The 134,754-nt window shown below is 57.2% G+C and overlaps 6 protein-coding genes and 2 long non-coding RNA genes across 41 annotated transcripts in view; 4 read left to right on the top strand and 4 right to left on the bottom strand.

Moving 5' to 3' along the window:
• CHRNA4 (cholinergic receptor nicotinic alpha 4 subunit) overlaps positions 1-2,325 on the top strand; it is a 15,185-nt gene extending 12,860 nt beyond the window's left edge. For both annotated transcript variants that reach the window (XM_035302896.3, XM_035302894.3), the window contains one exon: positions 1-2,325. This exon is cut by the window's left edge and continues 351 nt beyond it. The gene's annotated coding sequence lies outside the window, so the exon portion shown is untranslated.
• Positions 2,326-13,372: 11,047 nt separating this feature from the next.
• On the bottom strand, positions 13,373-47,951 carry COL20A1 (collagen type XX alpha 1 chain). 14 transcript variants are annotated; one of them, XM_035302882.3, is made up of 37 exons: positions 47,891-47,951; positions 46,102-46,193; positions 43,828-43,938; positions 37,901-38,044; positions 37,431-37,589; positions 35,972-36,130; positions 35,628-35,747; positions 34,932-35,096; positions 34,122-34,286; positions 33,725-33,882; positions 33,128-33,257; positions 32,095-32,240; positions 31,881-32,004; positions 31,573-31,712; positions 31,159-31,288; positions 30,782-30,924; positions 30,489-30,621; positions 29,753-29,901; positions 29,445-29,574; positions 28,680-28,718; positions 27,229-27,367; positions 25,847-25,989; positions 25,494-25,603; positions 24,916-25,074; positions 24,753-24,830; positions 23,894-23,980; positions 23,050-23,103; positions 19,512-19,607; positions 19,375-19,428; positions 19,142-19,195; positions 18,781-18,834; positions 17,823-17,894; positions 16,315-16,350; positions 16,158-16,224; positions 15,802-15,972; positions 14,723-14,800; positions 13,373-13,580 (listed from the first exon to the last, which is right to left on the bottom strand). In XM_035302882.3, exons 2-36 carry the CDS (start codon positions 46,181-46,183, stop codon positions 14,748-14,750), a joined length of 3,954 nt encoding a protein of 1,317 aa, XP_035158773.3. In that variant the 5' UTR covers positions 46,184-46,193; positions 47,891-47,951; the 3' UTR covers positions 13,373-13,580; positions 14,723-14,747. The 14 variants fall into 14 exon arrangements, with proteins under 14 accessions (XP_035158773.3, XP_078228232.1, XP_078228231.1 ...); XM_078372106.1 differs by having other exon boundaries at positions 23,894-23,977; XM_078372105.1 differs by having other exon boundaries at positions 27,166-27,367; positions 31,881-31,998.
• LOC118153988 (uncharacterized) lies at positions 35,257-36,555 on the top strand. Its single transcript, XR_004743873.3, has 3 exons — positions 35,257-35,395; positions 36,004-36,089; positions 36,440-36,555. It is a non-coding gene; the product is annotated as an uncharacterized LOC118153988 (long non-coding RNA).
• Positions 47,952-51,611: 3,660 nt separating the features above from the next.
• Positions 51,612-68,425, bottom strand: ARFGAP1 (ARF GTPase activating protein 1). 15 transcript variants are annotated; one of them, XM_035302891.3, is made up of 15 exons: positions 68,321-68,425; positions 65,074-65,137; positions 64,502-64,611; positions 64,053-64,224; positions 63,390-63,490; positions 62,483-62,569; positions 61,769-61,865; positions 59,657-59,713; positions 58,225-58,257; positions 57,225-57,254; positions 56,193-56,249; positions 55,470-55,529; positions 55,124-55,206; positions 54,769-54,845; positions 51,612-53,764 (listed from the first exon to the last, which is right to left on the bottom strand). In XM_035302891.3, exons 2-15 carry the CDS (start codon positions 65,131-65,133, stop codon positions 53,703-53,705), a joined length of 1,086 nt encoding a protein of 361 aa, XP_035158782.1. In that variant the 5' UTR covers positions 65,134-65,137; positions 68,321-68,425; the 3' UTR covers positions 51,612-53,702. The 15 variants fall into 15 exon arrangements, with proteins under 15 accessions (XP_035158782.1, XP_054112880.1, XP_017827654.2 ...); XM_054256905.2 differs by lacking the exon at positions 57,225-57,254; XM_017972165.4 differs by lacking the exon at positions 55,124-55,206 and having other exon boundaries at positions 68,321-68,418.
• Positions 68,426-71,178: 2,753 nt separating this feature from the next.
• Positions 71,179-73,302, bottom strand: LOC118153985 (uncharacterized). The gene is made up of 2 exons (XR_004743871.3): positions 73,111-73,302; positions 71,179-71,322 (listed from the first exon to the last, which is right to left on the bottom strand). It is a non-coding gene; the product is annotated as an uncharacterized LOC118153985 (long non-coding RNA).
• A 5,906-nt stretch (positions 73,303-79,208) lies between these two features.
• On the top strand, positions 79,209-83,945 carry NKAIN4 (sodium/potassium transporting ATPase interacting 4). Its single transcript, XM_035297906.3, is given in 7 exon segments — positions 79,209-79,487; positions 80,269-80,282; positions 80,474-80,563; positions 80,565-80,613; positions 80,616-80,677; positions 82,444-82,498; positions 83,757-83,945. Coding segments are annotated over 7 exon segments (528 nt in total). The 5' UTR covers positions 79,209-79,318; the 3' UTR covers positions 83,846-83,945.
• A 1,685-nt stretch (positions 83,946-85,630) lies between these two features.
• BIRC7 (baculoviral IAP repeat containing 7) lies at positions 85,631-91,397 on the bottom strand. Of its 5 annotated transcripts, none has more exons than XR_013535276.1 (7): positions 91,064-91,397; positions 89,547-89,646; positions 89,081-89,162; positions 88,943-88,988; positions 88,329-88,719; positions 86,039-88,188; positions 85,631-85,842 (listed from the first exon to the last, which is right to left on the bottom strand). XR_013535276.1 is itself a non-coding variant. In XM_017972164.4 (7 exons), exons 1-6 carry the CDS (start codon positions 91,386-91,388, stop codon positions 87,941-87,943), a joined length of 873 nt encoding a protein of 290 aa, XP_017827653.4. In that variant the 5' UTR covers positions 91,389-91,397; the 3' UTR covers positions 85,631-87,247; positions 87,936-87,940. The 5 variants fall into 5 exon arrangements, 2 of the variants coding, with proteins under 2 accessions (XP_017827653.4, XP_078228221.1); XR_013535277.1 differs by having other exon boundaries at positions 88,329-88,400; XR_013535278.1 differs by lacking the exon at positions 91,064-91,397 and adding an exon at positions 90,170-90,714.
• A 13,439-nt stretch (positions 91,398-104,836) lies between these two features.
• YTHDF1 (YTH N6-methyladenosine RNA binding protein F1) lies at positions 104,837-122,392 on the top strand. Of its 2 annotated transcripts, XM_002747750.6 has the most exons (5): positions 104,837-105,128; positions 105,321-105,345; positions 106,859-106,938; positions 115,122-116,642; positions 121,110-122,392. In XM_002747750.6, exons 1-5 carry the CDS (start codon positions 105,102-105,104, stop codon positions 121,134-121,136), a joined length of 1,680 nt encoding a protein of 559 aa, XP_002747796.1. In that variant the 5' UTR covers positions 104,837-105,101; the 3' UTR covers positions 121,137-122,392. The 2 variants fall into 2 exon arrangements, with proteins under 2 accessions (XP_002747796.1, XP_078228220.1); XM_078372094.1 differs by lacking the exons at positions 104,837-105,128; positions 105,321-105,345 and adding an exon at positions 105,439-105,921.
• Positions 122,393-134,754: the final 12,362 nt, after the last annotated feature.

Raw genomic sequence — 134,754 nt, 5'->3', positions numbered from 1 at the left:
TGAAGTGGTGGCGGGGTCAGCACCTTCTCCCTGCAGGACTCGGGCCAAGTCCAGTTTAAGAGTCTCCTGAGTTCCCCTGCAGATGGAACTCACTACCCCGGTGTCTCAGCAGACCCAGCGATGGTCCTGACTGCCCCAAGGGACCCTCTTCAGCCCCGTCTTCTGGAGGCCTGGCCGCATCTCCTGCCCACCATGTCCTGCGCCTGTGTGGCCTCAGCCTCTCCCCCAGGGCCCTTGGGCCTCTCTGGTCCCATGAGGGTGAGCCAGCGGTGCTCCAGTCTCCTTTGCTAGGAGTGGGTCCAGGCAGGGATTGTGTTCTGTTGTGTTTTGGGTAAGTTAGTGAGAACCCAAGTCCTGTGCCCGAGGAGCCTTGGAGAACAGAGTTTTGTGGAGCTGGTCCCACTGAGGGGAGGAATTGGGTGGCAGGACTCTGAGGAGACAGGAACGCCCAACCCCAGAGTGTCCTGAGACCTGGGCTCTGCCTTCCAGCGTGGGGCCAGGCTCGGTGGCAGGTGTCCTGGGCTCCACAGGGACCTCATGGCTACCAGCCCTGTGGGAACTTGTGTGCTCTGATTTCCCTGGGCTGAAAGTGTCCCAGTGGAGTCCAGACCTGGGCTCTGGTTCCCTGGGGACCCCGAGGGTTTCCGCCTGGGTTCACAGTCTGGGAGATCAGCCCTGGGCTGATTCAGAACCTCCAGGTTCGGGAAGGACTCCCTGTCACAGTAGCTATGGGGAGCTGGTGGGGGCATCCCTGAGGACTTCCACCCGGGCGGTGCCAGGACCTGTGGATCAGGAAGGTCCTGAGAAACCTTGTGGGGCTTCCAGACAGGCCTGTGCCCTCTGTCCTGGCAGGGCAGGCAGAGCTAAGGCCATGCCCAGAGGTGGAGGAGGCCTGAGATGCTTCCGGCCATGACCCTGGAGCCTAGCAGTGCACCCCCTAAGGATGGCACACCGGCAGCCCCGTGTCCCCAGGTGCCCTGGGAAAATGCACTTCCCCTGAGGGTGGGCACAGGGTGCCCCACCCCACCGTGATCCCAAGGACCCAGAGGGGTGGGGCCAGGACAGCATGTCCCCTGCCCCAGAGTGGCATTGGTTCTGGAGGAGGGCAGTTGAAGGAAGCCTCCTGCTGAGTGGTCCACATTCGACCGCCCCAGACCCCATCCAGCCCTGGGTGGGGCTGCAGTCGGGGCCTGTGTCCTGCTGCGTCTTCTCCCTCTGTCCCCGAGCCAAGCTCTCCTGGGGCAGGGCCTTGTCAGGAGGTACCTAAGAACAGAATAATCAGTGAGGCTTGGAGCTTGACATGCCGAGTGCCCAGGAAGTGCCGCCCCGTCCCTGAGGGCAGTGACATGAATGGGGAGGAGACTGGGGCCCATACTGCCCACATCTGCTTCTGCACTGTAGCTGGTCACCCCCACCCCTGGGCGCCTGTGACTGGGCTTCTGAGCCTGGGGCTCTTGTGCCAGGAGTGGGACGCGGAGATTCTCATGCTGAGTCCTAGGCATCCCCAGCCCCCCCGGCCCCTCCCGGGTCCCCCATGCATTCAGGGCCCCCATCTGCCGAGCTCTAACTTGCCCCCACTCCACCATCAGAGCCTGCTGCCCCTTGGCCAGAGCTCCCAGGGTGCAGGGAGACCCCAGGAGAGGAAGGCCATCCAGGGGCCTTGGAAGCTGGCAGGAGACACAGGTCTCCGAGGAGGGAGGAGGACAGAGATTCAGATGTAAGAAGCCCAATCAGCATTGCATAAGCAGATCCAGCTGCCAGATGTGAGGGCAGCTGTAGGGAGCGGCCCTGGGGTGCTGGGCCCAGCTGGGGATGTTCTTTTCTGGCTCAGGGTGACTTCAGAGTGGCTGTGACTCTCCTGCCGTAGACCCTCCTGCAGGGGGCGGCACTTGCCTGGGGGAAGACCCCTTTCCCTTTATTCTTTTTATCTGAGGCTCAAAAAAAGAGAGAGAAAAGAAATCCAAATAAAGCACCATGTTCCCACCACGGCAAATCAACCTCGACAATGATGCTGTATTTGCTTCCGGTGATGTTTTTTAAAATTAAGGTAAAATTTACGTATGGCGAGATGCATGCTCTTCCGAGGAGACTCCAGCCCTTCCTGTCGGCGTCCCCTCCCCATCTGTGGCTCTGACTTAAGCACGGCAGATGAGCCTCTCTGGCTCCTGACCTTCAAGGAGACGGAACCCTGCTTCCGAGCGTTTGACGTCCAACTTCTTCGTCATATGACTTGGAGCTCCATCCGTGGTGTCGTGTGTGTTGTAGCTCATTGTTCTTTGTTCCTTTGTTCTTCTGTCTGAATAAACTGAGGCACTGTGTCCACCACCTGTTAGTGGACTCTGTTCCCAGCTGTCGGATTAGGAGTGGAGGTGCCTTCGTGTTCCCAGGTGCAGATCTGTGTGGGCAGATGGTCTCTCACTCTGTCTGTTATGTGTGTGTGTTTATTTTCTGCATATGTTAATGTTTTGACATCTTTCAGACCCAAGACTGCTCCTCCTAGGGCCAGTGAGCTCCCAGCAGTGGAAAGCTTGCCCGGAGCCCACCTTTGCCAGGGCTGTGTCCCCCAGCCCCCCATCAAAGTCTCCCACTGAGCCATCATCTCCCCGCCCTATGCAAGCCAGGACCAGGCAGTGGAGAGTAGTGCTACAGCTCAAAACCTTGGGGCTCTTCACGCCGCCTGCCCTGTCTGTCCCAGGGGAAGCCCCAACAAAGGCCCCAGGCCACGGCTCCCCAGCCCCTCCTGCGTCCTGACCTGCCTGGTGCTTTCTGGGTGGGCCTGCCTGGCATGTCCTTGCCCCTCCTCTTGGGAGGTGTGATAATCTCTCAGCAGCATCGGCCTTAAGTTGTCACTGCATCTCCCGTGTAAGTCAGGGCTGGGCCCAGGACACTCAAGGGCATGCGGCTGCTGCAGGGCTGCTGGGTTAGCAGGTACCTCTGGGGCAGAGGCGGTTCCAGGCTTCTAACATGAGTGTGCCCTTTCACCTTTGCCCCAGAAATGCTGGGTCAGGCAGCACACTCAGCACCTGGGGACACCAGCCCCACCGGCCCTGCCGCCCACCGCGTGGCCACAGAGCCCAGACGCTGGTCCCGGGCATTGGCAGGAAGTGCCTGGAAGATGGTCATGGTGCGTGCACAGACCCTGATGGATAAAGCGCCGCTTCGAATGTGTGCTGTGCTCTGCATTCGTATTCAGTCTCTTCCACTTGATCTGTAGGGAGTGCTGGGTGCAGACGACACACCTGACAGTGGGCTTGAGGCGATAATGCCAACACTTTCCACGTGACTGTGCCGTTTACACGCCCACCGTCTGCAGACTGGCACTCCTGCCGCGCTAATCCTGGCTGACATTTCCCGGCATTTGCCTGCCTCTCAGGGTAATGTATACAGCGTGTGTATGAATCCTCCGAGGCATGATAAGGCATTTTCTTTCACAGACGGAATATGTGTATACAACCAGCACCAGGAATCCCTGCCCAGCCCGCCAGCCACAACCCACCCAGGTCACCCACCACCTTTGCCCTGCGTTCTGTGTGTGGTGTACTCGTCCGTTGGCTCCGGAGCCTGGGTTGTCGCTTGCTGTGTGAACGCTGCACTGCGGGCTCCCCAGCCTGGTTTACCTGTGGCCAGCTCAAGGCAGCTGTGAACAGACTTCGGTGTGCATCTGTGCGTTTCCCCAGGAGGCGGACCCGGGAGGCTCTGCTCAGCCGTGGGAAGGAAGGGCACGAGATCAGCTCAGTGAGCTGCTGGTAAAGGCTTTGCCAATGTGGCTGCATGGACCTTACCTCCGCTCAGGTTTCCAGTTCTCCCACCGTGCCAGGGGCTCTTAATTTTTTCCAGTCTGCTGGGAACACAGTTCTCTCTCACTGCATTTTAAATTGCATTTCTCTAACTACCAGGTACAGTTGGGGCGTCGAATCGGGAGTTTATTGGTCGTTCAAGTTTCTTCTGTGGAGTGTCTGTGTCTTCTGTCAGGGGTTTGAATCTCTATTTTTTATTTCTGACGTAATTCTGCTGTAGTCGGGAAGTTTTCCACTGAATTTCAGTGCTTGCAAATCTGTCATGCTTGTTACCGAGTCTGGCTTATGGTCCATCCTCATCAGTGCTCCACGTGGCCTTGAGAAGATGCATCTTCTGCTCAGTTTCAGGGAATGTTCTAGAAATGCCAGCCAGGTCCTGCTGAGGGTGTCCTTCAGGCCTTCTACACCCGGGCCAGCGTTCTGTCCACATGGTGTAGGAGGCTTGAGAGGGAAGCTGAGGTCGCCAAGGAGCATCGCAGCCTTGCCCTCCTTGCAGGCCTGCTGGCATTTGCTTTGCATATTTGGAAGCTCTGTTATGCGGCGTTCAGGGCTGCTGTGTTCTCACGGTGGGTGCCCCTTACTATGTAAGGGCCCCTCTATCCCTGGCGGTGTTCCTTCCACGCTCTCAAGTCGACTTTTCTCAAGATAACGTAGATGCTCCAGCTGTCTTTTGAGAGACGTTCAGAGGACGTTTTCTAGTCTCTCCTTTTGACGTTACTGCACCATTTCTTTTCTTGCAGACGACACGTAACCACCATCCTTGTCACCCAGAAAGCTCCTATGTCCCTGTGTAGCCAAGACCCTCTGCGCTCCAGGAAGCCGCTGGCGTAATTCCAAGCACTGTCCATCATTTCCATTATGTTCTAGAACTTCATGAAGGTGGAACACACGCCTTTGTGGATGGCCTCTGTCACAAAGCCTCAGGGTGGCGTTTGGGGTTGTTGACAAGAGTCAAACTCTGTAAAATATTTTTAGAGATTTATTCTGAGCCAAATATGAATGGCCATGACCCGTGACGCAGGCTCGGGAGGTCCCAAGAGCAGGTGCCCGAGGTGGTCAGAGCGAGGCTCGGTTTTATTTATTTTAGGGAGGCACGAGACATCGATCAAACACATTTAAGAAATACAGCGGTTTGGTTCAGAGGTGGGACAACTCAGAATGGGGCTTCCAGGTTACAGGTGACTTTGGACATTTTCTGGTGGACAGACCTAAATGACAATGGTTGACTTTATCTGGAGACCTGGGTTCAACAGAAGGGAATGTTCAGGTTAAGGTAAAGGATTGTGGAGACCAAGTTTCAGTGTGCAGAGGAAGCTCTCAGATAGCAGGCTTCAGGGAGAGCAGCTTGTAAGATATTTTTTATTGCATGTAAAAGGGTGCCTGGCTCTTACCTGCTTATCTCCTGGATCTGGGAAAGAAGGAAACGGGGAAGGGGAGTCACTGTAGACTGTGGATTCTTCCCACGAGACTATGTGGGCAATTTTGAGGCATGTCAGGGAAATATATTTTGGAGTAAAACATTTTGATTTTTTTCCTTGTCTTATAATGTTATGCCAGAGTCAGGCTGGAAAGTCAGTCATGTTATGCAGGGTCAAGTGAAACCCAGCTGGTGAGAGTTGATGGTTTGTGGGGCATGGCTCCCTACACTCCTTAGGTAGGAATTTGAGCAAGATCAGAAGCATTAGAGCTTGGTTGTCAGGGCATTTGTCCATGCTGCTGAATGTATGTAATCCTCTCAACTTTATGGATAAGCCGCTGAGTGCTGAGTAATCAATGGACACACGGGTTGCTTCCCATTTGGACCTGCTCTGAGTCAGTGGTCATGCACAGGCTTCCTGCGGACACCCGTTTTCATTTCTTTGGGGCAAATACCTAGTAGAATTGCCGGGGCATAGGAGAGTTGTACTTTTCTTTTTCCTGTTTTTGAGACAGAGTCTTGCTCTGTTGCTCAGGTTGGAGTGCAATGGCACGATCTCGGCTCACTGCAATCTCTGCCTCCTAGGTTCAAGGGATTCTTCTGCCTCAGGCTTGAGAGTAGCTGGGATTACAGGTGTGCCACCAGTCCCGGCTAATTTTTGTATTTTTAGTAGAGACAGAGTTTCACCATGTTGGCCAGGATGGGCTCGATCTCTTGACCTCAGGTGATCCACCTGCCTCAGCCTCCCACAGTGCTGGGATGACAGGTGTGAGCCACCGTGCCCGGCCTGTACTCTTCTTTTTGTAAGGAGCCACCATGTTGTTTTCCAGGGTGGCTGCACCATCCACATGCCCCGACATCCTCACTGACACCCAATGTCTCCACAGTTGCAGGGAGTGTGATTTTCCTCGGTGCTTGCCTGATGGCTGTGATGTTCATACCATGTTAGGTGCTTACCAGCCACTCATATATCTTGTTTTTGTGAAGCATCTATTGATGTATTTTGCCCATTGTTGTATCAGAGTGTATGCTTTTGGTGAGTTGTAGTTTTGTGTACATTTTGGATGTTGGACCCCGTTCAAGGACTTGTAGTCAGAGTATGTCCTCTCTCTGCCTCTGACGTCCTCATTTTCTTAATGGTGTCTTTTGAAGAAAAGCTTTTTGACAGTGACATTCCTTTTTTTTTTTTTGAGACAGAGTCTTGCTCTGTTGCCCAGGCTGGAGTGCACTGGTGCCATCTGGCTCACTGCAACCTCCGCCTCCCATTCAAGTGATTCTCTAGCCACCTGAGTAGCTGGGATTACAGGTGCACGCCACCACGCCCAGGTAATTTTTTGTATTTTTAGTAGAGATGGGGTTTCTCCATGTTGGCCAGGCTGGGCTCAAACTCCTGACCTCAGGGGATCCACTAGCCTTGGCCTCCCAAAGTGCTGGGATGACAGACCTGAGCCTCCAGGCCCAGCCTCTTCTGTTTTTTAGTGATTGTGCTGTTGAAGAAGCTTTTGCCTACTCTGGGGCTGCAAATGTGATCTTCCATTTTTTGCCTTTTGGAAAGTGTAATTCTGGCTTTGGTGTTTAGGTGGATTCTTTGAATGAACGGCTGTGTTTGGCGTGAGATGAGGGTGCAGGCTCACTATTTCTGCGCCGTTCCTGTGGAGGTGCCCGGAGACAGTGTCTTGAGCATGCTGCCCGGCTCTGTGGCTGTCACTGGCCCAGGATTGTCGCATCACAACTGGAAGTGGAAAGCTGCATGTCATCTTTAGATGCCACTTGGAGGATTCATCCTCCATTGGTGAAAGGTGCTGCAGTCTCTGCTACAGCGGGATGTGTCTAGGCCATCTCTGTTGCTTTTTGTTGTCTTTTGAAGAAAAGCTTTTTATTTTGACAGTGTCACTTTTTCCTTTTTTTCTGAGACAGAGTCTCTCTCTGTTGCCTGGGCTGGAGTGCACCTGCAGCCCTAATCTTTTCCTCAACATGGTGAAAATATGTTCCATCCCTTCTGTGGGAGAAAACTGGTATAGTCAGCTGCTCTGGAAGCTCCATGTTCCCCGGTGACTGCTCCTAACTCAAAACAAGCATTTATGTTTTCCAAGAGCGTAGTATATTGATCTGAAAAATGCCTCCCACCTCCAAAGAAGAAAAGTGTCCCAGCTTGCCTTCAGGAATTCTGGCCTCCCACGCGCCAGCCATGCTGGAATGATCTAGAATTTCAGCTCTAGATTGCCACAGACATGACTTGTCTGGGGTGAAGGGCTTGATTATTTGGTCCATGGTAAACTTTGCCAAATTTTACACGTATGGTGGGATTTTCCCAGGTACTGGTACAATTTCTGATGATTTCCTCTTTTTTGCAGAATAGTTCCTCCAGCGTATTTTCAGAGAAGATCTTGTGTATTGCTCCTTCTGACACTGTCTGGGATTCAGAATGTGCCTTTGCCTTATTCCTTTAAGCGATGAGTGTCCTAGATGTGAGACGTGAGCATGTTCCTCTCAACACCGTGAGGTCATCGTCCCAGCCTCTCCTGTACTGGCCCCTGGTTCTTCTGTTTGGACTGCAGGTTTGCCCCAGAAAGATTTCTATTATTTCCCTGCATGTCATCCTTGCACAGGGCCGTGCTGTCTCCTCTATGTCTGTTTTAGTATATGAAGATTTTTTTAATGGTTTTTTTCCACCATCATTATTACATATTGCATTGAGGAACCTCAGGTGTGTGAAGAAATTTATTCCATTTGAGGTTCTGGACCCTTTTAATGTGAGATCTTAAATCTTTCTCGAATGCACAGATCTTCAGAAAGCCAGATACCTCAACCTTTCCCCTCCTCTGACTGTTTCTTTCCCGGAAGCGCCCATCGTGTGGGTGCTAACACTTAGAGTTTCTGTTCCTTTCATCTTTCCCTGCAGCCTCCCTGGAGATGTTCCAAACCTGATATTACAGCTCTGCTTTTTAGATTTCTCTTTTTATGTTCTATACACACACATTCCAGTTGGTTTTCCTTTAAATCTGCAAATCTGGTTTTATGTTACTGATATCCCTCCTTGCTGCTTTAAAGAGATTAAGATTTTAAAAAGGCCAGGCACAGTGGCTCATGCCTGTAATCCCAGCACTTTGGGAGGCCGAGGCGGGTGGATCACGAGGTTAAGAGATCAAGACCATCCTGGTCAACAAGGTGAAACCCCGTCTCTACTAAAAATACAAAAATTAGCTGGGCATGGTGGCGCGCGCCTGTAGTCCCAGCTACTCAGGAGGCTGAGGCAGGAGAATTGCCTGAACCCAGGAGGCGGAGGTTGTGGTGAGCCGAGATCCCGCCATTGCACTCCAGCCTGGGTAACAAGAGCAAAACTCCGTCTCAAAAAAACAAAAAAAGAGATTTTTAAAGATTAATAGACCGAAATAAATAAACATGAATTCTTCTCTGCCTGCTGCGGATTCCCCGGTTCGTCTCTCCCAATGCTTTCGATCTCAGATACCTCACTTTCCCCTGTGAACACCTCCCCTCAACATGGATGACAGCACCGTGCATGTGTGAATGTGTGAGTACATGTGTGTACAGGTGTGTCTTCAGATGCATGCCTCGTGTGTGTGTGTACATGGATCTGGGGAGGAGATAGTCTCCTGTTTCCTGTGGGCTACCATCACACATGCGTGCATCCAGACACGCACACACGTGCACACACAGTGGCGTGTCATTCCCAGGCTTCCACAGTTTCTGCGTTCAGATCCTGGCATCTCGCCAGGCAGGAGCCGGTTAGTGGCCATCTCGTTTTCAGGAGTCTTTATGGAGACTCTTCTGGAAATGCAGATGTTTGAACACCCATTTCACCTGGGCCTGAAGCTCTGTTGGCATAAAATGGGTCACAGGCCTCTGGTTTTCAGCTTTTTCTTCGTCTGTGGTTTTGTCCTCTCTGCCCAGGGTTGTGGTGCCCTTGGTTCCCTTGCCAGGCGCTGGGGATTTTCTGACCTTCACTGTGCCCTGGCAGGTGTGGTGGCCACCTCTTTCCCTGTGTCTGGCCCATCACTGGCCCCACCCTCCCTTTCCCCTTCTGCCTCAGGGAGGAGCCAGAAAAGGCTCTACTCTTGCAGCTCCGCTTGGCCGTGGGACCAACGTCTGGCCACGGGGATGCAGCTGACCGTGGCAAGGACACTTCTGGGACATGCCTTTCCAGATTCGAGCCAGCCCTTCTCCCTCCTCTTCTTCCTGTGATTGGAACGTGACGTGACAGTGGAAAACCAGGGTAGTGTCCTGTATGGAGGACGCAGAGCCATGGAGGGAAAGAGGCCTCCCCGTGGCTCTGAGAGGGTCACTTCCACACCGCATGCGCCCATGACATCTTACCCTGTTGTTGCTGTAACTCGAAGCCACACCAAGCCCTACACAATCAATACATTTAATCAATTTATGGGAGGTGGCAACATTTTCAGCTTACATGTCTGCTTCCCGGACAAGGAGAGTTGGTCTTTGTCACCAGGAACAAGCAGATGTCTCCAAGTGGGACCCCTGTTAACATGTTGCAGCATGACCCCTGCCCCTTCCCTGCAGGGAGGTATGACTCTTGGAGCAGCAGCAACCACCTTGTGAAGAAGGGCTGGGATCCGCCATCTTATGACCAACGACACCTACATTCCAAGGACGGCCACAGAGCCTGTGATTCCCCCGTGTCCTTTCCTGCCCACAGGACTTTACATGTGATGGCAAAACCTGATGTAGGGAAGCCGATGACAATGCAGCTAAACACGGTACTAATGAGCACATGCTGCTGCAGGGTTCCCTTTTCTATTTAAAATTCTTTGAGTTGGAATCTTTCTTAAAACCTGTGCTTAAGGTGGGTATGGTGGCTCACACCTGTAATCCCAGCACTTTGGGAGTCCAAGGAGGGCGGATTGCTTGAGCTCAGGAGTTCAAGACCAGCCTGGGCAATGTGGCAAAACCCTGTCTCTATTTTTTAAAATATAAAAACTTAGCTGGGCTTGGCGGCATGCACCTGTGGTTCCAACTACTCAGCAAGCTGAGGTGGGAGGATCACTTGAGCCCTGTGGCGCAGAGGTGGCATTATTTAGCTTGCTATTGTTGGTTGTTTTTCTAACTTCATCATAGTTGGTGAGTGAGTTCTGAACAGCATGATCCTTTGGAGTGTGAGGTTTCTTTTTGGCCGAGTTCAGGGTTAGTGTATGGATATTCCATACGTGCGAGGAGAATTTTTCTCCATTGGGCGTGGAGTTCCGTACTTACCATCAGATTGCGATGATGGGCTGTATTATGAAATCACTTCTGTGCTCTGGCTCGAGTTCAAATGCTCCATGCCCTTCCCCAAGAAATGTACTGAATCTGCAGGACACTGGCTTCCCCCTCCACCTGCCCTGGTGTGTGCGCACGTATGGGTCCACGTGTCCCAGCTCTGCCATCCCCACTGCCCTGGTCCTTGGTAGATGAAGGGACTGGCAGCCATCCATCACCCCCAGGTGCAGATGGCAACCGGGCAGGCTCTTCTACAGTTGGGGTTGGGTTTCCTCCGCTCCCGTTTCTGACACTGGCTGGCCACAGCCATCCTCTGAAGGTGGACACGCCTCACCTGGTGTCCCCTGCCCCTGCTGTGCATTCCCCCAGGCCTGCACGCACCTGCCTTCCTGGGGGCTGTGCCCACCCCTCCCTCTGAGTTTATCACTGAGCCATTCTTCCCAGCTCCCCACCTTGTAGGAGGCTCTCAGGGTGGCTGTGAAGGGCTGGAGCTTCCAGGATTGCTCTTGGGGACTCAGGCAGAACCACTTGGCATTGCTTGCAGACCTAGGAAGTGCAAGTTGGATGTGCACGGCTGCACAGCCCCTTAGAGTCCAATCACCCAAACCACCATGACTCCAGCACGAGCCTGGTGACTCCATGACCTCCTCACAACCCCCATGACCCCAGTGGTCTGGGCCTGGCATCAGATCAGCCTTGCTTCACACCACCTTCGTGGCTGGCCCCCACTGAGCATCCTGGGTGGCATGGGCATGGGGGTGACCTGGGGGCGGCACCTAAGACCATGAGCTCTGGGCCAAACCAAGCACCCCCGATTTCCTCCTGGAGCCCCCACATGTGTAGGGCTGAAACTGGGCTGCCTCTGGAGGGGAGAGCTTTGCTGTGAAGGGAGCGGGGAGCACTCTCCAGGAGCATGAGTCTCAGCTCAGTTCCTAGGGCTCCTAAAAAGCCCAGAGTGATGTGGAGGTCGGGCTGTTGGGAGATGCGCAGGTCGGCTGGGCCTCAGGGCGGCTGCCTTCCTGTAAACAGGAGCCAGGCCGGTGCACTGCCCTTGCCCGTCCTCACCTTTGATTTGTACTCAGCTCTGCTGCACAGGCTGGGGTGGGTGTGGCTTCAGGAACCAGTCCTCAAGCTGCCTGGGCACCAGCTGGCCCTGCCTTTACTGTGCTGTTTTAATTAGCCTCTAGCATAAAGTCAGTTTCCTGAAGATGCCCAGAGTCCCCTTTTGAGGCTGAGCATTGTCTTCGGCATCAGCAGTGTGGTGGGGTTTGGGCAGCTGAGGGGCTGGTGGGGATTAGAGCAGCCCTGGTCCCGCTCACCAGGCTGCCTCCTCCCGGCTGCCAGCATGGTCTCCATGAGCCACCCAGTCCCTTCATCAAATTGGAGAGCCCCAAGAGAGGGGGTCCTCTGGAAGGTTCTGGATGTCCTGTGGGCTCTGGGCTTGATTCCAGCCCACTCCCGCCTCATCACAAAGGCTGCTGACTCCACTGCTCAAAGAGCATTCTCAGCTAAGCAGGGGACATTTAATTCCCAGCCCTGGAGAAACCAAGTGAGCCCAACCAAGCTGTGTCACTGGTCACACAACTGAAGCCAACTTAGCTCCTGGACAGACACCAAGTGACCTAGGTGTCCTCCCTGCAGGACACAGGGGCTGGCTTAGGCTGTTGCTCTCAACAACTGTGTCTGATACCTGCAGTGAAGGCTAGAACTCAGCTCCAGAGGCTGCTTTACCTGCACCTACTTTGGCCAAACGCTCTCCTTGTCCCTCAGGGCAAAGTCTGTCTTGATAACCCCTGACTTCTTTGACCTCTGACTTGTCCACAAATCTTGGGAATTTCTAGTGGTCTGTTTGTAGTCTCATGCTGCACTGGGGGCTGACATTTGGGGCTGCTTCCTGGCCTCAGTCAGGGTTGTAGCTCCCGTGGCTGCAGGCACTCTCTCCCATCCTGCCGACCCTGCCTATCACTCTCTATTCGGTCTCCAGGTCTGGTCAGGTCCTGGAACAGGCGCGTCGTGGATGAAGTGTTTGCTCTGAAGCTGTTCCGCGCTCACCTCTTTGGGGTACACCTTTGGCTGTTCCTTCTGTCACTATCAAGGGCCTCTCTTTTTTCCTTTTTGTTACCTTTCATTCTATCCTCAATGATATGCGTTCCCTCTTCATTTCTGGCACCTTTCTTGCTTAGCTGCCTAGGTGGGAAGTGGACTAGGCCCTGGATATTTGTTTGGAAAGGAAGGAGAAGTTCCTATATCACCTCCATGGGCTACAAGGCCCAGGAGCCCACGTGTGTGCTCTGAGTTTGCCCCCATGCTGTTTGGGACACAGTGGGGATGAGGCAGGAAGTCCAGGCTCACAGAGAGCCTGTGATGTTTGGGGGAGACCTGGGCAGAGGTGCCGAGGAGCACGCAGGTCAGAAGCCTGCTGAGGGATGACCTTGCCCTGAGACCCTAAGGACCAGGGGCTGATGGTGCCAAGTCTCACAGTAATGTCCCTGCACAAGGAACTCCGCACAGGGCTGGGCAGGTGAGGGATGGCCACTCACACACAGAATCTAAACTCCTTCTTGGGCGGGGGACAGAGGGGATGATGAGGCAGACAGATGCAAAGGCATTGGGACTGGGAGGGGTGCTGCTCTGAGGGAGGAGCCAGCATGCAGGTGACCGGAGGGCCAGCAGTTGAGCTGCTGTCTGCATGAGGTGCAGAGTGAGGAGGCCCAGCAGGGCCTGGCCGAGCATTGATGAGGCCCAGGGGCGGAGCATGCGGTGGGCCTGTGTGAGAGCCGCACTGCTGCCCTCCTGACCTCGATTCGTCTTCAGCCTGGCCCCTCCCCTCCCCCACTGGGCTGGGGCTACAGGGCCTCAAGGTGGGGTGCACAGAGCCAAGGTGGGGGACACCCTCCAGGAAATGACTCCTGCCCCACGTGGATGGGCGAGCACTCGGTGGTTTATCTGCACTTGGAAATGCTACAAAGCCAAGGGTGTGGGGTGGGCTGAGGCCGCTCCTTCCCCCTCCTTCCACCTGCAGGCTCTCCCTGAGTTTTTGTCCTGGCTTCTCCAGGATGTGGTTGCTCTTGGTGTCCAGACAAACCCAGAGAGGAAGACGCAGGGTTCCGCGGGGCAGTGCAGAAAATGTCCTGGCAGGAGAGAAGGGCGGACAGATCTGAGAGGCTGAGGACAGCTGGGCACCAGCTCAGGGCCAGCGTTGGCACTGTGGCCACCCCGAGAGCCCACATCCTGGGTTTCCACACACCGTGTCCAGCAGGGCCAGGGGTGGCGGGATTGTGGGCAGAGTGGTGGGCAGGCAGAGCCATGGGCAGGGCCCTGGGCGGGCAGGACTGTGGGCAGGACTGTGGGTGGGCCGTTCTCTGATGGGTCGCTGGAGGAGAAGCAAGGCTGCTTGTCCCTAGCCCTGGAGTCTGACCTGACTCTCAGGCAGTTGCCCTCCTGCCCCATCCTGACCAGGAGCCCCTGGGTCTTCTGCCTGTGTTCCTGGGCCCTCCTAGCCCCGGCAGTCACCTGGCTCAAAGGCACTGGCCCTGTCACCGGCTCCAGGTCTCACACCCAGCACCACGCTCTGGCTCCTAAAGCTATTTGAGGCTGCAGCTGTGCTGCACCCACCTGCTCCCTGTCCCCACGCCTGCTCCCTGTCCCCACACCTGCTCCCTGTCCCCACGCCTGCCTCCTATCCCCACGCCTGCCTCCTATCCCCACGCCTGCTCCCTGTCCCCACACCTGCTGCCTGTCCCCACGCCTGCTCCCTGTTCCCACACCTGCTCAGACCAGCCCTCAGCTAAGTTTGGACACAGGGACCACCTTCCCAGGGCTTCCTGAGGAAGGCAGAGGTTACCTGGTGCTACCATCTCCCCCACCCTGCCTCTCTCATCGACACACCTGGGGCCACGCAGGCCCCTCCTGGGACTCCTGTGAGCCCTCCCACAGCTTGCCCAAGTGTCCACTGTGCAAACACCTGAGCTCCACCCTCCCTGCTGCACTAACCCTGGTCAGGGCCTCCTCCACCCCGGCCTGCAACTCGGCAGCCCACGAGATCACGCAGGGTCCTGGCATGCCAGTCCATCTCCAGGATCCCCCGTTCCTGTTGCCCCCACGGGGTCCGCAGTTGACCCTGCTTTTCCCAGGGCCACCCGCCTGCCTGTGCTGGGCCCCGTGCTCCTAGCACTCCACTCTGGACAGCATGAGGCTCCACGCATCGGCCCTTCAGGAGCTCCTCCTTCCCAAATGCCCTCAGCCCTGGTAGGCACAGGTAGCAGAGGCTCACCTGCGGCTCCCAGAGGCCCTGGGTCCTAGCCCCTCTGCCGCCCAGGGCTGCCCGTCTGATCAACAGCTCTAGGTTCCACTGCAAGGAAAAGGAAGCATATGAAGACAGAGAAATACAGAGGCTTGGGCCCTGTCCTGATGGGGGCAGAGGGGTTCAGGGTCCTCCCTGGGCACAGGCAGCAGGTGCAGTCCTCAGATGGAGGCTGAGAGCTGTGGGTGGGGGCAGCAGCATGCCGGGTCCCTGTGCCCCATACAGGTGCCTGTCACCCTTGTCTACACAGGTAGGTACAGAAGGGGCCGTTTATTCTGAGCAGTGATGCGCCCTGCATCTGCCAGGCCGTAACCAGGCCACCGTGGGCAGCTCCCAAGGCCGGGGCAGGGGCCCCCACAACCCATGGGGCTCCCTCCAGGTTGCCCCCAGTTTCCTGAGATGTCTGTGGGGTAAGGGGTGGGATTCAGCTGATGCCCGAGCAGAGCAGACATGCCCCCGCTGCTGCCCCGGCCAGTGCAGAACTGTTCTTGTCCAGCTGGGTCATCCCCTGGTCCGTCCTCCCCACGGACGCCCCTCTCTGGCCCCAACTCCCCGAATCAGCCTCTCCTCCATCTCAGTGTCCAGGCCATGACCTGCCACTGCCGCCTCAGAGGAGGAGGACTGCCAACCAGGTCACGGGAGCCTGCGGCTCTGTACTGAGTGGGGAGAGGCGGGGGAAGCAGCAGCCAGGAGGACGAGAGGGTGGGAGGATGGGAGGACAGGAGAGGGAGGGAGGAGGATGGGAGGGAGGCTGGGCACTCATGGGTGGCCCTAAGCGGGCAGCTCATGTTTCCTGGAGACTGGGAAAGGGTCACCTTGAGGTTCCTGGGAGGCCAGGCCGAGGCCAACCTCTGTGCCATGACTGGCTTTGTGTGGGCTCAGGAAAGCCCCGTGTCCTTATCCTAGCACCCCAGAGGCTGGACAGTGGCGTCTCCAGGAGTGGCTGCTGTGGTGACACAGAGTGAGACCCCAGCCCCAGGACCAAGGGACAGCCGGGCCCCACCCCCCCACACTCCCTCCCTGTACTGGGGAGGCCAGGAGCCCAGTACCTCTGCCCTCAAGATGGCCGCCACCATGCCCCCTTCTTCCAGGAAGCAGGGCCTCGATGTGGGTGCCAGGGGACCCCAGGGGCTCAGCACCTGGCTCCAGCTTCTGCTCCAAGATGGGCATGGGGGGCCTGGTGTTCTCGTGGAAGAAGGAGTCGAACTTTGACACGTGTGCTGTGGGGAGGAGGGGTAACAGCAGGATGCAGTGGGGGCCAAGAGGTGCGAGACCTGTGCAGGCCACGCCAGGACACCTGGCCCAGGCATGCTAATGGTGGGGGAAGGTGGCCTCCCCCGGTCTGGCCAGTGTGAGGACAGACGGGTGTACTGGGCACAGGTGCAGGGCTGCTGGCCTCACTCACCCTGGATGGCGGACTCACAGGCCTGGCTCACGAGCTGGTAGAGGGTAGCGAGGGACTGGGGCTCACCCTACAAGGGAAGACAGAGCAGCTTTGGGACCCGTGTGGCCAGTGCCTTCCCAGGAGGACCCACGCTGAGCCAAAAGACAGCTTCACTCACCTTCTCACCTCGTTCCCCTTTGGGCCCTGGCAGTCCCTGATGAGGAGGGAAGAGAAAAGAAGTCAGCAGAGATGGCCTGAGACCACAGGTGAGAAGTGAGATGGCCCTGGGGTGGATCCTGGCTGGGCAGCCCGACAGCCACAGAAGTGCCCTGTGACCTCACAGGGCAAGTGGAGCCAAAACCCCATCCCAGATTCCCAGCTCCTAGGAGCCTGTGGTCCTCCCCTGCACCCCAGAGCAGACACGGGAGAGGTTCTGCCTCGGAGTCCCAAGTGGGGCTGGAACTTGTACCACAAAGGATTGGCCTCTGGCTGTATATTTTGTCCTAGGGGAGATGGCGGCTGTGGGGTCCTCAGAGCTGGGACACTGCGGAGAACAGACCCTCCCTGGGCCCAGGCCAGGCCTGTGCCGGGCACTTCCCTGGCATCTTCTGTGTTCCTCCACCTCCCCAGCTCCTCTGGGAACCTGGAGCCCCCCTAAGCAGGGGCCATGGAGCTGCTGCTTAGCGGGGCTGCAGGCAAGGCATCCCCCAGGGGATACTACAGCTGCCTCTCCCACATCTGTCCCCCACCCCCATGGAACCTGCAGCCCTACTACCTCCCCTCCACCAGGTCTGTCCTGGGTGGGGCTGGAGGAGGTACAGAACCAGCCCCCAGCTCCACTCTGCACCAGCACCAAGCTTCCAACTCAGAACAGGCCTCCATCAACAAATGGGAAGTCCCTGAGCGGTTGACAGGAAGTCCCTGACCAGTCAACAGGAAGTGTCCTGGGGTGGTCAACAGGAAGTCCCTGAGTGGTCAACAGGAAGTGTCCTGGTGTGGTCAACAGGAAGTCCCTGAGCAGTCAACAGGAAGTCCCTGGGCGGTCAACAGGAAGTTCCTGAGTGGTCAACAGGAAGTTCCTGGGCAGTCAACCGGAAGTGTCCCTGGGCGGTCAACAGAAATCTTGGGTGGTCAACAGGAAGTGTCCCTGGGCGGTCAACAGGAAGTCCTGGGTGGTCAACAGGGACCAGGAAGTTCCTGGTCAGTCAACAGGAAGTGTCCCCGGGCAGTCAACAGAAATCTTGGGTGGTCAACAGGAAGTCCCTGGCTGGTCAACAGGAAGTGTCCCTGGGAGGTCAACAGGAAGTCCTGGGTGGTCAACAGGAAGTCTCTGGGTGGTCAACAGGAAGTTCCTGGTCAGTCAACAGGAAGTGTCCCTGGGTGGTCAACAGGAATTGTCCCTGGGCAGTCAACAGAAATCTTGGGTGGTCAACAAGAAGTCCCTGAGTGATCAACAGAAAGTCCCTGAGTGGTAAACAGGAAGTCCTGGGTGGTAAACAGAAAGTCCCTGAGTGGTAAACAGGAGGTCCCAGGCAGGCAACAGGAAGTCCTGGGTGGTCAATAGGAAGTTCCTGGTCAGTCAACAGAAAGTATCCCTGGGTGGTCAGCAGGAAGCGTTGAATGTGGGGCTTGTACCCTTCACTCTCCCACCTTTGGCTGGCTGGTGGGTGTTGGAAGTGGACTTACTGTGGGTCCCACAGCCCCTGGGGGTCCTCGGTCTCCAGTAGCGCCCCTGGCTCCTGCCATGCCCTGGAAGCCCTACAGAGACACAGAAGTCAGGGTTTGGCTTAGGTCCCAGCAAATCTGCTCTCACTTTAGCCCTGGTTCCCAGACATCCCAGGCTCCCCCTAACCTGACAAGGGCAAACCCCCGGCTGGCCCCAGCCTCCCTCAGGCCATTCCTCTGACAGGCTGTGCCTCCCCTGTCTCTAGGCCCTGCCTCCCCTGCCCTGCAGCTCTCCTCCAGTGCTGTCAACACCCACGCCGCTCTAAATGTCCCCAGCTGTGCCAGCTGCCTCAGCGTGACTGCAAGGTGGGCTTCCCCTGAGAGAGGTGCTTGCAGGCAGGCAACTTGGCCTGCCCAGCACCCAGCCCGAGGCTGATGCCGGGAGACCCCCTCCAAGGTCTCCCAGGAACTGAGTTCACAGCACAGAGCACTGGGAAGCTTGTCCCCTGCCTTCCAGCAGAGATCCCAGCCCCAGGACCAGGGTACACAGAGCGAGGCCTCAGCTCTGTGGAGGGCTGGGGCTGCTGAGCTCTGACACCCTCTCCAGAGACTAGGAGGAAAAAGCAAGTCCCACAGGAGAGGTCAGCAGGGACTGGGGCCATGTCCCCACAGCCAGCCTGGCCCACCTGCCTGCCCCAGGACACCCAGGAGCCCTGGCCCTCCTGGCACCGTGGAGCCTCATGTGCCTGCAGATCTGCCCCATGGGTGCCAGATAAACCCTCGCTTGGGGGCAAAGTGCTCCTGGGCAGATACCCATCCAACCACAAGGCTCTGCAGCAAGTTCCAACAGAACTGAGTCCCTCCCTGGCCACTTCCTGGGGTGAGGTGGGTGGCAGCGGGTGTTCAGACTGGCCTCTGTCTGGCCCCTGGAACCTAGGAGCCCTGGGTGGGGGTGGGCTCATGGGAGGTCAGTGCTTACCCTGGGGCCAGGGGGTCCGGGCAGACCAGCAGTTCCCTCCAGGCCCCTCATTCCCTGATGGCAAAGGAAGGGGTGAGCTGAGTGGGCTTTGTGTTTGCACCCACCCATCCCATGGTGACAGCCCGCAGCAGCACCCAACATGCCCGATGACCCCCACCACGGTGATGGCTCCTGCCTGGGGTGGGCTGGAGCCCCCCTGCCTTCTGGCCATGCCATGCCACAGGCTGAAGGGGGTGAGCACGGGGGGAGGCAGGCACCCCGGAGGAAGCACTTCCCCCTCCCCCCTGTAGCCCCCATCTCCGAGACCCACCAAGCCAGGCTCTTCCACCCTGACAAGGCCCTCCAAGCCCACAGCCAGCACCTTTGGTCCCTGGAGGCCAACTCTTCCGGGGACGCCTTGGTGGCCGGGGTGGCCCTGGAGAGAACAGAAGGGCCAGCCAGGCAGGGCCAAGGTCACATCCAGAAGAGATGGCCCTTCCTGTGAGCCTCACCCCGACACCTGTGCCCCCCTGCACAGAGGCCCCTCGGTTCTCTTCCCCACCTCCATCCCTGTCCTTCCCCCCACCCATGGCCCCCTGGTCCCAGCCATGCTACCTGTAAGCCTGGGAGCCCGTGGTCCCCCTTCTCTCCTTTGACCCCTGGTGGACCCTGGAGGGGAAGATAGGCTGGGCAGCAAAGCGGAGGTGGCACAGGGCAGGAGGGTGGGGGAGGGGGAGGAGGGTGACACCTACCACAGGCCCCTGGACTGCACGGCCCTGGGTCCCTGGTGACCCCTGCTGGCCTCCAGGGCCTTCTGGTCCCATCTGTCCGGGTGGCCCCGGCTCTCCCTGGAGACACAGGCAATGGGAGAGCCTGAGAAGGGCATGCTGGCCGCCCTTCCTGTGGCCCCTCCTGTGGTGCCTCTGTGGCCCCTCTGTGGCTCCTCCTGTGGCCCCTCTGGGTCACAGGCAGCCCTCCTGGCCCTCTGGACATTCAGACCCAGGCCCGTGGAGACGGCTCCATTAAAGGAGCAGGGGAAGCCCCAGCACCCTCACTGCCCACCCTAGGAGGGTCCAAGAGAAGCTGGTGTCACAGTAGGCGTCTGCAGAGCTGGAGAACTGCAGAGCTGAGCCTGTGAAGCAGATCCACCCAGCCCAAACTGTCCTCCCCTGCCCAACTCTGGGTTCCAATGCAGGTCCAGGGGGCAGAAATAATTGAGGAAAAGCCAGAGACCCCCCACAGGCCAACTGTATGGAGGAGACAGAAGACTTTCTTAAGCCCTGGACCCCAAAACACTAGACTGAGGCTTTATGGGAAATCCAGCCCTGTGGGGCAGAGGGCGCTGCTGCTATTTAAACTCAAATATCTTTTTTTTTTTTTTTTTTTTGTGACGGAGTTTCACTCTTGTTACCCAGGCTGGAGTACAATGGCGCGATCTCGGCTCACCGCAACCTCCGCCTCCTGGGTTCAGGCAATTCTCCTGCCTCAGCCTCCTGAGTAGCTGGGATTACAGGCACGCGCCACCATGCCCAGCTAATTTTTTGTATTTTTAGTAGAGATGGGGTTTCACCATGTTGACCAGGATGGTCTCGATCTGCTGACCTCGTGATCCACCCACCTCGGCCTCCCAAAGTGCTGGGATTACAGGCTTGAGCCACCGCGCCCAGCCTCAAATATCTTTTAAACAAAGCAAATCGAGGTTCCAAACACTGTAAAGAAAACTGCCACCGTCTTATTTATAAGCATCAGTGAAAAATCCAAAATAAAATGTCAGCAAGCTGAATTCTGTCACACGTTATGTGGATAACGAGAATTCAGCGACCACGTCAGATTTTCGGCAGCTGCAAGAATCACCCAGTATTTAGGGATATACCACAATCAACCGCTGATAGCTACATGAGGCACAGTTACTTCCCCATATCCACAACGGCACTAGAGCTTATTTAATGTCCATTCTTGAAGTTTTAAATCTAATACGCTTTAAATCTAATAAGTTTTAAATCTAATCTTGAGGTTTTAAATCTTCGCTACCACATGATGAAATACATCTGCCTCTGCTACCAGGACAACTCTGAAGCATCCGGTGCTAGAGGTGCTTCCGTGAAGCCAAGAAGAAAATGAGAGTATCCACTGTCGCCAGTGCTCTGACACAGTTCAGGAGTGTTCGCCAGCACCAGCAGACAAGAAAAGGAAATCACAGTAACCGAGACCGGAAAGCCGACGGTGAAGTGTGCAGGGGATGCCACTGTCAACCGGGAGAAAGAGAGCTGGGTGCAGAAAACAACACAGAGAGGCCGCAGCCTGTGTGAAAAGGACGAGGCTGGAGCTGGAACGAGAGAAAAGATGTCACTCACAATAGCAACAACAAAGTGGAACTGCCTATGGATGAAGGAGAATAAAGTGGGCCTGGCGGAGAGACCGTCCTCACGCTGTCCTGAGGGCCACAAAAGGCCTGGGAACAAATGGGAAGGTGGCCGTGTTTTTGGATGAGAAGATTCAATGCCATAGAAACACCTAAGTGTATCTATGAAGTACACGTCATTCCAATAAAAACACCAACTGAATTGTTTAGGTTAAACGGATAAGTTGATTCTACAGTTTACTGAACAATGAAATAAGCAAAGAGCCAGGAAAATTCCAGGGAAGAATACAAAAGAGGACCAGCCCCCCCGTATCAAAATTTCAAATAAATCAGTAATAATTTAAAGAAGCATGACCCTTGCACATGAACAACAGACAAATCAACGGGACAGACTGAAGCATCTGAAAAACCCCCAAGTACACAGGGGCCTTGGGATATCACCACGGCTACGGTGCTGAACTGCGAGAGGCTGGCCGTGTCATGAAAGGCTCGGGTGACCAGAATGGGCTATGAAGAGGTAAGCTGGAGTCCTCCCGTCCTCCCCAGCGTGGTCACAAACGCGGAGTGTCGGAAAGGGCCTGGAGGTACCAGGAGAAACCGGGAGCAAGTGCACTTTCTACTCTCAGAGGCTCAGGAAGACCTTTGAGAACCGGACACCCAGTTGGGAAGCCACAGAAGAGAGCAGTAGCATTGACTGCTGACATTATTTTAAAATCTGTATGGAAATGCAGATGGCAAACAAGGTCAAAAGACAGGAACACAGCAAATGCAGTCAAAACTCACATCACAGACACAGGGCTGGTTCCATCAAGTGAACGGTGAGCCGACAAATTAATAAGAGAAAATAACAGTGGAGAAGAAGTCAGAGGACGTCTCCAGCAAGAAAATACTGGCAACGTTCAAAGGGTGTTTGAGGTGCTTGGGAGAGAAATGCATTTCCATCTCTCGAACGGCTCCCAAAGCAGCCAGTTACGCAGGGTGGGGGTGGGAAGCCACCGCTGGCTCCCACCTGGGAGCACCCTACACGGCTCTGCAGAGGCATTTTGGGGCGTCCACCCCACAGCACAGGGGCATGTGCCCTCCCACCCACACTCTCCTGGGGAATCTGAGCCTGAGATGCACCCTCAGTCTTCAGCACAACTGCTCAGACAGAGGGAGCACGGCAGCCCAGGCGCAACGGGGCGCGTGTCTGTGCTCACGGGGATGTGGCACTGTCTGGAAGGATGCTGGGGAGAGGCGGGTGTCAGGGTCGGGAGGAGGGTGGCCTCACCGCAGGTCAGCCACACCTCCGGCATCCTGTGCCATGCTTGTGCGGTATCTGGGTTAGGAAATGATTAGAACTGAACCTGGAGGGCAGCCCTCCCACGCCTGGGGTGGGTGCTGCTGTCATCACTGGGTGCACTGTCTTCAAAATCCCTCTCTGCAGAACTAGAACCCACCCCCGAAACCCCTCCCTGCATGCTGCGCATGTGCTGAGCCTAGACACATTGAAAAATACTCCGTAGACGTAAGTTCCTGGGTCCAGCCCAGCACACAGAAGGCTCCTAGCTCTCGCCTGCCCAGCGGAAATCATGGGCGGCCTTGAGGGCCAGCCAGGCTGCCAACTGGACAGGTGGCCTCACCTCCCTAAGCCTCAGTTTCCCCACCTGGGCCATGGAGTTCATCCTCCCTATCTGGGTGAAAAGGGCACTTCCACCATACCTAGGCCCAGGGCCAGGCACCCAGCAGGCATGTGGGGAAGGCCAGTCCAGACCCCTGGGCCCCTGGTGCGCTGGGGTTCCTGCCTGTCTATAGCCTGGGGAGACCCCACCCTGCCTACGGAGGCTCTATGCTGCTCCCCACATTCTCAGGAATGCACTGGGAGGGGCGTCCTCTTCTGGCAGCTAGGACCCAGGCCCCCCCACCTCCCAGGACTCCCCAAAACTTACCCTGGGCCCTGGGAAGCCCTGCTCTCCTGGGGTGCCATTCCTCCCTGGGAGGCCCTGCAGAGGCACAAGGAGGGCTAAGCCCCCAGAACCACCCCATGCTGGGCCCACCCTGGGCCCCTAGCCCCACCCAGCTGGACTGTCCACTACTGTCCTGGGGAAGGAAGCAGCTTCCAGGGCAAGGGCACACTAGCCCGTCCACCATTCTCACAGGCAGGCAGGTCTGAGTTCAAACCCCGGCCCCCTGAGTGGCCAGGCCTGTGGACACTGAGCTCCAGTGAGTGTGCCTGACTGGTCCCGTGCAGCCAGCTCTGGAAGCCCCAGCCATCACCTGTGGGGTCCTGGAAACTTGGGGTGAGCAGGTCCTAGGACCTCTCAGGACCCACCCCATGGTTGGGTACCTGGCCTGGAGGGCCGCCTCCCCAAGGCCTGAGCAGAAGCCCCTGTGGCTCCTGCTGAGTAAGCTGGGCTGCCAGTACCCAGGACAGTGGCCGTCCAAGTGGCTGTGACCCACGGCAGCCCACGTCGCACCCTGGGCCACAGCACAGTCCTGGATCCCCGCTGCACCTGGGCCCCCTTCCTAACCCTGACACTGGAAAACACTGGATTCCATGCCAGAGGAGGGCTCAGGAGGGGGAGGCCCAGCGGCGGGAGGAAGGGGCTGGTCTAGGCCTCTGCCTCATGGCCCAGGGCAGGTGCAGCAGGAAGGCTCACGAAGTACATCGCAACTCTGCATCAGGACCGGGGTATGGACTGGGACGGGAGGGTCTGGGTTCCACATCCACCAGTGGCAGCACTACGTCAGCCAGGGGTCCCCGGTCACCCAGGGAGACACTGCTGGACTCACTGGGGGTCCTTGGGGCCCTGGGGGTCCAGGGGTCTCTGAGGAACAGGTACAGGCAGACACAAAGGCGGGGCAGGTCTCTCCATCCTTCTGGAAGAAGAGAGACTGCTCATTAGAGAGACCCTGGCTCTTGCCTGACGGTACAGCTGAGCTTAGCCAAGGACACCTGGGCCCCAGGGAAACTTCCAGACCTGCATCTGGAGGTGGGGGGAGGGTCGGGGGCACAAGCGCACGGGGCGGAGTAAGGTCTGGGCACAAGCACATGGGGAGAAGGCCTGGGCACAAGCGCATGGGGTGAAGGTCTGGGCACAAGCGCAGGGGCGAAGGTCTGGGCACAAGTGCACAGTGGGCACGTCCCTGGCTCAGGCCACAAGCCCCTGTATGTGCAGCCAGCCCTGGACCACCCTGCCAGGCTGTCCGCATGAGCCCCAGGATGGAAGGGCACCTTCTCCCTCCTTCGTTCCCCTGTCTGGGCCCCCAGTATGGCCAAGGCAAGCACCGGGTACACGGAGGGGTCACCAAGGACCTGGTGGCGCTGGGAGGGGCTCTGTGGCCTGGCCGTGGGCCCCCTCCTGACTCATCTGCACCTGGCTGGGCCCACAGAGGTGAACTTCCCAGCCTGCCCAGAGCCTCCAGTACTCTTCACCCAGCACGCCCCCTCAGGCTCACCCTCTGGCCCTGAGGCCACCTCCTCTGAAAGCCTTCCTTGATTTCTCCCAGCACAGTGAAAATCTGGACAGGCCAATGCACCCCCAGGCACTGTGATCTCAGTGGGCACTTGCCCTTTCTTCCTGGAACAGGGGCAAGGGATGGGCACACCGAGGCAGGGAGCTCACAGCACTGGGGAGAGGGACGGGCCTACCGAGGCTGGGAGCTCACAGCAGCGGTCCTCATCGGCCCAGGTGTCACTGCACACGATCTGCAGCCTCTGAAGCTGAAACTGCAGTGCAGGGGAGCTCAGTCCTGGAGCTCAGAGAGGCCGCTAGCCCCGTCAGCCAGGCCCAGCAGGGTGAGACCCCACTCACCGCGGCGGAGCTGCTCCGGGGGCCCCTGGCCTTGGCCAGCCTCCCCAGTGTGATGAAGCCGGCAGCAGGAGGGCTGCCCACCTCCCCGAGGGGCCGCTCAGCCACCTTCCGGCAGTCCACGTACAGCCTGACCTTGGAGCGGCCCACAGCCACATGCACCTGAAAGACAGCATGGGGGGTTCCCCACAGTCCAGGCAGGGCCAGCACCCACCTGGGCCCTCCAGCTAGGCCAGAGACGGGGAGCAAAGCCCATCACTAGGGCCTGGGGTCAGGGCTGATGTCACCTCAGGTTTGGGGGGACCCTGGGAGAACCCTCCTTGCTGGGCCTCGGCTTCCCCTCTGTAAAATGGACTGAACAGCGCCGGCTGCAGCAGCCTCCCCAGGGTCTGCAGGACCCAAAGACAGACTGGGCGGCTCTTCCACTCAGGTTAAGACGGAAGAGCCGAAGTAGGCACCGAGCCCCGGGCCAGTGTCACCCCGAGGAAAGTCCTTTCTAGAGAGAGGCATCGGCATCCGCAGGGCCCTGTGGGGGGCTGGGCTGACCCAGAGGTGGGGGAACGGGGGTAGCTTTCCAGGACCTTGTGGAAGCTCCCAAAGAAAATCTTCCTCACTTCCTGTGGGTCGAAGGTGGCCTCCTGCAAGGCAGCCCTGGGGTCTCGGTGGAAGTAGGTCAGGGACTTCCTCCCGGCTGCCGGGGAGGGGGCGGAGCAGGTGAGATGGGGCAGCGGCCAGCTGGGCCTAGACCTTGAGCAGGGCAGCCCCCATGACAGGTGCAGAGCAGCCCGAGGGTGTGAAGCTGGAGGTGACCCTCCGGGGGGCCCAAGGGCCTGGCCTGGAGGCTGGACTTCCTCCGAAGGCCTCCCAGGGTCTGGGGCCTCCCTGCCCCCACTCCTCCTGACTGCGGGGGATGGTGACTCAGGGCCCACATCACCGTCCAGGAGAACCCCGAGAACAGGCTGGAAGTCCTCGGCCGTCATCTGCCACAGTGCAAAGGCCTCACGGGGCGTTTCGGGAAGCAGGCGCACGAGGAAGACGATGGTGTGCTCTGGTGGGAGCGGGGCTGGGTGGATGTCACTGTGGGAGGTTGGCGGGGGAGACACATGAGCAGACCCCAGGGCGGCTAAGCCTGGCAGGACGAGCCGCTCACCCAGTCCCAGCTCCAGTCCCTCTGAGGGTCATGGTGGACCCCTGCACCTTCCCAGCTGCAGACTGAGCATGGAGGCCGTTGGCTCCCTGAGAGCCTGGACTGGTGGGACTACAGAGCTGAGAATCTATGAGGCCACCCTGGGGGTTCCCTGCCTCGGCTTCCCCATGAGTAACATGGGGTACAAGAAGGATAGAATCCCCTCCCACTGAATGCGGAGGGTTCAACAGAAGTGCTTGGAGGTGCCAGGGGCATCCACACAGCCCAGGGTCATCCCAGGTCACGTCCTAGATGACCCTAGCAAGGGCTCACCAAGACCAGTGCTCCCGGAGGTCCCTGTGAGAGTGAGGGTGTGCCGGCCCAGGACACCCCACAGGAGGGTCCCGGGGTCACAGAAAGGCAGCTCTGCTTCTGGGAGCAGCTCCCGAGACTCACACTCATTGGCACTACCCAGTGGGTCCTCACCAGTGCCCAGGTACCTGCCCCTGTGCAGGTACCTAAGTTTGTTTGTTTATTTGCTTGCTTGTTTGTAGAGATGGGGGTCTTGTTACATTGCCCAGGCAAGTTCCAACCTCCTGGACTGAAGCGATTCTCCTGACACAACCTCCCGAGTAGCTGGGACCACAGATGTGTCCCACCACACCCGGCTTTCACCTTTATCATCTAAAACATTTTAACTTAAAACATCACGCAGCGTATGTCCCAGTTCAGGGTCAGGATTGACAACCTCCCTGTAGATAAGGCAGGGTGGACATGAGTCAGGAATCATCTCACATCTCATGCAGAGCTGTTTGAAAGCCACGGCTTCCCATAAATCCAGCTACTGGCAGCTCCATCTCATCGCTGCAGGTGGGAGAAAGGGCTGCTCACAGAGAACAGCCTGGGGCTCTGGCATGTTGGATGAGTCCTCGGCCCATGCAGGAAAGCCATCCATACTTGGCTGAAAAGTATGCCAAGGGCTGGCCTCACTCCGCCTGAGGAGATTTTACTAATTTTAAAACGTGAGTTTCTGAAGTGCGAGTTATGGGATGAGTCTGCTGGTCGCTGATGTAGCTTTCAAAGGCCGGGGGCACTGTCCTGTCCCACAGCCTCCAGGGGTCTCTTACCCACATACACCGAAGGCCCTGGCATATGAGGTTCCAGCTCCAAGCCAACCCTGGCCCTCGAACCTGACCCGTCTTGTCAGCTGGGCGTCCTTGAAGAGCGTGAAGGTCGGGGCCTCACCAAAGGCAGAGGGCTCCATGGCCACGCCTCGGATGGAAGCATAAGCCTTCTCCACCAGACCGAAGGTCACCATCAGGTCAAACCCTGGGGGACACGGTGGGGGAGAGGGCACTGAGGGACCATCAGAGACGGCAGGGGAGGGAGGGAGAGGCAGGAATGGGGGTTCAAGAGGGACCCAGGGGCTGCAGCGTGGTGGGAGGGAGGGCTGACGGAGCGGGATGAGTGGGTGGAAGTCAGCACAGGGGCTGGGGTGGGCAGGGGTCTGCTTCAGGCCCTGGGCTGGGCACCGCCCCCCACCCCCTCCTCAAGGGAATCCAACACCCTGAGAGGGCCTCCCCCAGGCTGCCTTGGGAAATCACTGGGCCAAATGCCCAGCTTTGGAGACACAGAGATGGACAGGATGGAAGCCCAGCCCCCAACCAGGAGCCCCACCTCCCACCTCCACCTCCGCTCCCCAACAAGCACAGTGCTTGGTGTCCCCAGCCCTCCCAGGGTCACTCTTCCCTCCAAGAAAGACTCTGCCCATGAGTTCCCCTCTGCTGGCACACAGAGTGCCCGGCTCGCTCCATCCACACTGCCTGGGGGCCCGTGATGGCCCCATTCCCTGGCAAGCACCACCACGCAGAGCTGCAGGTGCCAACCACCAGCTGCAAAGCCCCCGCTCCATATCAGGCGCTAACTGGTACAAAGCGAAGGGTGAAATCCCATTCACACAGCTGCTTATCAGCACTGCCAGCAGGCCCGGGCAGGAGTCGGCAGGCTGCAGCCCCTTCCAAGGCCTGTTTCAAGTTAGCAGCCGCTGTCCCTACCATCCCCATCATCCCCACTGGCCCTGCCATCCCCACCATCCCACCATCCCACTGTCCCCACGGTCCCCACTGTCCCCACAGTCCCCACTGTCCCCACCGGCCCCGCAGTCTTGGCTTGTCTCCGCTGCAGGCTCACAGCACTCAGCACCTGCAGCGCCCCCACCCTCTGCACTGTCCCCTGCCTCGAGCCATCCACCTCTCTGGGGAGAGCCTCACTCTCAGCCCCTCTCTGGGGAGAGCCTCACTCTCAGGCAACTCAGATGAGGACCTGGGCTTGGCACCTCAACCCCTGGCTCAAGTCAACAGAGACCCTGGAATGGGGTCAGAAATGATCCAGGGCCCCCAGCATTGCCTTGGCTCTGCTGGGTCCTGGCCGTGACCGTGGATAAGCTTCAGTTCCCTCAGTGAGAAGCAGGAATAACCATCGCCCAACAAGCCATAGGGACATCCGTGGAGGCGCAAACCTGCCCAGATGTCCTGCAACCCTACCACTGTGAGGCCCCAGGTCACGACACCCTTGGCCCCCATGCCCAGGAAGAGCCCGAGAGACCAAGGGGGGCAGGTGGGGGAGGGAGCACAGGACCCACCTGGGAGGGAGCCGTCCGGGCGGAGGGCCGGGCAGGTTGCTGAGAGGAGATGGGGTTGGTGTGAGGGGGCAGCCTGGCCACCATGCCTGACTGACTGCTGGGGAGGGGCTGCTTCTTAGACGATGCCCCGGCCTGTGGTCCTCAGGTGGCACTGTGCTATGTCCCATCAGTCACCTATGCCCTGGCCTCAGGCCTGTGGTCCCAACACCTCCCAGATGAGGAAGGAAACAGGGATGGTCTTATCATCTCTGGGATCTCACTGTGTGAGCAGCTGCCCCACTGTGTCCAAGAAGACAGCCTGGTGGGGCCTGGGGCCGTACCAGGTGTCTCACGGGGTGTGTCACCCTTTGAGGGTACTGGTCACCCAGGGGTGCCCTGTACTGGCAGGGCCAGGGAGATGGGGCATGTGTGTCCTGGGGGCAGGGAGAGGCCTGGTGTGTGGGCATGCGTGGGGGCAAATGTGTCCTGGGGGTAGGGAGATAAGGGTGGGCATGCACATGTGTCCTGGGGGCAGGGAGATGCCTGGTGTGAGGGCGGGCCTGGGGGCACCTGTGTCCTGGGGGCAGGGAGATGCCTGGTGTGAGGGCGGGCCTGGGGGCACCTGTGTCCTGGGGGCAGGGACATGAGCTTGTTCCATGGCAGGTGCTCGGAAGACTTCACAGGCAGAGAAGACAGGAAGGAGCGCCCCTGACAGGAGAAGCCCCTCTGCCCTGACTGGGGCTGGAGCTGGGGCTACCTGGGTCTAGGGTCTTGGTGACCACTCACCCGTCTGGCCCGTGGCAGAGACAGCCTCACTCTTGCCTGCTGTGTAGACAGCTGACACGAGGACCCTGTACTTGGTGGCTGCCTGCAGGTCAGGGAGTGTCACGTGGTTCCTGGGTCCTGGCACGGAGACCTAGGGGAAGGAGGGTGCCTGGTCCCTGCCTCCTGGGCAACTCTGCTAGTCCATGAGGCTCCGCTGCCTCCCTCGGGTCCCACCATGGCAGAGCTGCCGCACTTTGCAGATGGCACAACCATGCCCCTTCTAGGAGGCCCCATGAGGGGTGGCAGCTTCAGGCTCTACCAACACTCACTGATTTCTCAGGTCCTGAGCCAGTGGCGGGCGCATAGGTGAGCTGGTATCGGAGCACGGGGCCATGAGGGGGTGTCCAGCTGACCTGCAGGCTGTCGGGGGTCTCTGAGGCCAGGGCCAGGTTGGAGGGGGGGCTCCTGCTCACCGTGGCTAATGGAGAGCATGGGCTGTGTGGGGCTCAGACCCATCCAGAAAGGACGTGCCGGCGGCCAGAGGACCAGCCACCCAGCCCCTATCCTGCTGTGTGCCCTGTCCCCACCACGCCAAGCCCCACCCCCACCCCTGCCACACCCCACCCACTCCCCACCCCACCCACTCCCCATCCCACCATGCCACACCCACACCACACCCACACACCACGCCCACTCCCCACCCCACCCCACCATGCCACACCCACACCACACCACACCCACGCCACACCACACCCAGACCACACTCCTGCCACACCATGCCCCTGCCAGGGCCTCCACCACACCCCCAACCAGGGCTGCTGCTTGGGCTGCCCTTCGAGACACTACATGGTTTGTACACTCAGCCACTGGGGAACACCTGTCCCCATGTGGACTCAAGGAAGCCCTTTGGACTCCAGTGACCAGGCCCAGTGGTCAGGGGCTCCGGGAGCCTGCCTGCCAGCAGTTCTGGGAGTCCTGGACCTGTGGAGCGGGTGAGTCAGGGTCCCCCTGGGCCATCTCTGCCCCACCCCACACCCAGCAGAGGGGAAGCGGAGGGGCACCTACAGGGGGCATAGTGGAGGGACACAGGGTCGCTGCGGGCCCCATCCCTGTAGTAGGCCAGGATGGTGACATTGTACTCCACGTGCCTCCCCAGGCCAGGCAGGACAGCTGAGCCAAGGTTCCCTGGGACAGAGATCTAGGGAGAGAAGAGCCCAGGGTCACGGGGTGCAGTGGGGTCCTCAGGCTGGGGGAGCCGGCGAACAGGCAGGTGCATAGACAGGCGGGCACACACAAGGCTCTGAGCCCCAGACGTGGGCCATGGGAGAGCCTCCGAGGGAGAAGCCCACGCCACCCACCTCGTGAGCCTTGCCCTCTCCCAGAGGCGTCCACTTGATCTGGTACACGAGCACGCCAGATGGAGCTGCAGCCACCCATGACAGCCGTACCTCGTCCCCTGGCAGCTCCGTCATGGACAGCTGGCTGGGGCTGGGTGCTTTCTCTGAAGGAAGTGGAGACAGAGGCTGGGGTCAGCCCCTGAGCCTGGGCGCCTCAGAGGAGGGGCAGCCACAACCAGGAAAACCCATCACACCCATCACACCTGTCCAGGTGCCCGTCCCCACCTGGCTCAGCCCTGGCCCAGAGCAGGCACCCAAAACACTTGATGCGAACTATCCAGCGGGGCAGAAGGACGCATGATCCCCACTGGACCCCAGCCCGACCTCGCCCCACTCACTGGTGGTGACCTGGCTGGTCAGCGTGGAGGAGCCACCCCTGGGGTAGAGGCAGGTGACGCGGACGGTGTAGGTGGTGGAGGAAGAGAGGGGCCCCAATGTGGCTGAGGTGGTGTTCCCAGGAGCCTCTGTCTGTAGTAATTAGGCGGGAGGCAGGTGCAGCAGGTGCCTGGAGCCCTTGCTGGGTAGAGACCCAGGCCCGGCACAGAACTGCAGGACGGCCTGCTGATTGGGGCCTCCCCCGCCTGGCCCCCCACGGCCCCCAGACCTGTATCTGCCTACAGCAGGTGCCTGTGGTGTGCCTCGTGGCGGCTGTGGTTTTAAGCGTGTTATTTGATGGCTGGCTCCACCCCATGCCTGCCAGACACGGCCCTGTGGTTCCGAGGCACTTGGGCCCCAGCGAGCTCTGCTCTCACCTGTCCCGAGTGTCCGCCCTCGCTGGAGACATAGGTGACCCTGATCAGGCGCACAGGCCTGGGGGTGCGCTCCCAGAACACTCGCACCGAGTCATGGCTCACATCCGAAAAGCCCAGGTGTCTCGGGGGGGCCAGGGTGGCTGCAGAGCACAGCAGAGCCTCAAGGCCAGCACACGGCCTCTGAGGACAGGACAGGGGTGGGCAGTGGCTGGGACTGAGGGGGCCTGAGGACCCCCATGCCATGGAAGGCTGAGGAACCTGATGAGGCATCTGCCCTGTGGGTAGGCAGCCGGGGTCGGGGCACTCACGAGTCCTGACATGGATGCCCCGGGCCTCACTGGCCTCCAGGCCCCACAGGCTCTGCACCAAGACCTCATAGTCCCTGCCTGGCTCCAGGCCGTCCAGCAGCACCTCAGGCCGCCCCACCTGCACCTGCAGAGGCATGACTGCAGACTCCCATCCAGGCCGGCCCCCACCCCCTCTGCCCCACTCCCCTGCCTCCCCACCCCCGGCCCAACTCACCTCTCTCTCCTCCTCCTCCCTCTTCGAGGAGGCAGGCAACAATTGTACCAGGTAGTGGGTGGCCCCCGCCGAGGGCTGCCAGGTGAGGCGGATGGTTCTGGGTGTCAGTGTGGCCAGGGTCAGTGCCCGGGGTGGAGGCAGAGGTGCTGGGGGCCGTGAGGGGCACTTTAGGAAGGGAGCCCACAAGGAGATCACACCACTCACAGGAGACCCTCACACCAGAGTGGTGGGGGCGTCCACCACGCAGTAGATATGTGGGATTCGAAGTAGCGCCTCTCAGGCCCCATCCTGGGCTGAGTTTGTGGCTCAAGCCCTGGGGATACAAGGCCACCTCGAAGGTTTGTATAAGGCCATCTGCCTTGAAGCCATGGCAGGAACGTGGCCTCCGGGGGTAAGAAGGGCCTCTGGAAACAGCCAGATACCAAAGGCCGCCCAGTTTGACTTCACCTGCATGAAATGTCTGGGACAGGCACATGCAGATACAGAAGCCGGGTCTGAGGTTGTAAGAGCTGGGCGGGGGCAGAGGGGAAGGAGCTTAGGGGTGCAGGGGTTACTCTGGTGGGTGAAAATGATCTCAGATGAGCTGTGGCTGTGGGCAACAGCTCTGAATATACCAAAGCCACTGGAACTGTGTACTTGAAATGGGTAGACAGTGGGATGTGTAAATTACATCTCAACAATGCTATTGCAGCAGAGCTCCTGGCAGTCCCGGGGGTCCAAGAACCCAGAGAGCTAAGCCACATGCTGGGGGCCAAGCAGCGGGGAACTCCATAAACAATGTGGACAGGAAGCAGACTGGGCTGTGGTTATGGTTGAGGTGTGACACAAATGGTCTAGCTGGTGTTCAGAAGAAAACCCTGAGGGTCAGAGGGGTCCAGTGACAGCCGTGGTCACACAGCAAGCTGGGGATGGTGCCAAGTGTGGGTAGTTAAGACCCAGGGCTGCTGGCTACGCTGCCCTGGGTGCCAGGCTCCAAGGGGCGGCTGAGAGCGGGGCCTCCCACCCAGAACCTGGACCCCCGGCTCCCACCTACCTGTGGTCGCCAAGCTCTGCAGGCCCTCGCCGACCCCGCCCTCGTAGACAGGGAGCACGGAGACCAGGTACTCTGTGTGTGAGGTCAGGTTGTGCAGCTCCACGGAGGTGGCCGGCCCTTCCACCACCACCTGAAACAGAGTGGGCAAGGACGGAGGCAGGAAGGGGGCACACCGGGGACAGGGGCAGGGCGGGAACTCTGAGCTGGGTGTGGGTGCGGCCAGGGCCCGCAGGGTGGGCTCTTCCCGAAGTCTGCTCTCCCGGTACCTACGAAAGTGGGGCCAGGCATGGCGTGGGCAACCCACTACAATCGATCAATCAATCGATCAATCAAAGGGAGAAGCTGCTCTGAGTCTGACCCTATCTCCTGTGCCCTGGAACATCCTCTGCTCACTCTCCTTAGCCTCCAGAGCGCACTCACCCCCAGGCTGCCTCCAGACGCAGCTCTGTCGTGAGTCCCTCAGCTGCCAGCCTCTCACCATCCCCTTATCGCCTGAACCCAGTCATTTGTGGGCCTTTATTCCTGGCCTCCCCTCAGCTCATCAGACCTCGCCACATGGAGGACCCGCTTGGGGAGCCCGCAGACTGGCCGTCTCACCTCTCTGGGGGTGCCACCTCTGGAGGCCTGCCACATGATCAGATACTTGAGGGGCAGCTGCGGGGCCGGAGTCCAGGACAGGCGGATGCTGGAGGAGGTCACCTGGGTCAGGACCAGGCTGGTAGGGGCAGGGAGGGTGTCCAGGGCCGGAGCCGCTGCTGGGGTGGTGGGGTGGGGGTGGGTGGTCAGCGCTGCGGGTGGCTGCATCCATGCTCCCACTGGTGGCCACTCATAGGAGGGACAGGATAGCTGTTCCCAGCCCCTCCGAAGGCAGATGTAAGGGGGCACTGTAGAACCCTCAGAGCCACAAGAACCAGACTCAAGTACCACACGGGAACCACAGCACCCCCTACCACCCAAGCGGCCAGGTGGGGCTGGCGGGGACCCCGCCTCTTACCTGGACCCCACCACAGGCCCCCACGCTGGAGCCTCTGGCAGATGAGGCGGCTGAGCAGGCCGGCCAGCGCGCCAAGCTGCGGGAAGCCCAGCACATTGTGGACAGTGATGTCCTGTGGCGGGGACGCCAGGAGCCTCAGTTCAGCCTCATCCGCGTTCTTCACACCTGCTCGTGAGGAAGGAGGCAAGTCGGCCTGCGCTGGGGTCACCCAACGGGGCCACCACAGTGGGGGCTGGGTCTCCATGGAGACTGGGCCAGAGGAGAAGAGGCCCACGGGCTACACTCCTCAGCCCACCGCCACGCGAGTGCTGGGCCAGGTGCTCCTGAGGGGTTGGGGACATCAAGGAAGGGTCTCTGCCCCCAGGACTCCTGCCTCAACATCTGCAGTTTCCTCCCCACAGGACGGAGTTGATTCTCCCATGAGTCCCAGGCCCTGGAGGGTGCCAGGAAGCTCCTCACCAGGGGACAGCAGGCGGGAGTTGCCAGGCACAGGGACAGTGACCAGCAGGGACAGCCCCGGCTCCTCAGTGAATGTCACACCAGGGAGGTTCAGGCCATGAGGGCTGGGGCGGGGGGTTCTACAGAAGGCAGCAAACAGCAGGAGATGGAAAAGGAGCAGCCAAGCTAACGCTGCCCACCTGCACCATTGCCGCTGAGTGCCCGGCAGTGCCCGGCTCTGCGTGCAGCCTGTGCCGTGGACGCAGAAGCTGAGCTCAGGACCAGGAGTCTAATGCCAGCTCCCAGCTGCCACCCTGAGCCCAATCTGGCTGTGAGAGTCCAGCCCAGGGCCAGGGGCCGCACGGTGCTCACCCACAGCGAAGACGATCACACCCAGGTCCTTGAGGATGCAGGCAGCGGTATGCACGTCATCCTGCGACTTGCCGTCCGTCACCAGAATCACCACCTTGGCCGCCTCTGGACGCACACCAGCTGCCGGCTGCAGGTTCTGTCCCAGCACGTGGGTCAGGGCAAGGCCTTGGGAGCAGTGGGAATAAAGTGACAGGTGGCTGCCAGTGTCCCCTCCAGGTGCTTGGCTGGCAGCAACCACACAGCAGAGACACTCCTCTCCTTCCTTGCAGGCTGCCAGGAGGCTGGGCGGTAGCTCGAGGGGGCAGGGAGAGCCTGCCTGTGGAGAGGCCCCCAGAGGAGCCCCAATCCCCTAGTCAGGCCCTATCTGCAGGTGAGCAGCCAGACGGGGCTGGTGTGGACCCAGCCGGAGTGTCAGTGGAACAGAGGAGCCGTGTGCTGCATATGGGCCCTTGCTTCCATTGAAGGTAAACAAGGGGGTAACCATGCCTGTTACATAGGTGCGGATGGGGCTGGATTTATACACAAGCTTTTGGGGTCTGGGGGGCTGCAGAAGGAGGTCTGCCCTCAGGATGGGGTGGGCGGCAGGCCTGGCCATACCTGTTCCCCTCTCAGGACTGGGGGCTGGGAACCTGTTCCCCCTTCAGGACTAGGGGCTGTAAACCTGTTCCCCCCTCAGGACTGGGGGCTGGGCCGTACCTGTGAATGTGTTCCCGCCCTTGTAGCGGAGGTGGCGCACGGCTGCCAGCACCTGCTCCTTGGTCCCAAGGGAGTTCAGGTCCCACTCGGTCTGGGCGTCCCCGCTGTACTGTGTCAGGCCTGGGGGCAGGGGTGTGACTCATCTCCCCAGGGAGACGCTGCTACAGAGCCAGGGCCTCCACATGGAGCGGCCCCCAAACACCTCACATGCAGCAGGCACCCTGCCCACCAAGGTGGGAGCCCTGGCTGCTGTGGGGACCCCCACAGGTCACAGCCCACCCCGGGCAGTCAGAGTTGTGGGGACCACACCAGGGAGGGGTAGGAGGTGGGCATCCAGAACCCACCTACTTGGACCTTATCTGGCCCGATTTCAAAGGGCGTGATGACACTGGCCAGGAAGTCCTTGACCTGCTGGAAGTGACTGTGGCCGATGCTCCAGGACCCGTCCACCAGGAAGACCATGTCAGCAGGCATGGGGGGCAGGCAGCGAAACTGGGGGGCAGCTGGGATGGCAGGGAGTGGGCAAGGTGCTGGGTGAGGCCCATCACTGGTCCGAGACCCCCAAACTGCTCCAGGCCTGGTCCCAACCCCCAGATCACCTTCCCTGGGGCTCCAGCCACAGGAGTGAGTCGGGCTGGGCCAGGTGTTGGGGAAAAGGACCACGAGATCCTTGGGCCCCAGCGGACTAGACAGCGCTGCACAGACCCCACTGCGAGGTCCGCCATGGCTAACGTGAGGCCACCAGACTAGACAGCCCCGCATGGACCCACTGTGAGGTCCGCCACGGCTAACGTGAGGCCCCTGGTGCTCAGGTGCCTCCATCCTCCACGACCCCGGTGGCCGCTGCACACAGCTGTCTGCACAGGAGCTACACACACAGACACCAAGCCAGATTGCCACTGGGTGCAAACCGGGCACAGAGGAGAAGGTGGGCACTGCAGATAGCCCCAGCAGAGCCACCGTGAGCACTGCCCTGGCGGTGCTGTGCAGACAAAGCCCTCACCACTGGTCTGGTGCTCCCCAGAGTTTTGCACAGACAGTGCCTGGTAGGGTGTGTCCCAGAGCCAGGGCCAGACCCCTGGGGGATGGCTGAACAAGGCCAGCAGCCATCAGGGTGGGACCCCCCCGCTGGGCCGACAGAAGAGGCTCGGCTGGTCTGAGGCCTCACGGGTGGGGACATTTCCCTGGGGGAGCCCAAGTCCAGTGGAGACAGCAGGGCCCAGCACCCTGGGGGGAGGACAGCCCCAGACCAAAGGACCCTTCTAGAGGGGACGTGCCCAAGACTAAAGAGGGGGACACTTCCTTCAGTTCCAAGCCTGACAGGGGAGGCAGAATCCTGCCTCTGAGGACCCTAATCTGATGGAGGAGACAAAGTCAGGCCCTTCCAGCTCTGTGGGGAAGCGCAGCTCTGCCTGCAGGGGCCTCGTGGGTAGACACAGTGCACTGCCCCCATCTGTGCCCACCCCTTACTCGGCTTCTCTTCTGTCCTGGTGTGGTTCTGCCTCTCCCTCCAGGGCCCCCAGACCAGCTCTGCTCCTCCTGATCCCATTCCTGGGGGAGCATGACCCACTCCTTTCACCCCCCCCAGACCCAGGCTGGAGGTTCCCAGAGGGGCCAGAGGTCGTGGGACCGCCTGCTCCCAGTGGTCTGGCTTGAGTGAATCCAGGAGCGTGGCAGCCTTAGGTTAAAGCTGGAGAGTGTGTGGTCAGGCGCGAGGAAGAACTTCCTGGCCTCACGGTGAGAAACAGAGAAACCAAAGGTCACTCCTTCCTGGAGACTTACTCTCCCCCGACCCCAACCCACCAGGAGTGGGCAGATCCCGGCTTGGCTCGAAGGCAACTCGGGGCTCTGACGCCTGCTCAGGGCCTGGGCTCCCCACGAGGGAGGGGGTAGGCTCCGGGGTTCCAGAGCTGAGGCTCCTCCGGCTGCTCCTGTCCAGGGAGCTACTCTTCAGTTCCTCAACTGCAGGGAGAAGCAAGGGGCGGTCAGTGTGGGAGTGGAGGGTGTGCCGGGTAGCTGCAGACACACCCTATCAAGGGTGCATTTGTGGGTGCTGAGGGCCCAGACCCTGGGAGGCACAAAAAGGTGTCAGGGGCAAGGCAGCCTTGCTGGTGAGTCAGCCCAGAGCACTTCACACACACCCACCCCTGGGGCTGGAATGCAGCCTGGAGGAGGGTGGGACACTGGCCTGGTAGACAGTGGGACCCAGCCTGGAGGAGGGTGGGAGCTGGCCCGGAGGAGGGGGGTACCCAGCTGGCGGATGGCAGACTTACTCACAAACTCCCTCCGAGCCAGCAGGACGTGCCCGGAGCCAGTGAGCTCGAAGATCTGCAAGGTGTAACCCTTGGAGGGGCTCAGGCCCCCCACCGTGGCCTTGGGGGTCTTGGTGGTCAGTATCACCTCCTGTTCTGAGTCGCCTGGGTGGGGGTGGGGACAGCTTTAGAGGCCAAGGTGGGCACACATGTGTGTGTCTGTCATGCGGGGAGTGAAATTCTCGTGGCTCCTCCTCACCCTAGCTCCTCCTCTTGAGGCCAGAGAGAGAAACAGGGAGGGTCTGATGGAAGGGACGCAGGCTCCTGGTAATAAAGTGAGAGGGAATGGGTCTTGGTGGCAGTGAGAAGATGCACTTACTAAACCTGCCTAGAGGAATCTGTCACGTGGTGAGGTGAGAACCCATAAACCCTCAGAGACTGTCCAGGTATGAAGACGGGGCTGGCCAGGGAGGGGATGGTGACCCCAGGGGCCAGGACCAAGAAGGATGAGTCTGGGGCCAGGGCCCTGCCCCCTCCCACAGGCCCCACCCTATGCGTTGCACAGACCCACCAGCTGGTGTGACTCCATGATTCTAAAGTTTGGGCTGGATTTTCAAGTGTGAAAGCAAACAAATGATTTTAAAGGGGCTACTGTCATATTCTCAGAGGAAAGAACAAGAAGAAATGGCCCAAAGCAGAGCTCAGGAGGTGGGAGTTGAGCACTGGGTGATTCTCTGGATCTCAAATGCCAGGATGAACCAACTAAATATTCAATGATGGTCCTGAAACATTTTAAATTTGGGAGCTGCTCATGGCATTGGGTTACCTTTGAGCCTTTTCTTTAGAAAAACATACTGAAATATTTACGGACAGTGTCGTATCATGTCTGGGATTTGTTTTAAGATAATACAGAATGTAGAGGCGTCAGGGAGAGGGACGGAAAACAAGACTGGCCACACGCTGACAGCCACTGAAAGCTACGTTATGAAAACATGAGGCTTCATTACACAATGCTCTTTTCTTTTGCATGTGTTTAAATTTTTGCATTAAAAAATCAGCTCCAACAAAGACAAGAAAGCAAATAATAAAAATGTATAACAAGTATAACAAAAAGGAAGATTATACATATAAACCAAATATATCATTAATTTCATTAAATATAAATGGAAAAAATCTTTTAATAAAAAGACCGTCACACTGGACAAAAACAATACCAGTTATACCCAGCTTAGAGAACACATCTGAAGTGAAAGGTGAAAGGTTAGCAGTAAAAGAAGGAAAAAGATTCAACGCAAACACTACCTGGTGAAGCAACAGCAGCTCAGATGCAAGAAACAGGGATAGTGAAGAGCATTTCAGCAGGAAAAAGGTCCGCCCACCGGGAAGGCACAGTCACTCTACATGGGCACGCACCAACGACAGAGCCTCAACGCATAAAGCAGAGAGTGGTGGGCAGCCACAGGAAAGGCAGGTCTGCGAGCACAGGGAGATTTAAAATACTTTTGTCAGTAAGGGATAGGATGAGCAGACCCAAAACACACCAACTATGTAAAGTTCTGAACGATAAGGTAAAAAACTTAATTAGAAAGCTATCCCCCACAACGGCAAATTGTGTATATTTTCTTTTTTCTTTTTTTTTGAGATGGAGTTTCACTCTTGTTACCCAGGCTGGAGTGCAATGGTGCGATCTCGGCTCACCGAAACCTCTGCCTCGGGGGTTCAGGCAATTCTCCTGCCTCAGCCTCCTGAGTAGCTGGGACTACAGGCATGCACCACCATGCCCAGCTAATTTTTTGTCTTTTTAGTAGAGACGGGGTTGCACCATGTTGACCAGGATGGTCTCAATCTCTTGACCTTGTGATCCACCCGCCTCGGCCTCCCAAAGTGCTGGGATTACAGGCTTGAGCCACTGCGCCTGGCAAATTGTGTATATTTTCAAAGTCACATGGAACACTGACAAAAATTGATCACATGCCGGACCATAAAACGAGGTATGTTTTTATTTTTTCTTTGAGATAAAGTCTCACTCTGTCACCCAGGCTGGAGTTCAGTGGCAGGATGTCAGCTCAATGCAACCTCCACCCCCCAGGTTCAAGTGATTGTCCTGCCTCAGTCTCCCAAGTAGCTGGGATTACAGGCGCGCGCGCACCACCATGCCCGGCTAATTTTTGTATGTTTAGTAGAGATGGGTTTCACCATGTTGGTCAGGCTGGTTTCAAACTCCCAGCCTCAAGTGATCCGCCCACCTTGGCCTCCCAAATTGCTGGGATTACAGGTGTCAGCCACTGCACCCATGCTGGCTAATTTTTGTAGAGGTTTCTCCATGTTGCCCAGGCTGGTCTGGAACTCCTGGGCTCAAGAGATCCTCCTTCCTTGGACTCCCAAAGTGCTGGAATTACAGGCACGAGCCACCGCACCCAGCCAGCAAGGAATTTTCCAAAGGACTGGAAGCATATTGTACATTTCTGGTCATGATGCAATTAAGGAAGACATCCAAAACGAAAAGTAGGTAGAAAATCCCCCATGTTTCAAAACTAAGAAATCTACTTCTAAGTAGCTTATGGGTCAAATAAAAATGTCATGATAAAAATCAGTGGATATTTTTAACTGAATGATAATGAAAACTCTGCTTACAGGAAAATTTAATAGTTAACTTCAGATCTTATAAATGCAGGGCAGAAAATCAATGAACTTAAGCATCCATCTTAAGGAGTTAGAGCAGAAAGTTAAACACAAAGAGAGCAGAAAGAAATAGAAACAAGAAATTAATGCAATAAAAAACACATGTAAAATCAAGAACAGACCAACCAAGCCCAAATGTGTTTTATCAAAAGTCTAACAAGATAGATAAACTTCCCGACTGCCCGTTGAAAGCAGAGAGAAGATTCGGTCAATAACGGGAATGAAAAGGGCTGTAACTGGAGAGTCTATGGGATAATATGAACCACCCATTACACCAACTCATCAGGACATTTACAGAAAATGCAAATTCCTATTCAAAAACTAACTTACCAAAACTGACACAAAAAAAACTAAAAATCTGAGTAGTCCTATTTCTGTTAAGGAAATTGAATCTATTATTTCAAGTGTTCACATGCGTGTGCGTGTGCATGTGTGCACGCACACACACACACACACCCCGAAAGCCCAGAAGTCAGAGCCAGTGAATTCCAGCAAACATTTAAGGAAAAAAATACCACCAGCATTACACAAACTCTCCCAGAAAATGGAGTAAGAAGAATCCTTCCCCAACTCATCTTAGGAGGTTTAAAACTGATACCAAACTTAAAAAGGAGTTTATAGGAAAGAGTAGTTATTAGCTAATATTCCTTCATGAATAAAAATCTTAGACAAAATACTTGCAAATCAATTTAATAATATATAAAAGGGGATAGGCCAGGTACAGTGGCTTACCCCAGAAATCCCAGCGCTTTGGGAGGCCAAGCTGGGGAAATTGTTTGAGGCCCGGAGACTGAGGCTGCAGTGAGCTATGACTATGCCACTGCACTTCGAAGTCCATCCTGGATGACAAAGGGAGACCCTGTCTCTTAAACATATGTATATAGCCAGGTGCAGTGGCACACACCTGTAATCCCAGCATTTTGGGAGGCTGAGGCGGGTAGATCATGAGGTCAGGAGTTCAAGACCAGTCTAACCAACATGTTGAAACACTGTCTCTACTAAAAATACAAGAATTAGCCAGGTGCAGTGGCGCGAGCCTGTAGTCCCAGCTACTCGGGAGGCTGAGGCAGCAGAATTGTTTGAACCCAGGAGGCAGAGTAGCAGTGAGCCAAGATCACGCCACCACACTCTAGCCCAGGTGACAGAGCAATACTCTGTCTCAAAATAAATAAATAAATGTACTTATTTATTTAATATATTAATAATATAAACATATAAAATATATTTAATATGTAAATGTTTAATATTGAATAAATCACTGTAATTTACTACATGTAAATTACATTAACCATATAAAGGAGAAAATAATTTCTCCTTTAAAGAAATAATTTGGAACAGATAATCCGCTCTCTCGATAAAAACTCAGCCTACATCGAACTGAACAGGATCTAGTGTGATCAGGCACATCTATCTGGAAAAGGCAAAACAGAAAACCCTTCCAGGGTTTTGGGGGACGGGGCTCAGGGCTGACCTTGGAGTCACAGAACTGTTCTGTGCTAGTGGTTACAGGACTGGATTCACTTGATAAAACTCACAGACCTATTCCCAAAAGCATGAATGTCTCTGCATGTAAATGACAGCCCAATAAAAACAAGGGACGCCACTGAGCACCCTCCAGAGTAGCTCAGGTCACGCTGCAGGCATTGGGTGCCAAGAGTGTCATGTGTCGGAGGCCGTCACACGCTGTTGGCGGGAGGACACGCTGGTAACAGCCACTGAGTCCACTGCGTCCATGTTTTCCGCTAGCGTTGAAAATGCGTAATGCTTTGACGCTCCCACTCCTGGGTTAACACCCAAGAGAACAGCATCCACATGGACACCAGAAACACAGCGAACCTGGACACGAGCCAGACGCCCATCGACAGCAGAACAAACCACACAACGGAATACTATACAGCAAAGAAAACGGACCGCAGAGACAGCACAGCGAACCTCACAAATGCGCACCAAAAAAACAGACACCGAGGAATGGCCACGTGTGATTCCACTCAGAGGAGGCTCCGAAACTGGCAGGCTAGTCCACACTGCCAGAAGTCACACAGGGGCCGTCCCGGAGCAGGACAGGGTGGATGCTGAGCAGGGCACTGGGGGCACCGGTATGGCCTGTTTCTACCCCTGGAGGCGTCTGTGATGGCCGTCACACTGTGCTGATTCACACAGTTGAGCATTTACCCCTGTGGCTCTTCCATCTGGGCTCTGAGAAGCTTTAAAATTAGCACCATTTTCAGGTTAGGGCCATTCCATGCTCTGGGAACCAGGTTACCTCAGCATCCTCAAGGCCCTGCTCCTGTAAACAAGGATTAGTGCATGGGGGGGAAGGGCAAGCACTTCTGGGGTTCGCTGTGTAGAGTCCAGGCTGTTCCAAATGCCCCTGAGGCACTGAGACTCGTTCTGAGGAGGGAGTCTTTCTTTAAAGAATATGGGCCGGTATGGCAATTCACACCTATAATCCCAGCCTGTGGGAGGCCAGGAGTGTGGATCATCTGAGACCAATTCAAGACCAGTCTGGGCAACGTGGTGAAACCCCTTCGCTACAAAAAAATACAGAAATTAGCCAGGAGTGGTGGCTCACACCTGTAGTCCCAGCTACTCGGGAGGCTGAGGTGGGAGGATCTCCTGAGCTCAGGAGATTGAGGCGGCAGTGAGCTGTGATCGCACCACGGCCCTCCAGCCTGGGCAACAGACTGAGACCCTGTCTTAAAAAAACAAAAAATTGACCAGGCACAGTGGCTCATACCTGTAATCCCAGGCTGAGACAGGCAGATCACAAGTTCAGGAGTTTGAGACCAGCCTAACCAACATAGTGAAACTCTGTCTCTACTAAAAATACAAAAAAAAAAAAAAAAAAAAAAATTAGCCAGGCTACGTGGCGGACACCTGTAATCCTAGCTACTTGGGAGGCTGAGGCAGGAGAATTGCTTGAACCCAGGAGCTGGAAGTTGCAGTGAGCCGAGATTGTGCCACTGCACTCCAGCCTGGGCAACAATGTGAGACTCCATCTCAAAAAAAGAAAAATTAAAAGTGTGTCCTGAATGCCTTCTGCAGGGGCTGCATGCCAGGGACATATGGGCCCGTTCCCTGTTCCATGTCCTACGTGATGGGGGAAGGAATTTGGGGACAGCAGAGACCGAGGCCAGAGAGTTGCTGACACATGGGCTGGAGTGGGGACGCCATGGGCCTGAGCAGGCTTGGTGGCCACAGCCGCCACACCAATCGTCCTTAGCACGTCGTGGGGGAAGGGGGCCTGGGAGGGCACAGGTCCTCACCTGCCATGGGCTTCACTTGCACCAGGTAGCCAAGGCCGCTCCCCTCTGACTCTCTCCACTTCATCTGCAGCTGGTCCTCGGGAAGCACAGCCAGCCTCAGGCGGCCACTTGCTACAGAAACAGGATAGGGTGGTCAGGACCTCCCCTCCACCTAACCAATCATGGGGGTTCAGACGTCCTGCCCTCAGCACTTGGGAGGGATAGAGTCTTATCCCGGAGGATCCTGAAGGGACACAACCCACCCTGGGTGTCTGAGGGTCTCAGCCCCATGTGGGGAGACGAGACCTCTGCTGGGGGTGAGAAGAACCGGCCCTCCCAGGGGTCTGCAGTGACAGGGCCACCCTGATAACTTCAGTCACAGGGAGTCCAGTCCCACCCAGGGATGCCCCACCCTGGCTCTCCAGGGGTTCTCCCCACCAGGAGGAGGCTCAGGCTCACGTGTGGAGAGCAGCACCTGCCCCACTGGTGACCGGAGACCCTGAGCCAATGCAGGAGCTGCCAACCTGCCCGTGGCCTGAGCTGGGTCCCTGGGAGAAGGGGCCGTGTAGACACAGACCCCTCAGCTGCCAAGACCACTGCCAGGTGCACAGACCCCTCGGTGGGGAGTGTGGGTGCAGGACCCCACGCTGGAAGTATGTGTATCTCGGCACATGTGTGCATCCGTGTCTCCATGACAGGGCTGCCTCCTGTGGTGGGGGAAGGGGGTCCAGGCCATCTGAGAGGAGGAGGTGGTGGCAGGGGCCTGGCCAGCCTCCCAGGGCTCTGGAGAGGGTAGGTGCCCCCTGAAAGCTTCCGGGAGCTCAGTAGTAGGGACAGCTATTTTTGGAAACTGGGGACAGAGATGGGCTTCTTTGGGCTGCCCTCCAGAGAGCTGGGGCTCAGGGGGAAGGGCAGGGGCTGGGGGGCACCGGGGCAGACACAATGACCCATTGAGAGCGGACAACAGCTGGGCCGGGTCTCCGGATGGGGGCTTGCAAGTCAGGAATGCGTGGGGGATGAGGAGTGGCTCTGAAGGCCAGCTGTGAGCAGGCCCCTCCCGCCGCCGACCCTGCTTGTGAACAGCCTTCTGTTCCTCCACTCTGCCTGCCAATGTTGGGGAGCCCTTCCCCAGCTCCCTGCAGGGTGACAGCGGCTGGCGGGAAGGGCCTCAGCCAGAACCACGCTCCCCTCCTTGGATGGTGGCCACGCCTGGCCCGGGCCATCCTGGGAAGGGCTGCCCCATGTGTGGGCTCCCACCCTTCCTGGGCCAGACTCAGTGCCGCAGCCCACCTGGCTGTCTTCAGGCTCAATGGCCTGAAAGGCCCTTGTGAAGGTCGCCCCGTTGTCTGAATCCTGAACTGGACAGGGCAGCATATTCACCTTTGCCTGACCCAGGTTGTTTCTGTACAATCAGTTACTGATTTGGCTCAATTGACAGCAGAAGCTTCTTTCAAACTGTCCCGGGCTCTACACTAGACCTGGGCTCCTGGTCCCACCCGCCCCTCTGCAACGGCAGCGGCTGGCAGAGGCTCCTAGCCCTCCTGTCAGGCCCTGGTGGTCATCCCTTAAATGCACATTACTAGGAGTAGCTGCTACCTCCTGCCTCTCACCCCCGAGGAATAACCATCACTCAGTGGGAGCCCGAAACTTCCCAGGAGCTCGCGCGTTGGCCCAGCTGGGAACAAATTTCCAGTGTGGCCGAGGCCCTGGCGCCTACTCCACAGACACAGACGTCTGCCTTCCTAGAATCCCTTTAACCCACGTTTCTCATGGGAGGAACAGCTGCTCAGACACGTCGTCTTGCAAATCTTCTGCCACTTCCCTTTGCTGCCATGGGCGGCACCCCACACTCCCCAAAAACCCCAACCAGGAGCGGCCAGCCTGGTGTGGCCCTCTGCGGATGGGCTGTGCCGGCCCAGGAGTGCACACAGAGGAAGGGGTGCCGTGTGGAAACGCGGGCGCCACAGGCGGAGAAGCCAGAGGCGGGCTACCTGGATGCACGGGGGGAAGAGGTAGGCTGGACGGTGGCCCCGTCTTTGTGCTAGCTTCCCAGAGACTGCTCAGAAAAGGTGTTTGCAAAATGGCTCTCAGCCGAGCGGTAACATATCGGAGGACTGAAGCCTTCCCGATGCAAGGCTGAGAGTCCGTCCCGACCCCTTGCCTTTGCTGTAGGAGCTGCTCTGAGTTTAGCACATATTCAACTTAGGAGGCTGGCCAGGCGGAGTGTCCTTTGTGGGCACTGGTGGGGCAGGCAGGGCCTGGGGGCAAGCAGAGGCCTGCTGCCAGCGTCCTTACCGTGTCCTTGCTCTCGTCCGAGGATGGCACCCAGCCACAGCCAGAGGCAGAGGCCGAGGCATGTGGGGGCTCGGGAGCGCATGGTGCTTGGCCTGCAAAGGGGAAGAGGTCATGCCCTTCAGCTTTCCCTGTCTGTCCCCTCCCTGACCGCAAAGCCAGAGCTTCTCCATGTCCTCAAGAGCCAGGCAGGTGGTCCCCTCACTGAGCTCTGCCCCTCACATGTGGAGGGACTAGAGGCCTCCAGCCTGTTGTCTTGGGGACACCCCCAGCTGCCCAAAATTCAAGGACCCAAGGCTGAGCTGGGTGCTGCTGCCTCCCGATCCCGCCACCCTCATTTGCATCCACACTGGAAGTACACAGCTGGGGCTACTCTGAGTTGTCAGCAGGATCTCCAGCCCCAGCTGTCCCCATGCCCAGTGCAGGGGGTGGCTGGGACGGGCGCGTGGCCAGTCTCCTGCTCGTGGGGCTCCTTGGGGCTGTGGAGGGCTGAGGCCAACGTGTGAACTTTCCAGGCACTGTCTGATCGCTGAACACATATGGTGTCCCTGTGGGCCCAGCCTCATCCTCGAGGAAGAAGGGGCATCAGAGAGCTGTGGAGAGTGAGAGCTGCCCGGGAGGGGTGGGAGCAGGTGGGCCTGTGGGATGCCAGCCCGGGTGCAATGTGCGGATGCCATGCGCACGTGGCTCTGAGGTCGAGACAGGGAGGTGGCCAGGGCCACTGAGGGCCGTGTGGGCCACAAGGAGGGCCAGGGAAAACCCGGCCGGGCCTGCTCAAAGGGGCTGGGAGTGGAGGTTGGATCTGGGATGCTCTGAGGGGGCCTTGGAGGCCAGGGTGACCCAGTGACTGGTGCCCAGAGGTGGCATTGGAGACGTGGAGGCATGTCAGCTGCCAGGTCCAAGTTCTCTGCCTGCCACCGTGCCCAGGGCCAAAGCAGAAATGCCGTGGGCTCCCCTGCACTCCCACCCCCGCCACTGCATGCACCACACCCTCGCCCCATGCACCACCATCCGCCTTCAGGAGGCAGACAGTGCACTCCTGGCTGGGACCCTGCCCTCTGAGTGGAGCTGAAGGAATGACTCGCCTGCAGGCCTCAGCTCTGTGGCTGCAAGTGCTGACATCCCATACCGCAGGGTTCCAGGGTCCTGAGTGACCCAGGCCCTCCTGTCCCCCAACAGCTAACAGAGACCCCCCCAGCACACCCCTCACAATGTGTGACCCAAGTATCCCCACCAGGGAATCACCTGTCCCACAGGGGCAAAGCCTCCCCAATTGGGAAGATGCTGGCTGAAATCAGGGACTTCGTGCCCTCCCAGCTAGCAGCAGTCAGACATGCCCCAGACGATGGGGCAGGAGGCCCCTGTGGGCTGGGCTTCCAATTCCACCAGGGGTACCCGTGGCAGCCCAAGTGCCCCCAGCTCCCTGGACCCTCCCACCCCAGAAGCCTGGCTTGACTCAGTGGGACCCCTGCCTCGGCCACAGGCGTACATACAGCCTTGAGGGGAAGCTGCTCTCTGCTCGGTGTCCACCCTCCTCACGTCCCCATGCCCTGGAGGTTTCTGAGACACCAGAAGAGGGCCCTTGGTGAGAGCTCAGGCAGCCCCAGGCTCCCACTGCCTCAGCCCCTCCCAGCCGCACTCTGGGCTGGGTATCGTGGTCCTGTGGCTCATGGGGCGCTTGGCCTCTATCCTGACTTTTCTGAAAGTCAAAGCCACCCTCAGATCACAGGCTGAGTGGATCTCCTGCCGGCCCCTTATCTATCCAGCCTCAGGACGGCACGAAGTCACCCACCTCCTCCTCCTCCTGGGACACCGGCCCTCTCTCCTGGGGTGTGCTGGTCCCCTCTGGTCCTGCTGTGGCCACAGGAAGGCTGGAACTTATGAAAGGCCTCTCCTCCATGGACGTCACTGCCCGAGTCCACCCCCCCCCGGGCCCACCCCTTTTCTCTCTTCCCCTCCTTTCCCCTCTACCCTTCCTGTGTGCTGCCCTGGGCGTCTCTCCAAGAATGGGGAGCACAGAGATCCCAGCATGAAGGGCCCCACTGCACAGCAGGGCAGGGTCCAATCAGTAAGGAGCAGGGCTTTACCCACCCAACACTTTCATTCCTCACTCCCAGGGGCCCATCCTGCAACAGGGAAGCCACACAGACAACAGGGCCACTGCATGCAGGTGCTGGACACTGTGGGGAGCAGGCTGCAGCTGTGCCCGGACCCCCACCCATGTGGTCCCCTTTCCCCTCCCGCAGTGTGCTCCCAGATCCCCATCCCCACCCCCACCCAGGACGTCGCTGCAATCTGCTTCCCTACCAGCCTTCCCTCTGCACAGGCCAGGCAAGCCCTGCCCTCAGTGAAGCCCTCCCAGAGCACCCTGAAGGCTCCCACCACCGAACAGTCTGCAGACTGGTCCCGGTCACCAGGGCTTCAGCAGGTGCCCAGGCCTGGAAAACAGGCCCCTGACCTGACCCAACCAGCCCAGCACCTGCCCATGGCCTGCCCCTGCCCCACCCCTGCTGCGACTCCAATTCTGGCCAGCCCAGCACCACAGCAAGCCCCGCCCAACACAGGCCCCACCTAGGCAGCCGGCTGTAAAGGGCCCACCTCTCCCCAGCACTGCACCCCTGGAGCCAGTGGGCAGCCCATGCTCTGCTGGGCACTCTCCAAAGGTGTTAACGTCCCTGGAGCAGCTGCTGCTGGGCCCCTAAGTCCCCTTCTCTGAGCTCAGCTCCCATCCCCTGGGGCTGGGGCATGACTGCCAGCTGCTCAAGGCTGTCTCTGCCCCAGGACTGCCTGGGAGGTTACAGACAGACCCTGGTGCAATGACTGGGAAACCTGTCCGAGATGCACAGCCTCCGGAGAAACTCACGGTCCACAGCTCAACGTGGATCTTGTCGAGGCATCTGCTTCCCTGACACACCCGAGCACACCCAAATGCCTGTCCCTGCCTTTGGTTTTAGGAACCCCAACCTAATACCAAGTATCACATGAGCACTTCACGGCCACCGGAGGCAGTCCTGAGTGACCCAGGCCCTCCTGCCCCCAACAACACAGCTAACGGAGATCCCCCCCAGCACACCCCTCACAGTGTGTGACCCAAGTATCCCCAACAGGGAATCACCTGACCCTCAGGGGCCCAGTCCCCAAGCCCCTACCTCCTCTGCACTCAGGACATCGAGACAGGGCCAGCCCCCCGTGGGCCTCCCGACCCTGGGTTGCCTGAGGCCTGAGGGAAATGAGCCTGCCTCTCCCCGGCCCCTGCCTGCTGCTCTGGTAAAAGAGGAACCACTTGCCCTGGCTCCAGGCTCAGCCTCCAGAGGCAGGAGGTGAGCTGGAGGTGCTCTGTGGGAGGTCAGCACTGGCACAGCGGCCACAGAGGAAGTGGTGACATCTGCTGAAGGCAAAGGCCCAGGCTGGAGGCTGATAGAGGAGAGGGTCCCACCTCTCTGGATCCCTGGGCCAGACTTGGACTCAGGATCCACCTCTTCAAGGCTACCTTTATTTACTTATTTATTTTTAGACAGTCTCATTATGTTGCCCAGGATGGAGTGCAATGGCACAATCACAGCTCACAACCGCCATCTCCCCAGTTCAAGCGATTCTCCTGCCTCAGCCTCCCGAGTAGCTGGGATTAAAGACGTCCGCCACCATACCTGGCTAATTTTTGTATTTTTAGTAGGGACGGGGTTTCATCATATTGGTCAGGCTGGTCTAGAACTCTGGACCTCAGGTGATCTGTCCACCTCAGCCTCCCAATGCTGGGATGGCACAGCCCATCCACCAACTGGCTGTCCCACGCAGCAGCCTGGGAGATGATGCCAGGTTGCCCCCTGCTCCCACCCATGCTCCCAACATGGCACTCTCCCCACAGGCCCTGGTAAAGCAGAGAAGCCCTCAGACCCACCACCCGGAGGCCCTACTCAGCCTGGATGTAGGGACTGGGAGGGGGGACTCCCAGGGAGCCAGCGGTGCCTGCAGTCCTAATGGCGGCCAGCAGAGGGCGCTCAGCCTGGCAGGTGGGCACGGGCGCAAGTGCAGCTCACAGGCTCCCGGGAACACAAGTGTGCACCCCCATCCCATACACACAAGCCAGCAACAAGCTCATCACAGACCCAGCGGTCAGGCACTCAGCATTCCCGGTGCACAGGGTGCGAGCTCCGTCAGCAAGAGCGGACCCGTCTGCCTTTTCACCCACCCCTGCTCCTGGACACCCAAGGCCTTCACAGTGCCCCTCAGACCATGAGGCTCAGGCTCAGGCAGGGCTGGGGAGCTGCCTGGATCACGAACAGAGGGGCTGGACGTAGCCTGGGCCGGCCATTTCCTCGCCTCACTGAGGCCCCAACCCCACAGGAACCCCCCCCAAAGGAACCTCCCCCTTGCATGCTTGTGGCCAGGCACACATCACCCCTCTCCAGGTGGGGGACCCAGCCCGAGGTCCCAGAAGTGGGGACGTGGCCCCCCCCAGTGGCTTCCTGTGTAGCCTCCAGCCCCACCCAGAAGCCTCAGTGCTCTGACCCCAGACCCCCATCTGCCTGTGTTGGCTGGGTCAGAACAGAGCAGGGCCAGGCCCCATAGCCACCAGCCCCACCCAGCCCCCTCTGCCCACCAGCGATGGAGGCACACAGGGCAGGGCTTGGCCCCTGGGAGGCTTGAGGGAGACAGCAAGGCTGGTGGGTGTGATGAGCGGGTGGCCACAGGAAGCTGCACACTTACAGGAGTTTCTGGAAGGTCAGAAGCTGGCCTTGAGGGTCCACAGGGGTGAGGCCAATGTCGGGACAAGCAGCAGAGGCTGGCTCAAGAGGAGGGGCAAGTGGCAGGTACTCAGGGTGGTCAACCTGAATTCCTGGAGCCACAGTGGGATGGAGCTGCATGCTGGAGGCCGGGGGCCATACAACGCCACTGCCCATGCCCCCCACAAGCTGGCCAGAGACTGAGACCAAGCTTCAACCAAGAACAGACTCCAGGCCCACCTGGCCCAGGACCAGCCACTTCAGTCTTCCCTGTCTAGCTGGTCTGACCTCAGCCCGCCTGCCTTAAAGCGCTGCCCCAGAGCAAGATGACCCTCTGTGGGCCTCTCCTAGCCACAGCCACCCTCCCTGCCCCTGAACCGCATTATCAGATGGCACCTTGAGTTTCCAGGATCCGGGCTGAGATCCACCCCAGCATGGGGGATGCTGAATCTCTGGGAGGGGAAAGAACCCTTCTAGATCCAGGCCCAGGTACCATCCTCCACCACAGGAGCCACTGCCCACCTCCCCAGGCCAAGGGTCACTGGACCCACCGGAGTCTTGTTGGCCAGCCAAAGGCCCATGACCACTTCTCTGGCTGGGTCACCCAACTGCCTACTTGCCAGGTCTGGCTCAGATGGGGTGAAGCCAAGGACTCCCCAGGAAGGCTGGGTGCAGCAAGGGACCAGGAGAAATGAGGGAGCCCAGTGCTCCACCGCCGCTCCCTGGGGATCCCATGACCCTACTAACACCACACTGAAAGTGGCCCCTTGGGATGCACCCAGACATTCCTCGTGCTCCCATGTGCTTTATTGGAAAGCTGTCAAGTCTGTGCCTTCCACATGGGCCCTCACACAGCCAGGCGAGGCCCCAGCGCCCACAGGTCCTGGGACACCTGCCCACACCTGCAGAAGGGAAAGGCCCTCACCCTCTGTGGAGGTGTCTTGGCCACCACATCCCGTTCCGAAGGTGGCCCCAACCCCTCCCAACACTGACAGCACTTTCCATTAGAAGGGACTGTCACCCTGCCCCCAAGCAAGGCACCTTCCCAGGGGGTGGGGGGATAGAGTTTGGGTTCCAGGATGGAATGCACCCCTCCTCAGAGCACTCAGCCCACCAGGATCCAAGCAGCCCTTGGGGAAAATCGCAAGGCCACCCAAGTCTCAGCTCAGGAAAGACATTCCAAGACCTCATGCTCCGCTCTCCAAGACTGACTTCCTGTGACCTCTGTGTTGGCCACTTTGCCCTGAGGCCTCTCAGCACCCCAAGCCTCTGACCCCAGGTCCAACTATAGCAGGTGGCTGCTTTGGTGACCAAGTCTGTGGCAGCCAAAGGCACAGGCCCTCCAGGTTGGCTACCAAGGGGGTTGGTGCCCACAGGGAGGAGCGGGTGCCAGGAGGGCTCCCTGAAATCTAGGACCCATCCTGTTCTGCAGGTGGCCGACTCCCTGAGGTGGGACGTGCGCAGGGCTAAAGGGCCAGGCTGCTCCAGGAGCGCTGCGGATGGCGGCTGGAAAGTGGGGTGATCAGGGAGCATGGCTGAGGCCATAGTGAGGAGCATGGCGGCAGGGGAGAGCACCTCACACACTGCACGAGCTTCCAGCACATGCACAGCTGGCCAAGACAGAGGGTCACACACAGCAGATGAGAGAGACTGAGTCACATGCAGCGGCATGTCATCCAGTACTTGGGGAAGGTCAGCATGGGGTGGGCACCAGGCTGCAGGGCAGCCCCATCCAACAGGTTCAAGCCAGCCAGGCTCCAGGCAGCCAACCAGACTCAAATGACAGAGAAGCCAGAGGGGGGTGTCAGAGGGACATGAGCACAGCTGCATGCTGGGGGCTGACGAGAAGCTGGACCTTCTCCAGACCCAGGCACTGCACACAGGTGACTCTAGCTCAGCCCCTCCTACTGTCGCACCCCACTGCACCGGGGCTGAGGGCCCACCCGGCCCCCCGCACTCCTTTGTCTTAACAGGGCATTCCAGAATAGTCAAGTTTCAGCACTGAGAACAGCTCAGGCATGGCCGTTGGGAGGTGTGTCCAGTGAATGTGGCGGCTGGACGAGGCCGATGCAGGGAAGCCACTCGGGGTAACGACATGGGCCCAGGCAGGCGTGGACACAGGAGCAAGGGTGGTCAGTGGCAGTGTGAGCGCCAGTGTCTCCTTCAGCATTGCCGTCTTTACCACTGCAGTCACTTTCTTCAAAGAAAGAACTAGAGCAAACCCAGAGTTAAACATCTCCACGAGACTCGGCTCCTTTCATCGCTGACAGCATGGCACGTGACTGGTCCCTGACCCTGGAGAAAATGTGTCAAACCAGCCACCGGAACACAGTTGTGAGGGTCCGTGCCGCAGCCCACCTCCCAGTAAGCCACACCGGGCCCCTGCTGGAGTCCAAGAATGCCCAAGGAGTGTGGGATGGGACAGCCCCCCGCAGGGGATGGAGAGCAAGCCGTCCCACGCACCGAGACCCCACGGTGGACAGGTGGCACGAACCCGTCTCCCCAGAGTCCTGCCTCCCAAGATGCTGTCCTCACACTGCGGTCACTGCTTCTTGGGTCAAAGGGAAGGAGAACGAGGGCAGAGTGCAAACACGAAGTCACCCAGAGCGCTGGGGACGGGGCTGCGGTGGCCCTACCAGTTCTGGTTGTCCCAGCCATCGTCGGCAGGCACAGCCGGCGGCACCGCCTTCTTGGCGCCCTCCCCACCCTCCCCACCATCACTGTTGCTGTTCCTGTTGGTGGAGGCTGAGCCCCACACCTCCCAGCTGTCGGAGCTCCTCCTCTCCGTGGAGGTGTCCGCGCAGGTCCAGCTGTCGCTGCTCGGGGACTTCCGGGCCTTGGCAGACTCAGTGCTCCCGAAGGTCTCCCAGAAGCTCTGGTCTATGGAGCTGTTCTGGAAGTGGTCTGGACCGCTGTTCTGGTAACTGTGGCCCTCAGAGGGGCTTTTAAAGAGACAGAAGGGGGACTGTGAATGTCACTCAGCCCACCACTCAGAATTCCGTGCCCCCAACAGCTCTGCACCTACAGTGACCACCAGGCCCTGTGGCGCCTTCCCAGGCCAGCATTCGGGGTCCACAGCAGCCCTGCCAGGCAGGAGCTGGTTCTCCCATTTTAGAGCAGAGGAAACTGTGCCAGGGACCTGGAGAACCAGGGCCCACTCTTTTACAGAAAATTTCTTTTTCTACCAGCTCTAACCTGCTATGTCATCAGTGGTTTAGTTAAGGGGGGAGGGGGAGGGGCACTGGCCTCGTGGGGACTCAGGCTCTCCCGAGAGATGCCCCCGCCGCATGTCGGCTCTGGACCAGGCCCTGCCCTCTGCCCTCAGTTGTAGTCATACCACTGAAACCCTATACACACACAGAGAGGGAAAGGACGTAGCAACTGTAGGGAAAGTTTGGGCCCATCTGGGGGCAGAGCATACGTGTTCACAAGGGCTGGCGTCTCAGTGGACAGCACAGGGCCAGGCCCTATGAGAGCCCTGTGGTTCCTGTTGGGGTCAGGGACTGAGAAGAGCAGCCAGCTTCTAGCAGGAATGCCTGGGGCACCCAGTGCCAAGGGCAGAGCTGGACACGGGGCCCAGGACAGGTCTTGGGGGTCCCAGCCCGGGGCCCAGGACAGGTCTTGGGGGTCCCAGCCCTACTGTCCCCTGGTCCCCTATCTGCTCCACCCACCCAGAGTCTGGGAGACAGAGGAATGGCAGAGCAGCGCCGACTCCTCCTCTGATCAGTGAGTAAGACTCTCCCTCCCACCCCAGCCTGAGGTGCCCAGCTCCTGCTCCAAAAAGCACACAGCCAGGGCAGGGACAGGTGAGACAGGCCCCCGAAGCGGCAGAGCACTAGAAGAGCTTTCCACGATGCCCCCCGCCCCCACACTGCCCAGCAAGGAAGCCGACCACCATCAAGAGAGGGGGTGGGACACAGGCTCGGGGGATGGGGACATGGTGTACCTGTCCAAGGGGCCTTCTGCTTTCCCTGAAAAAAAGGTGGTGACATCCCGCCATCCCTTACTGCTGACTCCCTGGACCTGGAAGGAGATGGGAAGAGAGGTTAGGAAGGCCCCATCACGGCAGAGGCACGCAAGCCAGTGCACACCGACTGGCTGAGAAGGCCCAGGTAAAATCCAGAAGCAAGGGGTGCCTGGTGCACTCATACAGACAGAGACGCATACGGACACTCCATAGTAGCGCGGGGTGCATGTGGGATGCGGCAGCAAGGACAGCCGCGTGCACAGACCTCAGGAGCACCTACACACACACAGCGGAGGGGGTAGAGCCTGCTCTTCCCTCCCCATCTGCAGAGTACCTCACGCCAGTAAACAGGACAAAACGCAGACCCCGACCGGCCCGCAGAGCAGCAGACGGAAGACGGCGAGGACGGCGCCGGCACTTACCGAGGAAAAGGCCAGCAGCAGCAAGGGAAGAGTGGAAGGGACAGTTAGTGGCTGGCTGGGTGGCAGCGGGCCAAGCTGTTTCCATATCCCTCTGGCTGTCAGGCCGGGCAGCCCTCCTTCCATCTCAGAGGATGGGGCCACTGCTGAGGTGGGCTGGGTCAGGCTGGGGCCTGCTCAGAGAGCCCCTGCTCTCGTGCCCAGGGCCATGGATATGGAAACTGGCTTCAGCCGTGCCTGCACCTCTGGCAGGCTCCCTACCTTGGATGCCAACTGAGAGACCCCACTGGACACATCATCAAAAATCTTTCCCTCCTTCACCTGCATGGGTTAAGATAGCGGCATTAGTGGGGGCGGAAGAGACTAAAGCCTAAAGCTTCTGAAATGCAGGGAGTCCCCAGGGTGAGGGCACCCGAAACAAGGGCGTGGACAGCTGTTGGGCTGAGCCCAGAAAGTTCTACACTGGCCCCAAAGTGATTCCAGCATCAAGAGACCACATCACTGCCAGGCCTGGCACCTGCAGAAGTGGCCCCCGCCAGGCACTGCTGACAAAGTGACCTGAGGACTGTCCATGCTGCCCCAGGTGTGTCCCCTGCGTGTCCCAGTCAGACCCGAGGATGGTCCATGCTTCCCCAGGTGGGTCCCCCACGTATCCCAGTCAGACCCGAGGACGGCGCGTGTCACTCCCACAACAGAGCCTCCTCTGTGCACAGCACTGGGGCCAGCTCTAGGGGGTGAGGCGGAGGAAAGGAAGGAGCTGGGGGCCTGTGAGGGAGGCCCTAGGCCAGGGGAAGAGATCAGCTGGAGGTTCCGAGAGGCACCCAGCCTGAGGAGGACACCTGTGCTAGAGACGTGGGGTGTGAGGTTGGGCCTGAGTGCCAGCTGCTGGACAAACCAACCCTGATGCCCCCAACACACCCACACCCCCAAGTGAAGGGCGCTGGGTACAAGCAGCACATCAACCCCTCGGAGCTGCCCCATTACCTTCTCCTGAGCAGGTTTGAGGACGTTCTCGTTCAGGCTATGGCCCAGCTCGGACGCCTGTAGGAAGGGAAGTCATGTGACCCTGATGGCAACTCCGCGGGGGAGACGGGTTGACAGCGGCAGCCCAGGCCAGCAAAGGGCAGCGGGAGCTTCGCCAGCAGGGGAAGGCAGCAGGGCACAAGCCCAGGAGGCAGGAAACAGGGCTTTGCACACAACCCCCAACATATAGTCAGCCTCCAACATATAGTCAGCGAAGACCGTGCCCCCAATTCTCGCAGAAGGGCCCTCAAGGACACAGGGAGCTCCCTCTGGGGGTCTCCCTCATGCGCCGCCATGCAGCCAGCGGGGCTGGGCCGGGGAGGACATGCCCCATGCACCTCAAGCAGAAGCAACAGCAGCTGTGGCCACCCCAGGCTGACCTGGGATGCCTCGTCTTCCTTCCCCCACAGGAAAGAAGGCAGGGAGGCTGGGGCCATGGAAAGAAGCTGCTGAGAAAGCTCAGCCCCTCCTGATCCCGAGTCACTTGGGGATGATGGCCACAGGGCCACCTGTGGATGTGGGGTGAGGCCTCCTCTCCCCAAGACCTCTGCGCAGGGAGAAGCGCAGATCAAAGACCATAGGGGAAGGACTCGTCACGGAGCAAAGATCCTCCTCTGCAATAAGTTCCAGGGAGGGCAGCACGGCCTGGAAACCCTGCTCAGCAGCAGCTTCATGCCCAGTGCCAGCTGCCCACACCCTCCCCCCCGCGTTCAGCGCCTCCTGGCGGCAAGCCTGGGTCAGGGTCCGTGTTTTTTGGAGACGAGGTCTCATTATTTTGCCCAGGCTGGAGTGCAGTGGTACTGGGGTGACAGGCACACACCAGCAAGCCTGACGCAGATCCTGGAGAGCCACGGCCCAAGGCCGGGAGAGGGTCTGCGCGTGCGCACATGTGAGGCAACACGAGACAGGGGCAGCACGCAGGAGGGGCGGCGGGAGCCAAGCGCATTCTCGGCGGAGACATAGACGCCATGCATAAGCAGATGCGGGCTTTACCGGCTCCGGCTGCTGCTTGTGACCCCAAAACTTTACCAGGCAGCAAGGCAACAGGTGAGGAGAGAGCAAGGTGAGGGTGGCATTAGTAACTCAGAGCACCTGCGAACCCGCCACGTGGTGCTGCATCGATAAGGCAGCACAGGGGGCGGGGGGGTGTCTCAGCAACATGACGGGGAGCCACCACTCCCTGCCCTGGACCTGACCACCACGCTCAGAAACTGCGTGACTGATTGCGGCTCAGGAGCCTGGGGGCCGTGGCAAAGCCCCTACAGCCGGGGGTGGCCACACAGAAGACTCCCTCAGAGAGAAAGGAGTGCTACAGGCCATGGGGGGACAGACGGGCACCTCGTGAGAATAGACTCCTCCCCCTGGGAGCAAGAGTGTGTCCTAAAAAAACACATACAGCAGTTTTGGCTTTCGTGGTGGGCCTCACGTGGCCACTGCCTCCTGGGTGACTCTGACCCTCAGGACAGCCAGACCGCAGCCCTGACCACCAAGTGGGGACTGTGGGGCCGCCACTCACATCCTAAAGAATACGGATATACAAAGGCCCAAGACCACACCACCTACAACCAGGGCATGTCCTGGCCAGGGCAAAGGGACGCTCCATGGCCCCCGAGTACAGACGCATCCTGGGTGCTGCCGGCACAGCACCACCCGCAACGCCCCTGCCGGCTGAGCAGCCACCGCCAGTGTAGGCCATCTGCCAAGCTGGGCAGTCCTGCTCCCAACAAGGTGCTCGGCCGCAAAGTGGCCACACACCAGCACCAGGTGCCAGTAACAGTGGAGAGTTTGGCCCCAAGGCCCTCAACAGGCCCATGAGGCAGCCACTCTGGCATGAAGAGGGGCCGAGTCAGGGAGCAACATGCTGGAAACACCCCTGCTATGCTGGGCCCTCAGCCCTGAGCACGCGGCCTGGGAAGAGGGAACCAGGCAGCTCTGGGCGCTGCACATGATGTCAGAGGCTCAGGATAGGGTGCAGAAGCTTCTCCTCTGTTACCTTCTGACTTGCTTGGGATCCAAATTTTGTAGCCTAAAACAGAAAACACAGACAGGGCTTGACAGTGTTAACACTGTAGCCTAAAATGAAACACACGGACGGAGCCAACAGCTTAACACCACCTGCCAAGCTTCCTTCCTCAGGGCCCACGGACTCTCAGTTCCAGGACTGTCTCCCAGTGGCCCCCAGGCTGCCAGCAGCTCTGAAGCGACCCTTAGCTCTGAGATGCCCAGGAGAGCTGCAGTGGGGCCTGGGTTAGCACAAATGCCAGCCTCTCCCTGGAGGGGGGCCAGCCCGGCATGCCACTGGTGTCAGGGCGCACAAGAGCAGTATAAGTCCGAGGAACAGCAGGGCCAGCCCCATCCTCTAGCCTTCAGAACACCTGCAGACGTGGCCCCAGGGTGGAGCCTGCTGGGACAGAGGGCAGGCTGGGGAAGCCACAGCAGTGCTTGTCAATGGGCTTCACCACCGCCCCAGCCCCATCTCCCCCAATGTGGGGGTGGCTCCTTGCCCAGCATGGTCCAGGCACAGCGACGCCCAGCACCTGAGTGACCTCTGCGCTCCATGGGAGGAGGAAAGGACGGACCATGACACTCTGGCTGGAAGGCACCTGGACTTCCCTAGCCTGCAGCCCTCCCCTGGAGGCGAGGAGATGGAGGCCCTGGGAACCAAAAGCAGCCACTTGGCAAATGGAGTAATGGGGCTATGGGAGCTGAAGCCTGGACACCTGGCCTGCTGTCCCTTCCAGGACCTGGGGAAGACACAGGACCAGAGTGGCCACAGAGACATCTGGCAGGTGCGCACTGTGACTTCCGCTCACAAGAGCCCCAACTGGGGTGCGGGATGCTTGTCTGGGCAGCTGCAGGCACCCAGTGCGATGCTCTATCCTGTTCCGGGCTACCCCCTTCTCCTTTCACACCACAGCCCAGCCCCCAGGGGCCTACGCCCCATCTTGGTTTCAGGCCTGCTCCTGGGTCCCTGCCTCGTGCTCCACTGTCTGCCCTAACAAAAGCCCCAAATCCTCCCCGAGTTTCAGGATGAGGAGCAGGCAGAAGGGAGAAAACACTATCAAAACAGGACAAGCCCCAGAGGCAGAAGCTCCAGGGACACGTGGTGCCTGAGAGCCGCCTTGCTGGGTGAGGGTGCAGTCCAGGGATCGACCAGGCTCACTCTCCCTCACTTTCATCGGGGGAGACCCCCCTGCCAGCAGCGGGTCTGATGCAGGAGCGGCTCCTGAACGGCCTGAGCTGCTGTGTTTTTGCAGAACCTCCGAGGCCCTGGCACTACCCCAGCTGGCACACATGGCACAGCCCCTGGTTAGAGCACCCTCAAGCCCTCTGTGTCTCACATCCCTTCTACAGCTCCCAGAACCCCAGCCCAGCAGCAGCCGGTGCCCCAGGGGCCCAGTGGTGTTGTGGGGACAGTGACTTACGCCCTCCTTGGCTGCTGAGGCAAACCTGCTGGCTCCAGTGGTGAAGCTGCTCCAGCCCTGAGTGCGGGGCGACAGAAAGTAGCCATGTCAGGACAGAGACCCAGGAACCTGACACCCGAGCCAATGCTCCCTCCTCCTTCCCCACCGAAACCAGTGGCCCCTCCTGCCGCCATGGCTGCCCTCTCCTACCTCCCTAGAGGAACAGAGGTGAGATGGGTGGGGTCATGACCGCTGTAACCTGCTCTCCATCTATGCTCAGAACTTCCTCCTAAGTCTCCCGAGAAAAACTAAAGCTATTTAGAAGAATAAACATCTCATTTAAATCACAACTCGTCCCCTCCCTCGTAAAGGAAATGCAAAGGGACCCTCACTTGAGCCATCACTAAGCTGAGCTGCCTTCCCCAGAAAGGAAAAGGCAGAAGGAAGAGTCACTAAAATGAAGCCCATGCCCAGGCTGAAAAAAATGCGCTTTTCTTCCCCAAAGATGCCGAATGACCGCAAGAAAAAGTGACCGTGCTGTCTGCGGCCGAGGCGCAGCCAGGCCCCCCGAGTGACCAGAAGCTCCACGCACTTGGGGGCTCCTTACAGATGAAGGCATTGATTTTAAACCTGCTTTTCTCAACATACTTTGAAGACATTGTCATATTATTATTAAAAAGCCCTTTCTGACCAGGTGTAGTGGCTCACACCTGTAATCCCAGAACTCTGGGAGGACAAGCTACTCAAGAGGCCAAGGAGGGAGGATGGCTTGAGCCCAGGGCTTCAAGGCTGCAGTGAGCTATGACTGTGTCACTGAACTCCAGCGCTGGCAACAGAGCAAGACCTGTCTCAAGGAAGAGAACCAGAAAACAAAGCAAGCCCTTCCCTGGCTCTCAGCTCAAGTTCCCAGGTAAGCGGCCCCGCAGCCAGACACTCACGTTGCTGGTATGACCCCAACAATGGACAACGATGCTGCAATGAACAAAAATCCTTTTCTTTTTTTCTGAGATGGAGTCTCACTCTGTCACCAGGCTGCAAGCGCAACCTCCACCTCCCAGGTTCAAGCAATTCTCCTGCCCTGCTTTCCCAAGTAGCTGGGCCAATTTTTCTATCTTTTTAGTAGAAATGGGGTTTTGCCATGTTGGCCGGCTGATCTCATCCTGACCTCAGGTAATCTACCACCTCAGCCTCCCAAAGTACTGGGATTACAGGCGTGAGCCACCATACCCTGCAAAAATCATTTTTTTACAGACGATAAAAATTTCCTTGGAAATGCAAGTCAAACAAAATGTATTTCTGTTACCGGAAAAATGCAACAAGCCCAGGCTGTCATACTTTGAATGTCTGACCTGGAGCTTCCAGGCATCCCCAGACCAGGAACGGCCCTGAGAGCAAAGGGGGGGCCACATCTACTCAGCCAAGCCCTCTCCATCCCCAAGGGTAGCAGCACCCAAGCGGCTTCCCAGTGCTGCCACAGAGCTCCCCCCACTCCCCCGAGAGCTCCCCCACAGAGCCGGCTTCCCACCGCACTCAGCACTCCCTACGCAGACAGCATGGCCGTACAGCTGCCATCAGTCCTTGCATTCTTAGGAAGAACATCAGCTGTTAGATTTGAACTATACCTAGTGATGGCTGGGTGTGGTGGCTCACACCTGTAATCCTAGCACTTTGGGAGGCCAAGGTAGACAGAACACCTGAACTCAGGAGTTCGAAATCAGCCTGGCCAACCTGTTGAAACCCTGCCCCTACTAAAAACACAAAAATTAGCTGGATGTGGTGGCATGCGCCTGTAATCCCAGCTACTTTGGAGGCTGAGGCAGGAGAATCTCTTGAACCCGGGAGGCGGCAGTTGCAGTGAGCCGAAATCACGCGACTGCAATCCAGCCTGGATGACAAAGTGAGATTCTACCTTAAAAAAAAAAAAAAGTAGTGACTGAATACCTTTGGGATCTGAAAAATTTAAGCCACATTTTTGCAAGAAAACATCACTGAAGGTAAGGAAGGCATTCTTAAATCAGAACAAGACAAAGAGGGTGTGTTTTCCAGGCCTGCCTCACTGCCCCCAACGGCCGCTGTGCCCTCAAGCTGGGTCTGCCCATGGGAGGCATGGTCTGCAGGCCCAAAAATCCTCACCGAGTACAGGGAAGACATGGCATTGTTGAGGAAGTCATCTTCTTTCTTTTGAGGTGGTGGTGTGTTCCCAAACCCCACATAGCGATTCCCTTGGGCCCTGAAAACAAAGTGGACAAGAGACTGAAGAGGCTGCATGAACCCAGCTCCCCATGAGGCTGAAGATGCTGTGTGAACCCGGCTCCCCATGAGGCTGAAGGCACCGGTGTGAACCCGGCTCCCCATGAGGCTGAAGAGGCCGGCGTGAACCCGGCTCCCCCAAAGGCGTGTGGCCCTGAACGGAGGTGAGGCTGGGCTCTGAGGATGTGCACACTGCCTTCTGAGGTTCCCCAGCAGCAGAGATGTGCTTTCTGTCCATTTAAAAAGACCCTCCTGCCACATCACCAGAGGGACCCCAGCAAGTTCTCAAACCCAGTAATAGAAGTACTGGAAAAAAGATCAAAACAGCTCTATAACAGTGCTGGGGACAGAAATTCACTGAGAGGTTGGGTGGATTCCAGGTAGAAAACGTGCTGTTCTTCTCCTAAGCGTCAGCTCTTCTCCACAGCGAGACCCCAGTTCATGCTGGCTGTGGCTGCTGCACTCGGACCCTGCACAGCACATGCATGGGTTCTGCACCCGCTGCACACGGGAGCCCCGAGGGGAGCAGCCCTGCCCAGCAAATGGAACCCTGTGGGCCTGGCCTGCCCGAGCCGCCCCCAGCTCTCAAGTCCTTACCCTTGATAGGAGCCTAGGTCATCATTCAGCCAGTCTTCAAAAGCCTTGTCCGAGGAGGCGATCACATTCTGTGGCTGGCCAGAGGCTCTAAACCAAGCATCAGAAGCGGGTGAGACCATGACTGGGTGGAGTCTGAGGTGACCCCAGCAGCACCCCGGAACCATGTGGCCTATGTTGGCAGTGCCTTCACATCACCCCAAGAGTACCTGAGGCCAAGATGGCCTCAAATTCTGTCTCAGTGGCTGCTGGGTTCAGGTGCTGAAACCCCAGCAATGCCAGCCTCATGGACATCACAAGAGGCCTCCCTCCACAGTGGGCTCTGTGCTCTCCCTGTCGGCGGGAGGCACTGGGGAGAGGCGGGGCAAGAGGGCTAAGGGCCCGGAATTGAGCTGGAGCTGCCCGAAGTACAATGCCTTCTGCCAGAAGCACCTGGACGTGGCGGGGGCCCAGCGCTCCAAGTAAGGTGGGGAGACCTCCCACTGCACAGTCACCCTGCCAGGGACACTCCCTGAAGCAGGACGTGGGATACATCCACGACAGGGGTCAGTTCAAGGGTGGCAGGGCCAGCGCCACAGACAATCTTGGGAAGGGGAGACAGCAGTGCTGTGAGAGATGGAGACATGAACTCCCACAGCGCCACAGCGCACATGACTGTGTGCATGTGTGCAAGATGTGTGGAGCCTGCCTGGGGCACTATTTGAGACAGCTTTACTGCTTGAAATTTTACCAAAAGCAAAATTTCGACTGTTTTGGCAATCGAAAAAAGCTGTTTTTCCCTCTGACTTCTGGGAACGAGCTGTCACAACAGCAAAGAAGTGGGGGATTCCGTGGGGGAACCCAAGATATTAAGATCAGGGCCCAGCAGAAACTGCACTGGGGCCCTGAGAGAGGCCAGAGGAGCAGCTACCGGTGCACCGTGGACGGCAGTGTCCTGGGCTGAGGCGGGGTCCAGTTCTGGGCAGGTGACGACTCCAGAGACCACTCTCTGCCTTCGGCCAGAGCGGTCACCTAACAACAAGACACAAGGTGTCAGAGAGCTTTCTGCCTGGTGACGCCCGTGATCACCGTCCACTCTAGCACACAGCCCCCATGGCGCGCCTGGAACACCCAAACCCACAGCCTCCTCCCAGCCCCCCTCAATGCCCCTGATCAGGTGCACAGTCCAGATGTGGATATAGAGGCCAGGGCTCACTTTACAATCAACAACAGAGCTGGGGAGCTCCTGGCTGGTGCAGCTCCAACTTCAAACGCAGGGTCCCACCTATTTGGCTTCCATACTTCTTAGAAACACTGTGCCCAACGTGTCACAGAGCCAATAAGGGCCACAGTCCTTTTTCCCCTGGAGGCAGGGATGGTCTGTCTCCACCCCTGGTGATTACAAGCCATGTGCCTCCCATGCCCTGGTGCAGCGAGGATCATGACATTCTTGTCTGTCCTGGACTGTGTGTGCCTGGGGGTGTGCCAGAACCAGCAAAAGAACCAGCTCCAGAACCACTAAAGACCACGGTCCAGCTGCCACGACAGGGGAGCAGCCCCGTACCACGGGCGAGAGCGAGCCAGCTGCCCCTACCTTATCCCTGAAGAGGGCCGCGGCTCTGCTGTTGTACTTGTCCTGCAAGGACCAACAGGGATCGTAATCCTCTTGTGACTCCAGGAACTCTCGGAACTTAGCATTCCCGCCCACTTTCATCTTCTCAAGCTCAAGGTCCTTCCACTTGTCCATAGTAACGGAGCGCACAAAGCTGGGAACCAGAGGATGGAGCAAATCACTCAGCACCAAGGATACTCAGGGACGCCCCTCCACCCAGCAACATGCTGGCAAACTAGACACAGCAAGCAGCAGCAGAGGGGAGGCCAAGTGGCCAGCAGCTGGAACCCTGTGGGTAGCATCACCGGAGTGACACTGGCCACCCAGTGGGAGGCGGCCCCGAGCTTCCTTGGCGTCAGCACCTCCAGTGTCAGAACAGATGAGGGATGGCCCGCAGGCTCTCTGCAGAGCTGGAGCAGCAGGACACTGACCTGAGGTGTACCCCAAGACCACGGTGTCGCCCCGAGCACTCCAGGCAGATCCAGATGCCATAGGTCACACTGACCCACTGAGGATTGAATGCACCACACTCAAAACAAACCTGTAAAGGACCACAGGGACTCACCAGGTGGCTCAGGGCAGAGCCCAGGATGGGAGACCTGACAAGTGGCCCCAAGGAACAAGTGCAGACAAGAGCAATTGCAGATGAGCCCAACAGGGCTGCCCAGGGTGGCCAGAGGGCGTGGGTGGGTCCAGGTGTGAGAGGCAAGAGCCTCCCGTGTAATAAAACATTCAGACAGGAGGCAGACCTATCCTTAGGGTAACATGACCTGAGAAATGTGGACCAGTGCCCCCCGCCCCAACAGCCAGCAGTGATGAGTGCCAGAAATGGCCACCACTCTAAGAGCCGCCCACCCACGCCATCGGCCAGCATAAGCCACGCACGTCCAGAGCCACGCCAACAACCATCCACTCAAGGAGGGCCCCAGAACCACAGACTTAGAGCACAACTTCCCAGGACTCCCTGACCCTGACCACAGCATGGGGGGAGGCAGAAACTTACATTGTTCTCATCTTGCACCCTGATTTCTTTAAGAACCTTCCTGGTTCTTGGGCTGGCCATGATGCTGCAAAAGAGAAAAACAAGCACTTTAAACTTACACACAGGCTGCTCTAAAAAAAAGAAAATAGTGTCTGTCCAAAAACACCACACAGCAGAAAACCTGAGGGGCAGCTGTACTGAGCTGCTCAGAAGCCCCAGTCACAGGGCCGCTGGCTGCAGGGCGCCTTGGGGACCACTTTCCAAAGGACTCTGCTCCCCACACCCCAGGAGGCGCCCAGGCTGTGGCCAGGGTGATGATCGGGAAGATCATGTAATTAGTGGCGCCACTGTGCTTCTTCCCCACCAAGACTGCATCATTTATAAAAAGTCCTGTCTTCTGACAGTGAAATTCACAGTAAGGGGTAGTCTTTAAAAACACACACAGATGGGCTGCTAAATTCGATTTTCCTCCTAAAAGGTGACACACCACAGTTGGGCTGATCACAGTCAGGGAGCCCAGTGACTGCGCTCCGGCCTCCAGCTACATCCCCACTGCGGGGCAGAAGCAGTGCCCTTGCCCACAGTGTGGGAACAGCTGGCCTGCTGGGGGACCTGCAGGTGGGTCCTTCTGGGGCCATTCCGAGTCCTGGGGGGGGCAGCAGTGTGGCTGCAGCAGGACAGAGAGAGTGGCTTCGGACCATCAGCCCCGCCGCGGTGGCTCACAGGGACCCTAGTGGGATAGCAGCAACCAGGCTCGGGCTGAAGAGAAAACCTGCGGATGTCTCTGCAGCTCTCCTAACTACAAAGCACAACTTCCGCTGGTGGCCCATCCAATTCAGGGCCGGGAAAACCGATACAGCTGAGATTCAAAGCTGGAGGAAGGAGTGGAACCAACCCCAGTGTCCAACGAGAATGACCCAGTGGCCCCGAATACACCCCCAATGGGCAGGCTGCAGAGACAGTCCAGCCTGGAGGAAGCAGGCTTGCACCCCGCGCGCCCACGCCTCACTGCGCTGAGCCTCACCCACCTCTCAATAAGAACGGAGCTGTGTGCTGTTCCCTCTACCTCACTACACAGAGAACACACAGCGCTCTGTAAGCCACAGGAAACTACACGTGTGCACGGCTGCCCTTTCCAGCGCCAGCCCTTTCCTCCTCCACTGTATTTAAGAGGACTGTGTAGACCAGCTTTCCTACTCACGGTGTAGGTGGAAATTTATGTTGAGGTGAAGCTTAAAAAAAGAAAAAAAGAAAAATCTCTGTCCTATATTTCATTTCTCATCATAAGTATGCAGAAACAAGGTATTCACTGGGAGGGGGGAGTGTCCCAACTCTCCACACGGTCAAAGTTCCTGAATTCTGAAGCCCATGACTCCTAGTATTCACCAGCACCTACTTTAAACCCACTCAAAGTCAGGAAATAAATATGTTTTCTGCAGTTCATCAAAACAAAGCCAAAAGTTCACCCTGGGCTGACTTCTACTCCGTAATGCTCTGTGCCTGGTGTGAGAGCGCCCAGGAACCAGAGCATGAGGCAGGTCTGAAAGCTTACTCCCGACCGCATAGACTTGGATCCCAGCATGACTCATTCAGGCGAAACTGTCATCAAACTGAGCTTCCACCCGAACACAGCACTGAAGATGGAAAGGGGCTAAGCCAGGTTGGAGAGGTCCTGGCACCAAGGGTAGCGGGGCTGAGCTTATAAGGCCGTTGGGACACATTCTTCTCACGGCAGGCACACGCAGAAGCCGGCCCATGCAGAGGAGGTGAGCCACCAGAGCAGGACGAGGCCGCTCTGGGTCTCCACACTCGCTCCTTCCCACAGCACCAGGCCTGCTCTCAGGGGCTCATGTATTGGCCAACAGACACGGGCACACAAAAGTCAGAACCATGAGACGCTCCTTCAATTTCTAACTGTAAAATACACAGGATACTCACAGGACTACTGCAGGGAGAAAATGTGCAAAAAATAAAGGACTTCCCTTGGATTTAAAAGTAACTCCTCTATGTGACTAATTTTGGGTATTCACGAGCCCCAGTTACCTGAAATGTTAAAGTTAATAACACAAAAACAAATACCTCCTAACCTTCAAAAGCCCAATATGGTTTACCTTGAAAAATAATCCAGGAACTCTTAACACCTGAACCAAGATGTAAAACTATCCCTCCTCCTGCAAGTGCACATAACTTCAGTAAACATCAAACCCAGCGAGGACACTTTGTATTAGTTCGGAAGCCACTGAGACTTCAAAACTCAGGATCCGTTAAGCTGGAACACTCGCAATAGGTGAGGTCAAAAGGGATGCTTAAGAACACTGCTCAAGCCCTAGGGCTGTGACACAGTGACAGGCAGAAATGCTGAGTCTGAAGCACCTAAGGACCCACGTCTAAGAACAGCAGCCCCTTCTCCTAAAGAACAGACAACTTCTCAACTCTGAGAGGGATGCGGCCCCAGAAAGGGATGCCTAAACAAAGCTAACAGCTTCGATGCCCTGGGTCACTTTAGAGCCAAACTTTGCTGTTAAAATTAACAGAGCGTGGCAGGAATATTAATCAGACCTGCAAAAAATGAGCAGAGTTACTTCTTAGAACTGGTGGCCTGTAATTAAGGCGTTTAAAAGAACAGACACGAAGCATAGTTCTTCCAAACCCACAGAAAGTGAAAACAGTTTTAAAAGCCCCTTCCTGGTTTCTTCTCTCTCCCTTAAGACAGGCAGCCACGTCAAAGGGTAAAGAGGAAACCACGCGAGCTGAGGCTGCCGTTTCTGACGACAGTGGGCTCACCAACACCCCACTTCTGATGACACCGGGCAGAACCCTCACTCCTTAAGGGGTGGAAGCCCAGGCCCAGTCCTGGGTCCTAAGGAGCTCGGGAAGAGGGGGTTGAAGGGGACAGGGCAGGGTCCTGCTCGCGCCCTAAGCGGGCAGGGATCCTCTGGACTCGCGTAACCGGTGGGGGATTCCAGATCCGGGGTGCGGGTGGAGGGCAGCTTCGGAGGGAAGAGGGCGCGGGGGACTCGGGGCGGCACCGGGGAGAGGCGGCTGCAGCGGGGCGTCCGCGCGAGGAGGACCAGCCGCCCAGCGCCGAACGGACCGGGGGACCGCGGAGTGGGCGCCGCCAAGCTCTGGGCAGCAGCCTCGGGGCTGAGCGGGGTCCGGGCGGGGGCGGCCGTGGGGGGGAGGTCTGCCCGCGAACGCCGGGGCCAACGCCGCGGGAGCCGGGGCCTCAGGCCGAGCCCGCGCCCGCGCCGCCAAGCCGCGCGCTTACCTGGCAGGAGGCGGACAGGGCCGCGGGGTCAGGCCAGAGCCGGGGTCGAGCCGCCGCACTGTAACGGGGACGCGCCCGGGCGCCCACAAGCCGCCACCAACTTCCGGCTACGTCACGCTCGCAAGGTCTCGCGGGAGCCGGCGGGGCGGGACTTCCGCCTCAGGCCCCAGCCTTCGAGGCGCGCAGCCGCCCGGTCGCCATAGAGACGCGCAGACGCGCCGTCCATCCCCTCCCTGGGCCCCGGAGCGCAGCTGGTAGCTGTGGCCGTGGGGGAGGCCAGGCGGGAGATGAGTCCGTGCGTCCGCGAAAGAAAGCTGGGGTGGTTCCGGGGTGGCGCGTTCACCGGGGCCGACAACGAGGGAGGGGCGAGTAGGGGCCTGGAGCGGGGGCTCTGGGGAGGGGGCAGCAGGGGAACGGGGGTAGGAGGACCAGGGGCAGCGGGCGACAGGCAGGGAGGCGAGGGCCACGGGCAGTGGGTAGCAGGGGACGGGGGACTGGCATGGGGGTGGGGGTGCGTCCTGGGGCCCGTGCTCCCGCACTTGGGTCTGAGTCTCCCACCAGCCGAGCCTTTGGGCCCTGGCGGGAGGCGGCGGCGTTGAAAGGACCGCGGTCCCCCGCCCCTGCCACGCAGATGCCCCAGGGCGCGGGTGTGCAGTGATGGGACCCGAGTCTGCATTAGGAAGGTGCAAAGCCGGAAAAGCGGTCACCCGTGGGAGGTTAATTGCAGGTAATTTTTTGTTTTGTTTTTGTGCTTTTCTGTGCATTTCACATATTTCTCCTTGATTTGGCTGACCTTTGAAATGATGGAGAATAAACATTTGTATTGTGGTATAAGCTGCAACACCGAAAAACGTACAGGTCAAGGAGTTTTGACAAATGCATATCCCCAGGTAACATCTACCCTGGTCAGTTATAGATATTCCCAACAGAGGCAGCCACTCTTCTGATTCCAACATCTCCATGTCTTAGTTTTGCCTGTTCTGGAATATCACACAAATAGAGTCGTGCAAAATACACTTTGGTGGTGCTTCTTTCCCTTAACACGAGGTTCTGAGATTCAGCCACGTCGCACGCATCGTAACTGGTTCCTTTTTATTGCCAAGTAGCACGCCATGGAAAATACGTCACATTCCTTCATTCGTTCACACTTTGGACACTGGGGTCGTTTCTATGTTTTGGTTAGTATGAATAAAGCTGTCTTGAAAGGGCTTTTTGTAGCATATTTTTTCTTCCTCTTGAGTAATTACCTAGAAGTGAAATTTCTGGGTGTTGGATGTGTATGGAACGTTATTAAAACATGCTAAGTGGCCAGATGTGGTGGCTCACACCTGTGATCCCAACACTTTGGGAGGCTGAGGCAGGCGGGTCACCTGAGGTCAGGAGTTCAAGACCAGCCTGGACAACATGGCAAAACCCTGTCTACTAAAAATACAAAAATTAGCTGGGGGTAGTGGCACATGCCTATAATCCCAGCTTCTCAGGAGGCTGAAGCAAGATAATTGCTTGAACCCAGGAGTCAGAGGTTGCAGTGAGCCGAGATCGTATCCCTGCACTCCAGCCTGGGCCACAGAGCAAGACTGAAAGAAAAAGTGCTAAGCGTTTCACACTTCTGCAAGCCACATGTGAGGCCCAGCTACTCTGCGTCTCTCCGCACTTGGTATTGTCGGTCTTCTGATGGCGGCAGGTCTCGTGTTTACCAAATGGTGCCTCAGTGCCGTTTATTTGCCCTCAGGAGGGAGTGGCCACTTCCTGCATTAAGAGGCCACTGGCATGCACAGAAGCGGGAGGGCCACGGTGATGTGCACAGGCGCCAGCAGCATCTACTCAAGTGGCAACTGGAACAGTGTAGGTTTCGGCACCAGGCCTCGTGGTCAGGACTGTGCAGGTGCCATGAGTTTGGAGAGTGGGAGCCATGTGCTGGATTAGTCACCGTGGGCTGTCTGGAAGACGTGGACTATGAAGGTTGAAAAACTGATAAGGAGGAGAGGAAAAGGGGAGGCAGTCTTGGAAGGGCCACAGATGGAGCCAACATCTGACACTGGGTAACCAACCAGTGGAAGCTGAACCTCCAGTTTTCTGATTGTAAAGCAATTAAGTCAGAGTGCTGCCTCATCAACCAGGCCCGCCCGGACTTTGGGAGATCTGGAGCTACCTCCACCCCCAGAGCATGGGCCCAGTCCCCAGAGCTCCGATCACAGGTGTGGCCCTTCCAAGGACAGGGTAGCCTGCTGCCTCACAGCATCCACAGCAACCTCGCCTATCTCTGCAATCTCAAGGCTTGCAGTGACCAACTCACAGAGGGGCGGGGTCTGGCAGTGGAGTGGAGAATGGTACGGAACCTACACTGCAAAGGGGTGACATTCTTTGTCCCCATCTGAAATCTTTAATTTGTTTTTCTTTTAGAACTGCCAGCAGTCCATTAATTTTCAGTTATAGTAATGTGATCATCTCTGTGGTTTCCTCCCTGAGGCTCTTGAAGGTCTTGATGTGAATGAAACCAAATAGAATAATAAAAAACAGTGAAATGAGAACCTCCTAGTAAATGTCTGTGCCGAACTGGTGGCTGGTGGTGCCCACCTGGGCCACAGGCAGGTGAGAGGATTGAAGCTGCGAGCCAGGCAGGAGTCCAGGTCACCGGTGAAGTTGTGGGACCTGCAGCAAATTGCCGCCTTTCCCTGACTCAGGTCACCCACCTGTGAAACATAGTCTCCAATTTCCCTTTCATGCCAGAGGCCCACACTTGCCAAGCACTGGCCAGAATCACAGCCCTGGGCTTGATGAGGAAGAGCACATTTAAACCACAAAACCGTGCACACTTGCTGTGAACCCATTGTTCAGATGAGGAAACCAAGGCACAATACAATTCAATGATTATGTTAAAATGATATTAAGTGGTGGAGCAGAGGTTTACACCCAGAAGTCTGCAATGCCCTCTTGGGATAGACAGAAGAGGGTGTGTGGAGCCAGCTGTCCACTGGGCCAGGGCCGGGGCCAGGTGTGCCCTGTGATGGGGAGATATCAGTGTCAGTTCCAGATACGAGAACCACAGAGATTTCATTCTAAACACAAGGAACACAGAAGGTGGGCAGAGCCCTGTGGACAGGCTGACCGCTGTGAGGCCCACACAGGGTCCTCAGTATGCTCAGTCCTGGCTGAGGCCGAGGGGTGTAGTCTGCATTGGCCTGGCTGTTCTTACTGGTGGCATGGGGCCTGAGGAAGGATGGAGCCTAGCGTCGGCTCAGGAGGAGGGATGCTGGGCAGGATCCGGAGGTGTCTGGGGGGTTGCGATGGCTGTGGGGTAGTTGAGATGAGCCACACCAGCCCTTGCTGTCAAAGCTTCCTCTGCACCCAGGTGAGCTGAGCTCCCAGCCAGGGTGTGGCTGTGGCTGCAATCCCGAGGCCCCAGGGTGTTGCTCTGACAGCAGAGAGGCCAAGGTCCTCCTATGGATGGATGGAATGGCCAAGGGGAGACCGCAGGAGCCTGGGCCCACCTCATGTCAGGAAGCACCCTCTCCACTGACACTTATTGGCTCTCCTCTCCCGAGCTCCCCACTCCCTGAAGGTGAGTGCTGCCGGGCAGGCTCGGGGCCCAGCCAGGAGGTGGCTGCGGCAGGACTGGGGCATTGCTAAGCACTGGGAACCCAGGACGCATGGGCTCGGGGTTGCAGCTTTCTGCCGTCCCTCAATCGAGCTGGAAAGGGACATAGGCTGGGCCCCACCTGGCCGGAGGTGTGGAAGATGCAGAGACCTGACCAGCCATTCACCACCGCATTGGCTGTCACACGCTGACGCCTGCGGCCACCCACACAACTGAAGACTGAGGAGGCAGGTGGGCACCAGCCCCAGGACTGGGAATCCGGGAGGTCTCCACTTGGTTTCCGCCTGCTCCATGTGGGAGACTCAACTGAGACGGAGGAGAAAGTCTGCAGAACCGCAGGAGAGCACGGGCGATCATGCCAGGTGCATGGGGGCTGCTCTTTGGGGCCGGAGACACCACTCCAGCTTCCTGGGCTCACAGCAGCCCTTGGGGAAAGAGGCCCCACATGTGTGCACAGGAGCCAAGGGAGTCTTCCCGTTAAACAAGCGATGTGACTCTCCCGGGACAGGCCCACCCGCCCAGGACTCCGGCCTCTGGGAAAGGACCCCTGACAGGAAGGATGGGAGAGCCCTGGGGCTGGGTCTGCGGTCACCAGCAACAGGAGCCTGGAGGGAAGTCAGGAAAGGTAAGGCTGGTGGGCGCTGGGGGGCAGGCTCGGGAAGACAGCCAGTGGCTGGGAGGCTCACCTCCGGGACCTGTGGCCACGATCCTAGCTGCCCCCCGCCCCCTCAGCCAAGGGCTCACGGTCCCAGGGACAGTCTGACGGCTATGCTCCGGCCAAGCCCACTGTCTACCGCCAGCCCGAGGATGTGGTCGAGCACCTGAGGCTGTGCACACACAGCCTGCACGGCCATGCTGTCCTTTGAGGACAATCCGAGTGAGGGAGAGGCGGCACTGCCAAAGAAGCCAGGACCACTCCGGGACAGAGGCCTGGGAAGCTGACGCACCTCTGCTTCCCGGAATAAGAAGGCGGTGGGAAAACAGCATTTCTAACAAACAACAATTCCAAAATTCAGTGGGGACAGAGCGTGTGCCGTCAGGGCCGGAAGTGGGGGCGCTGCTCTGCAGGGAGCTGGCATCTGGGTGGGTCCCAAGTGTGGGAATCGAGTTCCGGGAGGGGACAACACTGCAGGGGACAACACGGGGGATGGGACCACCTGCATCCTGAGGGGCCAGGGAAGAAGAATCTCACCCAAGAAGTCTTGGCTGAAGCCAGCAGGATAGAACCTTCGGTAACTCCCAAGAAACCTCCGGGAAAACGCGCACCACAGGCAAAATGTCCTGGGCTGCCCCGAAGTCCAGCCCGGCTGATTCCCGAACTGGGAGCACACGCCTGCTGCACTGCTGGGCGAGACTTTCCGGTTGGGAGGGAGAAGCCGGGACTGCAGAGACCCGACCCAGGCCAGGCTCCGAGCCAGAGAGGGGCCTCTCTGTGTGTCTGCGGTAAACTGGAAACCACCCAGCACCCTTTTCTTTCAAAGGAAAAACACGGTCAGCAGCATTGCCTGTGGGTCCCATGACGGGTCAGGCCGTGCTCTCGATGGGGACACGGGACCCACAGGCGATTGGCCCATCTTTTTCCAGGAGTGTCTGATGCAGTTGAAATTTCTCCCACTTCCATCTGAAAGTATGGGGTGTGGGAGAGCAGCTTGAAGCCCCAGAGCCTCGTCCTCACCACTCCAGGGGTAGCGACTGAATGGTGGCCCCCAAATCTAGGCCTGGCACAGTGGCTCACACCTGCAACCCAGCACGCTGAGAGGCCAAGGCAGGAGAATTGCTGGAAGCCAGGAGTTTGCAAATGTGAGTAAGGATCTTGACATGAGAGCTGTTGGATCACACAGGGGTCCCTCAGCGCCATCACAAGCACGCTGGATCACACGGGGGGGGGCCCTCAGCGTCGTCGCAAGCACGCTGGATCACACAGGGGGGCCCTCAGCGCTGTCGCAAGCACGCTGGATCACATAGGGGGGCCTCAGCGTCGTCACAAGCACGCTGGATCACATGGGGGGCCCTCAGCGCCGTTGCAAGCATGCTGGATCACACGGGGGGCCCTCAGCCCCATCCCAAGCATAAAAAGTGACACGTGGAGAGGAGCAAGCCATGTGAAGGCAGAGGTGGAGACCGATGCAGCCGCAGGCCAGGGACGCCGGAAGTCACCGGAGATGGGACGGCAGGAAGGGCAGGAAGGACCCAACTGAAGAGCTTCAGAGGCTGCAACCCTGCCCACACCTCGATGTTAGACATGTGGCCTCCAGAACTGCGACAGAATAAATTTCCGTTGTTTAACCTGCTGGGTTATGGGAATTTGTTATGGTAGTCCCAGAAAATGAACACACCGGGTTTCCTGAGAAAGAAAAAAGAAGACACACAGTCCTGGCCTGAACAAGCTGTCACTGTCCTCAAGCTCCATGCCCTGGAGGCCTTTCCCAGTGTGCCAGTCCTCCCAGGGATGTATGGGCTCGGCCTGCTTTTGTGCTGACTGGGGCAGCTGTCCTTCTCTGTCACTATCCATCACTGCCCTCCACTGTCCATCACTGTCCCCAATGTCCATCACTGTCCTTCACAGTCCCCCACTGTCCATCACTGTCCCCAATGTCCATCACTGTCCCCGCTGTCCATAACTATCCTCTGCTGTCCGTCACTGCCTTCACAGTCCCCCAGTGTCCATCACTGTCCCCCACTGTCCATCACAGTCCCCTACTGTCCATAACTGTCCTCTGCTGTCCATCACTGTCCTCTTCTATCACTGTCCTTTGCTGTCCATCACAGTCCCCCACTGTCCATCACTGCCCTTCACACCTCAGTAGGAGCATCAAGTTTTACTCTCTGGAAATTGGGGGATATTTTCCTGCCTGGCTGTTCCAGCTCTGCCCACAGTCCCCCAGGTGGGCAGGCAATGACGTTCTGGGCCCCATTCCCTAGCTTCGTAGGTGACAGTCCTGCTGGGGGCCTGGGGACAGCCCTCCTGTCCTCAGGTGTGACTATGCTCATTGCTGTTTCTTGCTGCCCTGAAGTCCGGCTCTGGCAAGGGTGGGGGCCTCCAACTAGGGTCTTCCCACAGGGGCTTCTGTGTAAGGATGGAGACACGGTGCCATTCCACTTTTAAAACTGCCACACTTAGGCTGAAGGAATTTGAGCAAGAATGAGAGCAGATACAGTGTCAGAGAAAACCTCACCACCTAGAGGTGGCCAGGACCCAACAACTGACCTGGGAAACGTCATAACTCTGTCATACATGAACCAGGTGTGGAAACGGACTGGCCTCCCAGGCTGCTCTGACATTCACTCGGCTGACACTGCACCTGGGTTGCCACGACTGGCTGCTGCCCTCAGTGTGCACCAGTGCAGGTGGGGCAGGCTGTGCGGGTGTGGGCTTTGTGTGGACCTGCTCTGTGAACCTCTCAAAGGGGCTGTCCAGAGCCCTTCACCAAGACCTGTAACTTCGGAGCAGGGGATGCCTGTGACAGCTCCTGGTTCTGTCGCTGGCACTCCTGTGAGGGGCACCAGGGCATCATCACATCCTCCATGAGTGAAGGCTTTTGCTTTCAAGAGGAAGAGCAGGCAGCCTGGAGGACAGAGCTGCAGGGCATGTGCATGTCCAGGCAGCCTCCCCAGGAGAGGCTGAAAGAGAAGGTCCATCCACACAGGCACGGCTGAGTGGCCCCCACCCAGGACCTCAGCAGCTGGCTCCAGGCCTCCCTCTGCTTACCAGGCACCTTTGTGAGTCATCTTCTAGGGGTCGTGTCCTTCATTCCACCAACCGCTCCAAGTGCCTGGAGAAAGCAGGGTTGTGGGGCAGGGAGGAGGGTGGTCCTGCTGTATTTAAAATCAATGTATTGTATAAATAAATGTTAATTTTTCACATCTTTTAAAAATTGGGATATAATTCCCACACCATAACAGTTATGCTTTTAGAATGTGGCACTCAGTGGTCTTCAGCATGTTCACAGAGCTACACGGCCATCACCACCCTCTCATTCCAGAATGTTCCTGTCTCCCCACCATGCAGCAAACATCCAGAGGCTTTCCACTCCCTCCACAGCCTTTGGGGTGGACACCACCCCCCACCATGAGCCTGGATTAGAGACATGGGGTGGTTTGGCTGAGCCGTGAGGCCGTGGTCAGCCTTGACCAGCCCAGACTGAAGAGCTCGCTGTCTGTGAACTGAGGATGGAGGCACGGTGGGGACGAGGCCACACCGGGAAGGCCAGGGGCCTTGGGTGCCAAGCCTTGTCCCTGGAGACCACGCCATGCCCAAGAGGCCCATCTGGAAGCTCCATGGGAGCAGGGTCTGGGCTACTTTCTGGAGGGGCCAGCCGGGGGTCTCAGGGTGATAAGCCACACTCCATCCCCCTGGTGTGGTGGGAGGACAGTGCAGGGGCTAGATCTGCCCAGCTGGCGAGTGTGGGCAGCAGCTCCCTTGCCCAGTCTATTCCTCAGGCTGTGAGGCTGGCAGTCCCAGCACCGCTGAGCGCCCCCATCAAACTCCAGGCTTCAGAGACCCTGGGTTCCAGGCCCAGAGCTGGCCCAGTCAGGGGCCCTCGCTTGAGGGGGGTCTGGTCGTGGAGAATTCCGGAGATCACAGAAAGAACAACTTCCCTTCGAGGGTCGTGAGGCACCCCCCAAGTGACCGCAGGACTCTGAGTGGGGGCCAGACGGGAAGCTCCAAGGCCCTCTGAGCTGATTCGGCCTCTGCCTTTCTGCCCCCGCCTCCCTCTGCCCACACCCCCACGCATACCCTCACGTGTGCACACGCAAGTGCCTTTGTGTGCAGACATGGGACACATGTATCCGTGTCCCAGGCAGGCCCTTTGGTCACCTGGAGTCACTGTTCTTATGTGATGGTGCCTGGCCTGTCAGAACTGGACATTTCCAGTCTTCCCCATGCTGGCAGATCACACTGCCTTGGAAGTGTCTGTGGCAGCCTCCCCTTCCCGTAGAGGACGCAGGGCACGTTCCCAAGACTCAGAGCACAGAGGGTGTGTGGACAGGCACTGGGGCCTCCTCAGAGGGTCCCGTGGGTATGGGTGAGGCCAGCCCCGAGGAGGTCTGCACCTGGGACTCTGGTGGCGGCTGGCACTTAGTTCTGCCAGGCACGAGTATGAGGCTATATGGTATCCAGCCGCGGAGGTGCTGGCGGCTCACAGACCAGGAGCCCAAGGCGCGGGGTGAGTGGAGCCCGGCGCTCGTGCACAGTGTGGGTTCCAGGTGCCTGAGCTGCCTCGGCTGCCTCCTGGACAGCGGTGTCCTGCCTCGGGGTCAGCTCCGGCCTGGTCTGCAGCTCCTCCCGCCCCCGAAGGCTGAGTCAGTGATTGAGTCTCCAACTCTCCCTACCCAGCAGCTGGAAACAGTGGAGCTTGGTCCCTGCCTGGGAGTACTCAGTCAGAGGGACAGGGAGGACAGGCGAGTCCCCCCGCACCCTGCCTCCTCGCTGACGTCTAGCAGTGGGAGAGTGGGGTCAGGGAGGGACCCCCCGCTGGCCCGCGTCAGGTCTTTGGCCACAGGGAGTCCCTGACCAGCCCTGACAGCAAATGCTCCTTTGGTTGGGGATTCTGGGGAGGCGGGTAGAGACCCTCAGTGTGATGGGAAGGCCTGCCCCATCCAGGCCAGGGCCCAGCCTCTCCAGGGGCTGGCGGGATGCTGGACAGAAGGCCCAAGCTCGCTTCCCAGGTGCAGGGAGCCACAGCAGCGCAGGTGAGTGGTTTCTGCCGGGCTGGCGTGGCCCGGACACCCTGGCTGGTTGGGAACCTTGGCTTGGCCCTGGGACTTTGGGGCCTTAACTGTTGTGAAATCAGGAAGATCCTGAGTCTTGTCAGCTGAGCAGGAGGCACGAGAGTTGAGTGGGTCCTAAAAGCACTGTCTGTTTGCCCCACAGGGACACATTTTCTGTGCTCCTATCACTCATGTGCTGGGGCCTCGGCATCTAGCACCCTTGTGAACCTGTGTCCATCCCTCCCACCATCTGACCCCGAGTGGTGTTTTCTGGGCCGTCTGCGTGTCTCTCCCCTAGTCCTACAACTCGTGATTTAGAACAGCCCCCGCGTTCCCATCCTCCAGATGAGGAAACCCGGGACAGAGGGGATGGCACCTACTCCAGGGAGGAACACTCGCTCAGGGATGGGAGGGGCCTGTCAGGGTTTTTGGGTTTTTTTCTGGAAGAGTCAAGCACACAGTCGGGGCTCAGCGCCTGCCTGGGGGTGGTGGAGCAGGGCTTAGGGCCTGGTGTTCCTCATCAAACAAATGTGTGGTGGGTGGGCATGGGGAGGAAGTGCCAGCTGGGTGCCTGGCTGGTGGGCTGGGGCCTCCCTCAAGTCTGCCCTTCATGGCGCCACCCTGCTCCTAGGTCACTGCCCTGGGAGGCAGGTGTTTGACTTCCTGGGGTAGCAGTGGGAACCCGTCCTGGCCAACCTCGCCATGGTCATCGTTCTCCTGACACCCTTCGGCACCATCCGGTACCGGCCGCACTATGCTGTGGTGGGTCCTGGGCCCAGCCCCTTCATGAGCAAGTGGGTTGGGGTGACCAGGATGGCAGCTCCAGTGGCACCTTTCACCGTCCTGACCTGTTTTCCTGGAAGCCACTGAACACCCCACAAATGCCAACCCCAACCCCTGGGTTCAGACCTCTTTGCTACCTGGACATCTAGGGTTCTGGTTCGAACAGAGGGGCTTCTCCGAGGCTTTGAGGAGCAGCTGCATGTACGGGGGAGCCCCAGGCCCTGAACGGCTTCACTAACTCATCCCCTTGGTAGCCAGGGATGTGGGTGCTGCCATCATGCCCGCCTTACAGAAGGGAAAATGGCACAGAGTCACCACCCCGAGCCCAGGGTGGGGCTTGGACCCTGGCAAACCCTGCCCATGCTGTCCTTGCTGTGGCCTCTGGAGAAGCTGAAAGAATGTTCAGAAAAGTGTCTCTGCCCAGTCAGTGTTTTCCTTCCATGCAGAACCAGATCACCGGTCTGGACCAGTGTTTTGCAGCCACCTTTTCCCGCAGAGAGCAGGAGGTAAACCCTGTAGGTGCCGCGGCCGCAGGCACACAAATGCGTGCGGCTGTGTCTGCAAAACTTTATTTACAAAAGCCGCTGTTGGCTCTTTGGGGCACTCTCCTGGGATGGTTTTTGGGGTGCTCTGCAGCGGAGGTCTGCCCTGCTCCTGTGCAGTGTCTGCCGGTAAGGCCAGGACAGGCTAAGCAGCTCAGCCGGGAGGCTGTGTCCCTACGCTGACCCGTGCTGGTGCTCCCTCCAGCTGGCTGTCCCCCAACCTCATTCCAGGGGCACCCACGTGGGAAAGCTGTGAGACCTGCCCTGAGTGGGCTCGGGCAACCCCTTTCTCCACGCTGTGCATCTGGAGAGCAGAGGCCACCCTTCCTGTGTAATCAGACCTTCCCCCTCGCCCAACACAGTATGGCAGCTCCACCCTCCCCTCTCTCAACACACAGTGTGGCAGCCCTGCCCTCCCCTCTCTCAACACACAGTGTGGCAGTCCCGCCCTCCCCGCTCCTGGCATGCAGTGTGGCAGCCGTCTGGGTCACCTGGAACATCTTCCTCATCTGCTTCATCACCCGAGAGACAGGTGAGTGCAGGTGGGAAGGCAGTGCAGGGTACTTCCTGGGGTCCTGACCAGGCTCCACCTAACACCCCCTGTGTCTGTTGTGGGAGCCAGGGGTTCAGTCTGTGCGTGGCTCTGTCCCCAGTACCCAGAACAGCCCTAGTGGGTAGTTGCTGATTCAGTAAAGGTCTGGGAGAAACCAGTGGTTTGATTGGTGAATGAAGGTGTCTGTGGGTGTTGGCAGGTGAGGGGGCTTCAGCTGGGGGAGAGGGGCCTCAGAGCAGAGACTAGCCCTGGCAGAGATGTGCAGGCGAACGGACACCACCCTCCTGAGGCCACGTGGGGTTCTTGGTCCCGGCCGGCGAAACCCTCCAGGCTGGTAAACCCTGGTGCCTCCTGCACTGCAGGAAACTGAGGAAATGGGGGCTGGGGGGTCATCACGGAGCCCACCCAGACCCTGACCCTGACCCTGACAGGGGATGTTTCAGGCACTTTCCTTGCAGCTCAGAGGTTGGTCCTAAAGCCGAGGAGGGGTGGAGTTTGGTCTCCCCTGGGGGCTCTCTGCTCTGGCTGGTGTGACACAGGTGGGCACTAGGGCAGGTGCCCACCTGGGCAGACAGGCCCCCGCTTCCTAGAGCCACACATTTGACCTGTGTCTGACTCAGGACAGTCTCCTGGGTTGCAGCTCAGGAAACTGTCCTGAGTCAGACACAGGTCAAATGGCAGCTTTAGCCAGAGACACGAGGAAGGGGCCTAGTGCACCTGAGAGCAGTCCTGGGGTCTGAGCAGGGAGGCCTTCCTGGAGGAGGAGGTGTTCGGGTCGAGAGCAGGCACAGGAGGGGCTGGGAGGGCCTTGGTATTCCTTCGCCACCAAGGATGGAGCCCAGGGGGGCAGAGTGCAGGAAGGCGGAGGACAGGACCTCTGGCCTCTGTGGTGGTGTCCCCGCAGGCTGCAGTGGGTGAGGCCGGCCACCTCCCCGTGTGCTAACCGGCCCTGTTCCTCACCTTAGGACAGCGAGCTACTGACCTTCAGCCTCTCCCAGCATCGCTCCTGGTGGCGTGAGCACTGGCTGGGCTATCTGCACGAGAAGCAGCTGGCTGCTGACCTTGGGGGCCCCCCATGGCCAGGCCCTGGTGTCGGGGGCCGACTGTGCCTGGAGCCCAGCTATGTGGAAGTCCTGCACAGTGGCCTGCAGACCCTGATCACGGCGAGCGTCAGGGAGGGGGCCCCAGGTGGGGATGGATTGATGGACTCATCTCCCTGGGGTGGGGCCAGCTGACCAGGCCTCAGGCCTGTCTCTGCCAGGGCAGGATCCCCTTCCTCATCCCCCACCCTCGTGGGAGAGGTTAAGGCGTCATGGGTAGGCTCCCACATGAGCTTGCGCCGCTGGCACCTCAGTGCCTCCCTCTGCAAACCACCTCCCCCAAGCGGGGCTGGCCCAGGCCCTTTCTCAGCTTGAGCAAGGTGTTTGCTGTGGGAAGTGGGAGGGACTCAGATCAGGCCGTGGGCTTTGACGGCCCCCAGGAAGAGGGGCACACATCTTTCCAACAAACCCATCCATGCGTGTCCTGCCTGCTCCCTCAGCTGCCCCACTCCCATGCCAGTCACAGGAAGTGGACAGAGCCTGAGTCTGAGCTGGCAAGAAGCCCCTCAAACTTGCCCGGAACCGTGGCGTGTGCCTTCAGCAAGGCTGGTGCCACACAACCCACATCCAACCTGGCAGGGGTTCTCTCACTCCGGCTGGAGCTGAGGAGTGGCTGTTGCCCATGAGAGAACGGGGCTCTGCCATCCTCCCTGGCCCTACTCGGGTCAGTGGAGAACAGCGGCCACAAGGCTGCTCCTGGTCTAGCCACACAGTCACGTCCCCGCTGTGCTGCCACAGTCAGCCTAGCAACCTCCCTGTGCCTCAGCTCCTGCTCTGTAAAATGCAGATGGTGCCTTCCTCGAGGAGTTCAGAAGGAGGAGGCAAAAGCTGGGGCAGGTATGTAGAACGTGCTCAGTCTGCCTTTGGCCCAGGAGCTCCTGGGGCAGGGTCAAGGTGACTGCAGCGTGGCTGGTGCCGTTGCTGGAGGATCTTCCGGCCCATCTCGAGGCTCCCCGACTTTCCCTGTGCACACCCAGGTGGACATGGGGCTTCTAGGAGCGAGGCTCCAGCAGCTGGCAGTGGAAACTCAATTCCAAATCCAAGGAGCCTGTGGCATGAGAACACACGACGGTTCCGGTGGCCCCATGAGAACACACGATGACGCTGCTGGCCCCGTGTTGACACTGGACAGTGCGGGTGACCCCATGAGGACACTCGATGGTGCAGATGGCCTCGTGAGCTCCCAGGACTCCTTCCTGGGCTCTGCTCTGGGTCCCACAGGAAATCAGGCCAGGGAGGTGCTGCCCCATAGCAAGGGCACAGAGGCACCCTGCCAGCTAGAGTCGGCACCTGTGTCTCCCACCACCTGACTGAGCCACTCAGTCAGGTACAGAGGGGGCCCAATTGCCCCCAAAATGTGTGGAACCCAGGCGCCTGCCTCTGGAGGAGAAAGAGCCAATTTCCCAAGGATGCAAATCAAAGCTTCCGAGATTAGGTTTGTGAGAAGGAACAGAAAGGAAACTAGAGTGTAAGTGAAGATTCCCTCGGAGGGGCCTGGCATGCTCCGTGGGAGCGCAGGCTGGAGGAGTGAGCGCTCCCATGGCTGGGGAGACGGGGCCTCCTGTTGGCTTTCATCCTGACTCCCAGGGATGCAAATTTCTTTAATAGGATGTGGTTTCTAAATTCCAGACAGCTAGTCCTCCCTAGGAGCCCAGCCCCCTGCTTGCTTTGGAGGGCCTGGGAGAGCCTGGCGGCTTGGTTGGCCCCTGCCCAGCTGTGCTGGGGAGGGAAATGGTGGCAGCGAGAGCACTCTGGGGGTGGGGCATGTGGCCTGCAGATCACAGGCTTCCATGCAGCAGGGAGGGCGGAGAGCATCAGGGTGGGCCCGGGGCCAGGATGGTGCCTATGGCTGCTGCCTGGTCAGTATGTTCTCTGAGGAAGAGAACAGCTGAGAGTATGGACGTCCATAGGCAGCGGGGCCGGCACGGGCTCAGCTGCAATGGAGGCAGCTCTGAGTCTGTCCTCTCTGGGGCAGGGAGAGAGACCTCCCCTCTTGGGTGAAACTCCACATCCAGCAGGCCTTGCTGATGGCTGCAGGCCTCAGTGGGAGGGGACTCGCTGCACCCCAGGGAAGAGATGAGCAGAGGTCCTGGACTGCAGGCTCCAGGGGTCAGCTGCCTCCAAGTCCAAGAGCGGCTCCTGTGCTTTGGGCCGGGCCTGCCCTCATGATCCCCTCAGTAGCCACACGTAGAAGGCCTGAGCTCAGACCTGCCAAGGTTCAGGCCACTGCAGCTTCCAGGAAGCTCAGAACCTGGCCCCGCTGGCTGGGACATTCACATCAGGCCCTCAGTTGCAGCCTGGACCCCCCTAGGCAAGGTTTCTATTTTCCCTCTGCTCACAAGCCCCTGTCAACTTGCCTTTGATCTGCAACATGAAATGGGCCACACTCAGGTGCCCTTGCTGCTCCCCTCATCCTGATGCATCTCACAGGAAGACCCTGTGGAGGAGAACAGAGCTGGGTGGGGAAGAGTAGATGCCAAGGAGGGTCTGGGTGTGTCCAGGGGCCCATGGTTCCTGTGGACTGAACTGCCCCGGGGCCAGAATCCAGTTCAGAGCCATCCATCCCCAGGACTCTGGGGCCATGGGGTCAGCAGTCCACGTGTCAGAGGGCCCCCTACCCTCAGACCAGACCTGATTCCAGAGGCTGAGGACACCCTCAGAGCCACGGCAGCAGCACCCAGCATCCCTCAGCCGCTGAGCCGCAGATCCTAAACTATCACTCAGAGCTCAGCCAGCTTCCTGGGAGGAAGCAGAAGGCTTCTGCACACTGGTGCATTAAAACATTTTAAGATGGAGCCCCGTTTGAACCCGGGGTTCAAAATGCATTGACTTTGCCCAGAGAACCCCTGCCTCATGCTGGCTGTGTAGACACAGCATCCAGGGAGTGACCGTGTGTGAACGCAATGGAGGGTGGTGGGAGAGCCGGCGGAACACAGTGCAGGCTGGCACAGGCCGGAGAACTTCTCCCCAGCCATCCCACCCCTGCCGTCCCCAGCCTGTGTCCCCTCCGAGATTGTGTCAGGGCTTCAGGCACCATCTGTGTCCCCGGGGACCCCATGGGCTTCGCTGTCTGATTGGGCTCTTTCTCCACTCTGCCATTTTTTCCATTTTGTGGGGTTTGTTTTATTTGGGTCTTGATTTCTTTCAGTCGGTTTCATTGGTGGATTTGATCCATTTCCTCTCTACCATGTCAATGAAAAGCCATCCAGCCTCTTGTCCAACCAGGCATACTTGTAAGTATGGCCAGCAGAATTTGCTCTGTGGCCGGCCTGGCCAATCTGGCGCTCACAGCGAGAGGCTGCCTTCCTTGGGGGCCTCACCAGGCACCTGACTGTCTGTGCTGCCATCCATCCATCCATCCCTCCCTCCATCCATCCCTCCATCACCCCTCCATCCATTCATCCCTCCATCCATGTATCCATCCATCCCTCCATCCCTCCATCCGTCCATCCATCATCCATCCGTCCTTCCATCCACCCATCCATCCATCCATCCCTCCATCCATCCATCCATCCATCCATCCATAGATCCATCCATCTGTTCCTCCATCCATCCATCCCTCCATCCATCCATCCATCCATCCATCCATCCCTCCCTCCATCCATCCATCCATCCATAGATCCATCCATCTGTTCCTCCATCCATCCATCCCTCCATCCATCCATCCATCCATCCATCCATCCATCCATCCTTCCATCCATCCCTCCATCCCTCCATCCCTCCATCCATCCTTCCATCCCTCCCTCCATCCATCCATCCCTCCGTCCATCCACCCCCACTCCTCTAAGTTCTGCTTCATCCCAGGTTCTGGGGTGGTACTGGGGGTGTGGAGGCCTAGGGCCCAGTCCCAGCCCAGAAGCTCAGAGGGCAGCAGAGATGGAGCCTGTGGGAGGGGGTTGGGTCTGGGAGTTGGCTCTGAACCAGGAGTGCAAAGCAGGTCTGAAGAGCAGGCAGCATGGGGGTGCTGCAGCAGTTTCTTCATGGTGGGCAGCTGGGGCACTGGTTTCCTATCAGGCAGAACCAGAATTCTTTCTCGAAAGGCAGCATCCACAGCTCTGCAAACCCCAGACCTTGGGGTCTGCAGGCCTCCCAGCTGCCTCCTCTGAAATAGCTTTTGCCAGACAGCCCGCCCTGTACACAATCCCAGTTTGGGGCTCAGAATAGGCAGCTGTACCTCCCCTGGGCTACCCAGGCCCCCAGAGACACCTGATGTCACTCCCCTGGGTAGCCATCGGCCCTTCTATCCTAAAAACGAGGGCTGTCACAGCAGGGGCTGTCTGAGTTAGCAGGAGCCCAGCTCCCATGTTGGAGAATGGGGAATAAAGGCCTGAGCAGGGCTGGAGTCACAGGCAGGTCCTGAGCCGGGGACTCGGGCATATGCCTGGGCTGGGCAGGATGCAACAAACCAGACAGACCTCAGCGATTTTTCTCCAGCTGAGGAGACTGCAAGAGCCCCCACCCCACTCCCAGCCCCACAGCCCAGACCCCACTGAGATGTCAGCGTAAGACTCCAGCATGCCCCCAACAGGGAGAGGCATGGGTGGGTGTGGGGGTCACCCCTGCGAGAGGCTAACAACTTGGCCTCCGCCATTAGGTGAGCTTGACTCCATACACATTTTCCCTGGCTGGAGGCTGTCGAGCTATGAGTGAGAGGAAATTAAGAAGAGAAAGAAAGAGGAAATTAAGAAGCAGGACACTATCCTCAGCCTTCTTGGCAGATGAGATAATGGCTAGGTGAACGCTGAAGTGAGTTAATTGGGTATTGTGTTCCCCTTTCTGGCTCCTGATCTAAGACTTTGTTTACCAGGCATTGTTTCAGCCTGGTGACCTCCCCTGCAGTCCTTGTCTCTTGCAGATGCATGGTTTACTGCTGAGCTTGTGACTTCTAGTTAATTAAAGATTGTTATCCAAGTTACTGATTGTTCTGACAATATCGATAATCAGCATCACCTATTTCCCCCTTGATCTTTTAAATTAGTATTTGTCCCCTTTGACAGTTCCTCAGAATCATCCCCCAAGGAATTTTCTGTTCCTTTTATTGTTTGAGTAATGATCTGCATTGAGGTAATGATGTTAAAGAAAAAAGTATATAAGGAAATCGACTGCACAAATAAAATCGCTGTATGGGCATAGCCCATCCAATCCTCCAGACTCCTCCTCTCTCTGTCTCCTTTCTTTCCACGCACGCCCTCTTCCAGGTTTGGGACCCTCTCGCTGGTGACACAGGCGGTGACCTGTGTCAGGGGTATCGAGATTCCCGGGCTCGAGTTCAGTTCACAACAGGTGGGGAGCCTCAGCCCCACCCACCTCCTTTCTGCCAAAGGCCTGAAGCCACCCACTGCTTGGACTTTTCCATTTCAGGTTCTCAAGGGGAGGGGACGGCAGCCTCCAGTGGCCACCCCAGCCCTCTGTCCCCAGGTGTTCTCTGACCTTGTGCCCATAGGCCTGCGTAAGTCATGAAACAGCTGATCTTGCTCCTGCGGCCTCGAGCCTCGGCTGGAGTGACAGGACAGTGACAGGGGCCCCCAAGCCTTGGGGCACACCCCACCCAGCACCTCCCAGGTGGCTGGCAGCACCTGCCCTGGGTTCAACCAGCCAGGTGGCAGGGCAACACCAGGGCTGGCTGCAGCTTCGGGAGAGTTTGAAATTTCCTTTCTCTAAAATCAAAGAAAACTTACAAAAGAAAAGGCAGAGCCCCACATGCCCATCTCCTCTGGCAGCATGGGGGCCACAGCTCTGTCCCCAGGCCGTAGTCTCACCGAGGAGCCCCTCCCTCAGGTGCCCACCTGGGGCCACTGGACCCTCGGGCTGCACTCACCGCTACTAGGGGACAGCGAGGTGGGAACAGCGCAGCCCCCAGGAGGCCAACATGAGCCCTGAGACCCCTGAAGCAGCGAGGGCCCCAACTGAAGATGGAGGGAACCCCAGCCCTGAACTTGTGCCTGCCAAACCCCCACCCCACCCAGGAGCTGAGGCTGATGGAGCCCAGGGGTGGGGGCCAGGCTTGACCAGGAACGGCAGAGCCAGGCCTCACCACCCAGGGCAGGGCACGTGGTGGTAATGGGTGGGTAGCACCCTTGTAAAGAGGGGTCTTGGGTAGATGGTCCCAGAGGATCCCCAGGTATCACCAAGTTGGTAAATAAACAGGAACCTGGCCTCGATCACCCTCTGGAAGATGCTGAGCTTGGGGAATAGTTAGGGGTACAGTCTCAGGTGGGGCCTGAGGCCTGCTTATTCCAACAGTCATTAACATATGGAGAGTAAGTGCAAGGGGCAGGAGGTGAGGGGCCCAGAAGGGGTGTCCGAGGGAGTGAGGGGAGTTTGGGGAGCCGCCTGGAGAGGCGGTGACCTGTGTCAGGGGTGGGGTGGGCAGGGAGGCAGCTAGTGGTGGGACAGGCTGCTGAGTATATCCAGGGAAAACCCACTTTATTTATATTCAGAAGCATCCAAACGGGCAGAAAAGCCGCCCCCATGCCCAGCAGGGCTCGTTTCTCCACCCTGGGCTGTGGTGGGGGAATCGGGTTGGTTGGTGCTAGGCGGGCCCCAGCCCTGCCATCCTCAGCAGGCCCAGAACACAGTGCAGGACAGGCAGAAGGGGTAGAAGGCCCACCCTGCAGCCCCCCTGGACGACCATGGCACCTAGAGCGAGAGGAGGGGTGGGTGAATCGTGGCTCCCGACGGGGCCTAGAGAGCCAAGGGCCTCAGGTCCCAGAGTTCCCCGCCCAACCTCTGTCCCCCACCAGAAGATCTTCAGACACATCCCAGACTAACTACAGAGGCCTTGGAGAGCCCTGAGGCCGTCACAGCAGCTGTCCCTTGGCCGGCATGGGGCATCCCACCCACTTCTCTAGGAACTGGGGTTCACACGTCCCCTTCTCATGCAGGCGCTTCCTCCAGGCTTGCACCCCGGATTGAGGCCAGGCCAGTGCCTGGCTTGTGTAAGCCTGACCTGGCCCACCCTGTTCCCCAAACGCCCCCAAAGCCGGCTTCCCTTTACCACTGAGGAAAATCAAGGCTGAGGGGAGCCAGCAGGCGTCAGTTAATACAGGCAGGCAGCTCTGTGTGGCCACCAGGGCAAGGTGCTGAGAAGGACCTGCTGGAACCTCAGCGTCAAGGGAGGTAGTAAGATTAATAGGCGCTGACAGTGGGGCGCGGGGGGCGGGGCAGGGGAAGGACCAGCTGTCTCTGCCACCGGGGAAGGGTCTGCATGGGTTCGGGCGGACAGGGCTCGCTGGCTCAGGGCCACTCTGTGGGTTCGGGCGGGTGGGGCTCGCCGACTCAGGGCTGCTCCACAGGAGGGCTGGCTTTGTGGGCGCTGGGCGCTCACCTGGCCTAGGACAGGAAGGTTCGGACGCGGCCTTGGACTGGCGCCCGGCAGATGGGGCACAGCTGCAGGCTGGAGGCGCATGTGGCACAGACCAGGTGGCCGCAGGGCACGAAGACGATGGACACGGCGTGGTCCAGGCACACCTTGCACGTCCTCTCCTCCTGCAGCTGCCTCAGCTGCTCCTCCATGTCCCTGGCCCCCGGGGGCTCCAGGACCCACCATGCCCGCCGGGCCTGGGTTGGACTGGCTCCTCCTAGGAGATAGACCTTTGAATGCACCCTAGCCCTGGCCCCCACCCTCTATGGGCTGTGGAAGGTGGGCATCACCCAGCACCCCCGGTGCCATCAGCCCTCCCCTGGCCCAGCCCCACCCTGGGGAGTCCTGGGCCTGTACCTGGCTCCTGGGTGCCCTCAGACTGGACTTCTCTTCTGGGCATGGGCAGCTCTGGGTCCCTAGGGGCAGGGGCTGTGGACAGTTAGCATGGATTTGAGGTCTTGCTCCCAAGGGGAAAGCCGGGCTGACTCGAAGACAGATCCACAGCTTGTGGCGTCCAGTTCTGGCCAGGAGCGGAGGGGCTTCAGAGTCCCCCTGCTCCCACACCACTTCCCACCCCTCCCACAGCAGAGCAGAATCCAGAGGCTTCCTGGAGGGGCTGCCAGAGAGCCTGGCCCTTGTCCAAGGCCCTCTGCACATCCAGCCCCTCTGGCAGTGGCTGTGGCCGCTGTGTGCTGGGCACTGTTGGGGGTGCTGTGGCAGGCGGCAATGGGCTGTGCCAAGGGGTGAGCTGGGGGAAAGCAGAGTTAGGGCCTGGCATTGGCGGGAGGCCCCTGCTGCCCCATCCCCATCCTCATGGCACAGCCCCCATGAGGTCAACCCTGGTGGCACCTCACACCCAGTCATGCCCATCACTGTCCTTGCTGTCTGGCAGGGTGGGGACACCCAGTAGCTTTGGCCAAGCACAGGCTGCGGGTGCCCGAGGAGGCAGCCAGGGTGGTGTCGGCTCTCACCCGAGGGGGCCACAGGGGCTGCGTCTTCTGGTTCTTCCCACGGGTCCTGGAAGGAGCCAGAGAATGTTGGTGCCTTGGGGAAACAGGAGGGGCCGGACCCCATTGCCTCCCGGAGCCCCGAGGAGAGGTGGCGCTCACCCAGGAGCCCAGCAGCTGGGAGTGAGCCTCCTGCACACTGTGGACAAAGTCTCTCCCTTTAGACTGGAGCAGGAACTGACACCTGCAGATGCCCCCAGATGTAGGCTGGGGCTACGAGCCTCCTGTCAGCTTCAGCCCTCAGAGCCCCTGGGGCCAGGGTTGGGCCCCTCCTCCCACTGCCCTGCAGTGCCTGTGGGCATGGGCTGGGGGGGCTGCTTTGGAGACGCCTCGTGGGCCTTCAGGGTATTTCCGTGGGAGAGGAATTTCTGCCCTCAGCAGCCCTTCCCAAAAGGGGCCCTCACAGGAAAAGTGGGTACCTGCCGGGCAGAAGCACCATCCACAGAGGGGCCTTCCCAGTGCCCTGTGGGGCCAGGGAGGCAAAGCAGGCCTGGGGTTGGGTTGACAGAGCCCTTCGGGGCCCACCATGACCCGTGATCAGACCCAGGGTGCCGGGAGCAGCCAGTACCTGGGGAACCATTTGGCATGCTCTGTCCAGGGATCGTCCCCGCACTTCCAGCTCTGCAGGCCCCCATAGCAGAAGAAGCACCTCACCTTGTCCTGTTGGCCTGGGTTGTGACAGAGATACTGGCACTAGCCAGGCCCCACCCAGCCCCAGGACCCCCGCTTCGTCCTTCCAAGGTTATGAGAGCTTGGGGTGGAGGGGTGGGGAGCTCCCAGGTCGTATCAGGGAGGAGGGGTGGGCAGGGGCTTGGCGGGTGATGTCACATGCACACCATTTGCATCAAAAGTGAAGGGGACAAGACTGTCTGGGTGCCAGGCAGGACGGGTGAGAAGGTTCAGGAAAGGACTGAGCTGGCATTTGCATTGTCCACAGAGTGAGCGGTGGGGGCCCCCCAAGGCCTGGCACATCTATAGCCCTGGGGCTTCGGGAGTCAGAAGGGCCCCTCCCCAGGTCTCTGCTTCCCAGAATGGATTACAAGTGAGCAGAAGGGGGCGGCTACCCTAGAAGGCCAATCTGGTGCCAGGCTTGGTTTTAGGAACTCATGCCTTCCTTTGGGGGTGGGAAACCCCTCACTGCTCTACCTCCTGGCAGCTCCATCCCCTCATGGCAGACATGGGATATGTCACCTGGCACTGCCATCACAGGTCTGGGCTGCAGCAGGCGCTGGACCTCTGGACCCCCAAAGAGCCCTGCTCTGCAGCTGCTATACCTTCGGCCCGGCCTTCGCCTGCTGAGCCTTGGACCTCCGGGGAGGTGGGTGAGCTGGGCCGGCCCCTTCACGATGAGGCTCCTGACTGTCTCAGCCACGGTCCCCACCCCCAGCTGTCTCATGTTGGTCTGGCCTTCCCAGGACGGTGCCCCCCAGAGCCCATTGCTGACGATGACCAAGGCTGTGCCAGTACTTGTCCCTCAGCCAGGAAGGGGCAGAGCTAAGACCTGAACTCAGGTCTGACCACGTGGTCCCAGATGTAGGGCCGAGGAGCAGGCCCAGGCCAAGACTAAGATAGGGGCTCTGGGCGCTTGGTTCCGTCGGGGAAGACCAGACAGTGGCTGTGGGCTGGGGCCTGGAGAAATTCCCCACAGACTGAGTGGCCAGGACCTCGCAGCTGAGCACTGCCTGCCTCGGTCACCCTGATCTGTTCCTTAAACATCTCACCCCATGCAGACCAGCGGTGGGGGGAAGGTGAGGGCCCCAGGCAATGTCAGCCCCTCCCACTTATATCACAAAGGGGTACTTGCACGCCCAGGTAGCAGCCTCCACAGCTGAGACTCCCAGACTGTGGCCAGAGGCAGCCCCTCCTCCTGTCCCACAGTCTAACAACTAGGCCAGCAGAGACTCTGGGGGAAAGTGTCAGGCACCAGGACATGGCCACTGAAGGGGCTTACAAGACCATTCAGTCATCAGGCCGGACCCTTCCCTCTAGGGTATGGGTGCCACGAAGGAGGCAGAACCCTGGGCTGGAAGAGTCCAGAATCATGCCCAGGGCCTCAGCAGGAAAGCCCCATACCCCAGGACTGACCTGTGTGGAAGAAGCCGGCAGCGGCCAGCAGCTCGGGCGGCACCCCAGCGGTCAGTGGCCAGTCATAGAAGGAGGCCAGACGCAGCTCCTCAGAGCCCATGCCGGGGAAGGCAGGACCCCTGGGCGAGGTGGCCCCGGCGCCATCCTCCTCTTCCTCCGCTGCCAGGGGCCGAAGCTGGCCCAGAATCTGCCCATCCACGTGGTCCCAGGCTCTGAAGGTGTCCAGGCCCAGGACAGGGCAGCACAGAGTGTGGGGGCCACGGTGCTCCTCGGGGCTCGGCTCCGGCCCACGGTGCAGGCACTTGGCACTGTCTTCAGGCCCCATGGAGGGAATGGCAGCTCTGGCCAGCTCTGCAGCAGCAGTGGGGCAGATGGCCAGTCCCAGAGGATGCCTGGCTGCCCTTCTGGAGCTCCTGATCCCCGCACCCACCCGGGGACAGCAGGGATAGGCACGGCGTTGCCACCAGTCACCCTGGGTGGGGAATATCCTGGGGCCTACTGCTTTCTGGAAGAGCCCAGGGTGGCCTCTGGGATCGCATGCTCTGTGCATCGGGGGCGTGTCATGGGGCCCCTGGCAGGGTCTCAGATTCCGCTCACTGCACGTGGGCAGGCAGTGTCTCTCCAAACCAGAGGGGAGGGAACTGAGCATGGAGACCCTCCCCCAGGCTGGTGCCTGCCCCGGGCTGTGGGGGACCGGTTGGGGAGCCAGAGATGATGGCTCTGGGGTCAGGCGCCCAGGGCAGCCTCTGGAAGCAGAGAAGGCTCAAGTAAGAATGGATGGACTGTGCGGCCGACCAGGCCGGGGCTGTGAGCCCCCACCTTTCCGGGGTGACTCTGGCCGCACAGGGCCTAGTGCCGTGTCATTCGGGGCTGGAGCGGGAGGCAGGTTACCCGGGTGTTCTCTGAAACATCCTCTGTCCCACGGGGCCTCCACAGGTCTCGGAGCAGCTCTTTTCCTCAGGCCATGAAGATCAGAGCAGACAAAAAGGCCTGTGCTGCGCTCCCCTCCCCCGGCCCCTTCCCATCCCTTTCTCCCCCTCCTTCCCCCACCTCCCTCCACTTCCCCCACCTCCCTCCACTTCCCCCACCTCCCTCCACTTCCCCTACCTCCCTCCACTTCCCCATCTCCCTCCACTTCCCCCCACCTCCCTCCACTTCCCCCCACCTCCCTCTACTTCACCCCACCTCCCTCCACTTCCCCCCACCTTCCTCCACTTCCTTCCATCTCCCTCCACTTCCTCCCACCTCCCTCCACTTCCCCCACCTCCCTCCACTTCCCCCACCTCCCTCCACTTCCCCCACCCCCCATCTCCCTCCACTTCCTCTTATCTCCCTTCACTTCCCCCATCTCTCCAGTTCCCTCTGTACCAGCCTCCCCAGATAGCCAGGAGAGAGGCTCTGATGTCCCCAAGAGAGGTGCATCAGTGTGGGCACTGGGATTGGAGCTCTGAGGTTGGCTGTGACTCGAACCCCTGGTCCAAGCTCCACAGCTGCGCCATGCTGCACAACTCCCAGCGAGGGAGCAGGGAGGGGGACTTGACCCCAGAGAAGCCCAGGGGTGGAACAGGAACCCCAGGGACACCTGGGCGGGACAGAGAGAACAGATGGATGGGCCCAAGCCTCACCACTCCCCAACCCCCTACTGAGCCCTCAACCCCGGCAGCTCATCCATCTAGCTGGCCCTAAGAGTCCCCTGTCATCGTTCAGCCTCTCTCCCCTGCTGCTCATCCTGGAAGGGGTGTGCAAGGTCACAGAGTTAAAGGAAACGAGAGGAGTCGCAAACTATGGGGCTGCTGGTTGCTGCAGGGAACACAAGCAAGCAGGAGAGGGTTAGCCACGGTGGAAGCCATCCATGGTGAGTGCAGGCGGGCAGAAGAGGGTTGGCCACGGTGGAAACCGTCCATGGGGAGTGCAGGCGGGCAGGAGAGGGTTAGCCACGGTGGAAACTGTCCACGGGAGCACAGGCGGGCAGGAGAGGGTTAGCTGCAGTGGGAACCACCCACCTGGAAGCCTGGCTGGCAGGGCACCAAAGAAGCTGGCCAGTCCCCCATCGCATGCCCTGCCAGGGGGACAAGAGAATTGTTCCCATTTCGCTATGATGGTGCCCTTGAACTCCAGCCTGGACCCTGTCTCAAAACAAGCAAACACCAAACAGCAGCAACAAACCCTAGCCCCACATTCCTCCAGAGAAGGATTCGAGGTTCCCTTCGGGCTCCTTCAGGGACCCTGCGATTAAACCTTTCTATGCTGTGACCCAGCATCATGGCATCTGGACTTGCTGTGAGGGAGCATCAGCAGCTAACCAATCACTGTTACCAGAGACAAGTAGGGCTGGGAGGGAAGAGAGGATCCCTGCAGCCAGATGCCGGCTGGCTTCGGGATTCCCTGGGAATCCCGTCCACCCAGGACAGTATGCCAAGCCCTGTGCTGAAGCCATGGCCACATTCCCTCACTGGATCCCCTCAGTTAGCCTTTGAGATGGGCACAGAGCTTATGTCAGAGGCTCAGATGGGGCATGATGAGTTGGCCAAGAGAGGAGACGCAGGCCCAGGAAGCCTGTCCAGGGAGGCGGCGGCAGCCACTGTGGGGAGTCCGGGACCCTCTCTAGAGGAGACATCGTCTCCGGGATGGGTCTGTCCAGGTGAGGCTGTGTTGCTCCTGGCGCCTTTCCTGAGGTTTCAGGGAAGGGGTGGAAGGCGATTGAGTGTCTCCTTGGTGGGGCTGGCCCTAAAATCACAGCAGAGCCCCTTCCAGCATCTGCTACCTTTCAGTGGCTGCTGACTGAAAGCAGAGAGCATGCCAGGGCACCATATGCAAGCCAAAAATAAAACTCCAAGGTCCCAAGTGATGGAATGGACCTCCCTCTTGGCCAAGGGTCCTCGAAGAAACCTGAAAAACTAGTCCAGGCCATGACAGGAAGGTAGGGGCCAGAGAGGCACTCCTCCTTTTGGAGTTCAGGCACAAATGACCAGCACTGACATTAAAATCAGGCTTTTAAGCCTGACAAAACGGGCCAGGCACAGTGGCTCACGCCTAGAACCCAGCACTTTGGGAGGCTGAGGCCAGAGGATCTCCTGAGCTCAGGAGTTCAAGACCAGCCTGGGAAACATAATAAGAGCTTATCTCTCCAAAAAAAAAATTAGCCAGGCATGGTGGCATGCACCTGTCATCCCAGCCACTCAGGAGGTAGAGGCAGGAGGCTCACTTGAGCGAGCAGGCCCAGGCTGCACTGAGCTGCGATCAGGCTGCTGAACTCCAGCTGGGATGGAGAGGGAGACCCTGCCTCAAAAACAAAAAAAAAAAAACCCCAACAGACTGGAAGATCCCGCATGCCAGCCTGACTCCGGCATAACATCACATGGCAAATAAGGAAAGAAAATTATTCTAGCCCCAAATACGTTTGTTTGCCACATTTCGAAAAGACCCCGCAAAGCCGTCCTTTGTGGGGAACGTTTCTGTCTGTAAGGAATCTCTGTTATAATGTCTTATAACATAATGAGCTCTTTCCCCTTTCAGGCCCTCCCAATCCTGAAGGGTTAGCTGAGAGTCTCGACCTTTCAAAGGTCCACACAGGAAACTTGGCCATGTACTGTCTTTAACAGCAGCTACCCATGGGACTTCACCTCCACAGGAAGAACCCTGGTCTCCACAACCCCTTCGCTTAACCAGATGCCCCTTCCTACTCATCTTTAGATAATAGCCTAACTCTTTCAACCAACTGCCAATCAGAAAATCTTGGAATCCACAATCCACCTAGGACCCGTAAGCCCCCCACCCAGGACCTGTAAGCCCCCCACCCAGGACTCGTAAGTCCCCCACCCAGGACTCGTAAGTCCCCCACCCAGGACCCACAGGCCACCCCACCCAGGACCCATAAGCCCCTCACCTAGGACCCATAAGGCCCCCACCTAGGACCCATGAGGCCTCCACCTAGGACCCGTAAGGCCCCACCTAAGGCCCGTAAGGGCCCCACCTAGGACCTGTAAGGCCCCATCTAGGACCCGTAAGCCTCCACCCTCTGCTTAGAGTTGTTCTGCCTTCCTGAACATGAGCAATGTACAGCTCACGTGCACTCATTGAGGTCTATGTCTCCATAAAACCAAGCTGTCACCCAGCTACCCGGGACACATGTGCTCAGGACACAATGAGACTGTGCCTCGGGCCGTGGTCACTGCTTTAGGCTCAGAATAAACCTCTACATATTTTAGAGTTTGGCTTTTCCGGTCACACGTATTTCGGGGTGAAATTCGCTCCTTCACCATCCTGGCCTGCTATGACAGTCTCACCCTACCCAGATCTGCCTGACGAGGGCCTGGGATAGAAGGGCCTTAGGGGCCTGGCGTGGCACTGCAGGGACCCCAGGTTCCCTTCCCCACCCTTCCCTGCCCACATCCTGCTTAGAGATCTGTTTGTGGGGTGGGTCCGGCCTGCCCCCTCCTTGGGCCCCACAACCACTGCCTCTGGGCCTCCAGTCCTGGCAGCCTTGGGATTCTGGGTCAGTGGCTGCAAGGGAAGGCTGGGCTTGTGGGTTCAGTCACATGAGCCCAGGTCCTGCCCGCCTCCAGGCCGTGCTGGCTGAAATGAGGCTGGACCCGGAGCCCCCAGGAGCTGAGAAGGAGAAGGAGGAAAGAGGTGGGAGAGAGGAGAAGAAACTCCAATCCCTGTCCAGGGCTCAGGCCTGGGTTCCCAGGAAGCTCAGTAGGTGTCCATTGGGCAAGGCAGCTGGCAACCCCTGTACCAGCCACCCTTCCACGCCCAGCCCACTCCCGCTGAGAGAACCCTGAGTGCTCTCACCAAAAGCCACTGAGCCTGTCCCTCCTCCCCAGCTTGGGGGGCCAGAGCCTGCTGGCACTGGAGCAACCCTCCCTGTGGCCACAGAGCAAGGACTCCAGGTGACCGCAGGGCTCCAGACAGGTGCGTCAGAGGCCCCAGGAGAGGCCAGGGCATTAACCAGCTCCAAGTGAGACAGGCAGGCTGGCTGGTTTCCTGTTTTCAGACTGTCTGGAGGGGCTGGGCGCCGTGACTCACACCTGTTATCCCAGCACTTTGGAAGGCTGAGGTGGGTGGGTCACTTGAGGCCAGGAGTTCAAGACCAGCCTGTCAACATGGCAAAACCCAGTCTCTACTAAGAAAATATAAAAATTAGCTGGGCAGGGTGGTGTGCACCTGTAATCCCAGCTACTCAGGAGTCTGAGGTGGGAGAATCACTTGAACCCAGGAGGTGGAGGTTGCAGTGAGCTGAGATTGCACCACTGCACTCCAGCCTGGGCAATAAGAGAGAGACTCCGTCTCAAAAACAAAATTAGAAAAACTCAGGACCCCAATTCACTCTGCCAAAAGAAAAAAAAATAAATTAAAAGCTAAGTCGCGTGAGAAGCTGCCTTTCTTTTCGTTCCTAAGCAGGTGGTTACAGGTAACAGGTGAACCACCTCATCAGGAGCTGTTCACCTTATTTCTTGCAAATGCAGATTTTTGAGCAGGAGACGAGCACATCGCTAATTCCCCTGCCTGCTCCTTTTCTCTTGCACATGGACATTCCTAAGGCCTCCCGTGGATTTAGGGATTTTGACTGAGGGCTGCCCAGGGCACTACAGGTCCAATTGGTGGGGAACAGGGGCTCCAAAGTGACTTGAATGCAGGGACTGTGGCACCAGCAGGGAAGGCTGAGGTCCCTAGACCAGCTCTGGGGGGAAAGCGTTTACCTTGGCCAGGCCTGAGGACCTGGGAGGGTGTCACAGGAAGCTAGGAGTCAGGATCAGCATGGAGCCTTCTGGAGTTCAGGGCAAAAGCCTGGATGGGTCCGGGCAGTGGCTGTGAAATCCCGCCAGCCTCTTCCCTGCCAGTGGGGCTAGGCTGGCATGGTGGCACATCCTCAGGCTTCACTGGAGGAGCCACTCCTTCCATCACATTTGTGATCAGAGCTTACTCAGCCCCAGGAGTCCCCCTCCAAAATCTCTCTACAGGCATCACTGTGAGACCTCCCCAGTGACCTCTGCAGTGAGCTGAAGAGTGTACCCCAAAACTCATGTCCACCCGGCACCGGTGTGACTTTTTTTAGAAACAGGTTCTTTGCAGATGTGATTACATGATGATGAGGTTATCCTGGATTAGGGTGCGCCCTAAATCCAATCCAAAGTCCTAAAACCCTCTAGCCCTCCCTCCCGCTTTCCTCACTTTGAATGGTGCAGCCCTCAAAAGCCTCTTTGGAGGAAGGCATAGGCCGCAGATTGTGTGACTCCACGTTTCTCTTCCAGGTGTGCCCTTAATCTCGGGAAACCTCCTTCTCAGTGGATCAAGCCCCGCCTCTCAGGCTTTGTGGTTTACAGCCCCGCACTGAGTCTTCGGTGGAGCACTGAGTCTTCGGCAGAGCACATCCCAAAACGAAATAAGCAGCAGGGAGTGCGCTGAGAAGAGCGGCCCCGCCGTGGGCTTCTCCCCACCTGCTGGACTGGGCTGGGCTGGTTGTTGACTTGGCCATCCAGCCACTCTCCAGACAGAGTGGGACTTTCTAAGTAAAGTCACACTCACGGGTGCCGGGTGGACATAAGTTTTGGGGTACACTCTTCAGCTCACTGCAGAGATCACTGGGGAGGTCTCACAGTGAGGCCTGTGGAGAGATTTTGGAGGGGGACTCCTGGGGCTGAGTGGGTTCTGGTCACAAATGTGATGGAAGGAGTGGCCCCCGCAGCGGGTCTCAGACTGGACGGTCAATGTTTCTCAGTGCAGCTGCAGCTGTCTGGACCACACCTCCCGTGCCTGCAGCCCAACTTGGGTCTATTCATCCGACTTATATTCCAGGCCTGTGGGGGGCGAGGGTGGGGAGAAGCTGATTCGGTACAGCTGACCCGGCTCCTTCCTGCAACTTCCCAAGCCCCTGTGGCCTGCGAAGCTGAGCTGAGAGGCTACCTAAAGCCAGGGATGGACAGAAGGCCTGTCTTGATGGGAAGGGTGGGAGGACGGAAGCAGTGGGCTTCTGTTCCCACAGTCCTGCAGAGCCGAAATGTCCACCAGCCAGCCCTGCTCTCTGTGAGCTTCTGGCATTGTTTGGAAACATGAGGTGCCCCATCTCTGGCCCCAGATTCCAGCCTGGGAATCCAGGAGGTGGCTGAGTCAGTTTCAGGAAAGCCTAGATCAGGGCGCCCTGGGGCTACCAGGAGGACTCTGGAGAGAGAAGTGGAAGCAAGAGGCTGCAAGAGACAAACTGGACACTGCAGTGCCCAGCCCCACGTGGCAGAGGGAGTGGGGCCAGTGAGCACTCCCAGCTCCACATGCAGAGGGAGCAGAGTGGGTGAGCAGCTTATAGGGGCTTGCACACCTCGCTGAGTGTTAAGCATATGTGAAGGTACCGGGCTCACCTGGAGGATTCAGGCTCAGCCAGAGGCCTCCTGGACATGAGGTCACCAACTCCACCCCAGGATACTTCCATTTCCCTGCTGGGGCGGGGCAGGGGCAGCGTGGTGGACCTGTGTGTTAATCGGAGCTTTCTGGGAGTGTGGAGGACCAGCATTGAGTATCACTGCCTGGGATCTGAGCTTGGCCGTCAAAGACATTAGCCACTAGCTGTGTCTGTCCATTTGAATTTAACGAAATAAAATGGAAAGTGCGGTTCCTCGACTTCGGGTGCTCAATAGCGGCGCCTACTGGACACAGCGGTGCACGAGTCACAGAACGCCCACTGGTGGGTGAGCCTCTGGTGCTCACCTTCACCTTCCACGTGCTGCCTCCCAGCTGGGGAAAGTAAGGCAGGTCCCTGACAGCGGGGAGGCGGTGAGCTCCAAGGATCGAACTCCTGATTCAGAGCTCTCTCTGCTGGACATAAAGGAAGTGACAGCACAGAGGTGACACTAGGGGCGCTGGAGCTGTCCCTGCAGACAAGGGATGACTGTTGGTCTCAGGTGTCCCCAGGGTGAGCATGAGATTTCGAGAAGCCACACGAGGCTTCAGAGAGGAGGTAAAGCAGGAGGTGTCAGGCAGAGGGAACAGTGTGGCCCCTGGGGACGTGTGTGTGTGGCTGGTGCGGTGGGAACTGCAGGCAGATGGGGGAGGAGAGGTAGGTGGGGCCAGTGAAGGAGGCGCTGGGAACAAGGGAGTGATCTGAGCAGGGCTGGGTTTCGGGCAGGGGCCGTCCAGACACCCTCGCCCCTGTGGGACTGTGGGCCAGGCCCAAGGTTCACATGTTATGCTTGTCACTGTGGTCGGGACCCTCAGCTGCAGGTGACAGAAACTCAGAGCTAAAAATGAAATGTATTGATTTCATTTTCGGTTCACCCAACCAAAAGCACAGAAGTAGACTGCTTCAGGCTCGGCTGGATCCAGGTGTTGAAGTGTCTTCATTCCCTTGCTTCTTCCTCTCCGGGCCAGCATCATTTCCGGGCAAGGGCGGCTGCTAGCAGCTGCTGTGCTCACAGCTTTCTGGGAGAAAGCAACCCACTCCCAGAATTCCAGCCCTTCTCCTGGACAGGTGCTCCCAGGCTCCAGTCAGGCCCAGGTGAGGCACCCAGGCCCGAGCCACAGGGACTGAGGAGGGATGCCCTGAAAATATCAGGAGTGTGGTCACTTGGCTGAAGGGACTGCATGCTGGGCAGCCAGCAGGGTGGGTCACCAGACACCTGTCAAGCCATGTGGAAGGGTAGGGGAGTCCCCGTGGCCCTCCCTGTGCTGGGACAGGCGCTCCCCTGGGGAGAGGCTGCTGTTTGCAAGAGCAGATGAAGGCAGCAGTGTCTTTCACTAACACAGAACTCGGCACCAGGCGCACCTCCCTGCAGCACTGCCCCACCCCAGGTCTGGCTTTCCGGAGCTGGCCCTGCCCCCTCTCCTTCCTGCCCCACCTACGGCCCTGCCCAGGCACATCCAGCCATTGTGGGCCCTCCCTTTCCGGGCCACCTGCAGCTCTGGCTGTGTCGCCTGCTCATGTTGGCTCCTCTCTGGTCCTCCTCCTGGCACGGTCCCCTCCCTGCTTTCTAGCCAGAGTCATCCCCACGGCCCCCTCTTTGAAGACCTGCCCAAGAGCACATGACGTTAAAAAGCAAATAAAAACACCATTACAGGTGCAGAGAGGGATGCTGAGAGGAAGGAAAGAGCCTTCTCTTGCTGTTTGAACCAGGGCCCCAGTTTTCATCCTGCCCTGATGGGACCCCGCCTGGCCTCCAGGTGAGGCCTCCCCTCACCAGAGCAGAGCCCGGTAGGCACCTCTTGCTGCAGAGCCTGCGTCATCTCACTGCTGAGGGTGGCCCCAAGGTGGGTGGAGCTGCAAGAGCAGGGCAACCCTGCAGTCCCTGCCATCCGTGCTACTGCAACGTGCTCCCATCTGCTCCCTGAGCCTCCGCCTCGGGGCCAACACTCTGAAGACATTAGCCCCAGACCACCGGGCACTGGTCCTCACAGGCAGACAACAGTTCTCTGAGGTGGGAGAAAAGGCTCTTGGCAAAGTGGAGTTCAGAGAGCCCTGTTTCAACTCCTGGAAAAGTGGGGAGGGAGCTGAGGCCTGGGGACAGCAGGGCCTGGCTGGCAGCTTTCCTGTTCAGGCTGGGCTGCTGGCCCCTGGAGACGCCACACCGACAAAGCAGGGCCGAGGACCAGGCAGGTACCAGGGCTCAGGAGCAGGTTAAAGTTCAGGGAGCTGCCAGAGGAGCTGTGTGGCCTGGGCACTCCCATCAACTTCTCTGAGGCTTAGCTACTCCAGTAACCAAGAACTGCTTCTATACCTGTCGGTTCTCTAGATGCAAAGCAGAGCTTCCTTCATGTGCCGAGCTGTCTTCCCAGCACCTGCACTCGGCAGCAGACACAGAGGGCCCACCAAAGAGTACAGCACATCGGAGGGCGCTTCTGGAAGGAGGCCTGCCGACTGCGGATGAGCCCCTGGCTTGAGCTGCGGAAGGAGATGAGGGCCCGAGACTGCATGTGTGGAGAGGGTAGCTGCATGAGTGGCTGACGCCCATCCAGGCAGATGGGTGTCTTGGTCAAGAGCCCCCGGAGGCCAGCTGCAGGGTAGGCTGTGCCCAGTACTCAGGAGGGGTTTGGTTCAGCCGAGGATCATCTGAATTCAGCGCCCACAACGTCTGGACCCTGCACCCAGCTCAGAAACCTCCTCTTGGTTGGAGATTTGGGGACGGCTTCCTTGACGGCCCTCTGACAACATCAGCAAAATGGCCAGTGTAAGCGTCCAGGGATTCCATGGGCAACAGCCTCCTGCCTGGTGTCTTTGCACACGTGTGGGTGTGTGTTGGGGCCAGGACACTCAGTGCATGAGGCTGGAGCCCACACCCTCCCTGGAGTGGGACAAGGTGGCTGGATGGTGGGTGCTGATACTCAGCAGCACTGTGGTCCCCAAAGTGTGGTTTCCCAACAAGTGAGACGCAAGGGCAGTTGGCAGAGACAGAGACTCACCCCGGACACACACAGGCAGGCATCTGGAGGGCTCTCTCTCGGAGGGGTTTGAGGGGGGTGATTTCTGCTTCCCACCTTATATCCTTTGAGTACAAAAAGAGATTTTTTAACCATGCGCCTATATGACTTCGAAATAATTAAACAACCAAAGCTTTTTAATGCTAAAAATGCTTAGATAATCCCTTACTACCTGGGGGTGCTGCCCGGAGGGGTTGCTGTGGGGGGAGAGGGGTTGCTGTGTGGGGAGGAGCTCTGCTGAGGTAGGGAGAGGGTGCTGCTGAGAGGCAGCACTGCCAGGGGGATGGAGTGCTGCAGAGGGATGGGGGGGAGGGGGTGCTGCTGGCTGCTGGGAGGAGGCTCTTGGATGAGCAACAGGTTCCCTGAGCAAGAGGGTTCCCATCTGAAGGAGGCAGCCCACATGGGATGGACTCTTGTCTGTCATTGAGGGCGCAGGCTTGGAAATGGCAGACGTGGTCTCAAGACCGCTGGGCCACCCAGAGAAGTCACCAAACCCTCTGATGTTTCATGAGGAGCTGCCAGCTCCCTGTGAGGGAGAAACAGTTGGCCTCTGACAGTGCTGGGCCACCTCCCTTTGCCTGGTTGAGAGCTGGGCTGGGGTGTGAGCCTGGGCAGGCTGGGCAGTGGATGGGGCCCTCCAAGCTTACAGGCAGCTCGACTCCTGGCTTCCTGTGACACCCTCCCAGGTCCTCAGGCCTGACCAAGGGAATGGCTTTCTCCTCAGAGCTGGTCTGGGGACCTCAGCCTCCCCCACTGGTGCCACTGTCCTTGCATTCGAGTCACTCTGGGGTGCCCTGTTCCCAGCCAACTAGACCTGTGCTGCCCCTGTGCAGCCTCAGTCTCCTTCTGTGTCAGGATCAGCATGGAGCCTTCTGGAGTTCAGGGCAAAAGCCTGGGTGGGTCTGGGCAGTGGCTGTGGGATCCCGCCAGCCTCTTCCCTGCCAGTGGGGCTAGGCTGGCATGGTGGCGTGTCCTCAGGCCTCACTGGAGGAGCCACTCCTTCCATCACATCTGTGATCAGAACTCACTCAGCCCCAGGAGTCCCCCTCCAAAATCTCTCTACAGGCATCACTGTGAGACCTCCCCAGTGATCTCTGCAGTGAGCTGAAGAGTGTACCCCAAAACTCATGTCCACCCGGCACCTGTGTGACTTTTTTTAGAAACAGGTTCTTTGCAGATATGATTACATGATGATGAGGTTATCCTGGATTAGGGTGCGCCCTAAATCCAATGATGGGTGTCCTTGTAAGAGACACAGGCAGAGGAAGAGGCCAGGAGGCAACGGAGGCGAGGAGGAAGACGAGAAAGGACTGCCGGCCTCCACTGGAGGCTGAAGGAGGCAGGGGAGCCTCCCCAAGGGCCTTCGCCTCCATGTCAGCCCAGCGATGCTGACCTGAGACTTCTGGCCTCCAGGACCGGGAGATAATACATTTCAGTTACGTAAGCCCCCCCAGTTCCTGGTACTTTGTTACGACAGCTCCAAGAAACAAAAATATCCCCAGGGTCCTGCATTGCCGGCACTGGGCCATGGGAGAAGGCCCCTAGGCTCTGAGTGGTCACTTCCCGCACGGCCAGTGCTGCCTCTGGTGACTGCCTGGGCACTTGTAGGCAAAGGCAGCAGGTCACAACCAGCGTTGATGGAGCCCTGGCCTGACGCCAAGGGCTGCAGGCCCAGTTTCTTCCACACACTCATCCTGTGAGAGGGGAGTGTTACCCACCACGGAGGACAGGAGGCCTGAGGCTGAAGGTCCTGTAACTAGTGTGGCTCTCAGCTCCAGTGGTGACCACTGCACTGTTCTGCCCGAGGGATGTGAGCCGTGAGAGAAGACAGATGGGCTGTGAGAGTCTGAGCGTCTACTCCGACCGCCCAGACACCCCCTGGCTGCAGTCACGGCAGCCAAGCAGTTCAGTGTCCCGGGAAGCAGGCACTCAGGCCCTGCCCAGGGTGCACAGGCCTCATCACACAGAGGTAGGTGGCAGGATGCCTCCAGGAGCCCCGCTGGACTTACCATCCCCGTACATCTTCTCCATGTCTTTTTCACATCTACCCCAAATGCACGGATTTTACATTGGCCTGAGCTGTGCATGGCCCACGCATATCAAAGTCCCAGTGCATCCAGATTCAGCCCCAGGGCACCAGACCTCCCCAGCTCTGTTCCAGAGAAACACGCCCAGCCTGCTTTCCCCAGCTTTAGGCTAGGCAAGGCGCAGGGAGGCCTGGTGAGGGGCCCCTTGAGAAGTGCTGGACATTTGAAGCAGCAGTGCTCTCTGGCGGACGTTTCCATCTCCTCCTGCAGCAGAGAGGGGATGTCTGCTGCACCCCCGATGTGGATGTCCAGGCGTGGGGCCGTCTTGGGACTCCACTGCCGTCCCTGCTGTCACTGCTCCCCCTGCTTAGTGCCTCTGCCTAGGCCCACTTTGTGGAGCACTCCTTTGACGTCTGCCTGCCTGACACCCCAGTCCGGGTCCTTCTCCTTCAGCGGGACCCAGATCCAGGCCACGTGAAGATGTTACACCTGCCAGAGCTGGAAAGAAAAAGATGAACCTGGAAGGCTCTGTAGGGAGTTGGCCACAGGGGTGGCAGGGCTGGACACTGGCTCCAGGAAGCGAAATTCAACACCTGACCAGATGGGCATCCAGCCTGGGGATGCTGAAGGGTTAGGAAATGAGAACCGGGCTCTCTGCACAGCGGCAGCCAAGAAGGGGCTGTCCATCCTCTAACGAAGACCGGAAGTCCCGTTGCCCGGCCTAGGCCAGGGCACAGAGCACTGCCGCAGGATCTTTTCTTGCCGGTGACGAAATCGGGGTCAAGAATCTAATATGCAAACTTGGTTATAAGCCCGCGAGCCTCTTGCAGGCCCAGGCCAAGGGCTCTGTGGCGGCTGAAGGCCAGGCCGCAAAGCGAACAAAGCCCGCAGGTTCCGTGGCAAGGGCCGCGGTGCGCGCCCCGAACACGCAGGGGCTGCGGGCGGGCAGGTGTTTGCGTGGGGGTGGGGGGGTGGGCAGGGCGGACTGGCCTCGGACCAACCCGCAGCCCGGCTGTCCGACCCGAGCAGCATTTAGTCTTCGGACCTTGGGGAAAACCAGAGGCCTCAGTGCCCGCAGCGCATCGCGGGCTGCGGCTGTGGCCGGGGTAGGGTCGGGCGCACACACGGCAGCAGCCAGCCAGGCCCTGCGGCGCCGCTGGACGCGCCCCACGTGACTTCCCCGGCTCGCGACTGCCCCGCCCCGCCGCGCCGCGCGAGACTGCGACCTGGGAGCAAAATCCGTCTCGTGAGACCGCAGCGCGCAGGCGCGAAGCGTGGCGGCTTGCCGCGCTCCCGGCCTGCCCCGCACGCGCGCTGACGCCGCGTAAGCTCATCCTCCTCCGCCGCCGCCGTCGCCGCCGCTACTGCGGCCGCCATTGGAGTCGACGCCTCCTCAGCGCGTCCGCGTCCCGGGCTCACCGCCGCCGCCGCCTCGCCAGGGGCCCGCGTCACCAGCAGCAGCCGCCGTCGCCGCCGCCGCCGCCCGGCCGGCGCCCGGGGAGTTGGCGGCGGGGCCCGGGCCGCGCGAGCGAGGGTGACAGGCCCGGCCTGTCGGGGAGGCCCGAGCCGGCGGTCGCCCCGGCCCCGCGCGTAGCTGTTCATGAAGCATGTCGGCCACCAGTGTGGACGCCCAGGTAGCGCGGCCGGGTTAAGGGGGCCGGGGTGGAGTCGCGGGGCCGGGTTGGGGGTCCCGAGGCTGGACCGCGGGGGCCGGGGTCGCGCGTGGCCGCGCCGCTGGCGGGAGACCGGTTCTCCGGTGAATAACTTTGCGTTTCCCTCTTCCCCCGGGCTGTGTGCCCCCCATGTCCCGGCCTGCGGCGGTGCAGAGAACAAAAGGACAAGATAATAAAGGTGAGCGGAGTCCCGGGACGGCGGGCGCGGGCTGGAGTGGAGGAGGACGGGGAAGGAACGGTCCAGGAAGCTGCGTCTGGAACCGGAAACGTTCTCTCTTCCGCCAGCTTCGGGGAGATAACGCTTGAAGTTGTGCGACGGTTCTGGGAGACTTGACAGGTGGAGGACAGGGTTCTCGGGAGAAGTGGATAAATGAGTGCTCTGAGCCGTTCGGGCGCCGCTCTCCCACCGCGAGGTCCTGGGTTCGCTTTGGGGGAGCGGAGGCCTGGCCGAGGGACGTGGCCGCCGGGGGTGGTCCGCGGCTCTGCGGGCCGGGCGCCTTACCCGCGTGGCAGCCCGTGTTCCGAGTCTGTTCGCATCTCCCACGACAGCCTGGCTTGGAATAAAGCCCCAGAGCGTGCACTTGTGGAAACTGTTAGTGACGCTGCACGTTTACTTGGAACACATTTTAAGCCATTGCGTGTGTGAGCTCAGGTGTAACCAAACACGGTTCGGCGTGTTTTAAGTTTGGTAAAGGCCCGGAGCTTCATTTACCTTTGCCTTCTTTTTCTGGCTGAGCGTAATAACACTGGGAAGGTAAGTGGTGTGAAAGGAAAATAAATCTTGGGCCCCCCAAATCACTGAGCCGAACGGGGAACTGCTTAGGACAGACCTGCCTCCCGGAAAAAGTTACGTGCCTCCCTCACAATTTGGCCCCAGGGAAGTTCCTGGTGCACAAAGGACAGAACTCACAGTCTCCCTCGCTGAGATAAATGCATATGTGATTGCTTCCTTTGGAAAGGCTAATTAGGAACTCAAAAGAATACAGCCTCTTGTCTCTTACCTGCCTGTGACCTGGAAGCCTTCTCCCTGCTTCAGGTTGTCCCACCTCTCCAGACCAAACCAATCATAAATACATGGATTGTTCTCATGTCTCCCTAACGTGTGGAACTAAGCTGTGTCCCCACCACTTGGGGGCACATGTCGTTGGGACCTCCTGAGGCTGTGTCATGGGAGTGTCTTCACCTTTGGCAAGATAAACTTTCAAAATTGACTGAGACCTGCCTCAGATATTTGGGGTTCACTGTGGAGAGTCAGATAACAGCTCCCAACAGTCATTCTGTGGCAGCTCCTTCCCTCCTGAGTTTTCTCCCTCGGTTTTCCGTACATTCGGGCATACATTCTGCATTTGGGCTTTTGGAGGCTCCACTACCATTTGCCTCACATAGGTCTTCTTAGACCATGTCAGTTTCACTCTGGTTTTGAGTTCTTTGCATTGTGTGTTTGCACTTAATTTGGTCAATCTCACTAAATTATGATTAAGCCTTTATTTAAAATATAGCCTGAATCATTGAAAGTTTCACAATCCCCTTCTAATTGTGTAAACATCAGTTCTATACCGGTTGTACTCTTTTAAAGTAAAAGTATAATTTCCACTAGAAATAGATGGAAATGGACTTATTAACTTTGATTTCCATGCTTAAAAGTAATCTTTTAAAATTAGAGGGTAATACCTTGCAACTTTTTGTTCTAGTACAAAATGGTTCCTTACATCAGAAGGATACAGTTCATGATGGTGACTTTGAGCCCTACCTTACTGGACAGTCAAATCAGGTGAGTTTATTTTGTTATCATGCATTTGTTTTTAAGTTGGTTTTAATTGTTTTGTAATACACCTTTATTCTCATTTGTGATTATTATCCTAAACAAGGAAGAAGCAGACTAAAGTATTAGAAATGATAAAATGCTCATGAAGATGCACCTCCCAGTGACCTGGGGGTGTGAGTGGGGTGAAAATGATTTTCCCTGTGGAGGAGGAAGCATCCTGCTGGGGTTGGGATGCAGACAGTTCTGGTTGGTTCCAGTGTTTGTGGGTCAGTGATGTCGTGCCTTTGACATGGTAGAGGTGTGTTACATGTGTGTTTCTGAAGCTTCCTGGTTATTTTTTTAGATCTGGATGATTTGAATTGTGGTCTGGGAAAGCAGCTAAGAGCTGGACTGTGGAGCCAGATGCTGCCTGGGTTTCAGTAATTTTTTTTAGTCAGAGTCTTGCTCTGGTCACCCAGGCTGGAGTGCAGTGACCAGTCTTGGCTCACTGCAACCTCTGCCTCCCAGGTTCCACTGCAATTCTCCTGCCTCAGCCTCCTGAGTAGCTGGGACTAAAGGCGCCTGCCACCACACCCGGCTATTTTTTTTATTTTTAGTGGAGATACGGTTTTTACCATGTTGGCCAGGCTGATCTTGAACTTCTGATCTTAGTTGACCTACCCGCCTTGGCCTTCCAAAGTGCTGGGATTATAGGTGTGAGCCGCTGCGCCCAGTGGTTTCAGTTTTAACTCCACTGCTGACTGGCCTGTGTCGGGTGGCTTTCCTTCTCTTGCCTCGATTTCCTTTTCTGTGAAACAGAGTAGTAACTCTGTGGAATTGTTGGGAGGATAACATCAGATGGTGCACAGAACACGCTGAGGTAGTACCTGATATAGCAGGGCCACGGAGTCATGGCTGCCCTGTTTTCTTAGGTGATTCCGGCTTTCTCTGCCTTGGCACGGTGGACATTTTGCATGGGAACATTCTCTTTTGGGAGCTGTCCTGTTGATTGTGGGACGTTTAGCAGCACCCCCCCCCCCGGCTTCCCACCCACTAGATGCCATTAGCGACTCCCTCTCCCCCACTTGTGGCAAGCAAAACTGTCTTGGCAGATGTTTTCTGGGGAATAAAATTGCTCTGGTTAAAATCTATTGGGAGCTGCGCTCTCTCCTCTGTGTTCCTGTTGCAGCAAAATTCCTGAGAGAAGCGGTGTCTGGTTAAGAGTCCAGCTCAGGAACCAGACTACTCTGCCTCACTTTCCTACCTCCAGGCCTGTAGCTTGGACAAGAGGCTGCCCCTCTGTGAGTCCCTCTCTTCAGCTTCGTGGAGCAGCACGCAGCAGGTGCTCCAGTGCTCCATCTCCTGAGCTTGAAGTAAACCTTAGCTTCTGGGCATGTTTGCAATAAAGTAAAACCAGGCGTCACCTCATCTCTGTGTAGGAATAAAACTAGTCTGTTCTTTTCTAAGGCATCTTACAACTTCTTAGAATGTTTCTTCATCCCCTCGGTTCCTACTGCACTTGGCTAATCAGGCGGCTTAGAGACCAAGAAACCTTTTACTGGTGGAGCCTTGGCAGCCCCGCCCCCACCCCACCCTGCTTTTGTTTCTTGTCTCTTGATTGCTGCCTTCGGAGAATCTGTCCCTCCTCTGAGCAGAACTGACTTGGCCTCAGTGATGGGCTTTTGGATGGAGGTAGTGGCAGGAAGTTAAATGAACTGTTTTTTTTACTATTGTGTTTTCTACTGTTCTCATGATTTTAATACTTGAATAGTATCATGTACTGAATTTTAGCCAATAAAGGGGGAAGGAGACACACGTGAAAATATATGTATGTGCGTTTTGGAAATAGGGCCCTGCTCACACTTGCTAATGGACAGACTGAGTATGTTTGCTGTGACCTCACTGACAAATTACCGAGGCCACCTGTACTTGTGCTGCTGATGACTTTTTAGTCAACAACAGACCACATATATGATAGTGGTCCCCTAAGATTATGATGGTGCTGAAAAATTCCTGTCACCTGATGGTGTTGGAGCCACCATAATGTTATAGGGCAGCGTATTACACCTGTGCTTGTGGTGATGTGGTGGGTGTGACCAAGCCTACTGCCCCAGTCATAGCAGAGCGTGGCACACAGTTACACACAGTATATAATACTTGAAGTTGATGATAGGCGTGACTGCTTTACATGTTTACTATACTTTTTTTTTTTTTTTTTTTTTGAGACGGAGTTTCGCCCTTGTTACCCAGGCTGGAGTGCAATGGCACGATCTCGGCTCACTGCAACCTCTGCCTCCTGGGTTCAGGTAATTCTCCTGCCTCAGCCTCCTGAGTAGCTGGGATTACAGGCAGGCGCCACCATGCCCAGCTAATTTTTTTGTATTTTTAGTAGAGACGGGGTTTCACTATGTTGACCAGGGTGGTCTCAATCTCTTGACCTCGTGATCCACCCGCCTCGGCCTCCCAAAGTGCTGGGATTACAGGTGTGAGCCACCGCGCCCAGCCCTACTATACTTTTAAGAGCGTATTCTGCCTACTTACTAGAAAACAAAATTAACTAAAGCAGCCTCAGGCAGGTTCTTCAGGAGGAATCCAGAAGAAGCCATTGGCGTCACAGGAGATGACAGCTCCGTGCGTGTTACTGCCCTGAAGACCTTTGAGTGGGACAATATGTGGAGGTGGAAGACAAGGAAAGGATGACCCTGACCCTGTCTAGGCCTAGGCTAATATGTGTGTTTGTGTCTTTGGGTTTTTTTTTTTGACCTCCTGAGCCCGAGTGATCTTCCTGCCTCATTTTTGATTTTTTTTTTTTTTTGTAGAGATGAGATCTCACTATGTTACCTGGGCTGGTCTCGAAATCCTGGGCTGAAGCAGTCCTGCCTCAGCCTTCCAGAGTGCTGGAACTGCGGGCATGAGCCACTGTGCCAGGCCACGTCTTCATATTTAACAAAAAAGTTAAAAAAAAATTAATAGAAAAAAGCTTATGGAATGAGGATAAAACGAAAAATGTTTTTATACAGCTATATGATGTATTTGTGTTTTAAGCTGTTATTACAAAAGAGTCAAAAACTGAAAGCTTTTAAAAAAGTAGTTTGTAAAGTAAAAAAAGCTGTAGTAAGCTAAGGTTTATTATTGAAGAAAGGACAATTTAAAAATGTAGCTCAGCCTAAGTGTACAGTGTTTATAAAGTTGACAGTGGTGTCCAGGAAGGACCCAGCCTTCACATTCACTCACTGACTCATCCAGAGCATCTTCAGTCCTACCTGCTCCATTCACCAGGAGTGCCCTCTACAGGTGTCCCGTTCTTCATCTCTTACGCCTAATTTTTACTGTACCTTTTCTACTTTTAGACACACAGATGCTTACCGATGTTACAGTTACTTCCAGTATTCAGTACAGTTGCACGCAGTACAGGTGACAGCCTCAGTGTGTAGCAGGGACACTGCCTCCACACTCAGGTCTTCTTTTGTGTGAGTACACTGATCACACAGTGACGAAATTGCTCATCAGGTTTTGGGTGTTTTTCTTCACTGAACACAGTTCCTTATCATAGCATTCACGAGTTCCTTGAGAACAGCCTGGATATGCTTGGCACAGGGCTTCCTGCTGTGTACAGGCAGCTCTGGTGGGCCCAGGGTGACCTGAGGGCCAGCAGGGGATTATCAGTTTCTTGTGGCTGCATCTAAAAATATGAGCTTCCTTAAAACACCCAGCGGCAGTGCCTGCTAAGCAGGCATTTGCCGTCACAGCGGCTTCCCAGAAACAGCTGGAAGGGCACAGTGGGCTCTTTAACATGCTTCTTCTTGGTGAGTTGCTGGAACAAATGCAGAGAGGCTGTCAGAAACTGCTGTCTCTGCATATTGTTGCTACCAGCTGAGGGGCTGAAATTGCAGTCTCAGAAGGATGAGCCCTGGAAACAGATCTGAAAGATGCGCAGTCGAGGAAGTAAATGAGGGTTTTCAGTGGTTTTCTTCTCACATTTTCTCTGTGTCTCCTGAGGCTTCTGCTGAGAAACCACAGGTCACGCTGGGAGGCCTGTTCCCAGTCCTGGGTCACCATGCTTCTCTCTGTTGTCTTGGGCTTCTGAAGGAATCCTTTCTGCTTCTCCCTCTCCTCCCTTGTCTTGATCATTTCAATTCCAAGTTACTTTTTTGTTTGTAATACTGCAAGTATTTGAATAATTTCAGATTTCTTTCCATTTCAGAAAAGTTGATACAGGAAGGAAACATTTTAACTTCAACTTAAATGGTTCTGGTCATTCTGATGGGAGTTTCTGTTTTTTTAATGTGGTTAAATTTGAGGAAGTATATAAAACTGCTCTTAGTTGTAGAGTTAGGGCTTCTTTGTGCTTTACTGTTTAGATTTTCGAATGACCTGGAGATAATATTCCCTGATTATTTAAAGTTTCTTTGATTATTTGAAGTGTCCATTTTGTTTATCCTTTTTTTTCCAGTTAGTCACAGGAGGAGGCTTAAGAATCAAAGTTGTATTTTTCTTTGTCAGGGGACTCCAATTTTGCCTTTAAAATTTGTTAGTCTTTCTTTTTTTTTTTTGAGATGGAGTTTCACTCTTGTTGCCCAGGCTGGAGTGCAGTGGTACAACCTCTGCCTCCCGGGTTCAAGTGATTCTCCTGCCTCAGTCTCCCAAATGGCTGGCATTACAGGCATGTGCCACCACGCCCAGTAATTTTTTGTATTTTTAGTAGAGACGAGTTTCACTGTGTTGGCCATGCTGGTCTTAAACTCCTGACCTGAGGTGATCGACCCATCCCAGTCTCCCAAAGTGCTGGGATTACAGGCCTGAGCCACTGCCTGGCCTAAAATGTGTTAGCCTTTCTTACATGAGGTCTTAAGTTCACCACAGGGGCCGCAGTGAGATACCTAGGAAGTGGACATGTGCAACAGTCTTCTGTGGAGGTGGCTGCTGAGTAGCAGGATAATGAAATGTTTTTGCCTGTATTGTCCTTGAAAGGTCTGTTTATGCTGCTCATTTACCAGGACCAAAATAACATTTGCTCAGAGGTAGTAATGTGTTAAGAACAAGCTTAAAATTTGTTCTTATAACTTCAGTTAATGCAGCTATATCCCTGAGAAATAAACTTTCATACTCATAACTCGGTGCGCACGGAGCCATGGCGCTAAGCGATGTTTAGGGGGCAGCACAGCTCGTCCAGCACTTGGTAGTGAGTGAGCAGGGGTGTGCCTGTGCCTGGCTGTGCCTGAGACAAAGGGAGATCAGAGGCTTTGAAGGGAGGCTTCGTGCGATTTACAGGCAGCCTGTACCATGCATTTCCAGTACACATTTGAAGTCAGTTGCTATAAGTTTAGACCAGAATAGGTATCTCCCACCCCTGTGACTGGGACCATGACTGGGACAGCTTCCCTTACCAGGGAAGGAGTGTGGAGCAGCAGCCTGACATATGGATTGTAAAGAAGGCAGAGGACAGCATTTCCAGGTTTTCTTACTACAAGGATGACTTACTTCAAATAGCTTTACAAATTAACTTGCTGCTTTACCCTCAGAATTTTGAAGGAAAGATGGCAGATGTAATAGAAAATGGGCTGTCAGAATGAGGTGAAAATGAAAATTGGGCCCCTAGTACCCGAGGTCACTATAGACAGCCTACCTGTGTGGGCTGTGTGACCCGGTGAGGATAGAAAGTGCCAGGAGGGCTTAAGGCTGCCGGCAGAGCTGATTTTGAGTCACCTTCTTCCGTGGTTCAGGACGGGAATGGTGGTGATCTGGGGCTGAAGGGTTTGGAGAGGACCGGCTAGGATGCAGGGCTTGCACGTTGGGTAGAGGGAAGCTGGATGGCTCACTGTGGTCTCTTGTGTCTGTGTGGCCTGTGTGCTAGGTGTATCCATTTCCTACTTAAAACGGATTTTCAGGGATGTTAAATGCTTGATATAATGTACATTTCCTCAATTCTTAAGTGATGTACTGTCTTAGTTAAGGCTTTAAGTGTAATTCAGAAGTGTCCCTGGGCATCTGTTTCTGTGGCCTGGCTCCTCTGGTTGGTTTTGTGGCGAAGTGAATTAGAATGTCACTCAGCCATCAAGATTTTTTTTTTCCCGTCTACTATTTTTCCATGGGAAGGAGGATGTGTTGTGATTGTAGCGCTGCTGAGGAGCGTGTGTCCAGCTGATGGGAAGGAGGAGGGCTGGCTACCCTGTAGGGGGGGCTGTCTCCTTCACCCTGCCATCCTTAAAGTCTCCTGCGGCCAGCGACTCAAGGAGCAAGTCCTCAGCACAGACCACCCCTGATTCGCTTACCCTCCTGTCTGGGCCTGCAGGACAGGGCAGCACCCAGGCAAGGGCTGCAGCAAGGAGGCAGCATCATGGAAATCCTCCAGAGGGAGAATAAGCCCAGGTTGCTCTCATGTTTATAGAACATTGATAGTGTCCCACTTGTCTTCTTATACCCCCAGAATCTCAAATTTTTGTTACAGGGAAGCAGTAATTAGTGCATTTTAAAAGATGATTCTGAGGCTGGGCGCTGTCGCTCACGCCTGTAATTCCAGCACTTTGGGAGGCCAAGGCGGGCTGATCACCTGAGTTGGGAGTTTGAGACCAGCCTGGACAAATGATGAAATCCTGTCTCTGCTAAAAATACAAAAATTAGCTGGGCATGGTGATGTGCATCTGTGATCCCAGCTACTCAGGAGGCTGAGGCCTGAGAATCGCTTGAACCTGGGAAGCAGAGGTTGCAGTGAGCTGAGGTCACTGGTTCATTAATGTTGGGTGTTGGGCTGCTGTCCCCAGGGTCACCACTCCAGTGAAGCAGGCCCTTCTCATTGTCTGGGATCCCACAGTCTCCATCATTGCCTCAGCTCCCTTCCCACCTGGTGTCCCCGGCTGGGTGCTGTTACCCTTCAGAGTGTGGCCTTTGATGCCGCCATGAAAGGTAAATGTGACGGGCGAGGTTGGGAGACGAGGTCTGTAGACGGCGCTCTTTATGTGGAACTTTCTGGTTACTTGGGAGAGTTGGGGGAGGGAGCAGGAAAACTATTTAAAAATCTGAAAACGGGCGTCACAGAGTGGAGAGCTCTGTGTTTACTTCCTGCTCCGTTTTCATTTCAGAACAGTGTTTTGGCACTCTTAGATGATGCACCCAGGCGGGAGCCTTCTTGCTTCACACTGGACCCCTTCTCACCCCCCTGTGTGCACACACACGCCCACACCCCCCCCGACACACCCACGAAAGCCATTTTAAGTCAGTGTTGGAGGGACCCAGTTCTGACCAGACCCTTGGTTGAGTCTCCAAGGAGATGCTGTCCCAGAACTGCTGACCCAGAGTCTAAATCGGTGCCCTGGGTAGCTCTAGAGACCCCTATGCTGTGGCCAAGCACTCACCTTCTTCAGCAGACCTTTTGCCTCATGGTTCCGGTCACCACACAGATGCGTTTTCAGTAAGGAAGCCCAGCTGAGCTGGCACCCAAAGCGAGGGCTCCTCTCCACCTGGAGGGCAGAGTTCCTACACTTGGGATGCTTTCTCTTGGTTAAGGACCTGGAGCCAGCCAGGGCCCTCTGTGCAGGGGCCCACTCCAAGAGCCCAGCTCTGTGCCCAGGAAACCATGAGAATGTGAACCCCCTTGGACTTAGAGGCATGGGAGTCTGCTAGGAGGGGTGTGTGGAGGGGGCCTCTGAAGCACCCTTGAAGGATGTCTCGGTAAGAGTGTGTCCCAGGAAGGGTGTCAAGGCCCAGAGGTGGGCGCCTGGGGGCCTGCTGCGTAATCACTGAGCTTGGGGTCTGTTTTCTGGAGATGACTGCCTCTTGGCCTTGCACTTCCTGGTTTGCCAATGGAAATATCTCTGCCTTACAAAGCCATTTCAGTTCCCCTGACACTGTCCATGTCTGTCGTAAGCATTGTCGTCAAACTCTGGATTCCTTTGTACATAAGAGTAGAGGGAGGGACTGCTACCTTGCTAATTCAGGAGAGGCTTAGCTCAGTTATTTAGCCTGAATTCAGAGCCTTACAAATGCTGTTTCGTATTTTGAGACAACCTGGTTTGTGTTCATCATTAACTTCTCACTATCTTGATGTGGTTCTCACATTGACGGCCATAGCTTTCCTTTTGGAAGGAGTAGCCCAGTGCCCTGCCAGTCTTGTTTTTGCTCCACCTGTGCATAAGCAGGAAGTGGTGGCTGGCATTTTCAGCATCTCCTCGTGTTGTAGAAGTGGTGTAACTTGTCACATGTTTGTTTTGCAGAGTAACAGTTACCCCTCAATGAGCGACCCCTACCTGTCCAGCTATTACCCACCGTCCATTGGATTTCCTTACTCCCTCAACGAGGCTCCGTGGTCCACTGCGGGGGACCCTCCGATCCCATACCTCACCACCTATGGACAGCTCAGTAACGGAGACCATCATTTTATGCATGATGCTGTTTTTGGGCAGCCTGGCGGCCTGGGGAACAACATCTATCAGCACAGGTTTAATTTTTTCCCTGAAAACCCTGCCTTCTCAGCATGGGGGACAAGTGGGTCTCAAGGTCAGCAGACCCAGAGCTCTGCCTATGGGAGCAGCTACACCTACCCCCCGAGCTCCCTGGGTGGCACGGTGGTGGATGGGCAGCCAGGCTTTCATAGTGACACCCTCAGCAAGGCCCCCGGGATGAACAGCCTGGAGCAGGGCATGGTTGGCCTGAAGATCGGGGATGTCAGCTCCTCTGCTGTCAAGACGGTGGGCTCTGTCGTCAGCAGCGTGGCACTGACTGGTGTCCTTTCTGGCAATGGAGGGGCAAATGTGAACATGCCGGTTTCAAAGCCGACCTCATGGGCTGCCATTGCCAGCAAGCCTGCAAAACCACAGCCTAAAATGAAAACAAAGAGCGGGCCCGTCATGGGGGGTGCACTGCCTCCCCCACCTATAAAGCATAACATGGACATTGGCACCTGGGATAATAAGGGGCCTGTGCCGAAGGCTCCAGTCCCCCAACAGGCACCCTCCCCGCAGGCTGCCACACAGCCCCAGCAGGTGGCTCCACCTGTTCCAACACAGCCCCCACCTTTGGCTCAACCACAGTATCAGAGCCCTCAGCAGCCACCGCAGACCCGCTGGGTCGCCCCACGCAACAGAAACACCGCATTTGGGCAGAGTGGAGGTGCTGGCAGTGATAGCAACTCTCCTGGAAATGTCCAGCCTAATGCTGCCCCCAGTGTCGAATCCCACCCTGTCCTTGAAAAACTGAAGGCTGCTCACAGCTATAACCCTAAAGAGTTTGACTGGAATCTGAGAAGCGGGCGTGTGTTCATCATCAAGAGCTACTCTGAGGACGACATCCACCGCTCCATTAAGTACTCCATCTGGTGTAGCACAGAGCACGGCAACAAACGTCTGGACAGCGCTTTCCGCTGCATGAGCAGCAAGGGGCCCGTCTACCTGCTCTTCAGCGTCAACGGCAGTGGGCATTTTTGTGGGGTGGCTGAGATGAAGTCCCCTGTGGACTACGGCACCAGTGCTGGGGTCTGGTCTCAGGACAAGTGGAAGGGGAAGTTTGATGTCAAGTGGATTTTTGTTAAGGATGTGCCCAATAACCAGCTCCGGCACATCAGACTGGAGAATAACGACAACAAACCCGTCACAAACTCCCGGGACACCCAGGAGGTGCCCTTAGAAAAAGCAAAACAAGTGCTGAAAATTATCAGTTCCTACAAGCACACAACCTCCATCTTTGACGATTTTGCTCACTACGAGAAGCGCCAGGAGGAGGAGGAGGTGGTGCGCAAGGTGAGTCTGGTTGTTCCAGGCACCCGCCAGGCAGGTGCGTCCTTGGTGCTGCACTCAGACCAGGTGGTCTGGCAGCGAGCAGATGTGGCAGGTCCACCGAGCTGAGTCTGAGCTGGGTCCCGTGATGGGCAGCTCCCAAGCTCTCCCAGTTGGCCGCAGGTGGGCGGGCCAGGTCCAGGCAGCCTTGTGGAAACAGACTGACTCCATCTAGGTAGTAAAGAAAATGGTGGTGGTGGGTTAGGTTTGGAATCCAGACATTTTAAATAACATATATGGATCCTATATCAAAAATCCATTGATTGGATATTTTTGAGACAGTCCTGATTTCCTGTGAGACATGTAGCCAAACTCCTGGATCTGTGCTGTCATGAGGTATGACGGGACTGAGTGTGTTTGCTCTTCATAAGGGCTCAGATGCCCATAAACTGGCACCAGCAATGGAAAAATGACGATAACATACTTCATAAAACTTCCTTTATTCCAGAGAGTTTATCCTGAGATTCTCTCCTGCTTTTAAAAAAATATCCCTTCATGAAATGTCAGTTGATAATAGATGGGTTTTGAATATTTTTTCAGGTCTCTATGTTCAGAAAGGAATTACTCACCTGTGAGCGCTGAGTGTCCTAATGTATTTTGGGCAGAAAGGCATGTACGTGGCATATTAGGGATATATAGAATAGAGCCGTCTGCAGTCTTAGATGACACAAGTCCTGAACAACTCGGGGCCTGTAAAACTTTGGAAAAGTATCGCTCCCTCTCTTGTGAGAAGAGAGTGTCATTTATTTCCAGTTACTGGAATTCTGTACTTTAGCTCTTTGATTTTATTATATTTTTGAGACGGAGTCTCGCCCTGTCACCCAGGCTGGAGTGCAGTGGCACATTCTCCGCTCACTGCAACCTCCGCCTTCAGGGTTCGAGCAGTTCTGCCTTAGCCTTCCAGGTAGCTGCGATTACAGACATAGTTCTTTTAGGTGTAAAATAAATACTGAATTGCTGAATTTGCAGGGGTAATTGCTAATGAAGCTTTAGGTCCTTAGCTGGCTAAACTGGAAGGGGTGTGTGTGTGTGTAGTTTCTCTTCTTAAATACTGTGTCCTACAACTTAAATCTAGTGTCCTGCAACTTGCATTGTGAAAACCTGATCCTTAGATAACTGCTTTTTTGTGTCGTGATTGCTCCAGGGCGAGTCCCACTGGGCTGCTGGTGGAGCATCACTGGAAGGACCTTGGTAGCCCTCCCCTAAACCATTAGTCAAGCTGGAAAGCTTGGGGCCCTTATGGGTCAGTGTTAACATTAATTCATACTATCGAAGTGACAAATGAGAAAATGAGAACCTGATTTGTTAATGTTTGGCCAGGCTGCTCTCGACCTCCTGACTTGAAGTGATCCACCCACGTCAGCCTCCCAAAGTGCTGTGATTACAGGTATGAGCCACTGCACCCAGCCTCAAATAACTTGTTTTTTGTTTACCAGTCTGGAGTACAGTGGCTTAATCACAGCTTATTGTAGCCTTGACCTCCTGGGCTCAAGCAGTCTTCCTGCCTCAGCCTCCTGAGTAGCTACAGGCGTGCACCACCCACCATGCCTGGCTAGTTTTTGTATTTTTTTGTAGAGTCAATGTCTTGCTGTGTTGCCCAGGCTGGTCTTGAACTCCTGGGCTCAAGCGATCCTCTCACCTTAGCTTCCCAAAGTGCAGGGATTATAGGCATGAGCCACTGTGCCCAGCGTCAGATGTCTTTTAAACTTATTGGGCAGTGTAGGGAAATGGAGGTGGTTCTTGAGTACGTCCCCAGACTGGACTTGGGTGCTGGCTCTTCTGCCTGCCAGGGTGCTCTAGATGCCATGCTTAACGGGCTGGGCTAGTGGCTCATCCAGGATTGGAGTCTTAGGTGTACTGGGGCTGAGACTCTGGGTGTCTAATGTTTTCTCCCTCCTGGGTTTCCCATGAAGAGTGGTGCAGTTTGAAGAGCAGAGTGTACTGAAGAGAGAGTCGTGGAGAGTGGCTCCTCCTCTCAGTCATCATAAACTGTGGGTGCTGGTAGACCCAGGGTAGTTTCCAAAGGGTTCTCTCAGGACTTCTAAGAACAGACCCACCTTTTGTTTATCATTTAGAGTTTGGCCTCATTGCGTTAAAGCTCATACATAAACAAATTGAGTGTTCAGAAAGTGAAATATAGTGTGTTGTAGGACTGCTGTCCAGCTATAAATGTGGACACATACTGATTTCTTAGGATGGCTTCTATGGCAGCAGCGTCAGACCAAGTCCTGGGTTCATAAGTTTTTTGGTTTAAAAAAAAAAAAAATCTATAAACGGCCACTTCTTGGCTTAAAACAGTGAGAGTGATGAGTGTCCCACACTGTGAGCATCGCTTGGTTCCTCAGACTGACTGTCCTGGACCAGGCTGCAGGTGCCCCTGACCCGACCCCACGTTGACTTGGGTCATCGCTGCATGAGCTCTGGCTGGCTCAGCAGAGGGGCTCCTTGACTTTGGAAACTAAGCAGAGAGCAGAGAGAATCTTAGGAATAAGCATTCCTGGATGCTTGTTGAGCATTCCTCGAAAGAATGAGCGGGACTTGTCAGTTTTTCTTTCTTTGAGAAATTTTATGAGGAATAGTGTTTTAAAGAGCACACAGTGAACTTTGTAGCTGTCTATAAGGGCTGAAGGGAGACGGAACTGGGGAGTTTCCCTGTGAATGGCTTTAACATCACTATTTGAATTCAGGAGATAGGGATTTGTTTTTTGGAAACAGCAATACATACCTCTTTTGTTAAGTATATTTTTTGGAGACAGGTTTGCTCTATCCCCTAGGCTGGAGTGAAGTGGCACAATCTCAGCTCCCTGCACCCTCTGCCTCCCAGGTTCAAGCAGTTCTTGTGCCTCAGCCTTCAGAGTGGCTGGGGTTGCAGGTGCCCACCACCAAGCCTGGCTGATTTTTTGTATTCTTAGTAAAGGTGGGGTTTTACCATGTTACCCAGGTTGGTCTCGAACTCCTGAGCTCAGACAGTCTGCCTGCCTTGGCCTCCCAGAGTGCTAGGATTACAGGTGTGAGCCACCATGCCCAGCCTGTGAAGAGATTTTGTTTTTAACAGAGAATTTTTAAAAGAATGCAAAATAGAGAGTTCTTAATTTTTCCAGTTTTACATTTGAGGGAAGGGAGGAAATGTTAATTCTTAGGAGTAGTACCTGCCTACCCAACTCCTTAATCCAAATACTTTGGCGCCGTCTCAGGACAGAGAACAGCATAGCTGCTTTTGAGAGCAGCCACAGTTGAGGAGGCTGCTGTTCATTCCAGTGCCCGGCAAAGTTTGCTATTAACCTGAATACACATTCAGTCCATTTTTAGCAAAAGAGGATTAAATGGGTGTCCTCTCTGCTGGTTTTCTCTATTGGTTTGCATTTTGATAGATAAGGGGGCCAGATAAAGTTGGGTGTGCCTTGGATGTATCTTTTTGTTTTTATTTTGAGATAGGGTCTCTCTCTCTGTCGCCCAGGCTGGAGTGCAAGGCAGATAATGGCTCACTCTAGCCAAAACATGGGCTCAAGTGATCCTCGCCTCAGCCTCCTAAGTGGCTGGGGTTACAGGTGCACAGCACCACACTGGGCCTGGGATGCCTCTCTAGCCAGTTGGTGCAGCATGCACCTTGGATTGCACATTTTCATCTTCGGATGCTGCCTTGTAAGGAGACTGAGGGGAGGGGGCTTGTAGACCCTTCCCATCAGGGAGGCAAACGTGGTGAAAGATTCGGGTGTAAGTCTCAAGCTTGTGTGTCACGCACGCTATGGAAAAGATGGTTCTCTTATGGGAGTGGGCAGCAAACCTGGCCAGAGGAGCTTTGTCTTGAGCCAGCCTAGTCGTGGGACTAGGGGGAGATGGTCTTGTTGTGGGAGTGTGCTGGGGAGTGGGAAGGGCCTGAACTGCACAGGCCCACATGGGTCCTCCTGCCATGTGACACAGCACCTTGATAGCCAGTTGGAAGGATATTGGTGTCCTTTGAGCCACTGAGAAGTTTAAATGAGATAAAATACAGAAGAGCAGCTTCCGTCTCCCTGGCCTGCTTGAGAGCCTGGTGCATGCCAGCTCCTCGCCCTGAGTGCAGAGGATTTCATATTGCTAAGTGTCTTTCCATGTGGAATGATAGTGGCACATGAGGCAGAGAGCTGTGGGAAGTGAGGTCTCCCAGCAGACGATGGCCCATATGACTGTGGTGGTTGGTGCTTTTCTCCTAGTAGAGGGTGGGAGCTTGCCATACCCGGTGTGGATGGCCGCCACACAGCCCCAGTCTGTGGGACCCGGCCCCCAGCGTAGCTCAGAGTTGTATGCTGGTGTGGCTCGGGTACCAAGCTGGGTCCCACCTCCAGATTTGCAGGAGCAGCCACCGGGCAGCCTTGGCCCTCACTTTGGGAGGGATTCAGCTGTGTGGCATGGTTACTCAGTATATTCAACTCTTGTCTTGTCTTTTTACAGGAACGGCAGAATCGAAACAAACAATAAGGAGAAACCAGTTTCCTACATGTTCTAACATGTGACTTTGAAAACAGTTTAAAACACGTGTGCTTGGTCAGCTCCAGCGTGTCGTCCCGTGCAGGGTTGAGTGTTGCATCTTTGCCTTTCTTGTTTATTTTTGCCCAGATGAACTTGCATTTATTTGTACTTTTCTATATATTCTAATCTTGTAGAAGCCACTAATAAAGGAGTATTTTTTGTCAGCTTATCATTGAGACCAATCTAATGTGAAATATAAGTATCCTTAAAAACACAGGAAGCATCTATTTTGGCAGAAATTATGTTCTTAAATTCACAGCCATTTGATACTGTTCTATGAGACCTCATATTTCTCATCCCATTACTGCTTCATAGCAAACATTAAAACCATGAGTCATGTTGTCACTGAGAGTCTTCTGATAAAATCTCCTGAAAAGGTCAATGATTATCTTGTTCATTCTGATTCATCATTTTATTATCTTTTATCAGTCTAAAGTGCTAATTTACCCATTTGATTTTTCTGCTAGACAGAAAGATAACTTTTAATTTTTCAAATTTGGCAGACATGTTTTCTCTTGTTCTGGAAAATCTTTCCTTCCAGATCTGTTGCCCACTGAACAGCCGCCTGTCCCTCCCCTTGCTCCCTGCTGCCCGGTCAGGCCGGGGGTGTGATGTGTGGAGGAATTGGAGGGCGCCTGAGGTCTGCCTCAGGTGCAGGTTTTCTTATTGTCTGCATATCTTTTTAAATTTTACCCTTTCCTTAAGAATCCGGATGCTGTCTTAAGTCTTTATACCAGTACTGCGGAGCTTTAAGTGTAGGATCTGATAGTACAGTGTGATGGATGATGCTGCTGGCTGTAAATTTCACCGTGTGCGTCTAATTTTTTTTTTCCTGTTGAATGGATAAAAACAAAACTTTTTTAGAAAATGAATTTGCTGTCATGTTTTGTGGGATGAGGGACCGTTGAACTCGCCACCACCTGGAGTTTGAGTTTAAGCATGAAAATGGTGCTCATGCCTGACGCTCCAGCGCCCGAATCTGCACGTGCCCTTGTAGAGGACCCTTACCGTCCTAGAGAGCAGACGCTTCATGAAAACTCCTTGCTCCAAAAGATCCTCTGAGTTAACGTTCAGCTGTATCATTAGACTTGTATTTGGAACGTGTCACTTCCTCTGAACTGCTTCTCTCTGAGTGGAGTCCTGGACTACCCTGGACTCTCTCCTCTAGGAGAATACAAGCCTTAATAAACAGTACTATTTAGCAAGCCGGGTGTTATCTCATTCTTCACCCTACTTGATGAGTTTATGTTTTGGAGTTTTTTAAGCTGCAAAGCCATTTGGGGAGTCACTGTACAAAGCCCTGTGTTTCTCAAGCTGGGGGCTCTTGTTCTCTAGTGTTGGAGGAGGGAGCTGTTAATTCCTTTAAGACAATATACTACATGGCACCCTCGCCCGTTCCCCAGCACACTGATGCTCAGACACAGCTACGTGTGCAGTAGCTGGGCACGGCTCCCTCCTCTCCGACGGAGCGCCTTACCTTCTCCATCCTCCATTCATCTCCAATGCCTCTTATTTTTTTATGCGGTGAGTTTAATAGTTTAGTTTGTTTGCCTTTTGAGGTAAAATTTATATGCATATTGTATACATCTGCAGAAGTTGACAAGTATGTGATAAAGTTACAGTATTCACATCAGCCCAGAAAGCCCTGTCATCCCTTTCCCAGCTGTCACTGCCTCTGCCAGAAGTTAGTAGTTGCTTTAGGGAAACGTCTGTCATGACAGGCCCATGGAGGCAGGCTGTGTGCTCCCACCTGCAGCACCATTTTCAGCCTCGAGTGCCCGGTTCCTATTTTATGCCATTTTCTGGCATGTATTCAAGTCCTGGGCTCCTTTGGAGGAAGGTGAGTTCCTGGCTCTCAGGTGCAGAGAGGTGGCGAGCGTGACTGCAGGGTAACATGCTCTTTCTTTGGTTGGTGTGGAAGGAGTGGGTGCTCTTGTCCCCATAGTGGGAGGTGGTGGTGAGCGGTGGTTGCTGACTGGCTTGTGAGTGGATACCGGCCAGCACGGTCTAGGCAGCGCTTCCCCTGAGGGCTCCAAAGACGGAGTCAGTGGCTTCTCACTCTGTCAGCTTGTAGAACTGATGCTGCGTCTGGTGTCAGGGGCCTCCTGCCTGCATTCCTGGTGCATGGTGATGCCAGGCCAGGAGCCAGGCCCACCAGGGGAAGGGAGAAATGGAAGGCATAGGCTGGTGGAGGGGGATGGACTTCGTCTGGTTTTGCTTTATAAAGAGCTGTAAGTTGTTAGTATTTCTCACCCCTCCCTCCCTGAAGGGCAGCCCCGTGAGCCCTATTCCCTGTTCCTTCTGCCCTTCCCCAAAGCACACCATGCTAGAATGGTGTTTTGCTCTTGCTGGAGGGCAGTGACACAATCTCGGCTCAGTGCAGCCTCCGCCTCCTGGGTTCAAGTGGTGCCCCTGCCTTAGCCTCCGGAGTAGCTGGGATTACAGGTACTCGCCCCCCGCCCCCCCCCCGCCCCCCACCCACGACTGATTGTTGTATTTTTGGTAGAGAAGGGGTTTCACCATGTTGGCCAGGCTGGTCTCAAACTCCTGACCTCAAGTGATCCTCCCACCTTGGCCTCCCAAAGTGCTGGGATTACAGGCATGAGCCACTATGCCCGCCCCATGCTAGAATTCTTAAATGTCTTTTTGTTGTTGTTTTTGTTTTTTTTGAGACAGAGTTTCGCTCTTGTTACCCAGGCTGGAATGCAATGGCGCGATCTCGGCTCACCGCAACCTCCGCCTCCTGGGTTCAGGCAATTCTCCTGCCTCAGCCTCCTGAGTAGCTGGAGCTAATTTTTTGTATTTTTAATAGAGATGGGGTTTCACCATGTTGACCAGGATGGCCTTGATCTCTTGACCTTGTGATCCACCCGCCTTGGCCTCCTAAAGTGCTGAGATTACAGGCGTGAGCCACCGCGCCCGGCCTTCTTAAATGTCATAATGAATTTTAAGCTACTGGAAGAGCCTTCAGCTTGGATGTACTGTTTAAGGTGCCTCTGGCTCTGGAAGTTTCCTTGGCGGGTGTGGGTGGTAGCTCAGTTGGAAGCCAGCGTTCCTGGGCTCCCAGTGGATTACAGGATGGCTTTGCAGGTGGCTCTCCTGCATCGGGTGTTAAACAGCCAGAGCCTGTGGTGCTTTGGGCTGAATCCTGGCCCTCCCAGGCTTCTTACTGTCCAGAATGGAAGTCTTTGGTATGACGGAAATGCCCTCTCCAGCCAGATGCCAGTGGTGAGCCCACGTCCATGAGAAAGGAATCTGCCCCTGGGCTCCCAGATTGGAGCAGTCCTGCTGCTGTGTGGCTTCAGGCACGGCCGTGCCTCCTGGCTCCCTCAGCTTGGGAGGATGGCTGTGTCGGGCTCACACATCTGCAGTTGAAAGCAGCCTCGCTTATTCCTTCATAGGGCTCACACGGGGAATCAGCCCCGTTCAGAGGCTCCTCGAGTTGCCAGGCCCCTCCCTGGAAGGCTTCTCAGAGCCCTTCACTACTGAGAAGGATTACCAAGGAGGGGACCCTGGTGGAGTGTGAGAGGGAGGGGCTCCTTGCAGGTAAGTCGTGGTGTATTTAGACTGGATGGCAGTCTAGGTTCCCTCCTCTCTTGGCAGCGGACACAGGCCTAAGTGTCTCACACATCGCCGCCAGCTGGACCAGGTGGAAGCGTCGGCGTTGGGCACGGGCAAGGCCTCGTCCTGCTGTGTCGCTCAGCTCATGCGAGAGGGAACCAGACTCACTGAGCTAATCAGGCTGCAGGTGCTGGAACGACTCCAGTGAGTTCCAGGGGTGCCCATCGGACCTGCTGTGCTTCCTGCCGTGGCCCAGGGCTGAGGGTCAGATCCCAGGACAGGTCTGCCACGAGGCCCCTTTGCTTTTGGGAAGTCCACATGACCTGTGGGGTTGTTTGGGGCCAGCACCCTCCCTCCGCAACGTGTCCTGGCCACCCAGAGTCAAAGGAGGACCAGCAACTGATAGCATCTGGGCAGAGCTGGGCCGCAGGGGCATCCAGTGTATTCTGGACAGAGGCGTGTCTTGGACACTCCTCCAAGCTCTGCAGCCTCCCAAGGACAGGGTGAGCTGCCCAAAGTCGGTGCCTCAGCTGCAAGAAGCCACAGCCCTGCACGTGCCACGACAGCAGGCTGGTGCTCCCTGGTGTCCTGCGGAGTGTAAGGCTGAGAGATGGCAGTGCTGCTTCCATGGGTGATGGCAGGGCTCCTGCAGACGGACGGGGGAGCCAGGACGCCGCAGCATGACCGCTTGGTGCCGGGAGCAGCTGTGGGGCAGGAATGGTCTTCAGATCCGAGGGCAGCCTTGACGTGCTGCTGTGAACAGGGCTGGGCCCCTGTAGGCTGAGCAGCCCCGGGGCAACTTGCGAGGGACCAGGGGAGGAGAGTTCGGGGTGCACAGGTAATGAGGCCCTCGGGGGCTTTGGGCTTCAGCCACCACTTGTGAGGCCAGGGAGAGTGTCACCTCAGTCCTGTGGAACCGTCAGGCTGGAAGAGGGGACTTTCTGTGGGTGGGTGGCAGCCGCTTCTCCAGCACAGCATCCCCTACGTGGCCCTGTGGAGGGTCCAGGGCACAGGGATGGGGGATGGTGTGCTTCAGGGTGAGAGGTGCCTGGGGCCGGTGTCCAGCCCAGACAGGAGGGGATGTCCAGAGCTGGCATTGTGGTGCCCTGCCTCCCCAATGCCGGCTTCTGCTGTGATCTCCCCATATAAGGAGACCCTGAGGTGCAGTTTGTTGCTTGGGCTGGGCTGAGCTCAGCTAGTGTGGCCACAGCCATCTCCAGAGATGGTGGCAGGTGTGGCAGGTGAGGTCATTCCTCAGTGTGGATACAGGTGTGCAGGAGGGTGGCCTTGATGGGGCCCCAGAACACCAGGTCCCTCGGTTAACCTGCTCTGCCAGCCCTCAGAGATGGAATGGCCTCCCTTCCCCCTCCCCTTATATTTTGGGAAGCTTGCTGAACGTAAGCACTTGGGGTGCAGGGACAAGCAGAAGGTTGGGGCTGGGCTGGGGCACAGGTGTCTGTCTTCACTAGCTGAGTACACCACAGCCCTGCAGAGGAGCACCAAGAGAGGGACCCTGGTCCCAACATCAGGAAGAGCTGCTTGAGGTGTATTTGAGTGGGTGGTATGGGGTGGTGGCTGGTGAGGTGAGGGCATTCCTTTTGTAAAAAACTTACTTTGGAAATAAAGTCAAATATACAATAAAGTCGCAAGAGTAAGCACAGTACAGAGAATATCCAGATTCACTTACTGTTAACATTTCATCCCTTTCCTTGATCATTTGGTTGCTGTGTATGTGTGTGCATGTGTATTATGTGTTTGTGTATGTAGTGTGATGCCTCTGTGTATGTGTGTGCATGTGTATTGTTTGTGTATGTAGTGTGATGCCTCTGTATGTGTGTGCATGTGTATTGTGTTTGTGTATGTAGTGTGATGCCTCTGTGTATGTGTGTGCATGTGTATTGTGTGTTTGTGTATGTAGTGTGATGCATCTGTGTGTGCATGTGTAGTTTGTGTATGTAGTGTGATGCCTCTGTGTATGTGTGTGCATGTGTATTGTGTTTGTAGTGTGATGCCTCTGTGTATGTGTGTGCATGTGTATTGTGTGTTTGTGTATGTAGTGTGATGCATCTGTGTGTGCATGTGTAGTTTGTGTATGTAGTGTGATGCATCTGTGTGTGCATGTGTAGTTTGTGTAGTGTGATGCATCTGTGTGTGCATGTGTAGTTTGTGTATGTAGTGTGATGCCTGTGTGTATGTGTGCATGTGTATTGTGTTTGTGTATGTAGTGTGATGCCTCTGTATGTGTATGCATGTGTATTGTGTGTATGTAGTGTGATGCCTCTGTGTATGTGTGTGCATGTGTATTGTGTGTTTGTGTATGTAGTGTGATGCCTCTGTGTATGTGTGCATGTGTATTGTTTGTGTATATAGTGTGATGCCTCTGTGTATGTGTGTACATGTGTATTATGTATGTGTATTGTGTTTGTGTATGTAGTGTGATGCCTCTGTGTATGTGTGTGCATGTGTATTGTGTGTTTGTGTATGTAGTGATGCCTGTGTGTATGTGTGCATGTGTATTGTGTTTGTGTATGTGGTGTGATGCCTCTGTGTATTTGTGTGCATGTGTATTGTGTTTGTGTATGTAGTGTGATGCCTCTGTGTATGTGTGCATGTGTATTGTTTGTGTATGTAGTGTGATGCCTGTGTATGTGTGTACATGTGTATTGTGTGTGTATGTGTATTGTGTTTGTGTATGTAGTGTGATGCCTCTGTGTATGTGTGCATGTGTATTGTTTGTGTATGTAGTGTGATGCCTGTGTATGTGTGTACATGTGTATTGTGTGTATGCGTATTGTGTTTGTGTATGTGGTGTGATGCCTCTGTGTATGTGTGCATGTGTATTGTTTGTGTATATAGTGTGATGCCTCTGTATGTGTGTACATGTGTATTGTGTATGTGTATTGTGTTTGTGTATGTAGTGTGATGCCTCTGTGTATGTGTGTGCATGTGTATTGTGTGTTTGTGTATGTAGTGATGCCTCTGTGTATGTGTGTGCATGTGTATTGTGTTTGTGTATGTAGTGATGCCTGTATGTGTTCATGTGTATTGTGTTTGTGTATGTGGTGTGATGCCTCTGTGTATGTGTGTGCATGTGTATTGTGTTTGTGTATGTAGTGTGATGCCTCTGTGTATGTGTGCATGTGTATTGTTTGTGTATGTAGTGTGATGCCTCTGTGTATGTGTGTACATGTGTATGTGTGTGCATGTGTATTGTGTTTGTGTATGTAGTGTGATGCCTCTGTGTATGCGTGCATGTGTATTGTGTTTGTGTATGTAGTGTGATGCCTCTGTGTGTGCATGTGTATTGTTTGTGTATGTAGTGTGATGCCTCTGTGTACGTGTGCGTGTGTATTGTTTGTATATGTAGTGTGATGCCTCTCTGTACGTGTGTGCATGTGTATTGTGTTTGTGTATGTAGTGTGATGCCTCTGTGCATGTATCTGTGTAGATAAGCGCATGTAGTATATATGCCCGTGTGTCTGAGAAGTATGTGTGATTGTGTTTGTGCCCGTGGTGTGTGCACGTGTGTGGTGTGTGCACTCGTGAGTGTGCTTGTGTATGTGCACATGTGTGCGCCTTTGCGTGTGTGTGCACGTGTTTGTGCCTGTGTGGTGTGTGCCTGTGGTACGAGGCACATGTGTGTGCCTGTGTGGTGTGTCTGTGAGATGCACGTGTGTGCCCGTGTGGTGTGTGTGCAGGAGTGGCATTTGGTTTGGGAGCCCTGGCCAAGAACAGGAGGATGCAAAGCCTCTACTCTCCACCCCTCTCCCCTGCCTACTCCTGATAGCGACTCCCCCATCCTCCGCAGGCGCAAGCCCCTCAGCCTGGTGGGTCTGGGTTCAGTGGGAGCCTCAGAAGTTGTCTGGCCCCTTCGTGCCAGGTCCCTGGGGCTGGTCCCTCGACCACGTCCTCTGAGCTCTGGGCCCTCTGCCCATCCATCCTGTTACTGGCCCCCCTGCCGAGGTCCCCACCTCAAGTTGTCCTAGTTTGACAACTAAAAAGCCTTGACACCCCAACTTGCAGGATGAGGAGACAATGGGGGTGGGGGTCACTGAGGTCGTGGCAAGGTCTGGAGGGGCCACACCAATGTGGGACCCTTGTCATCACCAAGGAGAGCAGTCCCCAACTTGGGGGGTTTGTTCATGGAGAGGAAATGCTGGTCAGGGAAGTGACAGGTCCAGCGGGTTTGGATTTGCAGGCGGACTGGGCAGGCAGAGGGTGTGCTTGGGTGGAGGCTGGGGGAGGCTTCCACCTGTGCACATGTTGAGGGGCACGGGCAGAGCCCAGGAATGCTGGGGCTGTGTGGAGCAGCCTGGGGGAGCAGGGAAGTGGACCCCGCTGTGGGAGCAGGCCGCTGCGGGAGTGGGGTACAGTGGAGTGCTGTGGGAACAGGGTGCTGTGGGAGCGGGGCACTGTGGGAACAGGGTGTTGTGGGAGTGGGGAGAGCAGGGTGAAGCGGAGCACAGGCCTGAGAACAGGCCAGGAGCCTTGGGGTGTGGGTGTGGCCAGGGGCACTGGGATTTGCACCCTGGAAGAGTAGCACCTGAGGAACAGTCCCACATAGGACAGTGGGTCCTGGAGGAGACCCGCGAGGGGGATTTTCTATCCTGGGGGTGGTTGCTGGTCCAGGCACGAGCTCTCCTGTGTGACTGGGGAAGCCCTGGGCAGTAGAGTCTGTGGAGCTGGAGGTGGGCTTCTTCCTTCTCTGTGAGTGCACAGAGGACAGGGAGTGCCCGCAGGCAGAGGCAGGAGTCCCAGGATGGGGCCAAGACTACTGCCCCTTCTGTCTTCCTGAGAGGCACCCAGGGGCCCTGCCTCCTGGGGTCTGTGTGAGCCCAGGGTGGTCTCCTTGCTATCTGTGAGACTAACCATCCCAGGTGGGAGGCCCTTCTTAGTGGCAGCCATCTGCACCCCCACCCCACCCCAGGGAGACTGGCTTCTCCATGCCCAGCACCTGCTGCAGAGCCTCTGCGCTTCACCCCCAGCCGGAGCTCAGCTCCAGCCCTGCTCCTGGTGGATTAAGTGAGTGGCTAGTGCCTGGGGCTCAGCCCCTTTTGGGGTCCTTCCACCTCCCCAGCACTTATGTCTGGGTTTCTTTTCTCCCCTAGGAAAGGGTGAAGAGTGTGGGACCCCAGGCTGCATGAAGGGCAGGGAGTTTTGTGCCCAACATGGAGGCCCTCCAGTCACTGAAAGTGCCTTTATGTGCTCCAGTGGGGCCTTCACACAGTCTTCTCCAGCCTTTTGGCAGGTGGGCTCTATAAAGGGGTGCCACCCTGCCCAGGGTAGCCACCATGTCTTCTAAGCAGGGCTGCCTGCCCCCAGCAGATTCTGCACTTCTCTGGGTGTGAAGTCATTGGGAAATGCCTTTTGGGGCCAAGACAGGGGCCTTCTCTGGACATTGGGAAGACTTGTGGGGAAAGGCTATTGGAGACTGTCCGAGGTTAGCTGGGTCAGGGGTTACTTGGGTAGTGAGACCACAGCCTCCATGGCAAGGGGAGAGCTGTCCTCATGTGGAGTTGGGGACCTAAGTGTCACCAGGCCGATCTGTCACGGAGGCCCTCCTGTGTCCTCAGCATGCAGCCATCCACCTAGAAGTACATGGATCTACTGAGTGACCTTTGGGCGGCCACAGTTCTAGTGGGTCCACGTCTCTCCCTCATCCCCACTGCTTCAAAGAACTGAAAACAGGACCAGCCAGAGGGAGTTTCAATGGCCCCACGCTGCAAGGTCCATGGCGATGGTGTTCCTGCCACCGCTGTTACTGCTGATGACAATAGTGATGGTGTGATGGTGAAGATGGTGGCAATGATATGTTGATGGTGGCGATGGTGGCAGTGATCGTGGTGGTGACGACTGCTCACATTTACTGAATGAACATGTCTAAGCTCACCCTCCAGCTACAGATGAGGAAACCAAAGCACAGAGTGGTGAAGTGGTGACTCCAGGAGTCGGAGACATGCCCCTGTGTCCCTGTACACATGGCTGAGGGGACCCTCCATCCTGGCCGCTGTGACCAGGATGCTCCTGCGCTGTTCCTCTGTTCCAGGTGGGCTCCAGGCAGAGCCCAGATCACCCTCTGTACCCATTGAGGCCCTGTCCCCTAAAGCCTCACTTAGACTTTGGTGGCCCTTGTGGCTTCATTCCTACGAGGGGCTCAGAAATGTTTGTTGAATGAACGAATCAACAAAGAGCATCCAGGTGCGCAAGGGCTCCTGTGTCGCTCCTGTTTCCCTCCTCCCCTGGCCTGAGTGTGCGGGGCCAAGGGCAGTCTCCCGGTGGGGAGGGGCCCACCTCTGACCATTGCTCATGCAGATGACCTTTGTGTCTCTGCAGTGCTCATGGTCCCTCCCCGTGTCCCTGTCGAGGATCCTGTGGCAGCTCCAGGGCGCCCTCACGTGGTAAGCATGGGCACCTGCAGGAGGGCCTGGCCACACACACTGAGGTAGCCACTGGGTATGCTGGGAGTCTGCCTGTGCCACAGCATTATGCTTTGAGACCTCACCTCAGCTTGGTCTGTGTGCTACATGGACATCTCCATCTGGTTCCCACAGAGATGTGCCCGCTCTGGAGCACTGACCCTATGTGCTGTGTGGGCCGGGAGCCTGGTCCCAAGCCTGGTCTTGTTTGTTCATGTGGGGCTCAGACCCTGCTAACAGGGCCAGACTGTCCTGGGGTTGGCTAAGGGCCCGTGTTCCGCTGGGGCTCTCAGCAGGAGGGTCCAGAGTGGCCGTGCCCTGGCACAGCCCACATGCCTTTTGGTTCAGAGCTGATGGCATAAACTCGTGTGGCAGAGCGGCCCCCGGACCATGCCCAGCCCACTGGATTCTGGGGCTGCCTGTGGCCTGTGTTTCCAGCTGATGTTGACTCGGATGGGGAGCCAGGGAACACAAAGGAGCTGCAGGGGCCACAGCATCTCGGGGCAACCCGACAGGGTCCGGTGAGGTAGGCTGAGGACCCTCTGTCACAGGGGCTGTGAGTTTCCATCTTGCTCAGTTTTACCACCCACGGCCCTGAGGAGGGGGCTCAGCTGCCCTCGGCTTTTAGCTGCCCCCAACCTCATCGCCCTATCAGAGCATCTGTGGAAATGGCCTGTGGTGGAATTGTCTCCCCTGAACCACTCCTGGCTGTTCCCCAGCACTATGGCCTGTGTCTGCCCCTGTATTCCTGCTATGAACTTTCTGGGTGGTGAGCGCTGCCCTCTGGGATCAGGCCTAGCCAGCCGGGGTGGGAGCTATAGAGCTGAAAGGGGAGGGGTGTGGCCATCTCTGTGGCGATGATCATGGCTTGGCTGATGGGGACTGAGTTCCAGAAATGGAGCCAGAATGGCCTGTGTGTCTCAGCCCTGCAGAGATGAGGATGGCGAGAGGGGAGGTGCCTGGCCATGCTCCCCCTGAAATATATCCTCAGCCCTGGGTTGGGGACCACCTGACCTTGGTTTGCCCTGGAAAGTCTCTTCTTGATCTCACCCATGGTTACCCCCAGGCAGCCCTGGGAGACACACTGGCTTTATTCTTCCCCTCAACCGAGGAGAAAAAGACATCCAGAGGGAAGTTGTTGCTGGGCGGGGAGGGGCGGCTGGACACACGGACGCTGGGCCTCCATCTGGTGAGTAACCAGCAGCCTCCGACAGGCCGGGCCAGAGTCCAGGGTGAAGGAGGGTGGCTGTGCCGCACATGTGAGGGAGGGTCCTGATTTTTGGCTCTGTGACAGACCTGGGGGCTGCAGGACATGAGGCTCCAGGGCGTACGTGTGTGCTTTCACCTGTCCTGAGTGCTCCAGCACCAATGCCAAGCCTGCTGGACTCCGGGGCTGCCTATAGCCTATGTCTCTGGCTAGCGGTGACTTGAGAAGACGCTGCACCTTCCTGGCACCTCTGGGACAAGGTCACCAACCAGAGGCAGACTCCTCCTCTGCTCTGGGCCCTCACCATTGGGCAAGGTCTTTCCATCCCTCTGACAAGTTAGAGGGAGTCATCCTGTATCATTTCCATTTTTTGTTTTTTTTTTTTTGAGATGGAGTTTCGCTCTTGTTACCCAGGCTGGAGTGCAATGGCGCGATCTCGCCTCACCGCAACCTCTGCCTCCTGGGTTCAGGCAATTCTCCTGCCTCAGCCTCCTAAGTAGCTGGGATTACAGGCACGCGCCACCATGCCCAGCTAATTTTTTTTTGTATTAGTAGAGACGGGGTTTCACCATGTTGACCAGGATGGTCTCGATCTCTTGACCTCATGATCCACCCTCCTCGGCCTCCCAAAGTGCCATTTTTTGGTTTTTAATTCATTCCCAAACATGATCCCCTGCGCTCCACCCCACCCAGCTGCCACATGCTCCTGGTACCCACAGCCCAGAAATAGCAGCCATCCTGGGCACCAGGGGCAAGGGCTCGCTTGTGTGAGGGTCTGAGCTCTGGGGTCATCACTGCCTGTGGCCTGGCTTATGGGCACGACCAGGAGGCAGTCAGGGGTGGGGAGGCTGAGAGCCAGCTCCCAATCTCTGCCCTGGCCAGAGACCTTCCTGCCTGGGGGCTTGGACCTGAGGGGAAGGAGGGTGGGGGCTCCTGGTCAATGGCTGCACAGGGAGCCCTGGCTGGAGGTGAGATCAGGGTGGAGCCCACAGGCTGCAGAGTGGAGGAGCTGACTGACTGCACTGGCCCCTGCTGACTGTGGCCTGGCCCCTGGAGCTCCTCCCACCTCTGTTGCCTGTGGACAGAGGGGATTTGGAGGAATTACAGAGGGGACTATGGGGCCTGTGGCTTCAAGCTCAGCAGCTTTATTTCGTTTTATTCAGAACAAAAACATTCCAGCCAGGGAAGGGGTATCTTCCTCTGGTCTCACACTGGGAAGGGCCCTGGTAGACAGCCTGAGCTGGCCTTTCTGGGTGCCACGGTTTTGTCAGGGGGTGTCCCAGGCCCTCGGCTCCAGTGTGCTTCCACCAGAACCACTGCCCACAGCTGACCCAATACGGGCTGGGTGCCGAACAGGCTGGGTGCTTAGCAGTCAGTTCAGGGCCTGTGCCCAGCTCTTCCTGAGTGGAGGCGGGCAATGTCTGTGTGTGTGTGGGAGGTGTGGCTGTGTGAGCACGTCTGTGACTGTGGCTGTGGGTATGAGCAGGAGGGGGAGAGGCTGAGCTGGACACGCAGGGTAGTCTGTGTGGGCTGCAAAGCATGTGGCGGTGACCTCTGCTCCAAGGGCCTCTCACTGAGACCAGCAGCTCAGCCGCGGCAGGTCCAAGTGGACGCTGTGGCACATGCCCCCCACCCCACCGCCATCGCACTGCGGCAGACGGTGCTACAGCCATGCTGGCCCACGGAGGCGCACACTCAACCCTGCAGGTCCTGCATAGTGAGGTTCCACTGTGCACCCTGCTGCTCCTGGGCAGCCCTGGAAGCCAGCCGTGTCCCCCTGAGCTGGATGGAGCCCAGAAAGCAAAGCGCTGCCCTGGAGCTGGGGTGGGTGTTGGGAGAGGCAGCTCCCTGACCGTGGCAGAGTCCAGGAAGCTCTTCCTAGGAGACCCCACAGAGGAGGACCGCCTAGGGACAGTGCCAAGGACAGTTTGCCCATGCCCTCCCACCAGCTCTCAAGCATCCCCTCCCCAAGCTACTGACATGGAGGGTCCATCCTGGCCAGGAACCTCGTCCCCAGGAAAGAAAGTGGTGCAAGACCAAAGCCCAGCCCCCATCCCTGGCCCCAGAGGAGGGAGCAGCCAGGGGTGCCCTCCCTGAGGGAAGGGCTGGCCTCGAGGTCAGAGACCAAGACGAAGCTCGGGATAGGCCAGGGCCATATCCTGCACCCCGAAGAAACACCCACTCCCACCAGTCCCTTCAGTACTGTCCTGGAATGACCCTGTGGCCCCTACCCCTTCTCTAGGACCAGAGGTGACCCTCTCGGGGTGCTGCCTGAGCCCTCACAGCAGGAGGAAGAAGCCCTGGGTGGGTGCTGTGGTCAGGCCAGGCCTTGCTGGGGCTGCCTGGGCCACTTCTGCACCCTCCAGGGGGAGCCTGCCTCTAC

This window comes from Callithrix jacchus, chromosome 5 (genome assembly GCF_049354715.1).
Source record: "Callithrix jacchus isolate 240 chromosome 5, calJac240_pri, whole genome shotgun sequence".
NCBI lineage: Eukaryota > Metazoa > Chordata > Mammalia > Primates > Cebidae > Callithrix > Callithrix jacchus.
Note: the sequence above shows the minus strand (reverse complement) of the source record. Positions and strands in the feature narration are given on the sequence as shown.

Coding starts and splice junctions, on each gene's coding strand:
- COL20A1 (XM_078372096.1), bottom strand. CDS start 46,183: ATGCGCTCCCGAGCCCCCACATGCCTCGGCCTCTGCCTCTGGCTGTGG. Junction 29,575..29,752: donor GCTCAGGACCTGAGAAATCA/GTGAGTGTTGGT, acceptor TCCTTCCCCTAG/GTCTCCGTGCCAGGACCCAG. Junction 27,368..28,679: donor CCCGGACGGCTCCCTCCCAG/GTGGGTCCTGTG, acceptor CGTGTCCCCCAG/GGTTTGACCTGATGGTGACC.
- ARFGAP1 (XM_017972165.4), bottom strand. CDS start 65,133: ATGGCCAGCCCAAGAACCAGGAAGGTTCTTAAAGAAATCAGGGTGCAA. Junction 54,846..55,469: donor TCTCTCAGTTGGCATCCAAG/GTAGGGAGCCTG, acceptor ATCTCCTTCCAG/GTCCAGGGAGTCAGCAGTAA. Junction 53,765..54,768: donor GCAGAAGGCCCCTTGGACAG/GTACACCATGTC, acceptor TCTCTTTAAAAG/CCCCTCTGAGGGCCACAGTT.
- BIRC7 (XM_078372095.1), bottom strand. CDS start 91,388: ATGGGGCCTGAAGACAGTGCCAAGTGCCTGCACCGTGGGCCGGAGCCG. Junction 89,163..89,546: donor CATGCCAAATGGTTCCCCAG/GTACTGGCTGCT, acceptor GGGCATCTGCAG/GTGTCAGTTCCTGCTCCAGT. Junction 88,989..89,080: donor CCCAGCTGCTGGGCTCCTGG/GTGAGCGCCACC, acceptor GGCTCCTTCCAG/GACCCGTGGGAAGAACCAGA.
- YTHDF1 (XM_002747750.6), top strand. CDS start 105,102: ATGTCGGCCACCAGTGTGGACGCCCAG. Junction 106,939..115,121: donor TTACTGGACAGTCAAATCAG/GTGAGTTTATTT, acceptor TTTGTTTTGCAG/AGTAACAGTTACCCCTCAAT. Junction 116,643..121,109: donor AGGAGGAGGTGGTGCGCAAG/GTGAGTCTGGTT, acceptor GTCTTTTTACAG/GAACGGCAGAATCGAAACAA.